Raw genomic sequence first — 144,179 nt, forward strand, 5'->3', positions numbered from 1 at the left:
TTAAGGTAGGTTTTATGTTCATTTTATAGTAAAGAGATGGATGCCCATAGTTACTTTCTCCAGGTCACACATCTCATAAGCAGGGCGGGGGGGGAAAGCTGTGGCTTTTCTAGAAATGACACACTTCCTGAGCAGAGCAGACAGTCACTCCCAACAAATCAAGGGGGATGCTAAACCAAAAGGAAAGTATCAATATTCCTACTTAATTATCAAGTCTCTTGGGGCGCCTGGGTGGCTCAGTTGGTTAAGCGACTGCCTTCGGCTCAGGTCATGATCCTGGAGTCCCGGGATCGAGTCCCGCATCGGGCTCCCTGCTCGGCGAGGAGCCTGCTTCTCTCTCTGACCCTCCCCCCTCTCATGTACTCTCTCTCATTCTCGCTCTCTCAAATAAATAAATAAAATCTTTAAAATAAAAAAAAAATAAATAAAAAAATAATCAAGTCTCTTTCGTTGACTCACTATCCTCCATGAACTCTTTCAGTCCTCCTTCATCTCTTCACCAAATTTCTATTACATGAATAACTGGCTTATTTTGATGATGAATTATACTCAGCCTTACCTTATATTTGTACCTATATTTATCAAGGCCTCCCTGTACATTTCCTAGTTATCAAACCTGGTGACATGGCAGGCAAATCATGGTGAGAGCCCTGGTTTTGGAGCCACACCCACCTGAATTGGCCTCCTGCGTATACTTATCTCTGTGGCTAGACAAGCCATTTGATTTTTTGAATCTCAGTTGTAAGCATGAAATAGGGAAAAATAAAACTTGTACTTTAGTAAGGATTAGAAACATTACATTCAATAAACCTTAGTTATCAGTATATCCACCCTAACCATGCAAGTAAAGCGTTTGGTCCATCAGTAAACGCAGGGAAAGTAGTAGGTCGAATTAGACCTTGGGAGTTGACTCGTTTTTCTGATACAAATACCCTAATATTTGGAGAATATAAAGAATAAGGAGTCATGAATCTACCTAAGGCTGGCACTTTTATCCCTAAGAACAGGTTTGCAGAAAGTTATTTACACGATACTCTAGTCAAACCACAGGAAATCATTATACTCTGCAATGTTCCCACTCCCTCTCCAACTCTTGCCCTATGACAGACTCCCTACCCAGGTTCTGCTCTTCCATTTAGGGGAGGAGCTGCGGATTTCATTTTATAGTGGATTGGCTTACGGGGTGTGGGGAGGAATGGGGAAATGAGAGAGGCTCCACCCACTGCACTAGAGGCGCGGAGGTGGGCTCTTCCTTTGCCCTACCCCACCGACCTGGAAAGTGGGGCCAGCGGCGGAGGGAGGGCCCTGTCCTCTGTCCCTTTAAGGAGGAGGGCCGAGCTCAGGCGAGAGAGCTGGCGTTGCCCCTACCCGGTCCGAGCCCTCACCCCAGAGCAGCTGCAGCCACAGCTCCGGCCGCCCTCGGTTAGCAGAGTCCGCTCCGGCCCCAGGAAGCGAGTCGCCACCATGGTGAAGATTGTGACGGTTAAGACCCAGGCGTACCCGGACCAGAAGCCGGGCACGAGCGGGCTGCGGAAGCGGGTGAAGGTGTTTCAGAGCAGCACCAACTACGCGGAGAATTTCATCCAGAGTATCATCTCCACCGTGGAGCCGGCGCAGCGGCAGGAGGCCACCTTGGTGGTGGGCGGGGACGGCAGGTTCTACATGAAGGAGGCCATCCAGCTCATCGTCCGCATCGCCGCCGCCAACGGGGTAAGGGACCCTCCGACTTCTCCGTGGCGTGCGCCCGGCGCGGGCCGTGCGCGACGTGCGGCCGGTGTTGCCCGCCCGCCCGCCGCCGCGCTCTGCCCGGCCACTTCCGCGCGCGGCCGCCCCAGTCTCCACCCCCGCCTCTCTGCGCTCGCTCTTCCCGGCCCGGAGGCCCTGCGGAGGTCTCTGTGTGCTGGAAGGTGGCCACGGGCCTCCGCCGAGCTGCTCGGTCGACTCCCCGGAGGCGGGCGAACGGGACTTGACCTTGGGAGGACCGACCCTCCGCCTCCTGCCCCGCCCTTCTTTCTCCTCCTCCTTTCCCCTCCCCTCCCCTCCCCTCCTCTCCTCCTGCTGAGGCCTTTGACATTTACATTCACCTTTCCTGTGACTTGAAGATACCATTTCAGCGCAGTGTGCAATCACCTTAACCCGGAAAGGTTGAACGGCCTCTGCCCTGCTCAGAACCCCTCGCATCCCGCCCGTTTGCCTGCTATTCTCGTCTGGGACTGGCGCTTCCCAGTGGCAGGGAGCCCGACGCCGTGGGGCAGGGGTGGTGGGAGCGCCCGCCCAGCTGGTGCGTGAGGCCCTCGGGGCTGAGAAGGAGGTTGCACAGTCTCTCTCCCCACACCCTCGTTTGTATTGGGACAGAGCTGCTGCCCTTGCACGGCCTGCTTGCTGGGGCGCAGGCTTTTGAAACGGCTTTGCACCGGCGGTGCTTCTAGATCTGTTCCATCCAGGAGTTAGAGATGAATTTTCATTAGAACAGAAACTGCATACCCAAGGGCACTCTTACGCAAGCCCTAGAGGCTGGCCAGGAAATTAATGCAACACCTTGGCTCGTCCCCCTCCCCACTTTCCCCACCAGCTAAGGACCGTTAACTGACTTTATGGACAGGTCCGCTCGGATAGGTGAAACTCTGAAATAGATTTTTAAGTAAACCTGATAAATGAAAAGGTGAATTTATAAAATAGGTAAGTTGGGGCTGGTTATTCATTCACTTTTGGAAAAAGTTTTCTAACGAGTTTTTCTTTCTGTATTTAAAATAAGCTTTGACTTCTACCCAGCTTTTCTGGAACTCATTCCCTTTAGTAATATTTTTATTCATTTTAGTAGTACTTTATCTTTAACATATAAGTGTCAGTTTGCCAAGCACTATGAAAAGCACTAAACATGTGGTATCTCATTTATGCTGTGGCCTGAAGAGGTCGATGCTATTATGGGCATCTTCAAGTTGCCAGTGAGAAAACTGAAGCCCAGGCAGGTTAAAGAGGAACTGCAGTGGCAGTACCCAGAATCTAACATTGACCTGCCAGTTCCAACTTCTGGGAATAAAGGGACCCTTGAATCTATAAAGATCTATTTTCTGGTAGTCTGTAAATTCTAACCTGGGTCCCATCTACATCTGCCTCCCTGGGTCAAACATTTATAAGCATCAAGGACAGAAGGTCCTCTGGATAGCAGATGCTCTTGAGTTTTCAGACAACCCAAATTCCCTTGAAAGAAGAGCAAACGATAGCTGTATCCCAGTAGAGCCCTTCAATTCCTTATCACCCGTGTGGAATATACATTTCATTCATTCATTCATTCATTCATTCATTCATTCAACAAAGATTGAACCTATACCATGTGCAGAGAAATGTGTGGAATAGAGAGACAATTCAGACACAAGACTCGCCCTTAAGGAGCTTGCTGACAGCATAGTGGGAATTTTAGAGGTCCAAATGGAAAGTTGTCCATTTGGGAGTAATGTGGGGTGGAAAGGAAAAAGTTAGGCTAGGACTAAAAAAATAGGTTCTTAAAACCTCATCCCCTTTTAGCTACTGCCCTATTGCTTTTCCCCTTTTTGGCCAGTGGCCACCACTGATTTTTTACCCATTCACTTACCACCTCACTGCAGTCTGGCTTCTGCTTCCTCCACCACTCCACCAGAATCGCTCTTGCCAAGGTTACTAATGACTTTCTAGTTGCTAAATCCATTGAATACTTTTTTAGGCCTTATTTGGCCTTTTGTTGCCTTTGGCACTACAGGTTTTGCATTTTTAAAGTCCTCCTTCCCTTGCCTTGCTCACTCTCCTGATTCTACTCACACTTTTTGAGAGTTCCTTCCTGGACTGCTTGCCCTATGCACACCCTAGCTGTTCCCTAGGTTTCTGTCCTCAGCTTTCTGCTCTCTGATTTTGTTCCCTCTGTCTCTCTCTCTCTCCTCACTAAGGATTTAAGCATGCTACTTGTCTCTTATGGTGTGAATCAATTGAGGTAGCGTCTTCCAAAAACTTTCCCCAGAAACCTTTCTCTGCCACTTTCATTCCCTTATGAAGTACTCCTTTCTCATAGATACCTCTAGAATAGTTTAATAAAATCCCAGTGAAATAATCTTTACCTGTGACACTACCCCCTAGAAAGTAAACTTCTTTAACACAGGGTCTGGTTTTATCTGTATTTGTAGTACCTAGGACAGTGTAACTTTCAGTGAGTCTTTGTTTAACTGCCCTGAATTGTGAAGGGTGAGGAATACACTTTAAGTTAAGCAAATACCGGGACACCTGGGTGGCTCAGTCCGTTAAGCATCTGCCTTCGGCTCTGGTCATGATCCCAGGGTCCTGGGATCGAGTCCCACATCAGGCTCCCTGCTCAGTGGGGAGAGCTTGTGCTCTCTCTCTCTGACATATAAATAAAATCTTCAAAAAAGAAATAAGCAAATTCCAGCACTTAAAGCCAGTGTATAGTGGGTGACCAATGCATTTATTCTCTTTAAACATTTATTATGTTGTGCTAAGTATTTGGGATACAAAATATTCCTGCCCTCAGCAAAAACAGTGTAGAAGGGGAGGTAGACAAGAGTAAAAAGAGGGGCATCTGGGTGGCTCAGTTGGTTAAGCGACTGCTTTCGGCTCAGGTCATGATCCTGGAGTCCTGGGATCGCGTCCCGCATTGGGCTCCCTGCTCAGCGGGGAGTCTGCTTTTCCCTCTGACCCTCCTCCCTCTCATGTGCTCTCTCTCTCTCTCTCATTCTCTCAAGTAAATAAATGAAATTAAAAAAAAAAAAAGAGTAAACAGAGAAATACAGTGCGTTAGGTGTTACTGTTCAGGGTCTGTGCCAGGTACTGAAGCGGGAAGATCATGGAGGGCTGTAGAGGTATCCCCTGCTTTTTGAAAGTTTGTCTTATGCCACTTCACTTTTATGAAAGACCTATGTTAAATGCCTGTTTTTGCAAATGGCAAACCAAAAGAAATCTGAAAAAGACTTTTGCTCTTATGAAAAAAGGCAAAAAGTGAAAGTAGAGGTCAGCATTTGGTGTGCAGGGAGCCATTAGAGAGGCGGCAAGGACCTACCCCCAGCAGCAAGAGTGGCCCCACCAAGCCACTCAGCATCTCAGCTTCAAGCTGCCCGGGCTTTGAACTGTGCCTCTAAGCTTCTGGGCTTTATCTTGACTTATTCTGTGCACCCATTAGCAAGATGTTTCCTAAGGCATCAGAAAACGGTACGAGGTTTCTTTTTGAGGTCTTAGAACACTAAAAGTGGTAGCTGAATTGAGGCTTGAAGGGCAAGTTGGAATTGCTAAGGTGGATTTGTCGAGGGGAAGAATTCTAGGCAGGAAAGAGTAAAAATATAGGAGTTGGAGACTGTTGGGCAAGTTAGTTGATTTCTGATCCTTCCCCACCCTCCCCCTTGTCTGTAAAGGTTGGAAATGATGAGACATACCATTTAATCTGAGGATTAAATGAAACAGTATGTTTTAAAATACCTGTAGTCTCTTCTCACCTGGCAGCTAATTGAATGACCCTTGTGGGGGAACCTCAGGATGGGCCTGGGGCAGGACTTTTGTGTTATCCGTGTTCTGCTGGTGTGGGGACACTAAGTTAATCAGGCCTAACCTGGTGCAGATATTAACACTTCATAGATATCGGCACTGTCCCCCACCTTCCTCTACCTTCAGTGGCCCCAGCCAATATAGAGGGATTCCATGTTACTCAGAAGCCAGTGGGTTCAAGTGCCAAAAACCTAGCTCAGATTAGCACAGTGAGAAAGGAATTTATGGGCCTCGGTTACTGAGAAGTCTAAGAGATACCAGTGCAGACAACTCAGTTCAAACCATTCCTAGTCTCTAAAAATTGCTCTTGGGCCCAATGATCTGCAAATGACCAGTCTTAGGAATTGGGAAGAATTTGAAGTCACAAGTAAATGAATGTTTGGATATTTTGAAGGATAGTTCATCATTATCATCAGCAAAATAAATGCTTTCATGGGGCGCCTGGGTGGCTCAGTTGGTTAAGCGACTGCCTTCGGCTCAGGTCATGATCCTGGGGTCCTGGGATCGAGCCCCGCACCGGGCTCCCTGCTCAGGGGGAAGCCTGCTTCTCCCTCTCCCACTCCCCCTACTTGTGTTCCCCCTCACGCTGTCTCTCTCTCTCTGTCAATTAAATAAATAAATAAAATCTTAAAAAATAAATAAATAAATAAATGCTTTCATGAGAGCTTGTTAGTAAGCAGGTTTTCTTTCATCAATTCACAGGGATTCTTGTGCCCTGGATTCCTTTGTTTAATCTACAGACCCCATCTCAGAATAATTTTATTTTAAAATAAATAAAATATAAAGAATTACAAAGGAAATAAAAATTGTATTGGAAATAAAATTATCAAAATATTAACCAAATTTGTGATACAGCAAGATATATATGCTTCTTTATTGACACATTAACAAAATTTAGTGGAAGGTCTCATACTATCTTACTTTAGAATAGTGATAAATATAAATGATATTTTGATATATCTGTAATCTTAATATTTTGAGATAATTATGATATGAAAATATCTGTGATTTTTTTTTTTTAAAGATTTTATTTATTTATTTGACAGAGAGAGAGGCAGCGAGAGAGGGAACACAAGCAAGGGGAGTGTGAGAGGGAGAAGCAGGCTTCCCGCCGAGCAGGGAGCCCGATGCCGGGGCTCGATCCCAGGACCCTGGGATCACAACCTGAGCCGAAGGCAGACGCTTAACGACTGAGCCACCCAGGCGCCCCTGTGATTTTTTTTTTAAAGATTAGAAAGAGAGCATGAGCGGGGGGGAGGGGAAGAGGGAGAGGGAAATAGAGAATCTCAAGCAGACTCCCTGCTGAGCCTGACACGAGGCTGGATCCCAGAACCCTGAGATCATGACCTGAGCCGAAATCAAGAGTCGGACGCTTAACGGACTGAGTCACCCAAGGTGCCCCTGAAAATATATGTGATTTCTATCGATGATAAAGTCCCAGGTGGTATTAGTAATGGTAATAATAATAATTCTGTGGTTTATTGCCTAAATTCATAATTCAAGGGAATGCTAAATTTCCTTTAGAGGTTAGTTAAGACAAAGATTTTGTTTATTTTGCCATTCAGACTCACAGACCCCATCGAATTCTACCCAGGGACCTATTAGGGGGTGGGGTCTAAGGATCCTGAGTTAAGAACCCGTGCATTAAACAAATGATCCCCTTTTAGTGTCAGGTACTGCTTGCACCAAAATGGGCATCAAATATATGACACAGAGATTAAGGGTCTCAGGTTCTCAAAGCAAACCAGTGGGGCTTTGAGAACTTAGTCTTAAGTGGAGGAACTCCACTATCTCCCATTTGGGATGGATCACTCTTTTCCTGAACTTTCATGAGGCCAACTACAAACACAGGTGAAGGGACATGTTTCTAGCTAGAGTTCTGAGAAGGGAATGAAAGAATACCGGGCAGGACGGGGAATGTTTTGGGACTCTGAGGTAACTGGTGTTAGGTAGAGGCACCTTGCTACCCTTACTTAAAACCTGATATCCTTAGGGCAAGGATGACTTGGCAGAGAATCATCTTTGGGTGACTTTTTAATATGGTGTAACTCCTATTAAAAAAAATAAGTCCTTTGGGGCGCCTGGGTGGCTCAGTTGGTTAAGTGACTGCCTTCGGCTCAGGTCATGATCCTGGAGTCCCGGGATCGAGTCCCGCATCGGGCTCCCTGCTCGGCAGGGAGTCTGCTTCTCCCTCTGACCCTCCCCCTCTCATGCTCTCTCATTCTCACTCTCAAATAAATAAATAAAATCTTTAAAAAAAAAAAAAAAGTCCTTTACTTATGATGGGCTTATGAATGATTGTTCTCCCCCTGTTTATACTTTGAGTTGGAATTGTTATTAAATACCAGGATAAATAGGATACTGTCCTTTTCCATCCTGGAGTGTGCCATCTTTGGTGGAGATAAGACACAAGAAATACATACCCGTGCAAAGAATAGGATTAGAAAAAGTGTTGAGTGCAGATGAAGGAGAGAACATTCTGGATTGGGGAAAGAAGTGATAGAACGTGAATTGTGTCTTGAAGAGTGGAGAGTATGTGAACAGAAAAGAGGCCACTTTATTGGAGGGGCTACATAGCAGGAAGAGGTTAGATGGAGGAATGGACAGGACTATTCTTTAGAGTGGAACACTTAGCCACTAAACAGCCTTTGTTATGTAAAATATTTTAGCCAAATTCGGGAGCCTCTCTCTCTTAGCTTCACTGACCTAAATCTGACTCTTTCCCCCTCTCACTCCGTGTAGCACTGCACATTCCCGCTGCTACTCAGAATGGCACATATAAGAAGGATAGCAATCATAATTCAGCACATGCAATATGCAGCCTTGGGCCCTGTGGCTTTCTCCTTGGTTCATATCTGAAATCTCTGTTAAGAGTTCCCGTCAAGGCCCAGTGTCTTGTCATAGCTAAGATTTGGAGGCTCTAGAAGATGACATTTTAACTGCCTCCCAATGTGAATTTGATGTACCCCGTGTAGCCTGTATTTTAAGTCAAAAATGTGTACAATTACATAGGTTCAAGGTGGTGTCACAGAAACTCAAAACAGCAGTGGATTAAACAAAATAGAAGTTTTTCTCTGTCTCATGAAATAGGCTGGGTGTTGCAGGCCAGGACTAGTATGGTAGATCCGTGGGACCCACCCTCCTTCAGTCTTGCGGCTCTGCTGTCTTGAAGGTGTTGCCTTTGCCCATCTGGCTGCAGGGGCCCCCATAACTACAACCGCATTGCTGCCAGTGGGCACAGGAAAAAGATTGAGCAAAGCGTTTTTTTCCCTTTAAACAGTCTGGAAATTGCACACTTCACTGCTACTCACAATCCACTGATTAGATTTTCCATACTTACTGCAAGAAGGGCAAAATATGTAGACTTTATATTGGGGGGCATGTGGCCGGCTAAAAATGGGTGGTTCTGTTACCTTAAGAAAAGGAGTTGCAGGTAGAAATCTCTGCATGGGCCATCTCTTTGGGCGTGCAGATAACCATGTCCCACTCTTCTTCCCATCCATAAAACACATCACTCTTCCCCTGCAGCAGCAGCTCAGATTCCTTCCAACAAATATATATACTTACATAGTTATATTAAGTAAAGCAGTCACCAGCCTGCTGCTGGTGGGGAGTGCAGACTCTTTGCCCTGACCATGGAGTAGGTCTACAGGGAGCCCTGGTTCTGCCCTCTGGGAGGGACTCTCTTATTCTCTGTCCTCAGTGCTCACTTAGTCCTGGACACTGTGGAATAGGTTTTGAGACTTTTTGGGATCTGCATAGCTTTTGCATCCTGCTTTCTGCTGATGGAAGTTGGGGGATGTATGAAGGCAGGGGTTGCTTTTGCAGACCAAGTTTTTGGTTTGTTTCACTGTATAATTACTTCTAAAGCTTATTAGGCTTCTTCTGGCCTATTCTGATCAGTTCTATGTACTGATAACCACAGGGAAAATTCTCACATAGATAGGGTTTTAAGCCTGAAAACTTTTTTCCCAAAGATTTTATTTATTTATTTTGAGAGAGAGCAAGCGAGAGAGAGAGCTTGGGGGGAGGGGCAGAGGCTGAGAGAGAGAAAGAATCCCAAGCAGACTCCATGCTGAGTGTGGAGCCCGATGTGGGGCTTGATCTCACAACACTGCGATCATGACCTGAGCCTAAATCAAGAGTCAGATGCTTAACCAACAGAGCCACCCAGGCGCCCCAAGCCTGAAAACTTTAGCTTTTATTTTCTGGCCTCTCTGCTCTGTCCCTCCTCTGACGTCTCCATCAATGATGTCTGCCTTGAGATAGGAAAAGCTAGGCTGAGTAAGAAAGCAGTATCCTTAATCAGATCTTTGCTGGTGGGTCAGTTTTCATTGTCTAGCGAAGAATCCTGGGAAAGAGTTGAGGCCACAGACCTTTGTTCTACACCTGCTGCTTCATGGAGAGCTGCCTTAGCTTGGGTACATAAAGAGTGGTCATCTCAGCTCTACAAGGTCACAAATTACTGGACTTGGGCAACATAGTTTGCAGGCCACAGTCAAAGATATTTCTCTTAGTGGAGCTTTACCTTCATTTTTGCCCGTGGACTGGCAAGTCGTTGCCTGAGCTCCTCTCTACTGTGGCGAGAAGCAGCCAACAGCCGCTCCTATTTTTAATTTCTCCCATTTGCCTAGGTTTGATTGACCAGTAGTCTGCCTTCCAGGGTAGCAGTGGTAACAATTTTGCCATGGCATAAAAGGTATGCTGATGCTGCATATTTTAGTTTCTGTTCTGGTGCAGAAGATCAGATTTTATCATTAGTTAACATACAGGTTTGGCTATGAAAACAAAATCCAAAAATAAGTTACTTAAACAAAATAACAAAATAAAAGCTCATAGTAATAGAACCCTTTCTGTAATAGAGTGGGTGTGGGCAGTCCTAGGCTGGTGTGGTGGCTCTGTTGTGTAAGGGATTCTGTATTTCTTTTCTTTTTTGCTCAGCCTTCCCTAGTGAGTTGCCCTTATCTGCATGATCCAAGGTGGCTGCCTACCACCATATGGTCATTCCAGGCAACAGGAAGGAAGTGGAATGAAGGCACACCTTTCTCAGATAATGTACATCATTAATTTTACTCACGTCTTCTGTGCCAAAACTTAGTCTAAGGCCTCCTCTAGCAGCAAGGAGGCTGGGATATATCCATTTTATTCTGGGTGCTATGTGTCAGGCTAAACATTGGGGGTGTCAGAAAGGGATAACTGATGTTGGGGGACACTCAGCAGTCCTCACTATCCTAAACATGCTTTCCAAATCTGGTGAAAACCACGAAGCCATTTTCAAGTGATAGAGTTACAGAGGAAGACAGAAACAACTTTATATAGGGAGCTAGATTTTTGGAAGAGAACCTGACTATTCATTTATTCCAACCACCATCTTAGAAAGGAACCAAGGCACAAGCATTCCTGTTGTGGAGGGCTTTTTAAATAAACTACTTTATTGAGATATGATTCACATATCACACAATTCACCCATTTAAAGTGTACAATTTCATACCTTTTAATGTGTTCACAGAATTGTGCAACCATCACCACAGTCTAATTTTAGAATGTTTCCATGACCCGAAGTGAAGCCCTGTGTATTAGCAGTCAGTCCCTCTTGTTTCCTTATGCTTTTGGCTCTAAGCAACCACTAGTCTACCTTAGGTCTCTATAAATTTGAGTGGATGGGTTTTACATGGCCCAGTTTCAGTTGCTAGGCAGAAGAAGTTACATTGAGCAAGGGAAGCCCCAGCAGGACGAGAAGCAAAGTCAAAGGGTTTGTGTCCAGAACAGTGGAGTTAGTGTCCCATGCTTCTGTGTGTGCTATCCTGAGCACTGGAGACACAGAGATGAAGATGTCCCTTTTCTCAAGGAGCCTTTGGTTGGATGGGGAAGGACTGACACAAGAAATGAAAATCACCACTAGGTTTTTCTCAGCGGACTTCCTCTCCAAAGCAGAGCAGGCTGTCAAAAAAAAAAAAAAAAGGAGAAATTTCTCCAGGAGAATCGCTTCTTCATTTTCATGAGTGTAAGCAATCAGATTTCTTTTTTTACAAACATATTTGAACTTATATATCCAAATTAGTATTGTACCCTGTCAAATCACCACTCTGGGAACCGTACACTTAATGCCAGTGATGCGTCTAGTGCTTGGAGCATTTTGAAACTCCTCTATGGGAATTATTTTTCAGCCAGTTGGTTTATGGGTCACCTAGGAAAACCAGTCACATTATTTTATAGTCATGCCTCATTTTTCACCTAAAACGATGTAACAAGATTTGATCACCCACTTTATTCATTAGACATGGCTCCAGCCAATTTTTGTCTCTTTCCAAAGTTCAAATCTATTCTCAGAGGATGAAATTTGTTACGACTGAAGACTTTCAAAGGAAGTGCCACAGACTGTTAAGACAGTTGCTGAGAAAGAGTTCCAGAAATGTTAGTGCAGTGTGAGCACTGTTTGAATAAATATGTTGCTTCCCAAGATGATTGTTTTGAAAGAGATAGCACTAATTTAAATGAAGATGCTCTGGCATAACTGTTTAAAATGAGTTACCATATTTTGTGCCGTTCAAGAACACTGCCCTGTCAAGGAAAGGTCTTAGAAGGCAGTTCATGCTGAGGGAGATTCTGGCATTCTGCTTTCCTTCTGCAAAGGCCCATGGTGGCCTGGGGATACGGTTCTCTTCCACTCTGGTAGACATCTAAACATGCTTTGGTTAGGCATTTAGAAATTGTGCACCATGAGAAGGTTTGTTAAAACACAAGAAGACAAAATGGCCCTGACCTAGAGTCCTGACAGCTCTAAGCCACAGAAACCAGAAACCTAGGTGTTAAAGTTGTGCCCACCTGACTCCAAGAGCTCGCTCATGGTCGCACAGAGGCCAGAAAATGGAGCTGGGATGGCATAACTGGGTGGGGCTGGGGAAAGATCTTTTGCTTTAGTCATAAAACTATTATGTTACGCTGCCTCATGGGGACTCTGAGAAATGCATTCTGTGGAGCAGAATGAAATGAAGTATGTTTAAAAATGAAGCAAACGGGAAATAAGTGTAGGAAACTCAAATGGAATTGGGAGTAAGGTTGGCACCTGTTGCAAAAGCCAGACTGCTTCTCTGAACTGGGCCACGCAGTTGGCACCAAGCCCTGTGTAGTCAAATCCATGAGAAAAACACGATCCCACAGTTCACCATAGCCAGTTCCCCCATGTGTAGATTTGGTATAAGAAGAGTAATAATGTCTGCCTTGAAATGTTCATGTGAGGATGAAGCAAAATTTGTGAAGTGCTCACATAGTGCTTGACGTTATCTTTAGTAAATGGAAGATTTGGGTGATTCTAATGATTATTATGGTTCTTCCAAATGCCGAGGCCATTGGAGGGCAGAGGAGAGGTCTTCTGTGTCTGCCACCATGCCCACCACATAGATGTCTTATTCTGTCTGTAGCCATACATTATTCCCTGAATTCAGTCTGTGAGGCAGAGGTTCACAGGCTCATTGATTTGAGGCTTTTACCTTGTTGGGAGTTCTGAGGCAGCAGTGGGTAGTCGAAGATGGCTGTTTTAGGGCGGATCTGTGGAACGGTTACCTGGCCCAGGCTAACGTCATGCTGCTGACGGGAAGCTGCAAGGAATGTATGCTGGCATTGCTGTAAGCCTCCTGGACTGCCTGGATTTATTCATTCACCAAGCATTGTTGAGCAGTCTGCATGTGCAGGCACTGTGTGAGTTGGCTGGGGGTGCCGGGGTGAGTAAGACAAAGTCTTTGTTCTCAGGATGCTCATGCTAGTCGAGGAGCATCCATAGGTAGTTCACAAAAATGTGGTGCAAATGCTAGTGTGTTTCCTAGGGTTGCTGACAGATGACTATAAACTAGGTGGCTTAAAAGAACAGAAATTTATTTTTTCACAATTCTGGAGGCCCAAAGTGTGAAATCAAGGTGTTGGCTGGTCTGTGCTTCCTCTGAAGGCTCCAGGGGAGAGTGCTTCCTTCCTCTTTCAGCATTTGGTGGCTCCAAGTGTCCTACGTGTGTGTGGCTGCATCACCCCAGTCTCTGCCCCTGCCTTCACATGTGTCTGTCTTCTCTTCTTCCGTCTGTTTTAAGGATACTTGTTATTGGATTTAGGACCCACCCAGATAATCCATGATGGTTTCAGCTCGAGATCCTTAATTAATCTGCAAGGCTGCATTCACAGGTTCTGGGTGGACATACCTTTGCAGGGAGATGGTGGCAGTGGCTACCATTCAACCCACTTCAGCTGTCTGAGAGAAGTTCAGGGAATCGTGGAACACACAGGAGAGCAGCCAGCCTGGCCTTGAGCGGGGGAGGGGAGAATGAGGATGTCGTCTCTGCTGAGGGAGACCTCAGCTGAGAGTGAACTAAGGGTGGAGGCAGGGAGCAGTCGCTGATTTAATGCATGTGGCTAATACTTTTGTTGTTCTATTTAAAAGTCTGGGAATAATTGTTGAGAAGATTCCAGAACTCCATAATCCACAGTGCTTCTGTAGACTTCTGACGTAATGCCAGATGGAAGACAGGCCACGTGGTGGCTCCCTGAATCTTACCAAATGACTTCAGTACCTAGTGATGGGTTGGAATTGAAGATTTTGGTGCAAATCTCAGTGGTACAACTTACTGTACAATATCATGGAGCCTGCTGAACTGACGTAAAGCTCAGTTTTCTCATTTGTAAAATGGGATTAATTCTAATACCAGTCCTATCAGCGGGTTTTATGAAGATTAAATAATGGGCACACAGAGGGTTTGGGAACTCTAAGATGCAACCCAAACGTGCGTTATGATGGTTGTTTTGAAATTCCACCCTCGCTTCAGGAAGGTCACCCCACTGGACTGATGTACGCCTCCTACCAAAACAAATCTCCACATGGGATTTTATCTAGCATCTCTCAAAGTCCAAACCCCAGATGTGCTAATGCATAATCAGAAAGTAAAGATATCTTGCCATTTTGAGGATCTTAGTGGGATATCAAAACGACTTGTTTTACATTAGAATATTGTGGCAGTTTAAATGCTTTTGATGTCAGAAGGACTTGAATTTGATTCCTGGATATGCTGTTTATTAGCAGTTTAATCTTGGGCAAAACTGCTTGAACTCTTTTTTTTTTAACTTATTTATAAAATTAAAATAATATATCATGGAGATGTGTTTAGGAAATAATAAGATATGTGTCAGAAGTCACCTAGCATAATGCCTTACACATAGTCATGATAAGCACGTTGCTAGTGGGAATTTTGATGGGAAATACAGACACTTTAAACTTCTCTTTGCTAAGGGTCTCCCAGCCTGCTCCCACCTTCTCAGTTTTACTTCTCAGCTTTGTCAGTGACCTATCAAGATGCTCCACACCCATTGGTCTGTAAATTTCAGAACAGGAATGTCTTTCTTACAAAGCCTAAGTGTTTCATGCTCAGGGCCTGTGTGTGTGTTGGCGGGGTGGGGGGTGGGGACCAGTTCTATATAACTTGAGGCTTTCAGTAATACATCATCAGCCTGATACTTAGTTATCTCATCTCAAAAGAACACAGCAACCAGCCCAAGTAACCCAAAGAATCCAAAATAACCCAAATAACCCCAAATAAGCAAAACTGTCCTGAGTAGCTGAAGTGCTAATCTTGGTGTTTGGTGTTTGCACACCAGGTCTCCCCCTTAGGGTTTTATTTTTTATTTTATTTTTAAAGGTTTTATTTATTTATTTGACAGAAAGCGAGAGAGAGAGCGCGCATAAGCAGGGGGAGCAACAGGCAGAGGGAGAGGGAGAAGCAGGCTCTCCGCTGAGCAGGGAGCCTGATGTGGGGCTTGATCCCAGGACCCTGAGATCATGACCTGAGCCGAAGGCAGATGCTTAACTGACTGAGCCACCCAGGCCACCCCCCCCCCCCCCGCAACCTTAGGGTTTTAGCATAGCGGTTCTAGTAAATGGTTGGATCTGCTTGCTCCAGCAACTTCTCCTGAATAATATTTGAGGGGGTGCTTTCCATCCCTCAGACATCTGCCGAGTACCCTGTCGTTGCTCACTATTGTGCTGTGTATTTGGGGTATGCACAAGCACATGGAGACAGTCTCAGCACCCTGTGGAGCTCATTGTCCAGTGGGCATTACAATAGAACGTGACAGGTGCCTCCTTTAGGGTGCCATTGGGAGCCCTGTGGAGGGGGGCTTGGGGAGGCGGTCAGGGGAAGCTTCCAGGGCAGAAGTGTTCGAGTCAGGTCTTGAAGGATGATGAAAAGAAAGCCGGGAAAAAGTGGAGACATTCTACATAGAGGGAGTGTGGGAAAAACAAGGAGGCCATTGTGGAAAGTAAGCCCACAGGCTGAGACTTTAAAATAGAAGTCTTGATAACTCCTGTTTTGCAGGAAGGGAGGAGGCAGCCACGTAGCCAGTGGTGAGTTATCACCACACGGGTCCTTAACCCCTGATACTTGCTTCTACACACAGGCCAGCCTAAGATGCAGCCTCAGAATTGTCTTGTGACTCCGGTAGGAATGGAGAATCACAGATGGAGACTTAGGTTAGCAAAGCTAAAAAGCTATTTATTTATTTTTCATGACAAAAGCTTTATTTATTTATTTTTTATTATGTTATGTTAATCACCATTCATTACATCATTAGTTTTTGATGTAGTGTTCCATGATTCATTGTTTGCGTATAACACCCAGTGCTCCATGCAGTACACGCCCTCTTTAATACCCATCACCAGGCTAACCCATCCCCCCACCCCCCTCCTAAAAAGCTATTTATAGGGAGGACTGGGCCAAGAGTTTGGTCAATAACGCATCAGAGCTCTGTTTGCTGACTGTCTTTAACCAGCAGAATATATGGCCTACAGTGGTCTGTATGTGACCTGCTGTTGTCATCAGGGCAAGTCTTTTCCCTTGGCTTGGTTGATCTAAATTCATATTGTAGAGTGTAGGATGCACAGTCCATTCAGTTAAAGCACACATTTAAAGACACAAAAATTTACAAAAAAAAAAATTAGACATGCAATGTACCTGTGCTCCTTCCTATAGCTCTCACCCTAATATTTGTAGATGGGCTGGGATGCAGGGTGGGCCTCTTTTCCTCCTGTTAGCTTTAGTCTCTCTCTCTCCCCGACTGTCTCTCACCTCTTTTCTCCCCAGCACTGAAGTTTGCTTCCGGGAATGAGCACCTCTCCATCTCTCTGCCTGCAATGATACAGGGCTCCTCTTGGAAGCAGCCCAAGCATTGGGCCTCAACCACACAGCCTAACGAGCTCTACTCCCTTCGCTATTGCAGTTTCTAGCTCTGTTCCTGATTGTTATTGCACAAGTCTGTGTGCTGTAGAAATTACCTAAAATGCCAGTACTCAGGCAGAGTGTTCTCTATTGTGGATGCCTTATGGTTTGGGAAGTCGTCTGATGCTGGGAGTAATTTTATAGTTGAGGTTGGTCTCAGGACAGGAGACCCACTGGGCAACTATCTGGAAAAGCTCACCTCTGTCCTTAGAAACTCTAGTCATAGAATGCTCTTACTTCAAAAGTGCAACCATCATATATTTAGCAACTGTCCACTCTTCTTCATTCCAGGTACTGAAGTTACAAAATGTGTTTTCTCCTCTTCACTGAGCGAGGGAGGAGGCTTGTTTGTATACCAAGCCATGGCGCATACTGTGTTATGTGGTGATAAGAACCAAGCACTCTGGGGCAAAGGAAAGGTACCAGAGGGAGAGGTCTATCAAAGGGCCTCTCCCTCAGACCAGCCACCCTGCTGCAGAGGGATCAGCTGTCCCTGGAGCTGGGCTTGCCTTTTTAAAAAAAATTGTATTTATTTATATTAAAAATTTTAATATTAGTTTCATAGGGCTGCTATAACAAAATACAACAAACTGTGTGACTTAAAACAACAGAAATTTATTTTCTCACAGTTCTAGAGGCTTACAAGTCCAAAATCAAGGCATCAGCAAGGCCATGCTCCCTCTGAAGGCTCCAGGGAATCCTCCCCTGCCTCTTCTAGCTCTGGTGGTGGCCATAGTCACCGTGAGCAGAGCTCCTGTCTCTGCCTCTGGCCTCACTTGCTTTTCTTACCCCTCTGTCTCTGTCCCCGAATCTCCCACTCTATTTATATAAAGACACCAGTCATTGGATTTAGGACCTACTCTAATGTAGTATGATCTCATCTTAATTTTATCACATCTGTAGAGACTCTTTTTTCAAATAAGGTCATATTCACAGGCATCTGGGGTCAGGAATTCAACATAATTTTTTTTTTTTGGGGTGGAGTTTTCAACCCACAACCTGTGCTCTGTCCACCAAATGCAGGTGGGATGTGCAGGCCACCAAAGCTCATATACTTTAAGATCTCATTTAATCTTTTCAACAACTCTGAAGACACTGGTATTTAGACCCCTGTTTCACAGTTAAGGAAATAGAAGGTGAGTGATTTGCCTAAGATCACTAAGATACTAAAAATTATCTAGAGTTGGGATCAAATCCAGATTTCCACTGTGCTTCATTCCTCAAGGTAGACCTTTTTTTTTTTTTAAGATTTTACTTATTTATTTTATAAAGCGAGAGGGGGAGAGAGAGAGAGCATGCACAAGTTGGGGGGCGGGGAGAGGCAGAGGGAGAGGGGAGAGGAAGGGAGAGAATCTCAAGGAAATTCTCCACTGAGTGCAGAGCTGGATCCCATGACCCTGAGAGCATAAGCTGAAATCAAGAGTTGGATGCCTAACCGACCGAGCCACCCAGGTGCCCCAAGGTAGACTTTTTTTTTTTTTTTTTTAAGATTTTATTTATTTATTTGAGAGAGAAGCACAAGTGGGGGGTGGGTAGAGGGAGAGGGAGAAGCAGGCTCCCTGCTGAGCAGGGAGCCTGTTGTGGGCCTCCTTCCCAGGACTCCGGGATCATGACCCAAGGCGAAGGCAGACGCTCAACCGACTGAGCCACCCAGGCTCCCCATAGATTGCTGTTTTAAAAGCAGTTGTTGATTATTTGCTGCTTACAGCATGATGGTTGAGTGTGGGCTCTGGAGCCAGATTGCCTGTGTTCAAACCCATCTCCACAGTTTCCCAGCTGTTTGGCCTTGGAGAGATGATAAATCTGTATCATCTGTATCCCGAGGTGTCCTTGTCCCTAACATGGGGCTGAGAATGATAGCATTGATCTTACAGTGCTGTTGTGAAGATCTAAGGAGTTAATGCTTACAAAGCCCTTGGAACACTGCCCAACACACTGACCTCCTGTGGTTATTTCCTGCGTACAACAACCTTTCAAGCAGGTGTCATTGTCTCTATTTTACGGATAAGAGAATTGAGGCCAGAAAGGCCATACACAGCCAGAGGTGGCAAAGGCAGGATTCAGACCCAGGCCCCATCTGACTCCAAAGCCCTCTGGTTAGAGCAGGGGCGGTAGAATCCCTTTCCCCAGCCTTTTGCCTGGCCCATTGTACATCTCACCACCCAGCCCCACCTATAGCATTGATTATTTCCTGCCTGGTCTAACCTGCTCTGGAGATCAGAGGCCGGGTTAGAAGGATGTGATCAGTCATTATCAACATGTCTTTCTGATTTTGGTAGTTTGGATAGTATTTATTGATTGCTACTCAATGATTCGGCATTGTGATAAGCACTTCACATGCCTTTTCTCATATACTTTCAGAATTTTGAAAGGAAGCTTTACTATCCCCATTTCATAGAAACTTAGGCTCACAAAGATTCCACAGAAAAAGACATCCCCCTTTTGTGGCCACCTTCACTCACTTCCTTTACAGCCGGACATCCTAGTTTGGCCAGGCCATGCAGTTGGAAAAATCCTAATGAGACAGAGAACGACCTCACCATACCTTTCCTTTTCTTAAAAGCCCAGAAATCCCTTCATGGTTTAATTATGTGATAGAGGGCCAATTATGTGATAGAGTTCTGTCTGCCACAGAACTCCAGGGGGCATGATTCCCATTCTGTCTGAGGTGAATGCGGCCCCCTCAAGTTGTGTGAAGCCACTAGGGCCACACAACTTGCGAGGTCGTGAGAAACCGTGCGTGTTTTTCCATTTTCCGCCACAAGAGGGAAACATACAACCACAAGTGAGCAAGCAATTCTTTAGACCCACTTTTAAATACTTTTTACTTTTTTTTTTTCTTTTTTAACCAAGGGGTTTTCATACGTAGTTTCTGGTAATAGTCCGAATATGGGAAAATACTCTGTTAGCACCAAATGAATATTCTTTTTTTTTTCTGAGTTTAATAGTAGATTTTTTTTTTTAATTTTATTATGTTAGTCACCATACAGTACATCATTAGTTTTTGATGTGGTGATCCACGATCCATTGTTTTCATATAACACCCAGTGCTCCATGAATACATGCCCTCCTTAGTACCCATCACTGGGCTAACCCATCCCCCCTCCCCCCTCCCCTCTAAAGCCCTGTTTGTTTCTCAGAGTCCATAGTCTCTCATGGTTCATCTCTCCCTCCGATTTCCCTCCCTTCATTTTCCTTAAGGGAGTTAAATGAAAATTGTCTTGAAGATGTTCCAAAAAGGAAATAAAAGGTACATATAAAAATTCTATATGAAACATGTAAATTGCCATTTTTACAGGTCAAAATGGTTGAATATTGGTAATTTCTAATAAAACAGGAGCCCTCGTCACAAGTGCAGTATGTAGGAAAAGGCCTTCTAAGCCCTGTGCCTCTTCAAAGATTGTTTTTAGATTTAGCCACATGAACTAAGAATGGCATTTTGGAGGTGGGGAATGCCTTCCTTACCTTCTCTCTCACCTCTGGGAGCTCATAACTCCCTCTTGAGTTCCCAGATTAGCACTTCTTACTCCATTTTTTTTTTTTTTAAACAATTCGTTGACTTATCTATCTCTCTCTTTAGACCAAAAGTTTCTTGACAGCTTGAGTCTGTCCTCTTCCCGTGGTACACAGCATTTGGTGAAATGAATGCAGCAAGTCAGTTTATGTAGTAACTGCTGGATACATGGGTGGATAAACAGATGGACAACAGGCTGGCAGATGCTAAAGGATGTACACGCTCTGATGCCACTGTTTTGTTTTTAATTTCAAAATATGCTCCAGGAATCTTTTTGAGCCTGAGATTCTGCACAGCTCTGAGCCATCGAGCCCTTGGAAATCTTCAGAACTTGTACCTTCTTTATAGTTTAATGTAATTTCTCTTTTTCTTTAAAGGACATTTCCTAATTCTGTTAAAACATATATACCCATAGATTGGTATGATACACAGCAACATAGTTTCAGATTGATTCGGGGGCCATAATAAAAGCTAAGGCTTATGTAGGGCTCACAAGACACTAGAACCAGCTATGCTAAGTTCTTTACATTTATTAACTCATCGTTATACAACAAACCATGCAATACATATTATTTTCTTTCTTTCTTTAACTTTCTTTAAAGGATGCATTGTTTAAATTGAGGTATAATTGACATGTAACATCATATTACTTTAGGTGTACAGCATAATGATTTGATATTTGTGTATATGCAAAATGATCACAATAAGTCTAAATAGGTATTATTTTCAGTCCCCATTTTAAAGATGAGAAAGTGGGGGCACCAAGAAGTTAGGTATTTTGCCCCGGGTCACCCAACTAGTAAATGGTACTCTGCCTGTCTCCTTGCTATTAATTGAGGTTGCTCAAAAGGAGAAAGAGAGAGACTTTCCTCTCTTCCTCTTCTTGCCTGGATGGGTCAGCAGGTAGAGCTTGGCTCAGAGCCAGCAAATGGGAGCCGTGCACCACCGAGCCCAGCTCAGCACTGTGAAGAGCTGCAAGTGGTTGCAAGTGATAGGAAGCTAGTCTGACTACAGTGAGTTGCCAAGAGGACTGCTCCATAAGGTTGCAGAGGTGTCTCCTGAAAGCCAAGGGTGGAGTGGACAGCTGGGCCTCACACGAGCCTGAGATGGGAGGAACCTCGGCAGCCACTCTCTATCTACCCCCTCTGTTTATCTCAGCTTTGTTTTCCTCTCTCTGCCGACTCAATTGTCAGAGTAAGTTGGGGGAGTTCATGTTGTGTGTGTGTGTGTGTGTGTGTGCGTGCATGTGATCTTAGTTCTAAACTCATTTACTCAAACTCCTATGAATACAAATTTAGAAATCAAATAAACTGATTTAGTTCTAAAATTCTTTGTCTAACAAGCAAATCTTGAAAGTATTCAAGTTGTTCTCATATAATCTCATTATGATAACAGCAGACACTTTTGTAGGGCATCCTATACCAGCTCTGGTTTTAGAACTTGCTGTGTATTACCTCATGCAACCATGCCTGCAGACAACGTGTGAGCTAGGGGGTCTGTTATTCTCCCTATTTTTTACAGATGAGGCCACGGATGCGCCAAGTGGTTAAATGACTTTTCCGAGGTTACACAGCTAGTGACTGGCAGAGCTGGGTTTCCAGCCTGTCAGTAGGGCCTTACAGTCCACTCCCTGAAACACTACAGCAAATTGTCTGCCTCTGATGATTTAAAATCCAAACTGTAAATATGGTACAAAATTTTCTTGAATGTCCCAATGTTTATAATTTTGATAAAATTCTCTTACCTCCTTAAACTTAAAATCATAAGTCCAAATAGGTTACTCGAACTACACATTAGAAATTGGGAATATAAGACTAATCTGTTAGATAAATTAATATCCCAGATTCTCCTAACATACTTAAAATATCAAATATACTTAGATTTTCTCCCAAACTTACTGCAAAATTATTAGTGCTACAAGTCTGATTTATTTTGTTATCTGTACACTATATGAGTTTGATTTACTTCATATCCATACTTCATTCTCAATCTTTCTATGTTTAAAATACCCTCTTCAGGGGGTGCCTGGGTGGTGTATTCGGTTGAGTTTCTAACTCTTGGTTTCAGCTCAGGTCATGATCTTATGGTCATGATTTCATGGTTGTGAGATTGAGCCCTGCATCGGGCTCCACACTCCACTCAGAGTCTGCTTAAGACTCTCTTTCCCTCTCCTCCCGACCCCCTCAAATAAATAAATATATCTTTTTAAAAAATGCCCTCTTCAAAAACCAGTCTCTCACCCCAAATAGTTAGGAGTGACCTTTCCATTTGAATTGGGGTGACACTGTCAGCTGACTGCAGTGCATGCTGCCTGGAGAGCTGCATAGGAAACCACCCCAGTCCAGAACACAATGCCAAGAGGGAGTCTCAAGCAGCTTGCGTTCACAGACCACATTCCCTACTTCTCATGTCTACTGAATCTGCAATCCCTACCCTCTTGAGAAGATTCATCTAACCTATTTTATGCTTGATTCTATTCTGAATAGTTTTCCAGTTCTTTCCGTACATTGGCCCACAAATCTCAGAGATGTCTAAGTGCTCCAGAGTTGTATCCTGCATAGCATACAGGTATTCTCACATAGTGTGTGGCCGTCGGTCACAATTTGTGGATATTCTCATGACACGACTGTCCCTGCCCCACAGCTCCTGAAATTACCTATCTTCCCAGTTCAAAGACTAACTGAATTGAATCTGTACTTTTTTGAGTCCTAATTCTAGATTCCTGGGAGGGAAAATGTGAGTAATGTAGCTTTGGTCAGGCATCCACCTCTGGCGATCATGGCCTGGCATCAGGGTCCTGTAGTAGAACAGGGTCCTGTAGGAGCTAGGTCCTCCTCCTGGCTCTAGGAGTCTACTCTTGTGGGGTGGGTGGGGGACAGTTCTCAGAGAAGAGAGGGAATGAGTGGAAGACAGTGTGTGGAGAAGCAGTCAGAGGAAAGAGGTTGTTTGGGTGGTGCCTTCATGCCAGAGGAAGAAATCCCAGCAGGGCTCAGAGTAGCCTCGGGACTTAAAGTTGAAGCTTGTGCAGGAGGCTGGCAGAGGAGGCGCTCTGCACAAGACCCCACTGACCAGGATCCTCAGAGCCACCCCAGCCGAGGAAGGATTCCTTTTTTGCAGCCTTGTTAATCTTTTTCCAGTCTCTCCTTCTTGAAGCTATTTGATGCACCACTGGCAGCCAGTTAACTTTCCAAAAGCATATCAGTTTTAGATTCCTTTTCCTTAAAAATTTCCATAGCTTCTGGTGCCTACAGAATAAACTTTAGTGTGGTTCATGAGGCTTTGTAGTTTTGCCCCCGCTGTTTCTCCGGTCTCACCCCATTACTGTAACCTCTCAAGACTGATAGATCTGCGCATGCACCTCTGGGACAGGGCCGAGGCCACCACACAGTGGTGGCTCCTGTGACGTGAACTTCTTTTTTAGATTTTATTTATTTATTTGACAGAGAGATAGAGAGAGCACAAGTAGGCAGAGTGGCAGGCAGAGGGAGAAGGAGAAGCAGACTCCCTACTGAGCAGGGAGCCCGATGTGGGGCTTGATCCCAGGACCCTGAGATCATGACCTGAGCCGAAGGCAGACGCTTAACCGACTGAGCCACCCAGGCGCTCTCTTGACGTGAACTTCTTAAGAACAAAGGTCCATGCCCTTTTTCTCTCCTCCTCTGCCTCCTGAATATGAAAAAAAAATTCATATCTTTACATTGTTTTCTAGTTCACAAAGGCTTTCCTAGACACTTGGTGAGGTTGTCATCACAAAAACCTTATCCCATTGTAGGGATGAGGAGACTGAGGATTGAGAGGGTGAAGGGGCTACCATTTACTGGTAATCTGTTAGCTGCCAGACACAGCACTACATGTTTTCACATATTACCTGATTCAGTTCCCAGGACAACCTGGAGAGCTGTTCCCATTTTACAGGCTCAGTGCAGGTAAGTAACTTGCTCACGATTACATTTCTCATGCAGTTGAAAGTCAGATTTGAGCCCTGGTTTTATCTGGCTCCTAAACATGGGGTCTTTGCATTATCCTGCGATGCCTAGCCCAGTGCTGGCATTCATGACATGCTTACCTACTGTTGGTGGGAGAAATGAATGAGTGTCTTCCCATCACTTGGGTCACATACCCCAACCACTCAGGCAGGCCCCTGCAGCTGTCACATAGTGCAGGGTGTCAGGCTGGGGGTCTAATGATCCCTGCTACTTTTAGCCCGATTACTCGCTTTCTTTCCAGTGCTTACACCTGGAGACAGGGTTAGCAATCCCATCCCCCATGTCCACTACTGTGGCAAAAGCCAAAGAACATGGTAGTTAGCTACTCAGTAAGTATTTACTGATGGACAGAAAGTGAGAATGAGTAAAGGGTGGGTAAGTCTACAGTTTCTGTTGTGTTCTACTAGGAAGCTATCTGCAGATCAGAACGGGCGCTGGAGTCTTTGTGAGGCTGGGAGCGAAGGGGTTCATAACTCTGCCATCGTGAAATTGATTGGACCCAAGACCAGTATGAAAGTTCCTAGTCTGAAGGGAGTAATCCTTAAATCCCCCATGTGGTTTAAATGTAATTTGTGTCACTGTGAAGGAGTACCGGCAATGCAGGCAGATTCATTAGGCCAAATTGGGTTCGCTATGCTCGACAGTAACGTTTCCGAAGATGAAGTTCAACCTTTGCTGGAGAGCTAAAACAAATGAGTTTCTTAATAGCTGCCCCACTTAGTCCACGCGTCATAGGAAGCTTCATGTTCTTAATGCCCCTTCTTTTTTACCACACTTCACAGTTCATCTAACATTGCTGCTTCTGGTAATATTTTTATATGGGGTTGAGTTCTACAGTGTCCATAAAATTATGACTCAGGCTCATTTTTAGAATAGAAGCTTTTCTAGGGCAAGGGTTATATCTTTTTGCTTTAGTTTTGCATATTGACCAACACCGTGCTGGACATATGTAGTCACTGACAATGTTACTACTCTCTGTTCTGGGGTATAGAACTCTTTCCTCTGGAGGCTTAGATTCAGTGTGCACTTAAATTGCTGGGTATTCATTGACGTGTGCAAGAGCTGTGAGAGAGGGAATTTTCCCCAATCCATGCCTCGCTGGAGGGCTGGCTCACACACAGGGAGGGAAAAAGGTCCATGTGCCCACCTAGATATTTCCATGCAAGAGGGATGCGCTGGGTTCACCCACTGGGTTAACTTAGTGACCTGATTCTACAGGTTAGACATGTATGATCTCTTGGTGCTCAGTCACGACTATCCGTTTCCTTCTGCGTTAAATAATTTTGAAAATGTGAAGATGATCTACAGGGAAGGTATATTTAAACATCTTGAAATTAAGAGGCAAATAATAATCACCCCCGAGATGGCATATCAGGTAATTGGAAGAGTACCAGCATTACCAAGTTTGCAATATTTCTTTTAAGCTACTTTGGAAAGTTATTTTTTTAAATAGGATAATCTTTTTTTTTTTTTAAGATTATTTATTTATTTGAGAGAGAGAGAGCACGAGCACAAGCAGGTGGAGGGGCAGAGGGGATGGGAGAAACAGACTCACTGTTGAGCAGGGAGCCCTATGTGGGACTCGATCCCAGGACGCTGGGATCATGACCTAAGCTGAAGGCAGACGCTTAACCGACAGAGCCACCCAGGCACCCAGAAACTTTTTTAATTTTTAAGAATCAGAATAGTTACATTTGGAATACTTTCTGTATCAGTTAGTTTTTAGATAGTTAGAAACTGGTGCTAGGTCCAAAAGCAGGTTTAATTCTGGAAAAGTGCAGCTTTTACAGCACTTACGGTGTAAAAAAATATTTTTAGAAACAAGTTATGGTTCACATGAAAGCACACTGGTAAGCTGAGGTGTTCTAGCATGTGATGTGGCCACAGTCTTCAAGAAAAAAAAAAGTCTTTCCTATCCTTTGAAGCAAAAGCTGTTGGATCTCATGCTGTGAACAAACCCACTTTTATGCTTGTATTTTTTTATATTGAACATCTATTTTGAATTTGCATAATTATGCCTTGATTCTTCGTAACTTCTCATTTTATGAAATTGATCTGCATTAACCATAAACTAAATAAAATCAATGCGTGGGAAAAAAACCAACAAAATGTTAACTGTCTTGGTTCGAGCTTCGGGAACTGAGCTTCACAGAGAGAGTGGCAGACCACCAGCAGAGAACAGGATGGAATGTGTGGGCAGAGAAGCTTCAGCTGGGGCTATTGGCGCACCCTTATGACCAAGTGCCCTAAGTCTACCCTGGGATTGCAAGAACTTGTTAAGAAAACTACCAATTATGTGGTCGGTTGCTCTGTTATTCCCAATGAAAAGATTATGGGGTTGATATTTCATAAATCTTGATCTATTATTAAATATGTCAAGACACATATGCTGGCCTAATTTGCAAGCCTATCTAGAACCAGAGAAAACTTGGCACCAGACTTAAAAAAAAAAAATGAATAAAAAAATGCCTTTATTGTCATTGCAAAACAGTGGGTATGTAAACTGTCAGTACAGCAAGCTGACTTCATAAATTAATTTCTAAAGAATTTCATTTTTAAAAAGTAAATAAAAGCCCCACATAAGCTATAAAACGTGTTCTTTGGCCAACTGCTTTTTGGCTTACCAGACATGGTCTTGCGAATTGTTTTAATGTTACGTCTCGAGGTCTTCCCTGCACTTGGACCAGCACCATTTGTCGTTGGAAGCAGCCCAGGCTTTGCCACCAGAGGCTGCCTTCGGCTCTTGGGCCCGCTCACTCAGCTGGTCCTGCACAGAGCGTCCCCCTGAGCAGAGAGGGCAGTCTGCTGCTCCCAGTCCCGTTTGCTTTCGGACCTTGCTTGACAAGTTAGTAGGACAATACTCAGATTTTGTTTACCAAGGGATTATTCATGTTTCGCTTGAAAACCTGGACTCCAGTGCATCTCGGACTCTCCAAACATGTGGTGTAATTAGTCCTGGTTTACTTTTTAAGCATCCTTGACAAGTTCATCAAAACCTCAACAGTGGAGTTTCTTAATCGTCAGCTTCTGCTGAACTAGATAAGGAAGACACATGCATGCGTTTAAATAGATCATTAATAAAATCTCAGGGACAAGGGGTGCCTGGGTGGCTCAGTCGTTAAGCACCTGCCTTCAGCTCAGGTCATGATCCCAGGGTCCTGGGATAGGGTCCTGGGATGGAGCCCCGCGTCCGGCTCCCTGCTCTGCGGGGAGTCTGCTTCTCCCTCTCCCTCTGCCTGCCGCTCCCCCTGCTTGTGCTCTCTATTTCTCTGTCAAATAAATAAATAAAATCATTAAAAAAAAAACCTGAGAAGATGAAAACACAAAATTTAATCATATGTTCATATTATTTTCCCAGATAATAACTTGATCAGACCTTGTGCACTTAGAGAAACATACTTTTTTCCCTCCCCGTTTCGCTTACGTTTTCAAGGATTTGGTGCACCTCCGTTCCCACATTTCCCTAAGTTCAAGGGAATGACCAAGCTGTTGATCATTCAGGCATGTTTGTAGGTATCTACTCTTCTAGAGCTGAATGCTGTTTTGCTAAATCCTTGGTGGGCAATGAATAAATCTGTTCTGTTTGGCGACTTTCTTCCTTCCAACTGGAATGGCACATGGGAGGTAAAAAATGACTTGGGTATCAAAATGATGGTGATGTAAGGAAACCAGAGGTAACTGAGATCCCTCACTTCCATTTTAAGATTGACCTTTAGCTTGCTAGATGGCATGGGACAACTGTAGCAGCAGACGGCCTTCTCAGCAGCGAGTGCCCAGAGAGGCTCTGCGTTAAGGGGTGTCGGGAGCAGTGGGAGCTACACCAGGGTGTCCTGTTCACGATGAGCCTGCTTTTGGGGACTGCACTTGCTCCATCTTTGCCTGGGCTCTGCGAGGGGAGTCTGACAGCCAGCTGGTGTTTGTGACTGAAGGCTGCCAGAATCCTTTGGAGCGATCTAACGGGGGAGATGAGGCAAAAATAATTGAAGGGTATTTGGCGTGGTTATGTGGGCAGAAGTGTCCTCACCAAAACAGCTTGGAAGATGTGCTTTGTGTGTGGGTGTGGGCGGGCGTGTGGCCCTTCACTTTTCACCAGGGGTGACGACAGCAAGGACTTAACCCAGCTTCCTCGTTGAGAGTGTCTGACCTCTGTTTTAGTTACTCAGATGACACTGTTGCAGCTTCAGTTCGGACAGACTATTTTGAGGACCCTTGCCTGCTCTCCGGAACCCCTTGCTGAGCCAAGTGGTGAAAATGAAAGATGAGTGATTTTGATGAATGGATTTCTGGGAAATATAGAAAAATGGAAGAAGGTCCTCTTCCTCTGTTGACCTTTGCTACTGCTCCTTACTATGACCAAAAGCCGGGAACTAGTGGATTACGGAAGAAAACCTATTGTTTTGAGGCGAAGCCATGTTATCTGGAGAATTTCATCCAGAGTCTGTTCTTTTCCATAGACCTTAAAGATCGCCAGGGAGCCTCACTGGTGGTTGGTGGAGATGGGCGGTATTTTAATAAATCGGCGATAGAAACAGTAGTGCAGATGGCGGCCGCCAATGGGGTTGGTATACGATAATTATTGTTATGTTTCTGGCTCTCCACATATGTTTCTTTCTTCACTTTGCAGAAATATACAAAAGTACAAAGATTTGTATGTTGTGTACACCTGCTACTAACATCCAGTTAGTGTTTCATTGTGACTTCAGAGAACGTATATTGTGATATGACTCCTGAAATTACATTAGTCACATTGGGATATAGGAATGTGAGTTCGGCTCCTTAAGTGTTGTACTCTGTGCCTTTTGCTTGAAAAAATACCTGTTGCTTTTTAGACATTTGAAGCACACCCCCAGCCTTAAGCGGTCTTATCTACATTCTAACCTAGTTCCAAGGGGTACCCTCTCCTATGTAAGAAGGCTCTAATGAGTAGTGGAGAGAGGAGGATTTTGTTTTCTTTCAATGGCTTCCTTGTTGAAGTTCAGTCACTTGTCAAACAGGAAAACAAAAGCCAGGGCATGCTGTTGTTTGTGGATCCTGGTAGTCATGCAGAAATGCCAGGAGGGGATTGGAAAATGTTAGGTATAAGCCTACCAAGAGGACCTGTTACAGGGGAACCTGCTTATAATGACCTTGGACACAAAGAAGCCCTGTGTGCGGTGAATTTGTGCAGCAGGGTAGAGTTAATAACTCCTGTAAGACTATAATATAAGGAGGCTCTGCTAAGAGCTCTGCATTGTGAAAAACTGCATTGGCTGAATTAACCAAATCAGAAGGAATCTTGCACCAGAAGGCATTGATCTTGATAATCTAACAATTTGCACAGTCCCACTGATTTGCAGGAAGGTGGGCATCAGGACGTTGCTGTTTTTGCTCTGCAGATTCCTCTTTGGGACCAAAAATATATTTTTAGTGTTTTAAATTATACTTAGCAGTAATTTGGAGCACACAGTCCCTCAGAACTCATAAATTTTAAAAATCTGTTGTATTTCCTTTCTGGGAGTGATTCTGGTTCTGAGAACATAAAAATTTAGCATGGCAACCAAATGTGTTGGGCATTCATCGTCAGTCTATTTTAATAATACACCAAGCAGGTGTGATTGCAAAACCCAAATTAAAGACAAAAACAAAAACACACCGCCACATTAAATTAAAAAATGTTTGTAGATCCTAATGTTTATAATGCGAAGTTTCCTTCCTGCCCAGTTTCAGAATCTGAATGCCTCTCATGTAAAAATTGCTGATAAAGCACTCAAATATGAAATTATTATGAAGCATACACATTTTTAAGATAAAATGTGACATGCTATAAATTTCACCTTTGAGGAGAGCTGCAAAGGGAACAGTATTAAGATGCTTTTAATCTTTAGAGAAAGAACGAAAGGAACATTATTTCTCCGCATATATCTAGATTGTTGAGTGGATCTGGTACACTGTCCCCTTAGCTGTAATATATTTGGCTTCATTTCATTTTTGTGTGGAGCTGAAGGATGTGGAAGAGGTGGTAGGAATGTGTAATTCAGGCAGACCCCATAGACTTGTTCAGATTTACGATCTGAAGGTTTGCTAAATAATACATTTAAGTGATAATAATTGACTAAATATGGTAACTGCCTATTTGTTAGAGCTGTGGCAGGCCAAGCAATATTTTGAAATCTTCTCAAGGGCGTTCTTTATTTAAAATAGTGTTGCACTACATCAAAAACTAATGATGTATTGTATGGTGACTAACATAACATAATAAAATTAAATTAACTTTAAAAAAATAGTGTTGCATTTAAAGCAGTCATGCAACCAAACTGAATTACGTCAAACATTTAGTGGACCAATAAAGCACTTTAATCTGATAGAACCTATCACCTCCTAGATGGTTTGATTCCTTCTTTTTCTAACATATCCTCAATTCTGACGCCTGTAACATCCCTTTGATTGTGGACAGAGCTCTAGGGAGGAAATGTAAAGGAAAGATAATTTATTGCCACAGATTCTGGTAGAAGTCATTGTTCCTTCCTCACCTCTGTCAATACCCACTCCACCCTTAAGCCGATTCTTGGAAGCCTCTTCAGCCTAGTGAGCTAAATGAAGATCATTTCATTTTTTTTCTCTTTATTACACATTTATCTGGTGCATTTATGGACTGTAGAATATAATTAGCCTTTGTTAGAAGTTTCCCTTTGTTTTTATTTGCATAGAGCTGTCTGCATTTACAGGAAATTTTTTTTACATGATGCTTCTGTGAGCTAAGAAGTACAGGAAATTTTAACATACAAAAATAAGACATTAGTGGGGCCCCATTTGTAATACTGATATCTCATTTGGTCTCCAGAGCTTTAAACTTAGAGATATGTTTAGAAATAAGAATATGTGTATATGGCCAGCAGGGCAAAGAACGTGGAACTTGTTTTTTTGTGAAACATAAGAAAACACCAGGTCCTGTTTTTTAAAAGGAAAACTGAGTTTGCTCCCTGTCGTGTTTGACGATAAAATGGCGGGTAAACAGTAAGGTATCCCTCCTTGTAGTGTGAACTGTGTTATGCAAGAAGGAGTAGCAGGAGGGGGAGGGAAGGACAGGAAAGGCTGTTTGATGGGGGTACTTTGAGTACCAGCTAGAGGGAGTTATCTGTAAGTTGGTAGACACTTGGGAGCCAGGGAAGGATTTTTCTTTTAAGAAAAAAAAAAAAATATATATATATATATATATATATTTTTGGTAAAGTATATGTAATGTAGAACTTAGTGTGTCAGCCATTTTTAAGTACACACTTGGCAGTGGTATTAATTACACTCACAATATTCTGCAACCATCACCATTATCCATTTCCAGAACTTTTTTCTCATCCCATCTGAAACTCCGTACCCACTAAACAATAACTTCCCATTTCTCCCCCACCCTCCACCGCCTGGCAACCTCTGTTCTACTTTCTGCCTATGAATTTGCCTCTTCTGTGTACCTCATTTAAATGGAATCATACAAATACTTGTCCTTATGTGTCTGCCTTATTTTACCTAGTGTAATGTTTTCAGGGTTCATCCATATTGTAGCATGTATCACAATTCCGTTCCTTTTTAAGGCGGAATAATACTCCACTGTGTGTATATACCATATTTTGTTTATGCATTCATCTCTTGATGGACCTCTGGCTATTGTGAATAATTCTGCCATGAACATGGGTGTACAAGTTACCTGTTTGAGTCCCTGCTTTCTTTTGTGTCTATAGCTAGAATTGGAATTTCTGGGTCTTATAGTACAGGAAAGGTTTTTGCGCAGAGGAGAAACACAGAACTATGGTTTAAAAAGATGAACTAGCGCTCGGTGCCCGGCGACGGAGGCCCAGGGAGGCGGGCCGGGTCCCAGCAGCGTGGCCCCGCGAGCCTCAGCGGGTCTGGGGGCGGCGGTGCTCCCCGTCTGAGGGGCTCCAGCCCGACAGCAGCGGTGGCGCCCACGGCCCCTGCGCAAACGGAGGACGAGCCCGGAGTAAGGCAAAAGAATGAAAGAAGTAGATAATCTCAAAAGTATAAAAGAAGAATGGGTTTGTGAAACAGGATCTGACAACCAAACTCTTAGTGATGATCGTCAAAGAAATTGTGAATATTTTGTTGACAGCCTTTTTGAGGAAGCTGAGAAGGTTGGTGCCAAATGCATGTCTCCCACTGAACAGAAGAAACAGGTCGATGTAAGTATAAAATTATGGAAAAGTGGATTCACAGTCAATGATGATTTCAGAAGTTACTCTGATGGTGCAAGTCAGCAGTTTCTGAACTCCATCAAAAAAGGGGAATTACCTTTGGAATTACAGGGAATTTTTGATAAAGAGGAGGTGGATGTTAAAGTTGAAGACAAAAAAAACGAAGTATGTATGTCAACGAAGCCTGTGTTCCAGCCCTTCTCAGGACAGGATCACAGACTGGGAAGTGCCACACCAAAAATTGTTTCTAAGGCAAAGAGTATTGAAGTTGGGAATAAAAATAATTTGTCAGTTGTTCAACTAAACAATCTGGAACCCATCACTGATGTACAGATCTGGTTAGCCACTGGAAAAAGGATTGTCCAGAAATTTAACATTTCTCATAGAGAGAGACACAGCAAGAGAGGGAACACAAGCAGGGGGAGTGGAGGAGGGAGAAGCAGGCTTCCCGCTGAGCAGGGAGCTCAATGTGGGGCTCGATCCCAGGACCCTGGGACCATGACCTGAGCCGAAGGCAGACGCTTAAGGACTGAGCCACCCAGGCGCCCCAAGAAGCATATATTTGAATGGTGCCTTAGAATGTTCTTCTGTGACCCAAATTCCTTTTAAATGGGAGGAAGTCAAACTAAACAGGTGGGAAATGGAAGAGGGGATTTGTTATTCCAATCTAAGGTTGTTTCTTTTTAGGGAAATAAAATATTTTAATCTCAAAAAAAAAAAGATGAACTAGGTGGGCCTGAGTTGGAGGGATAGATTCAGCCAGGGTAGAATAAGGGAGGTACAGGTGGGAAAGAGAAAGGGGAGATTGAGTCAGGAGCTGTTGCAGTGCTCCAGACATTGTCAAGGGAAGGAGGATAATAGAGTAATACCTCCTCAATATCAGGTTGAGGATTAATATTCCCGAGGGTGATTCACAGGAGAGAGTCTTCTCTGGAAGGAGAGACTTTGATCAGCTGTTACTCTTCTTGGGCTGAAGAGAAAGAAGGTACCATGGACTTCCTTGCTTCTTTCTCTTGACTTTCTTGTTCTTACTCCTGATATAATCCCCTTATTCTTGGGCCATTACTGACTGCAGATCTCACCCTAAAGAATGGTAGAATAAGGGATGACTCGGGTGGTGCAGGTTAATATTCATTCACCAGTCTCCCTCTCCATACCAAATACATATAAGATCTGAGTACAAGTCAGTATAATTGATGTGCAAGTATGTGCAAGTATAATTTCCAGATAACTTCATCACACTCTGGCTGATTAAATTGCCATCCTTAATTAAGCCCCTCCTATTGAAATTATGGAACTGCTCAACTATAGACTTTCAGTCTTCTCAGAACCCAGAAACTGCTAGAAGGGAGAGATGTTACTGTTCTCACTGTATTGAGTTAGCTATTAATGGCCAGCTGTGATTCCTAATTTGCCACATGACCTTGCCCTGTCATCTATCCCAGTGCCTCCCATACCACCTTTCCATAAACACTTATTATTGCTTTTGGATGAATGCAAGAATGGACGAATGGGCAGCATCATAACTTCGGACCTCAGCTTCTTCATCTATACAACAGTCCTAGGGAGCAACTATGAGAATGAATCGAACATGCCATGGGTTTTAGAAAGCACTCTGCAGCTCAGTGATAATCATTAATAATGATTTCACACTGTCAGCAGGTCCCTCTGGTCTACAGAGGAGCCTAGTTATTAGCACCTACCCTGGTCATCACCACTTCCTGAGGGAGGCAAGGCATAGCAAATGTATTAGTCTAACAAACACTGTTCTGAGATGGACGAATGAGAGCCAAGAGGTGACTGAAATGAACTGGCTGCTTCCTGGGAGATGGTTGGCAGCCGAGGGGCTGATGATAAGGCAGGCAAGCTTTCAGTGACTTGTAGGATGGCAGAGGTAACAGTCCCAGAAAAGCTTCCCCAGGGAATCCAGGTATCATCAGACACATTTTCCACCGTAAGTCATTTCTTCAAGCATGTTTATCTTGGGTGGGGCAAAAAGAAATAACAAATGGAAATGTTTAAAACATTCCTGTCCCTTTCTTCTCTCAGAAGGGAGAATGGAATGAGGGCACAAACTCCTCATTTTATAAATCTTTTGATGCAGTAGTCAGGTTTTCTCCAAGTATGTTCAAGGAACTGATGGGACTTCTTCCTTCTTTTCCAACTTGGGTCATGTTGAAACAAATATAAATTACGTGTTAGTGAGGGAAGATTTAGGAGCTGTGCTGATAACATCTGTGAGAGGTACAGGAAGGTGAGTTAAGAACACAGCAAAGTACCACCTGTGGGTGGTTCTGATTGGTTTAATCAGTAATAACCCCCAGCATCTTCTGCCTTAGGCCCAGCAGGTAACCCAGGTACTCCCACACATGGGTAGGTATGTCCTGCTTGGAGGAGACCACCATATCAAAATCCAGGCTTGACTGGAAAGATAGGTTTATGAGATGGATTTTGTAAAACTCTTCATATAAAGTTTGCCCTTTTTACTTTTTTAAAAAAATTTTGATTTACAAAAAGCCTTCTCTTTGGGTAGAATTCCTTTAACAAGCTAAACTTGTATCTCACCGCCCCCCCAATGTGGTTTGAAAGTATGAATTGGATAAAAATGTGGGTTTTCTAACAATTTTTCAGTGAAAATTATGAACCTGGTCTGGAAAGACTGTTTCAAATACTGTTTTCTTGCCAGAGACTTAGAGCTCCCCCAGACCACACACTATTTTAAAACTACAAAGTCCCAAAAAACTCTCTGAAGGAATGGCTTTGTGAAGGAATGGCTTTGTTCTTCAATGCTGATTCTACTTCAATAATTATATTATTCAACAGTAACATTCTAATTCATAATAAAATAATAATAACCCAAGCTGTAGATGTTCATTAAAGAACACCTTTTCTGGTTCAATACTATTTCTTTGTCCATCTGCCTGTTGTTTTGGTGTTTCTCTGCAATAGCTCTGGATTTATCGATGTTCAAGTGTGCGTTCTGGATTTCTTCTCTTAGATTGGTCGCTTGGTCATTGGGCAGAATGGAATCCTCTCTACCCCTGCTGTATCCTGCATCATTAGAAAGATCAAAGCCATTGGTGGGATCATTTTGACAGCCAGCCACAACCCAGGAGGACCCAATGGAGATTTTGGAATCAAATTTAATATTTCCAACGGAGGTGAGTTTGCTGTCATTTTGAGGATAGTCAATTTCTGTTCATTAGGATAAACTAATCACCAAGGCCTTGGGGGGTCAGGGTTCTGGTTCTGATCCTTAGCAAGGGAATTATTTGTTTCCTTTTGGTGACAGTGGAATGCTTCTCATTCTGCTGAACCTGCATATGAGAAGCCATGCATGAAGGATCCTTAACATATTTTCTTCTAGAAAATTTTGATACTTTGCTTCCTAAATGATGGAGTGGCACATGTGCTCATGAAGAGGAATGGATGAGTTCTGTGTTCTTTGTATTTTCATGTCAGTCCCACGAAATGACCCACGGTTCGCTGTTTGATTTCCAGGTCCTGCTCCCGAAGCGATAACTGATAAAATCTTCCAAATCAGCAAGACAATTGAAGAATACGCAATTTGCCCTGACCTGAAAGTAGACCTTGGAGTTCTGGGAAAGCAGCAGTTTGACCTGGAAAACAAGTTCAAACCATTCACTGGCACGTTGACTCTCCTCCCCCACTGCCCACTCTAGTTCCAACTTGAACAGTTTGCCTTTCAAGGTTTTAATACAATGGGTCTTCAGTTTTGGAAAGATTGTGGTCAATAAGCTTTGCATGCCTTAATTAGCAGGTCTGGAGTTGGGTCTGGGAGTCCAGAGACCTGGGCTCTCGGGGCCCTGCCAGGAGTCAGCCCTGTGACTTTGGGTAAATCATTTCCAACTTTCTAGGCCTTGGCTTCCATACTTATAAAATGAATAGCCTTGACTAGAAGACCTGTAAGATCACATTCATAGCTAAATTTTATTGAGCTTTTATTGTACGCCCAACTCTTAACATGCATTATCCCACTTTATTCTTACAGAGCCCTGTGAGGGCAGCACTATCTGTATTCAGTTTTTCCAGATGAGGAAACAAAGGTTGAGAGAGCTTACATGACAAGCTCAAGATCGCATAGTCAGTGAGTGGGAAACCAGATTCAGACCCAGGTGTGAATGATTTCAAAGCCTGGGCTTTGATTCTTTATTTTTCCTGCCCTAATATTCAGTACAATCAAAGTCAGCCATTTGGGGGGCTAAACTGAAACTCCCTGCATAGGCAGCTGTGGTAGACATTTTGTGGTCGAATGCCAAGGTATTATCAGTAATTGATGGAGGAAATATTTATAACTTCATTCATATTAACACAACAATGATGAGATGGTTAGTAAGGCAATTTGTGTTTTGACCGTTCTAATGGGTACTCTTTCCTCTGGATTGCAATTTGATGGAATGCATTTTTTGTTTGAACCTACCCATCGAGAGCTGGCAGTTGCATCCTAACAAAGATAAACTGGCGCCTTGGTACATCTTGAAGACAAATTTTAGGGTTTAGGAAACACCAGTAGAGAGTTTCTTAAACTCTTAACGTTTTGAAAATGTTCTGACCCCTGCACGTCCAACAAGAACAATACTAAGTTCTTATATTTGTTTTATTCCTTTAGTGGTGCATGCGAAAAGTGGTTTATAAAAAATTTTTCCCCCTGCTTTTTACCATTAAGTCCCATGGCAATGGGCCTAGAAAAAGGAAAGAAAAGTGGCATTACATTTTCTGTTACTTGTGACACCAAAATATGTTTCTTATGGTGATAGGCAAGGAGTGTGGCAGCTAGCAGAATTTACAGTCAGGCAAATCTGTGTCAAAAATCCCATGTGTGCCCCATCCCAGCTGTGTGGGAAAGTTACTTCACCTTTCAGAATTTAAGCTTTCTTGTCAATAAAATAGGACTAATAACATTTACCTCTCAGGAATATTGTTAGAATTGAATAAGAGATCATGTAACAGCCCAGGCATATTGGAGCTGCTCGATAATTATCCCTTTAAAGTAGCTCTTGTGGGTTTACAGCAATATAATCATTTTAGAAGATAATATTTCTTAAAAAAAATTTTTTTGAGGGGGGTGGGAGGGGCAGAAGGAGAGAGAGAGAGAGAATCCTAAGCAGGCTCCACGCTCAGCACAGAGCCTGACATGGGGCTCGATCTCACGATCCTTGAGATCATGACCTGAGCCAAAATCAAGAGTCGGATGCTTAACTGACTGAGCCACCCAGGCGCCCCAAGGATAATATTTCTTAATGTGTTTAGTTCACCCATCTTTTAATGTTGCTTGTTCTCACAGTGGAAATTGTGGATTCAGTGGAAGCTTATGCTACAATGCTGAGGAACATCTTTGATTTCAATGCACTGAAAGAACTGCTTTCTGGTCCAAACCGACTAAAGATCCGTATAGATGCCATGCATGGAGGTATGGAGCCATTTTTCTTCCCTTCCTTTCTCTCAGAGATATGAAACTGCTCTCTATCTTGTGTATCATGATGCTTTAATAAGCCTTTTCTCAAGACTCTCTGCTTCACCGTTTTTAAATAGTGATTTTGCAACCGTATCAGAGCACTATTCACATAGATAAAAATCTAATTGAGTACAACAAAAATGGTAGAGACATGACTCATGGTAAGGTAGCGAGAAGGTCAGAGTTTTCACACTAAGCATCAGGTTTTGAGTAACATGCACCTGTTTTTGTGGATGCTTCCTCCCCCTCAGGAGATACCTTACATTCTTCCTAAACGCCCCTATCTATTCCAAGGGGGTGGGTGTCATTTGCTGGATGAGGTAAGCATGCTCCTGAGTCCCATACCCCACTCGGCTGCCCCCACATGTGCCTTTTCTTAGAAGAGCAGAGCTTACAAGAGCAAGCTGAGGATTAAATTCAGGAACAACAGTTGGGTATCTCTCCCTCTTCTTCCTCTGTGGGTGTGTGGCCAGGTCAGCAGAGACAGCAGCCGTCCTTGTGGACTAGAACCATGGGGCTTTCTCACATGGAGGAATATGGGAATTCCCAAGCACTGAGGTTGTTTATTTGTTTTGTAATAAATTTAGAATTTTAGAATCTTTGAGCAGGAGGGATTCTCCCTGGTTTTGGAATCCAGCTGCCTGCCTGGTTGGGATTGAACCCTTTCGATGGTGCCATTAGGGCCTCCTGTTACACTGCAGAACCACAGTTAGAAAACCTTCTTCTGGTGGGCTGAAATCTTCTATCCCTGAACCTCACCTTTGAGTCCTAAGTTGCCTCTGGAGTCTCACACAATGAGTCTACTTCCTTACTTAGATAATAGCTATTTTGTCACTTCAAACCATTCAACAGGCACGTATTGAGTACTTAGTACGTGTGTGCATGGGGGGTAGGCAGGGACTTAGTCAGGGACTTGTGATGCTTGGGGAGATGGGATGGGTGGAAAACTCCCAGCAAAATGAGGGTTAGATAGAATTTCAAGTTTTCTCTTTGGGGTGTGGAAGAAGGCATAGCTTGACTAGCAGTATCAAAAAAGGTTTCCTGGAAGAAGTTGGCAACCAACTCAGCTTTTATGAAAGAAAGATCTAGGACGGTCATTTCCAGCTGAGGCAATGGCTGGAGCAAAGCCATGAAGGCTTAAGAGATGTTATGTTAGGGAAATGAGGAGAATGGCTTAAGAATGGGCTTTAAATGTTAACTAACTAGATTTTAAGTAAAAACTAGAAATACAAAATAAAAAGAATGTGTTTGTGATGAGGTGTGGGGTAGGGGAAGCTGGTCATGAAGTAGACTTCGTTCTCCAGGCCTTTCGGGGGTTCCTCTAATGCCTCAGTTTCTGTTTCCGTCACAGCCATGGGTGCCTTGACCTTATTGTGTGGTGTGTCCATAGCCTCCTTAACATGTGACCCCTAACTGGAGAAGCATCTTCTACCCTGTTCCGACCTCTGTGGCCTACATTGGTGTCTGTACCTTCCTTGATGAAAACACATTCTCAGCATTTTAGAGATGAATGTTCTTGGAAGTTGTACAAAATGTCACCATAAAAGTATGTGACTGGTTTTTCCTCTTGTTGGTAGTTCTTTTTGTTTGTTTGTATTTTTAGCCGGATATGGGCTCTGAATCCCAGTTCCCACCCCCACTCCTACTGGATATGTAAATTTGGACAAATGGCTTCATCTCAGACCAGTTTTCTTATCTATAAAGTAGAGGTGGTAATCATAATGCAAATATTTATAACATATGTGCCAGGTACTGTCCTCAGGGCTTCCTCTCTATTGTTGAATCCTCACACCAGCCCTATTAGGTAGCTACTATTATTATCCTCATTTTGCAGATAGGGTAGCTGGAGGCACAGAGAGATTAAATAATTTTCCAGAGTTGTACAGCCCATGATTAACCGAGCTGGGATTTGAACCCACTCTGATTCCAGAGTCCAAGCTCTTTAAGCACGAAGCTCTTACCACATTGTGAGCTCTTTTTGGTTTTGAAGGAGTGAGAAAATGGTTGCAAAGCACCTGGCAAGGTGTGTAGTAGGGCCTTCATAAAAGCTAACTCCCCTCCCTTCCCCCATTCTCCTTCATCAACTAGCCCCACCTTTTCCAACCGAACCCCTCATTATTCCTTTTGGCAAAACCTTCCGTCCCAGTCAGACTTACCTCTCCACTGGCCCCTCAATATAGGCTTCCTGTTCTCACTGTCATTCATGCCATTCTCCTTAGAATGCCTCTTCCTCCTGCCCCGTTCCTGACAAGCTTTCATAAGTCATAGTTTCCGATTCTCATTTCACATTTTATGTAGTCGTGGGACCGTACGTGAAGAAGATCCTCTGCGAAGAACTGGGTGCCCCTGCAAACTCAGCAGTTAACTGTGTTCCTCTGGAGGACTTCGGAGGCCACCACCCTGACCCCAACCTCACCTACGCCGCTGACCTGGTGGAGACCATGAAAACAGGAGAGCACGACTTCGGGGCTGCCTTTGATGGAGACGGGGTGGGTACAAGTGAGTTTAAGTGAACTCTGATGCAGGCCAGGCCTGGTCCTACACAGCGGGAAGAAGCAGGCTGCTTCCGTCAGGCCCTGTGGGCTTCGTGAGTGAGTGACCGTCGAGGAGTCCTCACTGCACATGGGGTCAGGGCTAAATTATTAGAAGACCCTCTTGAACAGAAATGAGTCCATGAAATGTCACCCATGTGTTTAGTTTTAGACATTCGTGTTTTCTCAGAGTGGCAGGGTGATCAGGGCTCAGTTATGATATAATGACTAGTGCTTTGTGAGCTGGTCAGGTTCTAGAAATCCATCCTAGGTTTATTCAACTCCTGGAAAAGGTTTTGGCCTTAAAATATACCTGTTTGTTCATTCACATTAGCTGAAAGATAAAACTATAATGAGAGAATTAACCTTTTATTCCTTCTCTATAATTAGTATCTTTAATAAGCAGTCTGTTTTATTTATATTGGTGACTGTACAATAGACAAGGAAGAGATGTATTTTAGTTAGGTTTGTATCCTTGGTACTACACATGTTTTACTTAGCCAAAAATATATTTTTATTGCTCTTGTTATTTAAATTCAGCCAGAATCCATTATTTCCTAAAAAAATGAATTTACCCATATCAAAATTTTGGAAAATTAAAAGGGTCCCTAAAGACATTATTTTGCAATGCTCCTTTCCGAAGCAGTGCATGATGGGAGTTTTTCCTCCATACTCTGAGTTACTTGAGTGCTTCCTTATACCAGGCACCAAGGAAGCGGTGAAGGTGGCAGCGTTGTTTTGCTGGGTCCTGCATCAAATGGAGGGGCCGTGATTTAGGAGCCCTTTCTTGAAGAAATCTGCTTTGTTCCTCGAAAGATGCCTGGTAGACCCACCAAACTGTGTGAACAGCCAACGTTTCCTTTCTTATTTCGATCTCTTCTCTCCTTTGGGAGAGAGGTGATTGATTCCAGAGTTTGGAAAAGGTCTGGGAGGTTAGAGTCAGCTGGACTCTGGAGGAAGAACAGAGTTTTTGGTTCAGAAGGAGTTTGTGCTTGCACTTTATTTGAGAACAGTTTTAGTTTGTTGGCACGGCGGTGCCGTCGGTGTAGTGGTGTCCTGTGCGGATCCATTAGAAACAAAGTCGGGGGGGGCGGCGCCTGGGTGGCTCAGTCGGTTAAGCGACTGCCTTCGGCTCAGGTCATGATCCTGGAGTCCCGGGATCGAGTCCCGCATCGGGCTCCCTGCTCGGCGGGGAGTCTGCTTCTCCCTCCGACCTTCCCCCCTCTCATGTGCTCTCTCTCTCTCTCACTCTCTCAAATAAGTGAATAAATAAAATCTTTAAAAAAAAAAAAAAAAGAAACAAAGTCCGGGGTTTAGAACCCAGTATGGATACAGGTGTCAGTTTTATAATTTAAAATTTAATTTAAAATTTATAATTTAAAATTTTATCCCCCCATGTAAGATAGTTTTTTTGTTTTTTTTTTTCAGCAGTTTGATTAAAAGCTCTTCCTTTGAATCCCCCCTTCTCTCAAAGGATCGAAACATGATTCTGGGCAAGCATGGGTTCTTTGTGAACCCTTCAGACTCCGTGGCTGTCATTGCTGCCAACATCTTCAGCATTCCGTATTTCCAGCAAACCGGGGTCCGAGGCTTTGCCCGCAGCATGCCCACGAGTGGGGCCCTGGACCGGTAGGTCTCCATTCCCTTGGCCCTCACCAGGCTCTTCACCCCTTGCAGCTAGGACATCTGAGGCATAATATGTGCTTTTTATTTTATTAAGCATTTTTTATTGAAGTACAATTAATATACAGTGTTTTATTAGTTTCAGGCACACAACATTGATTCGGCAATTCTGTGTATTACTCAGTGCTCACCACAATAAGTGGAGTCCCCATCCGTCACCATACAGTGTTATTGCAATGTTACCGAATGTGGTCCCTACGCTGTGCTTTTCATCTCTGAGACGTGTACCTCTTAATCCCCATCACCTGTTTCACCATCCCCTCATCCACCTCCCCTCTGGCAACCACCAGCTTGTTCTCTGTATGTAAGAGTAAGTTTGTTGGTTTTTTTGTTTTTTCTGTTCCACATATAAGTGTTTATTTTACGAAGGAATGAGTGGGTTTTTTCTGGATTAGATGTTCCCTCTCTGTGCTTCCTTACAACCCTGTGCTTCTTCCATTCCAGCACTTACCACCTGGTTCCGATAGCTTGTTTGCTTACCTGTCTGCCCTGCTAGACTACAAACTTCTACAGAGAAAAGACTGTCTTATTCACTAAAGTATATACCATGGTATGCCTGGCACATAGTAGGACACACATACACACATACACCCCTTTAAAAAAGGAATGACTGAATGTTACTGAAGAAATGAATGGATGGCAGCCCCACAGTACTGAAGACATCACTCTGGAGAACCATCCCTGTCCTTTAGCAGGTGTGCACAGAGTTTGAGTGAAAGAGCAGTTTGAAGGAAGATCAGTATGTCAAAGAACTTCCAAGTCCATCCCTCGCTGGGTGCCCATCCATACACAAACACAGTAAATGTTCATTTATCCAAAATCCAAATAAACAGAAAGCTCAAATAGTTAAGGAAAATTATATTCAGTTTTTATGAGAAAGGACCCAGTGACAATAAACACTTGGTATCTCAGATTTGCTTATTTGTTTATTTATTTATTATATATCCCCTCATTTACAAAGGCTTTAAGGTGGCTTGTGTGACCACATCTGAAACAATTAAAAAATAAAAGTAATACATAGTAAATGAGGACTAGGGAGAATGTTAATTAGAACATATTAGGTGCCCAGTAAATGTTTGCTGAATGAATGGATAAGGAATGAGTGAATAAGTAAAAGGTCAAGGTCAGAGAAGAAAGCAGAATGGATATATCTAGGTTCTCTAGTAATAACTGATGTTTATTGAACATTGCCTTGTGCTAGACATGAAGTACTCTATGTTTTAAATCATTTAATTCTCAAACCAACCTCATGAGGTCAGTGCTATCTATAACCCCACTTTACAGGTGGGAAAACGAAAGGACAAAGAAGTAATGTAGTTTCCCCAAGGTCACCCAGCTAGTAAATGGCTGAGTCAGAATTTGAACCCAGAACCATTGCTCCTAATTGGGCCCAACTGGGCCCTGTAGTAGTTTCCTACCGTGGGGGAGAGAAGGGGGAGGGGTATGTGTTAACTCAATTAGTGCTAACTTCCCTTCAGCTAAGAAGAAGTTAATATTCATAGAATATTATGAAGATAATATTCACAGAATGGTTTATAGTCTTAATTGATCCTCACAGCAATCCTGTCCTAAAGAAGAGGAACCCAAAGGTCAGAGAGGTTAGCCATCTTATTGAGGACCTCACAACTAAATCAGAGCTAGAATTAGAACCTGATGCTTCTGCCACCAAGCCCTGCAGCTGAAACCCTGTGAGCTGGTTTCGGCCAGGCTGTTGTAATTAGACCTAGCAGGTCCTGAAATAACTTCCGTGTCATCCAAGAGCAGTTTAATTCTAGTTTTTGGAAAAATTGATAATCCACATATAGAATCACAATAGAAATAACTCATTACCCAGGTAAAAGTTTATTGTACTCTCAGCTTTCAAGCTTATAGATTTCATTTTCTTCAGATGTTAGAATCTAAATGTGACATTGCCTTGCAGTAAGGCGAGCATTCTGGAAGGCAGAACTTATTAAAACAGTGAGTGAAATGTAGATTAGTCTTCCTTTTCAGAGGGAAAGTGATCTTAAAAAAAAAAGTCATTTAAAGGTTCTAGTCTACAGATATATAGGAAGGAGCAAAAGACGTGTTGGAGGGGACAGGGGACCAAGGAGCCGTGTGGGGAAGTTGGTACAAATGGGAGACCCCCTGGACACTGTCCTTTCTGGGCCTTCTGGTGAAATGAAAGGAGCATTGACCGAGCAGCTGAATAGCAGGCCATTGGTTATCCTGGCTCTGGGACCTGAGGTTGGTCACATAACATCCTAGACCCTGTTTCCTTTTCTGTAAAATGGTGGCCTCCTAGACCCAATATTCTATGATTCTGTGATGTGAAGTACATCAAAACATCATTCTTTTGTTCTTGATGGAATGCTGATAGATGCAGTCTGTATCCAAAACACATTGGGTTTAAATAGCCTCAAAAATAGCCTTGCACATTTTGCTACTGTTGTTCCTTCTAAGATATTAAACTCAGTGACCTGAATTAATTCTTCCTTCTTCCTCTTTTACCCCGTCTTCTGACTCCACGTATAATAGCCCATTGTGCACAAGTTTTCTCCTACGATTTTCCACCCATCTTAGAATTATGTGTACCTCTGAGCAGTGCTAAATGGGACCCTTGATTACAATAACGGTTGCTAGTTTCCCTCCCTCACGTGGCTAAGCTAACAGTCCTGCTGTGATGTAACTTTGATTTCATGCCTTTGAAGGGTGGCTCATGCTACAAAGATCGCTTTGTACGAGACCCCAACTGGCTGGAAGTTTTTCGGGAATTTGATGGATGCAAGCAGACTGTCCCTTTGTGGGGAGGAGAGCTTCGGGACTGGTAAGTGCGTGGGCCCCGTGCTACCGTTTCCTTTCCTGTAAACACGACTTGCGGAACGCTCTGACTGCTAAGGCAGGACTGAAATAGCACCAGTGGCCGATGTGTCCTAAATCAAGATGCAGTTTATTTATAACAACCCTGATGAAGTGTACACATTTGAAAAGCCGTGAGCGTGCTTAGCCGAGGAGGGCTAATTTTACTTCCAGAGGATCACATCCACAGAGACAGGAAGTTTGGGAGCCCCCTCGGGCGGCACGGTCACTGAGTCTGTAGAGATTAAACAGAGTGATAAACATGTGTTTCTTCCCTCCGTGGCTAAGGAAACTTTTATAAATGTTTTCCTTTCTGGGAAGAAATATGGTGGAGCGAGTCAGTTTTTCATTTTTATTTAAAAGGAGGTTGCAGCACAGCATTAAATCTTTCTCTTTAACAGGCCCAAGTTTGCTGTAGCAACAAGTTATGATTCATTAAGGTTAAATGAAAGGAGGCCATTAGGGTGGAGGGAAGTTGCTAGGTGATCAAGAAATTAAAAATATGTCCTTGGGGCACCTGGGTAGCTCAGTCGTTGGGCATCTGCCTTCGGCTCAGGTTATGATCCTAGGGTCTAGAGATTGAGCCCTGCATCGGCCTCCCTGCTCAATGGGGAGTCTGCTTTTGCCTCTCCCACTCCCCCTGCTTGTGCCCTCTCTCTCCCTCTCAAATAAATAAATAAATAAATAAATAAATAAATAAATAAATAAATAAATAAAATCTTAAAAAAAATATGTCCTTGTCCGTGAGGATGTCTGCATAAATTGTTAGTATGATGAGGGAGGGAAACGTGGTAGGCTGGGGGACCTTTCAGGACCCTTAGACCCTACTTTCTGTGCTCTCCCCCCTCCTCTCTGCCTGTCCAAATGCTGACCTGAAGTCCTACTTCCATGACCTTCCCTACTGGCTCACCCTACCGACGTCAGTGTCTCACCTCTCTAAAGCTCCATTCAGGCATGTGGCCCTTTTCCATGTGTTGGTCTCCAGCCAGGTTGCAAGGTACTTCACTGGCTGAATTTCTTCTCCTCTTAGTCTTTTTATCCAGTATTTTGAAGTAAAAGAACTGATCTTGGTCCTTCAGTACGAAAGCAAAGCAAAGATCGAAATCTAGCCTTCTATAAGCCTTGTAACTGAGTCGCAATTCATACCTGGTTAAAGAGAATAGAATGCTGATTTTATTTCATTTCCTACAAGTCCAGGGGTAGGGTGGGTAGAATGAGCTGGTAAATTTGAGACACCTGTATACAAAGTTCTCAGAAATGTAATGTCCTTGAGGGAGTGGTAATGTTCCTTGGGAATGAATTGACTTGATAGAATTGGAGGATATAAGAAAGATGGATGTGTCTTGGGATTGAAGAGTGTCCACAAAGAAAACTTGGTGGTTTCCCAACGTTCTGTGTCTTCGGTCAGAGAATACAAGGCTTAGCCCTATCCTACTTCATAAAATATGGATGATGCCATGTTACTCCATGGGATACCAGATGAATGCCCATGAACCCATGAGGTGGTCTTATTCCATGAAATACTGCCCCCCCACCAATGTTATCAAGTGCAGGCTTGCTTTCAGTCGTTCTTTTCTATGGATGCAGCTGTCTTTGAAAGCAGGGACCATGTCTTAACCTTTGGTTTCCTAACCCCCTGTACCTGTATCAGTGCTGAGCATAGTGAAAAGGAGAAAAGTTTAGAACAAGGTTTCCTGGGATGTTTGGGTGTATGGAAGGATACTAATTCCAGGAGAGGGTTCTGAGTTCAGCAGAGATTGGAAAACTTGGAACACAGCTCTCTGCTTTGGATATTCATAATGATACTAGCATTCGAAGATTCCAAAACATTCTACTGTAAGGAATCCTGTTTGTACAGTTTTACCTAAACATAGTTAGCTGCATCTCTCTTTCTGTCTTTGTGTGTGCCTGTGTGTGTGGTATATCTAGTGACATCTTGCCCCACAGATCTGTGTGGGAAGCACTGGGCAAGGTGGGTGCCAAGCCTGGAGCCATGTAGGAGTCCCTGATGTGGACTGGCTGAGAACACACGTGGGGACAGCATAGCACAAGGGGTGCCTCTCACGTGACAGGGCTTCACCTCTTGGAAGGCAGCTTGCAGGTCCTCTCCTCTCCAGCTACCCATCCTTACTTCCCCCGCTCATTCCTCACTCCACATTGTTTGTATACCCAGCACCAGCTTCTCGATGCTTCCAAGTTCACCATTGCCTCTTAGATCATGTGCAGAACTGAGCCCAAATCCATGTGTGACCTAACTGAGAAGTAAAGACCAGAGTGGGATGATTATTTCTAGAGAACTGGGCCCTGTGCTTTTTTGGAAATAACTTTCACTTATGCTAGCTTTCAGGACATTTCTTAATACTGTTTATCCCATATAATGTTGATAATTAAGCCCCTTTAAGTTTTTACTCAGGAGAATTTGCCAAGAAAAATTTGTTGTTCATGTTACATTTGAGGGATTGATTTATTTGAACCTGGACATTAGAGTTTAAATTATTTCTTGTTAAAGTTTTTTCCTCTTTATTTATTTATGAACCCATTCAAATACTAAGTGCCAACCATGATTTTATCTTCTCTTTGTGTAAGACTGTTGAATCACAGACCTGTACCTCTGAAACAAATAATACATTATATGTTAAAAAAGAAAAAGAAGAAGATAGTAGGAAGGGAAAAATGAAGGGGGGGAGAATTTGGAGGGTAAGACAAACCATGAGAGACTATGGACTCTGAGAAACAAACTGAGGGTTCTAGAGGGGTGGGGGGTAGGGGGATGGGTTAGCCTGGTGATGGGTATTAAAGAGGGAACATACTGAATGGAGCGCTGGGTGCTATACGCAAACAATGAATCATGGAACACCACATCAAAAACTAATGATGTAATGTATGGTGATTAATATAACATAATAAAAAAAACAAACAAAAAAAAACAAAGAGAGAATGCATCAAGAGAATAATCCGCAAACTTCTTTCTCTTTGAAAAAAAGAAAATTGTTCTGTAATGTTTCTGAAACAACCATTTTGAAAACCAAGCTGCATAGCTCTAAGTCTCTACTGCTGTGAGTGAGTCGCAGCTGAAGTTATTTAACTGAACTTGTGCTCTCCTTGCTTATAGAGGAGTTTATCTCCACCTGCTAGTCCCTTGCTGGTGAGTGCTTCCCGCAGTTTCTTTATAGAGTTTCTCAGGGCGGATGTTAGTGACTACACAAGCTTTGCAGTATTTCAGTTCTGTAGCTTCATTGAGTACAGGGTCATTTATTTCTGTATTTTTCCGGGTGAGAGCAGAGGCAGTTTCTCAGGAAAGCCTTCCTAACCTTCCATGGTGGGTCCACTCCCCTTCTTATTGGCTCTCATGGCACACACACTTCTCCTTTGTTGCATATATTACAGCCGTAATTTTAAAATTACTTCCGATTACTTGATTAACATCAAGGCTGTAAGTTCCGTGAAGACAGGAATCATGTCTGTCTTATTCTCCATCAGATCCCCAGAGCCTTCTATAAAGGCTAGCGTGGAGTAGGGGCTCAGCAAACACTTGTTGAATAAGTGAGTGCATGAATACACTATTCACTTGACACCCTCCAGTTAGACAAACAGAATCCTGGTGTTGGCAATGAAAAGACTTTAAAAGTCATTCGGTGTGATTGCCTGCGTGTTGTTGGAATCATAGTTGGCAGGCAGTGCTGTTGGACTTCAACACCTGCCTCAGTGGAGAATCCTTACTTGACCTCTTTGAGTGGTCTGCGACTCTTCTGGGGACTCAACACCATTCCCACTCCGTAGTCCAGAGTTGGGGACACAAGGTCTTTGTGAGAATAGATGAGCTTTTATAAAGGAAAAGAAGTTTACTTGCAAAGAGGTGCGAAGGAGTCGGACTTCAGAAGAACCGGCTCACCCAGTAAACCACCAGCATTTCAGAGCACAAGCCGTGATGTTATTAATGTTACCAAGCATACATTAGTCTGTCCATGATGGAGGAACAGCAATGGCCTCTCAGGATTATCATAGCCACGGAGGCTAGGACACTTCCTCACGCATCAGTGTTACAGATGCCAGAGTAAAGGGACTCAGAAATGGGCACCAGAACTGGACAGGCTGAACCTATTATTTTTGGTTGATCTCATGATGCAAAATTATTCCCCCCACCAACTGTGGATGATGATATACATGTTTACACACAATGGCAGAGGGCGAGGTGCTGTTCTGTCCCATCTTGAATTTGTTGGGAAATTGGGAAGGCAATAGAAAGTGAAGTCCCGAATAGAATAGAATGTCACTGCTTTTGAAACTCTTCCTCAGGAAAATGGGGGGGCTTGGGAAAGAGGGATAGGAAACCATTTAAGATGAACCTGGTATCATATAGAAATATGCCAGTAAATTATGATCTGGCCGGGCCTAGAGGTTAGTAACAGTTTTTCTTGTTTCATCTTTAAAAGGTTTTAGCGATGATGCATCCTACGGGAGTGATGACTTGAAGAAGTTGAGCACTGATGCTTTGCAAATTTCTTTTAATTTTAATTTCTTCGGAAAAGTTTTTCATGTTTGTACTTCTTTTCATTGACTCATTCCTCAAATGTTTATTGAAATTTAACTGCATCCCAGATACTGAGTGAGGCTCTGGGGGGGCATGATGCGTATGGTCTCGTGCAGGGCTCTGTAGAATCCGCATTTGGGGCAAGAAGTCAGACCCTGGCCAGGTAATTACAAGTGTGCAAAGTGATCAGTGATGAAGTACAGGGGGGCCCTAGGAGCTTTATTGGCAGGGCACAACCTGGTTCTGTGGTGTAGGGCATTAGACTTTCTGTCTGGTTCTCTGCACATTCTGATTTGCACAGCTCTTGAGTACATTTTCCTGTAGGTAAAGTCCCCATGGGAAAGTTAGAATAGCCCGTCTCTGGAGATTTCCCAGACAGAATACCTTATTGGTATGCTGAATACCCCACCAAAATTAGGCTGACAACCTCATTATAACTAACTCAGTTAAACTATTACCTGCATGTCTGTCTCCCTCACCTCTGTGTCTGTGCTCATCTGTGAGGACAAGTAACATGTCTTCTTATTCATCTTGGTGTTTTCTCATGTACTTGGAACATGGTAGGCACTGATTCGTAGTTGTTGAGCACACAATGGAGTATGGATTAAGACATGGCTCCTGCCCGTCAGGCGCTTACTATATTCCTCCAAAGGAAACAGTTCCAGGGGCAGTCACAAGGCAGTACACGGTTCATTGCTAAAGGGAAAGTCTGCGGGTGGCTGGGGGAGAGGCCCTGAAGGCTGGAGTGATCTGGAAAAGGCTTCCTGAGGAGCTTACCTGTCCTTTCAGAGTAAGTTCATTTGTGCAGTAAAAGCCAAAGAGGACGAGACTGTGGACAGAGCAGGTCTGCTACACCTCCCAGCCAGTCAGCTGGGGTCTGACCATTCCTGGGGCCAACCCTTATTGACGGCGTGCCAGGCACCAGCCAGGGATATACCTCAGAGTCGAGGTGAGTTAAGAACAGACAGGGTATGATAGAGTAGGGGTGAGCATGGAGGGCAACAAGAAAGCCGTCCTGAGTTGGGGTTGAAAGTAATTGCAGGAGATGTTAGCCAGGCTAATAGATATATATGGAGTGGATATTTTAGGCAGAGAGAATAGTGTGTTCAGAAGACCAAAAGGGAGGGGTGCCTGGGTGGTGCAGTTGGTTGAGTGTCTGACTCTTGGTTTCACACTCAGCAGAGTCTGCTTGTGTTTCTCTCTCTCCCTCACCTTCTGCCTCTCCCCACTTTCTCTCTAAAATGGGTAAAATGAATCTTTAAAAAAAAAAAAGAAGAAGACGACCAAAAGGGAGCTAAAGATAGGCAGAGGAACAGAAAGAGAGACATGACAGACAAATGCAAGTGTTTTCAAACAACTCCATGTAACTCTTTTTCAATTGCCACTTCCCCATCCTCAGACCTGTCACGTGGCAGAGGCAGGCGCCCAGCACTCCCGAGATGCCCATACTGGTAAATGGAACCTAATCCCCAAACTGTTAGCTTTTGGCTCCCTCAGCAAGGGTTGACATTTTTCTGGGCTGAGGCCTGGAGTATGCCCTGACTGAGCTGAGTTTATACTTATCACAAGGTGCTGATTAGGCCGAAGTCAAGTGACAGGTGCTTGAAGATGCTGAAGGGGCAGAATTCCCAGGCATTCAGTTAGTCCCTGCGCTGGACCAGGTAGGAAGAGCCCCAGTGCAGAGCCCACCACTGCCTTTGTATCAGCCTGGACTAGGGGTGCCTGCTGGCACTGTTTCCCTTTCCTCACAATTATTGGAGCGTGGATTCTTTCCCTTTTTTTAACTTAAAAGAAATGATACCAGTAATTCACATTCATGATAGGAAAATTAGATAGGGAAGAAGAGGAAAACACTATAATGTCACTGCCCAGAGAAAAGAGTGTACTGGGTTATATTCCATTTTCTTCACCAATGTGTACAGTTAAGAGACGTTATTTTTGAAAGCTTAATAAGGTAGTGGAAAGCACTCATTTCCCCCCAAAAGTTTCTTATTTTTCTCTTTATCCATAATGGTATTTTGCATTTATATAGTACTTAACAGTTCATAAATATTTCTATCCTCTATCAAAGTCTTAAAATTGTGTGAGAAAGGTAACATTATCCCCATTTTATAGTCAAGGAAACTGAGACTTGGAAAATCAAGTTAATAAATAACAGAGTTTCAAATTCTGGTTTCGTGACTCTTTTTTTTTAAAGATTTTATTTATTTATTTGACAGAGAGAGAGAGGGCGTGCAAGCATGAGAGGGGGGAGAGGCAGAGGGAGAGGAAGAGTAGGCTCTCTGCTGAGCAGGGAGCCCAATGTAGGGCTCGATCTCAGGACTCTGGGATCATGACCTGAGCCGAAGGCAGACGCTTAACTGACTGAGCCACCCAGGCGCCCCAAGTTTCATGACTCTTAAATATAAAGCATCTTCCATTGAAACAACTGCCATGACTGCAAAAGGAGCAACTTTAGAAACACACACACATACACCATTGCCTTTTTTTTTTTTACTTGTAGCTTGTCATCATTCATCAGAACCCTAAAGAAAACAAAATGTACCCAGACTTTTGGGGCACCTGGGTGGCTCAGTCGGTTGAGCATCTGACTCTTGATTTCAGCTCAGGTCATGATCTTAGGGTCCTGGGATTGAGCCCCACGTTGGGCTCCGCACTCAGCGGGGAGTCTGCTTGAGATTCTATCCCTCTGCCCCTCCCCCAATTGTTCTAGCTCTCTCTCTCTTTAAAATAAAAGAAGTAAATCTTAGAAAGAAAAAGAGATGTACCCAGAGTTTCTGAGTATTAGAGTTACCTGGAGTTTTGATTACATGAAAGTGCTTACTGAGAGTAGTCAGAATTTCCAGAGACTAGGGATCTTGCAAATGGAATAGAATATTTGTGTATGTTATCCAAGGCAGATATTTTGTTGATGATATTAGGTGTGTGATTTAGTTATCTCCAAGTAACTTGGTCAGAGTTGGGTAAGATTTTTAGATTTTATTTTCATTTCCTCATAAAAGAAAAAGAATTCTTTACTTAGAACAGGAAAAACACAAAGGGACACTGCCCCTTATGCTTTCAGTCTGCCTCAAGAAATAAATAAATACAAAATAAGAAGAAAAAGAAAAGGGAAGGAAGGAAGAAAAATACCCATGGGAGCCAGACAAATAATTTCAAGCTGTATATTTTTGTCACGAATTCTCAGTATATAGGGAAAGCTGCCAGAATCTTGCTGCTCAGGGTGAACTATTGCCAAAACATCATTTGCAAACACTGTAAGGGCCAGAGAGCTAATTTCTGGTCCTTGAGATAGCAATACAGGCAAATAAAAGTCCATAGATAATGAAATTAGGTAAACCAAAAATTTGTTACATAAAGTGCTAAGAGTGTTGCTGAACATCTCCAGGTTTTGTCAGCTTCCAGGTTCTGAGAACTATGGTTTCTAAAAGTAGTATTTTATTGAAGAGAAGATCTTTTGAAAGAAAAAAATTGTGTGTTTTTGTGAACCAAAAAATGTTGTAGTAGGTTAATTAACTGACAAACTCATTCACTGCACTCCTGTACAGTTGTTTACCTATTCCATGTGCTAGCCTAGTCGTCAGACTTAGTTATAAGGATAAGTAAGAGAGGTCTCTAAGAAATAGGTCAGAAGTGGGGTGAAAGACTCATAAATAGATGATCAAGGAATATGGCACCACAGCAGAGGCTTAGAGCAGGTCGCTGTGGGAGAAAAAGAGGGCACAGCTTGGACCTGCCTAGGGAAGCTGCGAACTAGTCCCAGACAGGACAGGACATTTGCGTTGGTCTGAAAGGATGAAAAGAGGAGGGAAACAAACTTAACTCATGCCTACTACATAGCCAGCATTGTGAGATACTCTGATGTTCTCAGAAGAATAAGACCCAGTGGGAAGTCAAGAAGGGCACACAGGCACATAAAGAATTCCAGGCATGATGATGTCAAAGCATTATGGGCGAGGGATTGTACTGAGTCCTATTCGGAAGTCAGAAAGTAGCACTCCGCATGGTCCATGTGTGGTGTTTGTTTTGTTTTGTTTCATTTTTAGAATAAGGAAGATAAGGGCTGAAAAGGAGAGTTGTGTCCCATATCAGGTTCTTGGAAAAGGGTCTCCGTGCACGTAAGCACATCCAGAGGAGCCAGTTTGTTAGTTTGGGTAAGGATTTTAGCAGGTACCTTAGAAGGGGACAGATGTGCCGTAGTTGATTTAACCAAACCCCTCTTAGTTAAAGAAAGATGTCCTAGATTGGAGTTGCTGGATCCACAAGTAGGTCCATTTTTAAGGCTTTGATACTTTTTGCCAAATTGCTCTCCAGAAGATTGTACCTCTCCCCGCAGTGGCATGCTAGAACCCCATTTCCCTTATACCTCTCCTGATACTAGGTGTTCTCATTTTAAAATCTGTGGCCATTTGCCAAGCAAGTAGCAGTTTCTTATTGTGGTTTTCATTTTAATTTGTTTTTTAAAAAATAATGCTAGCTTCTTCTGTAATTGGGTACCTGTATTTATTCTTCGGTGATTGTCTGTTTATATCCTTGCCTGTTTTTCTATTGGAGTTTTGCTTTCTTCTCATTAATATGTAAATTTTTTCTATATTGAGTTGCATTAAACATCTACTTTATATTGCAAATGTGGTTTTTTTTAAAGTTTGCCAATGGCCTTTTACTTTTACCTATCGCTATTTTGCTGATAGAAATGATAATTTTTTTAGTAGACAAATACATAGTTTTTTTTCTTTTGTGAATTCTGAATTTACCTGTATTTGCCATCCCCAAGACTTAAAAAATATATTTATATATATTTTCTATTACACTTATATTGTATATTTATATCTGTATATATCTTTTATTTATATATATCTTCGAGGATTTAAAGGTTTTCAGTTTTTATATTTGAATGTATAATCTATCTGGAAATCTTTTTGGTATGGTGTTTTATAGGGGAATAAACTGAATTTTTCAACTGTCTAGCTAGATATCTAAATACTACTTAAAAAGTAATTCACTTTTCCAACAGCCTTGAAGTGACACCCTTATCATATCTTCAAGTCACATATGTGTTTGGGTCTCTTTCTAGGTGCTCTCTTTTGTTCCACTAAGCTGCCAGGCTTTTAATTATTGAGTATTTATAATGGTCATGTTTGTTTTTTTTCCTGCTCACATTTATGCTTTATAATTGATTTATCAAGTTCCACCAAATTATTCCATTGACATTTTTATTGGCATTTGCCATAAATATCTAAATCACTTTGGGAAATATCAACTTCTTTCCAATATTATGTTGCTTTGTTCCATATGTGGTTCCTTCCATGTATTCAAGTTCCTCAGTCAAGTTTCATGACTTGTTGGATTGGGTCTACATGTTTACTGTTGAGTTTAATCCCAAATGTTTTGGAGAAATCATGTTTCTCATAGCTGCTTGTTGCCCGTTGGCCAGGTTCTGACCACATCCGTGAGAAGGATGGACTCTGGGCTGCCCTTGCTTGGCTCTCTATTCTAGCCACCCGCAAACAGAGTGTGGAGGACATTCTCAAAGATCACTGGCAGAAGTATGGCCGGAATTTCTTCACCAGGTAAGTCACAGCCTGGGTGGGGTATGGAGGTAGGGTGGGGAAGTGGGCAGAGAGTTCTCGGGTGTACAGATTTTTTCCTGTCTCTCAAGTGCTAATAAAACCCTAGTTCATCTAGCCTCTACAAATTGAGGGATTTTAAAATAATTCAGTTAGGGTCACCTTTTATGTTAGCCATAAAGAACGATGCTTAAAAAATTTAGTTAACATATTCGAAAGAATAAATGTTTTGTAAACCTTTTAAATGTACCTGCAGGTGGACATGATAATTGAGTTGGATTTGGATTCAGAAGAATGGATTAGAATTTTATTTCTGCCCCTTAGTGGATTGGGAAGTCATTTAACCTCTCTCTAACAGAAAACTACTCTTTTTTTCTCATTTGTAGAAATGGAAATAACAGACTGCCATTGAGTGGATTAAATGAAATATGAGTCTGAAAGTGTTCTATAAACTCTGGGGCACTCAAAGTATGGAAACTTTTTTTTTTCCTGAAATTATGGAAACAATTATGCTTAGTCTAAATCAACTTTTCTGACTCATTAAAATATGTCCCCAAAGGCTGCATACTTGTCAATACTTCATTCATTGATTCAATAAATATTGACTGTGTGCCTACTTTCTGCCAGCCGCTGGGGATTCAGCAGTGAACAAAATGCTTAGAATACATAGTAATTCTTCTTTGCCACGCATACTTCTATTTTTAAAAGGCATTAATATTTTTTTTTCCGAGAAGTGCTTTCCACTAATTTCAATTTGCCTTTCCCCCAGTAAGTGTAAAAATCTAACAAAATTTTTCCTAGACCTCACTATTCTAATTACTGAAAGGAAATATGAGAAAAAGGAGAGTAGATGAAATGCTTATCGATAAATGCTTAGATGTAATTTCTTTGGGCCTCAGTTGCCTTTTTTATAAAATAGGTTGAGTTAAATTAGAGAATTTAAAAACTGTGTCACAGATTGAATAGTCCATGATCTCTGGATAGTCACACAAGAATTAAACCTTAAGCAGCTCAGCCTCCTTACTCAGAATCCTTTTATCAACTTTAGAGAAGTTCATTGCTGTCTTCCTGCTTCAAGTCATTCTTTTGAGGAAGGTATAAGTAATAACTGTCACGTGGTACCACAGCAGGAGCCCTGGGAATGGAGGCAAGAATCTCTACCTTCTAAGAACCAGAAAAACCTGGTAATTTAGAACAGCAGTCGTGAACTCTCTAGAGCCTAGAATGTCATGCAGGCAGGACCACGTCTGTTTCTGTGCTTCATGGTATCACTAAACACCTCACTCCTAGTGACACCATAAATATGCTTTGAATGAATAAATGAACGACGAGGTAACGACTGAATAGTAGCCAGAATGGAATAAGGTTGGGACGGTTTGTTCAGAGAAGGGGTCACTCTGGAATCAGTTAAAAGCCTCCATCTAAAAACCACTTGAACATATTTGTATTAATTTCAGATAACTGCTAACCAACTGTTGCAAATAAAGTCCCTAGAACCTGCATTTCTAGTTAGTTAAGACTCCATCCTACCCTCCATTTACTTAACAAAAGTGCTAGGCACTTTGCACACAGTGTTTCATGTCAGCCTCAAAACAGTTAGTGATAAGGCAACTGAGATTCTGCAAGATGAAGCCACTTGCTCATAGTTGCACAGTTAGTAAGCAATAGAGGCTAGATTTGTAGCTCGTTCCGATGCCGAAGTCCAGATTCTTTCCATTATGCCTCTCTGTGCCTAGGATTTATAGAACACTTCCCTCAAATGCCCAAAGGTCACAGATGTAAAGCACAAACACCTGGTTGTAATTTCTTGCTGTTTATCATGTTAACTAGGGGAAAGAGCTGACTTCAAGATTAAGGGGACTGTTGTCCTTGATTCATAGAATCCTGGAGCTAGAACAGGTTGGCCTTAATTCCCCAGTATTTCTCATGTCTCAGAGGTGTCATCTTGCACATATCATATTTGTTTCACTATCACAAATAAATATAGACTCTGCTGTCTTGAGCCTCTAAAAAATAACTCTCTCGAGAGGGTGTGTGCCACTAGGTCAAGAAAAGCCACCTGTCAGCGTCTTTAACCTCCTAAGAAAGAAGTCAAGAACAATTCTGGGAGTAATAATAAAAGTCATAGAATTTCCTTTGTGATTTTTTTTTTTTTTTGCTTTGACGCTTTTGTGTCTACACCAGGCCTCCTCCGTCAGGGTGAACCCAAAACACTTTGGACCAGAATCCACCCTCAATGAAAGGACAGAGGTGCTTCAGATGTAAGGAGTTAGGGTTTGGCCCCTTCTATCTGGTCAGTGAAAACTTGGCCTCACTTTAGGAAGCTCCTATGGAGACTGGAACTCTCCTTCACCAAAATCTCAGCAGCCTCAGGCAGGTTCCAGACTGGGAACTGTCCCAGCATTTATCCCAAAGAAGCTCCAGGAGTTTGAAAGAGAAGTGCCTGACTCATGTGCCTCTTGATGCAGCATCCTCTAGAGATAACATTGCATTTAATTCTACCTCCTCAGGAGGCAGTGATTAAATGTTAGACAGAATCTCTCAAAAGCCTTTGAAGCTTCTAGAGCTTATTCTGTAGAAAAGCCAAGATGGGAGTTTTCTGCTTATTCAGAAGCTCCTAACCCTTCCCTGAAATCTTGCAAAGCCTTCCTTTCATCCCTGACCTGCTCCCTCCCCAGAGACGAACAAGCACAGCCTTTTGCCAGCTTTTTCTGCAGTTAGGGGGTTTTGTGGGGAGGGCCAAACAAATGATGAAGAAGGAGGTAATCTACCTCGGGGTGATCCGAAGTCAGTGTGTGGGCCCCACCTTTGTGACTTCTTGCAGGTATGATTATGAGGAGGTGGAGGCTGAGGGTGCCAACAAAATGATGAAGGACTTGCAGGCCCTGATATCTGATCGCTCCTTCGTGGGGAAACAGTTCTCAGTGGGTGACAAAGTTTACACTGTGGAGAAAATTGATAACTTTGAATACAGTGATCCGGTGGATGGAAGCGTTTCAAGGAATCAGGTAGGAACAGATTTATGTGTATTGTGAGAGAGGCCTCAGAGCTTCATCTCTGAAATCTCAAGAGAAGAAAGTAAAAGGCCGCTTGATCATCTCTCCTTTGCTACCATTTTGTTTCTACAGTTGCTGGCTTTCTGCTGGGTCACACATAACTTGCAAATATACTCGTAGGGAAAATGGGATTTGCCTTGGTTCTGTGTACTCCCCTATGCCCTCATTCTGGGATTCTTAGCCTCCGCTCCAGAGGGTTTTTACATCCTCCAGAATCGTGTGCAAGACATTGTGTTGAATGCATGTGCAGAAAGGAGCCCTAGAATCTAAAGCTGAAAGGGTGAACTACAGCCATAGATATCAAACCCCTTTTTTCTCTCGGGAGATGATAGCAGAATGTCAGCCATGAGAGTGGCATTATCATAGACCTTTCTCTGGTATATTCTGATTTCTTAAAAAAAAAAAAAAGAAAAAGAGGAAGAAGAAGAAAAGCTGATGAGGCATTCCAGACTTAGAAATCGTAGCTGTTACATCCACAGCATGTGACATGCAGCCAGTCCTAACACAGCAAGACACCACAGTTGAGGACCTGGACCACGTCTGGATGGGGACACAGCCGGTAGGGTTTCCCTCGTTGGGTGCCAGGGACCCACGGCTGCAGGCTGGGTCGGCCCTTGTGCAGGCTTCTCACAAACACCCAGGGCCCCGGGATCCTCTGGTTCTGCTGTTGTCACAGGCTGGACTCACCACTAATAATTTAGAGGCAGAGATAATAAAGAAGGGGATGTAAAATTCTTCTACAGCTTTCCAGTTTGCTTTCTCCTGACAGACCCAGATTTTTGGCCCAGTCCTTCTCAAGGCAGCTGACAGCTTTGAAGGAGATGGACCGCAGGATTGATTTAATGTCTCTCTGGAGATGCAGGCAGTGGACGGGTGGCTGGAGCGTGGCCACAGCGACCCTCAATGCCAGGAGTCTCCCATCCTCAAGATAGTAGCCCAGTGGGCTTTCTTCCCCATGCCTGTTCACCCTCTGTGGGAACTCTGGGTGCAGTACGGATGATTGTAAGCGACGTCTGAGATAATTAGAAAAAGGCCAGGGGTAGAGTAGGTAGAGTAGGAGGTGGGTATGGAAGAGGGCAGGGCGGGGTCCACAGGATGGCAGAGCAGAAGTTTTGTAGAGAAGCCTTCAGAGAAAACAGGCAATTAGGGAAAGTGACCCCCAACTCTGTGCTGCACCCAGCATCTGTGGGGCGGGGGGAGCTGAGCTGTGTGTGGGAAGGGTGTGGGCATGAGCACGGTGCTGCTCTTTGCACTCCGCGAGGAAGAACTCAACAGCTTCACGTTCTATAATCAGAGTCTGAGCGTTTAGATGGAAGGCCAGGTAGGAGGGAGAATCTTCCAGAGTAGATATAGCATCTGCCATCAAGTGGAAAGAATTCAGAAGCTTCAAGTTGAAGCTGTAGAGAGATAGACCAACCTTGTATGTTTCTAGAAGCAAGAAATGGTAAATGGGAGTTAACGGTATCCTCCCTGTGATGACGGAATCGGGAAGGTACTGCGTGCATTTCATCTGCTGTCTTCACTGCTGAATGGCACAATTAAACACTGGACAGGATTTGGTGACAAATAGCAGCTGAGGAGCAGTGTATCTCCTTCTGGTTGGTCTTTGACTTTATGTGAAGTTCTTCTTCGTATAGAAGAATGACAGGCTCACAAAGCCTAGAGAGTTCTCAGATAACTGTCTTGCTGACCCTTCCTACCTCAGGTGGCAGAATATCTACCCAAGAATCTTCAACCTCAAATCCCCTGAAGCAAGAAGATTATTGAGGACAAGAGATGCTGCCAGGGAGGGAAAGAAGAAGGCAGCAGGGGGTTGGGGGCATGGGTTTGGCACGGCGCCCACAGGGACCCTGCTTTGAGTCCTCAGGCACTGAGGAGAGAGTGATCACTGGATCCTGCTTGCTAGGTTGGGAATAGCCGGCTTCGTCTGGGGCGTGTGGCCTCATGTTTTCTGTTTGAGGCTCTCTATTGGTGTTTTGCAAAGAGTTCTTCCTCTCATCTGTCTGGAATCTCTTCTGCTCTGGTTTCAGCCCATTCTGTCCATGTTTTCCTCCTGATCTGGGGATCAAATTTCTGCATCTAGTGACTTATTTGTTGACCTATTTATTAGGCTTCAAACTGGAATGGTTAGTCCATAAATTACAGGGGAGTGGGGAGAGGAGGGGAGGGCAGGCCTGTGTCATCCAGCACCACTGCGCCCCGGATCACATCTCCCACCTGACCCTGGGCATGCTTCTTACCCACCCCCCCCGCCCATGAGCTCAGCCCCCTTTGGCAGGACACAGTGACAGGCCAACCACAGCCGACTCATGGGGCCTAACTGCTGCTGTTTATCAAGGATCTAATCCTCCAATTGATCAAGTATGGATGAAATTTGATCTCCAGACAAACCCCTTGTAATTTGCCAGCCTTCGGTTTCCCTTCCAGCAAGTGGGGAACACATCTCTGCTTACCTTCTCCAGGGCTTGCGGCTCCTTTTTGCGGATGGTTCTCGCATCATCTTTCGACTGAGCGGCACGGGGAGTGCAGGGGCCACCATTCGACTGTACATCGACAGCTATGAGAAGGACACTGTCAAGATCTACCAGGACCCCCAGGTAATGCCCAAGCCCTGTGTCCTGATGAGTTAGTTCTTTCCGTTCTTTCCGTTGGAGGGAATGATAGTGGTTGTACAGAGTCTGTTAATACAACCCGTTTCTCCAGTGGTCAAACGTGTGTTCACTTTTCTCCATGTCTCCTTCGGTACCTCACAACAACAGTGATAGCTAACCATTATCTCAGTATTTTCTCTGTGCCAAGCTCTGTTCTAAACCCATTACCCAAATGGATATACTCACTGAAGTCTCAAATGAGGTAGACTCTATTATTATCCCTCCTACAGTAAAGAAACAAGGAAAGGTTAAGTGGCAGCTAACAGGGTCACGTGCCTGCTGAGCAGCAGAGTCAGGATAACTAATCTTTCAATCAGCCCCTCTTCTGGCGTTCTGGTCTGTCACTGGTCATTTGCCACTTTGCTTGGTCTGATCGCCTGTTCTGGAAGAGCACACGCTGGTTCTAGATTTGGTGCCGGGGCAGAGAGTTTCATGACCCAGCAACAAAGGTCTATATGGGAGAGTCTGCAGACTTGCAGCCTGGTGGTTTGGGCTCCCAGCCCTACCCAAAGGGTCTCTGGAAGTTTGTGAGTGAGGAGGGACCCTGGAGCCAGGGGTGGGGCAGAGAACTTGGAGGACAGCCACCCCAGGGGAGGAGCCAAGGGGAGGCAGTGACACACAGGGGACTTTCACCCTGTTTGTTCCTCACACAATGGTCTTGACAAATGCTCCCTGAGAGATCTACAGCCAAAAGAGTGTAGGAGCTGTTGTGGTCCCTTAACCCCTTCTTCAGGATTCATAACACACACTGCACCTTAAGGGCTCTGAGAAAACTCACAGTGGGGACGCCCTGCTTAAGTGGCATTTCACTGTGCTTATTATCCCACAAAGCCTTTTTTCTTCTAACACCTAATTAAAATCCAAGGAAACTCACTTGAAAAGCCTTGGCATAGCAGTTTTGAGCATAAATTTTGGATGTAGAAAGATCTTGTTTTCAGTTCAGTTCCTGCCACCTGAGTAGCTGTGTGTCTGTGGGCAAGTCGTTTCCGTGCCCTGAGCCTTGGTTTCTGGTAGAATACTACCTACCGCTTCGAGTTACTATAGGGATTTAAGGAGACAAGGGATGCAAAATTCTAAACTTTGCGCCTGGCACATAGGATTACCTTTGGAGAAAGTGTGGCTCTTATAGTTCCTTTTATTACAAAAAGAAGGAGTTCTGTGGGAGCAGGCTTCCCTCTTACATTTTTTACCGTGGCTAGACTCCAGTTTCAGTCATTGCCAGATCTCTGTCATGCTGTAGGTATCCTTAAAACTTAAACCAAAGGCGGCGGTGTCTGAGTTGTAGACCCACAGTATAATAGAGCAAGAGGAAAAGAAGAAGGGAATTGGGTTCTTTTGTCTTAGTATCAGGCACGTGGTAGACAATGAATGAACAAAAGGTAAGTTTCTTTGAACCATAGTCCTCAGGAGGTGGGAGGGAAGTAGGGAGGGAGCGGGGAGGGCTCTGGAGGGGATGTGTCACCGTTCCAGCTAGGAGATGCCTTCCCTTACTCTGGAGCTACTGGGCCTTGGCCTCAGCACTTTCTGGGACTGTTGGAGCCCCAGGGGGAATGGCAGGTGGTGTGGTTAGCGTGTAGAGTTGCTTCTCCAGCTTTCAGCCAGGAATAATGAGTTGGTGGAGATTAAAAGGAGGGAAAGCAATGGTGGGCAGTAGGAAATGAACTACTCTTGGCTCTGCCCTTGAGGCATTTGGTTAAATCACTTCATCTTTTTGGATATCAGTTTTCTCATGTGTAATGTGGGCAGTTTAGCTAGATAAGTGGTTTTTTAAAAGAATTTTCATTAAAAAATATTAAACAATATTTATATTTATAAATATATTTCTAAAATACTTATATTATCCTGCAACAGCAGAATTCTTTTATTTTTCCCCCTAAGTGAGAGGTAGTTGGGAGGGTAGTGTTGTTGCATTTTGAGAAGATCTCTTTGGGGACAGGGTAGGCAACAAATTAGAGGATGCAGAAGTGAAAGTAGAAGCACCATTATTCCAGGTGAGAAAGAGAACGTTGACTTAGCGACATCTATAGCCCCAGGTTGGAGAGAAATGGCGCATGTTGAGGGATACTTAGAAGGTAAAAGCCACTTAGGCTGGCTAATAGATTGGACAAGGGGAATGTGGGAGAAGAAGGGGTCAAGAGTTACTCTTAGTTGTTCATTAGCTTTAGATGGTAGACTGCGGTGTTGAGTCACTGAGATAGGGAATGCTGGAAGCAGATTTTAGGGGAAAGAACACATCTTTGAGCTTTAGACTTGCAGAGTCTGAGGAGCCTTTGGGATGTGGGAGGAGGCAGTCAGACATGTGGGTCTTGGAGGCCATCTGAGGGCGGGAGCTATGACTCTGTGTCTAGAGAAAGTAATGGAAAAGGTTCTCTTTGTGTCTCCTTCAGGTCATGTTGGCCCCCCTTATTTCCATTGCTCTGAAGGTGTCCCAACTCCAGGAGAGGACAGGACGCACTGCGCCCACCGTTATCACCTAAGAAGACAGGCTAGATGCGGTACGTCCCTCTTCCCCAGGACCCTCCAAGTCATCTGATTGAAGAGCATGGACACAAACAAAATGTATCCACCCAGGCTTTGTAGGATTTGGTTTTTCCACTAACCAGTTGTTGATGAATGGCACATTAGTGCGACATTGCCTGTTGAGATGCCCTGTGGGAAAGAGAAAGTGGACCCAGGGGCTTTTGCTAATGTCACTCCCTTTTCGTGCCCTTAGGCCCTGCTGCTGTGCAGGCATTTGTCTCCCTAGCACCAGCTTCTGCCCACTGCAAAGTGAGATGGAGGCTGAGCAGCAGCTAGTGAGGCCATTTCTCATGCTTAGGATGTGCCGATGAAATGACAGAGCAAACTCCCTTCTCTTTGGTGAATTCTTCCCCCATTAACTGTTTACATGTGATCCAGCAAAATGCAATTTCTGGTGCCTTCTCTCCAATCAGTTCGTTCCTCAGAGTGAGACGTACTCATCTACAGATTTCTGCCTTGTTTTGCAACATAGTCCCACACAGATATTTCGGGATATTAAAGCAAAATAAGCCACTATTTCTTGATGTCTTTTTTTTTTTCTTAACTGCAAAATGCTCTTCCACTTTCAGAAAAAAAATAGACTTTTTTTAAAAGGAGGTATTGTATTTTGTTTGGATGTCCCAGCTAGAAGACAAAATGTTGTCTGTACTAGGTTTAAAATCCTTGTACTCAAGAACTGTAATTTCAAATCTTAAGGAGGGTCAACTGAGCCCTGGATCCATCCGAGGTAGATAAGTAAGCTCAACATGGTTAATTTGGATGAGGGAAAGCAAGATGATTTTCAGGAGATCTTCTCCCCCCGCCCCAGGAGATATTAAATAGCAAAGCACGGCCAAGTGCCTTGTGGTGTTGACATACCATAATGCCTATTGAGGGGACAGAGACAGAACTCTCAGAATCTGAGAGCAAGATTACTGGCTTTAGCTGGATATCTTGAGCCCATTGACATCTTACTCATCTTAGAACAATTATTATTTTTTTGAAAGATTTTATTTTTTTGAGAGAGTGAGTGAGAGAGCACAAGCAGGGGCAGAGGGAGAAGCAGACTCCCCCGCTGAGCAGGGAGCCCGATGCAGGGCTCGATCCCAGGACCCTGGGATCATGACCTGAGTCTAAGGCAGACGCTAACGGACTGAGCCACCCAGGCACCCCATCTTAGAACATTTATATTCACTCCATGAGTGTAATGTGGTAGTTAAAAGCATAGCTTTGGAAACCAACAGACCTGAGTTTGAATCTTGCTTGAGGCTTTGAGTCACTTTCTCAGTATCTTTAAAATCAGGATGAAGAGGTGCGCAGCTGGCTCGGTCGGTGGAGTTGTGACTCTTGATCTCAGGGTCTTGAGTTCAAGCCCCTCATTGAACATGGAGCCTACTAAAAAAAAATTGTAAAAAAAAAATCAGGATGAAAATAGTTCCTACTTTATGGGGTCATTGAGAACATTCAGTGAGTGGACTTGTGCAAAGCAGTGGGCACTTTATCTAGCTCATGGTAGGTTGTCAAGTAAGTGGGAACTAGGATTATGCTTATAATACTGTTTCTAGATTTTAAAGTATTAGGAAAACAAAAACTGTAACACTAATACTTATAATGCATTTTATGGTTTGCAGGGCATTTCCACAAAGTCACCTTGCCATACAGACTATTCAAGAGAGGCAGCTCAGCTTTGCACCCCTCCCCACCCAGAGTGGACTCCCTGTTCCAGGTGACAGGGTCCCTGGGGTAAGATTTCCAATGTTGCCATTTGACAAGGGGTTCTAGCCCAGCAAACAGAATGGAGCTTTCACAAAGATGAGAGGAAGATGAGTACTTATTGAACATTAAATGCCAGACATTGTTCTGAGTGCTTTCCATATACTCTTTGCATGCTCCCAATCACTCTAGGAGGTAGATACTCCCAATATTCCCATTTTACAGATGAGGTCTGGTTACTCGCCCAGTGTCACACCACTGGATAGTGGTGGCATACCCCCAGGCAGCAAAGCTCAGCTGTGCATGGTTTACCAGTACTTCGGCCCCTTCTGTTGACCAGCTACTTCTAACAGGTAAAAGAAAGGTTTTTGCATTTGCACAAAAGCCCCTGTGTTTTATTTATTAATGGCTCATACTTTGTGCCTTGGGTGCCAGAGACTGTTAATTTTGGCATGGTTGTCTCCACCTTCCTCTGGCCCTGGGATTTTTTTTTTTTTTTTTTTTTTTTAGAGAGAGGGAGGGAGTGAGCTGGGGGAGGGTGGAGGGGGAGAGAGAATCTTAGGTAGGCTCCACGCTCAGCGCAGAGCCTGCTGAGGGGCTCGATCTCAGGACCCTGAGATCTTAACCTGACCTGAAATCAAGAGTCAGACCCTTAACCTAAGCCTGAGCCACCCAGGTGCCCCTGGCCCTGGGGTCTTGATACTTGGGTGTATCAGTCAGCCAGGAAGTGTGTATTGACCCACATGAAGTGTGAAATGCCCTGGGAAGGGAAGAATGTGTTATAACACACAGTTAACGCCCTCCACCTGCCCGTAAGACTGGCGAAGGGAGTGCGGTCCAGCACAGATGGGAGACTGTACAGGATAACTGCCTTCCGAGTTGTGCAGGCAGCACCGGATGCTAGAACCCAGATTTTCTAAGCACCGATTCAATTTCAGGTATTGGGCTACAGGCTTCCGAGTAACCCTCCAAGCAAGACATTATTATTCCCCTTCTAGAGCTGAGACAACTGAAGCAGAACAGAAGCCTGAGTAATTTGCCCCAGGTTCCCGGCTACCATGTGGTAGAAGTGGAATTTTGAGTGGGGATCTCACCAACTTTCCATGACCCTTTTCCTGCCTCTCCATCTGTTGAATCAGCTGCAGACACTCCCAGGGCTGTGGCCCCTGGAATGGCTTTATAAATTTCCTCCTCATGCCTGATCATAATTCAGCTGCTTTCCCTGACCCCACGTGGCTACAGGTTTGGGAGTTAAAAGCTCAGGGGAGGAAGAGGGAGATGGCTGGGGCCACGGAGCCAGGCGGGTGGGCATGGGTGAGGGCCACCTTTCCTCTGTCTGTGGCTTTCAGAGAGACACCCAAGGCATGTGCCCACCAGGAACGCAGGGGGATGGGGCCCTGAGAGGCTGGCCAGCGGCCGGCAGCCAACCTTCCCTGCCTGCCAGGATTGATGTGGTTTGTGAGTCAGGCCTGTTTTCGTTGGGGTGTGGTGGGGATTACAGTGAGAAAATTGGGTTGGAACTGTTGGGGCTAAACTCTGAAATTTCACATTTCCCCTCCCTCTTGACATTCAGCTTTCATTTTGGAGAAGCAGATTCCAGTTCAGGGAAGATTCCCATTTCCAGAAAATGGCCAGGCTTACAAGGGAGGGGCCCTGCCTTGGGGAATGAAAACAAAGGCCAAGCTCACTGCACTTTGGGGGAGGCCAGGCTTTGGGGCCTTGGACCCTCTGCTTCCTCTGCCTCCGAGTTCATCCACGCTGCATTCAGCTGCATTTCTTGTTCACCCGCTAGACAGAAATTGGCCTTCCTGTATAAGACTCCTTTAGAAAACATAGTACAACATGTGGGAGTCACACCCCTCATGCTTTCACATTCTGAACCCCCAGTCAGGGGGTTGTGATAGGAGTAATCACAACCATTACGAACGGGGTCACTGCACCTCGCCTGAATTACTGTAGACATCCCCTCATGGCCTCGGGCATCCGATGCTCGCCCCGCGGATCCGTTCTCCGTGGCATCGGCCAGGTGCTCTTCCCAGTGCTAACGTCCATATGCCTGTGTGTGTCGTGTGTAAGACCATGTTTGCTGCCTGCTGCCTACCCCACCAACTCCTCATCCTCCGCTCTCTGCCTTACATTCAGACATACAGAGCCACCTGGAAACCCTGCGCTCTGTAGTCTCCATGTCTTTGTAGCTGCTCTTCTGTCCGTCTGCATCACTTTTCCCCTCTAACCCATCCTCCACCATATCCCCCACCTCCTGCCTGTTCCTTAAACACTCTTTTCTCCAAGAAGCTTTTGCTGACCCTCCAATGTCTGGTTTGGGAATCTGGGTATTCCTATAGAACCCTCCTTATGGCACTTAACATGCTGAATGTTAATAGCCTGTTTACTTTCCCTTTCTCCCACTGCCCTGGGAGCTCCTAGAAGGCAGGGACTGGTTTTTCATCAGTGTTTACCCAGGATCTGCCCCATGCCCAGCACATAGCAAAAGTTCCAAAGACAATTTTTGGAAAGAGTAAAGGAAATCCAGTTGCGTGGCAGAATGCTTTCTTAATGCTATGACTCCTTGCCCACCCCCCCGCCCCCCAGGCTATGGGGTATGGTTATCTTCATTTTGCAGGTGACAAGTGAGTTGACCAGCTTTCACAGCTAGTGAATGCCTAACCAAGAACTCTTTCATAAAGCTTCAGAAGTTGAAAGTGAGAAAGCACCCAGGACAGAGGATCAGGTTGGATACTGGCAGCAGATGGGAGATACATGTATCATGGTCACTTTGAATAAAACTTAATTTAAATGTTAAAAAGTATTTTATCTCCCACTGCTACGAAAGTTAATTGGGGGTATAGTTGGGGAAGGGTTCCACCAAATTAGTCTGAATATAGAAAGAAGTTATTTTTTCTTCAAGGAGTAGAATCAAGAAAGCCAGGCCCAAGCCCTGAGGACCGCCTCTGAGCAGATTCATGGAAAGAAAGCCATGATGGGGCAAGGCAGGTCCACTAGCCCTGGGCCTCACACTGTAGGGGCGCACAGCATGTACTTCTGGAAGAGGGAGAGGCTCTTGTTGGTTCCTCTCACGAGAGCAAGAGGCCTTCTTACCATGTGGCATGTCATTATACAAAAAAGTGAGGTCACCGCCAGCAAGAGTTATGTCTCATGTCTGTCTGTTTGTCCTGTGGGAGCTTTTGAGGGCTTTGGTTTGGTTTCCACCAAATGTGAAGACTCTACCTAGATCTATTAAGTTGGATTTGTGGGTGTGGGCTAATAACTATTTTCCAAAAAGCCTGTCTTCTGTGATTCAGAGTGCTGCTGCCCGGCTGACAGAAAGGCCAGTGAAGAGTAGCAATCTGTGTGCTTTTCACGGCGGTGTCACTTGGTAAAAGTTCTGTCTCCATTGCTCTCTGACTTCATTTTTTTTTTAAAGATTTTTATTTTATTTTATTTTATTTTATTGAGAGAGAGAGAGAGAGCATGAGAGAGAGGAGGGTCAGAGAGAGAAGCAGACCCCCTGCTGAGCAGGGAGCCCGATGCGGGACTCGATCCTGGGACTCCAGGATCGTGACCTGAGCCGAAGGCAGTCGCTTAACCAACTGAGCCACCCAGGCGCCCCTCTGACTTCATTTTTGTACTGTGATTAGGAGGGCTGTTATTATCCTAGATAAAGAACTAGAAACTTTGAGGGCTTACATGGCCTGTGCAGAGTCTCACAATCAAGATGGAGAAAGCAGACCCGCCACCTCCATCCCTTGGTGTTTGGGATTCTTTTTCCGGTTTACCACTGTTGTATAACAAAGCACCCCCAAATCTAGTGGTGGTAAACTTTTGCACAATCTCATTGTGCTCATGGAACTCAGGGCACAGTGGAGAAAGCTTGTCTGCCCTGCAGTGTCTGGGCCCTCACCTGAGAAGACAGGAACAGCTGGGGAATGAGTCAAATGCCCAGGGGCTGGCGTCATCCCCAGGCTTCCGGCCCCAAAGGCCGGGTTCAGTGGGGACCACTGACTGCTGCTCGTGTCCATGAGCTTTTTTTAGCCTTGCGTTTCTCATGGTACGGTGCTAGCTTCTAGGAGGGGGCTTCCCAAGAGCAAGTGCACCGAGAAAGCCAAGCAGAAGCTCTATTTTCCTTTCCTACCTACCTCTATCCAACTGGTTGTGCCCAACTCACTCAGGCCAGCCTGGATTCAAGGGCAGGGGAATTATATTCTACCTAATCTTGGGGGAGTGGCAAAGTCACATTGCGGAAGAGCATCCTTTCCATCCTTGGAAAATGCAATCTATCACAATTTTCAAATTTTCTTCCAGTAAATATACCATTCTAAGTCATGCGAGTATGAAAAGGAATTTAATTTAGAAATTATTTTCACTGGGAGCATCCGTCTGTCACTTACCTGAATATAGACATGTGCTATCATTTCACATTCCCATACCCATGACCCATGACAGACATAGCGAATCAATCACAGCACCATGTCTATGAAGCCAGATGGGGCTCCAGAAATCTCGATATACTAGACAAGAAATATTAATCAATTGCAGTGGGGATGTGAGTGAAAACTTATTTGCTACTTGGAAATATTCTTACTTTCTTACCTTTACAATGTCTAACTAACACCTCACATAGTGTGTGAAAGCCTATTTGAAAATAGACCAGTCAGTCTGTAAATTGATGAAAAATATGTGCACAATATGGAGAAAATTAGTGGTTACTGTTAAATAAGTCACCATTGATTTCAGAAAATAGCATGAAACATATTCCTAAAATGATTTTACTGATATTTTTAAAGTCAGAAGTGAGCTGGAGTTTGATCTCACTATTTGAAGGTCATGGTCCCAGCTTTTTTCTACACTTTGGTTCTTTCCATCTGCTGCTTTGCTGTCTTGGCTGTAACAGTCACTTATATCTGACTTCATGACTGCTAAAGCTTATATAGCACTTTTCAGAGCCCTTCAACTCACCGTCTCATTTAATCTTCACAACTGTCCTGTGCAATAGATTTGCAGTAAACATGACATTTAGCAATCAGATTTTCTGCCCCAAATCATACAAATTACTACTTCTGGGGCATCTGGGTGGCTCAGTTGGTTAAGCGTCTGCTTTCGGCTCAGGTCATGATCCCGGGGTCCTGGGATGAGGGGCTCCCTGCTCAGTGAAGAGCCTGCCTCTCCCTCTCCCTCTGCCCCCTCTCCCCCTGCTCCTGCTCACTGTCTCGCTTTCGCTTTCTATCTCAAATAAATAAATAAAATCTTAAAAAAAATTACTACTACTACTAACTTATATTGATCACCTTATTAAGTGACAAGGTATATATAAAGTGGTTAAAGGTAGGTACCAGATACCTTTAATCAATTTATATACACCTTGTCATTTAATCCTTATCACAACCCTAAAGAGGGGAATTATTATCTCCATCTCCTTCAAAATGTCTTTTCTTTTCTTTTTTTTTTTTTTTTTGTGAGATGGGTGGGAAGAGGACTTCTGACAACAGTGACCAGGGATTCCCACTCCAGTGCCTAGTATGACTCTGACCCAGAGTGGCCCACATTTGGGGGATAATGATTCTGGGGGCTAATGACCACCATCACTCCTGCCCTGCAGTCAAAGACTATCCTGACTTCCAGAGCAAGGGGACAATGTTCAGCCCAGCTGACCCCTCTCCAGCCTCCCTTTCCAGCTTTGTGATTGGAGAATCACAATCCACTTCTTCACCCCCTATCTTCATAGTTCCCCAAATATCTCATACTTTTCCATATTGGCCTGACCTTGCACACACTGTGACATCTGTTGGAAAATGTTTCCTTGTTGTACCAATGTGTTGTCTGCAGTGCCCCATTCCTCTTCTAAGAAAAACTAGCTTCTGCTAGGAGGGAAGATATGACCATGCTTTGTATGGTGAGCCACCATCACATTTCCTGGCCACAGCTGATTAGACCAGGAGTGAGCACCTGACTCAAGGGCAGCCAATCCACTGGCTAGTCAAACAACCTATCACCTATGACCTATGGCTTGGTTCAAAAGGATGAGCTAGAATAATCAGGCTTTCTATTGGAAATGTAAGGTAAGACAAGAACAAATGTGCTTGATTTGCCTTGCCAGGAGTAAGACTTTCTCCTCTGGATACCTCCTTACAGTAGTGTCTTGGGAAGAAAAATGATGTCTTGCATTATATTCCCAGGGACTGGTTTAATGCCTGGTGCATAGTAGGGACTTGGTAAATGTGTAATGAATCCATAAACTCAGGCAAGAAAAATTCACATTTCTTTATCATTTCAATGCAATTTAAATCTGGCTCTGACCCTTATTCCAGTAGGTTGCCAGGATTTTTTTTTTAATTGGATACTTTATGTGTGATTTTTATTCCCATTTTCTACATGAAAAAGCAGAGGTGCAGAGTTTAGGTAACTTGCTCGAGGTCACAGTTATAATAAGTGACAGATCTCAGATGAAAGACAGTTAAGTCAAATCCTTGCTGTTAATCACTACCTCTCAGATTTCATCTCCATTGTGATGCACCGATGAATGAATAAAATGCTCTTCTGACCTACGACCCCTTTCCACCATCAGTTGGTTCCTCTCTTTCTCATGTTTCTTCAGCACTTATTTCATTCATATTTAATCTATCCACATCTTTTGCAGAGAACTTCCTGTAGTGTAATAATTAGAGCTAACGATGGGTACTTGCCTTATGCCAGGTACTATTCAGGGAATGCAGAGAAAAATTGACTAAATGTGGTTGAAATTTATATCTTTTGAAATACTAATTCAAGGTGCTGTTGGTTCAAGAAGGGATTCTTTTTTTAACGCCTAGATGCTTTCCTCTTTTTGAAAATTTTAACTTCGGAGTATAATTTTCCAGATCATCAAGTCAAGCCTTTGTGTGCCTTCCTTTGGAAGTTGGAGCTTAGGTTACAGAGTTACGGTATGGGTTCCAAATACTGTGGTATTTCCTGTCGATCATGTCAAGTGTGATGGGACATATCTAAGCAGTGTGTTTATGAAAGTCTTTTTTTAATGGATCTTACTCTTGTCATTCTCTGCTTGGCGATTTGGAATTATTTTGTAATACAGCACATTAATATCACACTAGGAAAGAGGCTTCTGGTCCAAAATGGTGATGTCGGAAGACCCTGAACTCACCTCCTCCACAGACACACCAAAATCTACACATATTGATAAAGCAATTCCTTCTGAAGAACTGAGGGCTGACTGAGCAGTTTTTGCACAACAAAAGATAGACCACACAGAAAATGGCAAGAGAGATGGAAGCATGGTAATGAAGGGAACACCTACTCCCCCCCCCCCCCAATGCCCTGAACTGCAGTGGGGAGGGATAATACTGAGCAATTGTGAGCAGATTTGTCTGCCCTGGGGAATAGGAAAAAGCCACGGTTTAAAAGGGCAACTAGAGGGACGCCTGGATGGCTCAGTAGGTTAAGCGTCTGCCATCAGATCCTGGGATCGAGCCCTGTGTGGGATTCCCTGCTCAGCGGGGAGCCTGCTTCTCCCTCTCCCTCTGTCCCTACCTCCCACCTCGTGTTCTCTCTCTTTCTCTCAGATAAATGAGATCTTTAAAAGGGCAACTAGAATATCAAGGTACCATCCTTAGAATCTGCCAAAAGCCAAGGGAGCTGCTAGAATTCCCTCTGGGTCAGAGGGGCTGGCAAGTGCCATGGTTTACATTCCCCCCTTACCTTGATAGATGGGAGCAGGGACTGGGCACCATAGGCAGCCTGCCTCCTCAGGACACCCTTGTAGTGCTCACTATAGCTCTAGCCATCTTGCCAAAGTGACACAGGTGCAAAGAACCCTGAACACTCCAGACCAACACCATTTCAGTTCCAGACAGCTTTCTAGGGCATTCTTGGAGCAGAGTGCTCTAGGACCTCCTGGCTCATGCCTGTTCCAGCTGCCCTTCCAGGGTGCCCCCTGTGTGGAGCACCCTGGCAACGCCCAGCCCATACCCGCCTCGGTTCTAGCCATCCTGCTAGGGTGCCCCCTGCACAGAGCCCCCAGGGTACCTCGCTTGCACCCACTTCAGCTTCAGCTCTCCTGCCAACACACTCTTTCCACTGAGAACCCTGAGACCGTTCAGGCCCACCGCCACTTCAGCCCCAACTACTCCACCAGGGCAGCCCCAGCATGGAGTGCCCCAAGACTCCCAGCCCACTTCAGCCACAGCTCCAGCCACCAGGCATGCACAGTCTACACTGGGGACCATACACAAGACCATTCCTTCAAGTTTATGAGAAGTAGCTGTTCTGCCTAAATCATAGAAACAAACACAAAAAGTTAAGCAAAATGAGGAGACAGAAGAATATGCTCCAAACAAAAGTACCAGACAAAACCTAGATGAAACTGAGATAAGCAATATTCCTGACAAAGACTTTTAAAGCAATGATCATAAAGATGCTCACTGGATGGGAGAGGGGAATGGAAAAACTCAGTGAGAGTTTCAACAAAGAGAAAACATTAAAAAACATCCATCACAGTTGAATATAACTGAAATGAGAAGTCCACTAAAGGGAATCAACAGTAGATTAGTGGATGCAGAAGCACAGATCAGTGATCTGGAAGACAGGGTGATGGAAAGCACACAAGCTGAACAGCAAAAAGAAAAAGAGATTTTTTAAAAAATGAGCATAGGTTAGGGATCTCTTGGACAACATCGAGCAAACAAACATTCACATTATAGGGATCCCAGAAAGAAAAGAGAAAGAGAAAGGGGCAGAAAATTTAAAGAAATAATAGCTGAAAACTTCCCTGAGTTGGAGCCAGATGAACCCAAGGAGGTCCATACCATGACACCCAATAATTAAAGTATCAAAGGTTAAAGATAAAGAATTTTAAAAGCGGCAAGAGAGAAGCAAACAGTTAGGTACAAGGGAAACCCCGTAAGATTATCACTGATGTTTTAGCAGAAACTTTGCAGGCCAGACAGGACTGGCATGATATATTCAAGGGTTAAAAGAATACTCCACCTGGCAAGACTATCATTCTGATTTGAAGGAGGGTAAAAGAGCCTCCCAGACAAACAAAAGTTAAAGGAGTTCATCACCACTAAACTGGCCTTACGAGAAATGTTAAAGGGACTTCTTTAAGTGGGAAATAAAAGGCCATAATTAGAAGTAAGAAAATATGAATTAAAGGATGTAAAATATGTCAATATACACATAAAATGTGGAGGAGGGGAGTAAAGTTCTTTTAGAATGTGTTCAAACAACCATCAACTTAATATAGACTGCTGTATGCTTTGGATGTTATATGAACCTCATGATAACCATAGACCCCAAACTTATAATAGATACACAATAAAGAGAATGAAAGCCAAGCATAACACTACAGAAAGTCATCAATCACAAGGAAAGAGAGCAAGAGAAGAAGAAAGGAGCACAGAAGAATTACAAAAACAACCAGAAAACAACTAATAAAATGGCAATAAGTACATACCAATAATTGCTTCAAATGTAAATGGCCTCAATGCTCCTTAGAGACACAGAGTGGCAAAATGGATAAAAAAAACCAACACCCATCTACATGCCACCTACAGGAGACTCGTTTCACATATAAAGACACATACAGACTGGAAGTGAAAGGATGGAGAAGGATAGCCCATTCCAGTGGACGATAAAATTGCACTGATAAAGGCAGCGTGGTGAGTGAGCTCTTTTCCTCGGCGCTCCATTAGATGATTATAATCCCCTTTGCACTGATGAGGAAACCGAGGCCAGAGAGGTTGTAAAACTTATCCAAGGTCCAGTAGCTAAAAGTGGTAGACTCTAGAGTGCTGTTTTTAAAAACTGAGTGATAACTCACATCCCATGAAATGCACGCTTTTACAGCGTATAACTCATCGGTTTCTAATGTATTCACCAGGTTGTGCAGAGTGTGCAACCATTACCACTGTCCAATTCCAGAACACCTTCTTTACCCCCCAAAAAAACCTGGTACCTCTTAGCAGTCTCTCCTCATTCCCCATTCCTTCCAGCCCCTAGCAACCACAAATCTCCTTCCTGTTTCTGTGGATTTGCCTGATCTGAGAATTTCATATCAATGGAATTGTATGATATGTAGCCTTTTGTGTCCTTAGAGTTCTTAACACAAAGCAAATGCCCCTAGACCAGGAGCTCCTCCAGTGTGAAGGCTGTTTTGTTCGTGTTTGTCTTCACGGTGCTCTGAATCCACTGTGCTTTTGAATGAATGATTGAACACACAAATGAATTATGAAACAAATATACGTAGACACTAAATAAACTCAGAGTCTGATGTTTGCCAAGTGCCCGCTATGGGCCTGGCACAGGGCTAAGTGCTTTGCAAAGGTGACCTCACCCATGTAACACCCTCATGAGACAAGTACTGTAATATGCCCATTTTACAGATGGAAAACATAAAAAGGTTAAATAACTTGCTGCAAGTTCTACATACTGGAGGGTGGAGCCAGACTTTGAACTCCTGTGTCTGGTATTTGAGTCTGTATTTCTAAATTGTATGCAACGGCAAGTCCTTTAGAGATAGTCTGACCTCCTCTGTCTGCACCAAGAAAATGGAGGTCTAGAATGCATTTGCAGCTACCTAGGGAGTCTGTACCATGTGTAGCCACTGTACTATGTTGGAAGCCATGGGCTACTCAAGGACAAAGGTAAACCCAACAAAGGCCATTCCCTGCAGCAGGCACTGGGTCAGGGGTTCGTGTGCAATGAGGGCTGCAGGAATGGCAGGCTCAAGGCATCTATGCAGGGCACACGGCCCAGGGCCTGAGCCAGCCTTTCTGTCCTCTGCTGTCAGCAAAGCACATCTCCAAGTGTGAGCTCATGGAACTCTCTGTCACCACTCTCAACACCCTCAACGTGCCTGGGGAGGGTGCCTCGACTCGGTGCTTTTCCTGGCCTGGGAGGGCCCAGGTAGAGAATCCTGCCCTGGCAATGGCTGTGAAGGCCCTGCCTTTGTCTGTCAGGAAAACGGGCAGGCGGGCCTTTGCTCCCCACTGCAGGGCAGGGTGGAGCTGCCAACCACCTCCCTTCGTGTTTCTGGCCTGCTCCATGGCTCTGCTCTTCTCACAAAGACGGCTGTGTTGGATCTGTTTTTCTAAGTCAGATAGTTATTTGATTTCCACCTCAGAACTCAGTGCCAGCATTCCATGCAGCCAGCCTCACTGCCACAGGCTGTGGTGTAAGAAGGAATTTGGGTTCCCAGAGCACGGGCAGAGATTACACTCCTCAATTCAGGGGGGTGGAGTCAGGAGAGGCTTCCCACACCCACTAGCTAATGCGTGCCAGACTTGGGCTTGGCCGGGAAGAGGGCTCTGGTGTCGGGAGAAGCCCAGGCTCCACCAGGCCATGCCACCTCCACAAGATGCCACAGACTGATGAAGATCAGGCCAGAGCTTGCCACGATCCTCTTCTCTTTTTCCCCTGTTCCCTCTGTGATGGTCCAGCGCATAGGGTCAGGGCAAATAACCCCCCATGCGTGTGGGGTAGCACCAGGATGTAGCATCCCAACACTAGGCTGGGTCTAAGAGGTGGAGACAAATTGGCCCCTGGGAGCAGCCAGGGGCCTCATAACAAATGGAACCAATGTTCCATCACTATGTTGAGAGGGAGGTAGAAGTTCCCAGCCAGAGAAGTGATGTAAATATCAGGGCTATAGCTGGCTCAGAATCTTGAGGACAGAGACTAGGAAGGTCAGAAACAGGCAGGTTGGGATGGGGTCAGGAATGCCCTCGTGGCCAGTAGTCAGTTGAAGGTCCGTGTGGTCATCATGGGGGAAAGAGATGGCTGACAACCTCATCGTGGGACTGTGAGCATATGTTCAGTGGGACTTTCCTCTGGGTGCGTCCTGGATTGAGGGTCTCGAGAGAACTTCTGTGTTTATTTCTCCCAGGTACCCCAAGAGTGTGGCTAGTCTGGAGCCCTTTTTAAAGTTGGTGACTCTAGGACCATGCAAGTGGAATGAATTTCAACCCCAAGCCCGTGAGAAAACTCATGTTTATAAAGTCTCAAAGGGGATGGCTTTTTAAAAAAGATTTTATTTATTTATTTGACACAGAGGGAGAGAGCACAAGCAGGGGGAGTGGCAGGCAGAAAGAGGGAGAAGCAGACTCTGGCTAGACATGGGACTCGATCTCAGGACCCTGAGATCATGACCTGAGCCGAAGGCAGATGCATAACCGACTGAGCCACCCAGGCAACCTGGATGGCTTTTTTCTTTAAAGATTTTATTTATTTATCTGAGAGAGAGAGAACGCACAAGCATGAGCAGGGGGAGGAGCAGAGGGAGAAGGAGAGGGACAAGCTTGCTCCCACGGAGTGAGAAGCCCAATGCGGGGCAGATCCCAGGACCCCAAGATCATGACCTGAACCGAAGGCAGACGCTTCACCGACTGAGCCACCCAGGTGCCCCTCAAAAGGGATGGCTTTTATTCATCCACAGACTAGGCCAACACACAAATGCTTTCTTGTTATCTCTCTGTGGTAATGGGTGCATTTTTGTCCTGGTCCATTATTTCACCATTCACTGAGGTGCCCAGCTTTATGTGTGGTATGTATGGGGGGAAGAAGTTTCTCAGATCTAATAGCCATCCATGTAGGCCCAAGGCCTTCTCTCCCTTCCTCACATGGCTGTTAAAATGTAAGTGTCTTGGTTACCTGAGATCGGTAGAACTCTCCTGGGGAGCCGTAGCTTCAGCTATTCACCTAACCCTCTGTTTTCCAGTTCCCTCTTTGTCTTTACCCCATGAGGATTTCTCATACTTTCTTGCAAGTTCTAGTGTGCATTTAAAAGGATCTTTGCTATGTTTTTTTGAGCATTTCTAGATAACTTCTAGGTGGTTGGGAAGTGTTTCAGTTCGCTTAGAATCTTAGAAGTTCTTTCTGCTTCCACTCTTATCCCTTCCATTTCAATCTAGCCAGTGTGGTCTTAAAAAAACAACAACAACATTATCTTGTTTTTCACTTGCATACAGCCCTTCAGTGGTTTCTCATAGCTTTCTGCCAATTATGATATTGTTTTGTCAATGTTTTTGTATATCCCACAATCTTCCCCATTTCTCTTCTATAGTGGAGAACCACTTTTCCAGGGGGGAAACTCCTCCCATATTCCGTATGGCCCTGAGGCTGTCAGGCATGGTGCCTCCACTTCTCCTTTCTTCGCCCTCCACCTCTGTTCTAGCTACAGTTTTAGGAACACAGCCCGGGTTAGGCCAATCATTGTAAGGTATCCCAATGGACATAGTGACTGGCCTAATGGGTAGACATGTGACCCAAGCTGGGCAAATCAGAGTCTTGTCCTAATTTTATTTTCCAAATGGAGATAGAGAAGTAATCTTCTCTTCCTTTTAGACCATAGGGTTCTGAAGAGGTAGGCCTGGTAAATATCAGTTACTTTTTTCCTACCTGATTGACAGAATCTGTCAGTGCAAGAGAAAATTAGGCTACTTAATAAAAAATGCAGAAACAAAGAGATAATTAATTAGTTGAAAAGGAAGTCTTAATGATACTATTGGAGCTCCTGGATCCAGCCCTACCTGAAGCTTTAACTCCAGACTTCCCAATTTAGTGAACTCATAAATTGCCTTTTCACTTAGTTTGTGTTAGGTCTTTGTCACACATAACAAAGAGACTTGACCAATATAAGGCCAAATCTTTTACAAGGCACTCTAAGACCCTGTGTGATCTGGTCATTGCCTATTTCTCCTCACATACTCTTTTTTCTCTCCCTTGATGGCCCATCAATACAGAACTTTCAGTTTTTCAAATGTTCCTGTCTCCTTCCTGTCTCGGCCTTCACACATGTCATTCTCCGAGATCACTTTGCTTGACATGTTCCTACACATCCTTCAGGTGTCTCCATATAGATCATGCCCTTAGGGAAGTCTTTCCTGACTGACTGAAGAGGCTAGAGTCCTTGTCTCCCCTTCAGCATAAAGTACCCCTGCATCACCCTGTGCTTTTTCTTCTAAACACTCATCGCAGTAATAATGAACACATTCCTTGTTTACAATGAGACAATTCCTTGTTTACAGTCCATCTTCTTTACTGGAATATAGGCTTCATGAAGTTACGGACCATTTGTCTTCATCATCATTGTGTATTCAGTGCCTAGCACAGTGTTTGGCACAAAATTGGCTCAGTAAATATTTGCCGAGTGAAAAAAATGAACAGTTCAGTGTTTGACTCGAAAGCCCATGCTTTCAGTCTCTGTGGGCTTTGGTAACTAATGAAGGAACACTGGTGGTCCTGATTCATAATGTGACGATAGAAGGCTCCTTGGGGGGAGCATGATTTAGTCAGGTATTTTTTTTAAAGATTTTATTTATTTATTTGACAGAGAGAGACACAGCGAGAGAGGGAACACAAGCAGGGGGAGTGGGAGAGGGAGAAGCAGGCTTCCTGCTGAGCAGGGAGGCCGATGCGGGGCTCGATCCCAGAACCCTGGGATCATGACCTGAGCCGAAGACAGACGCTTAACGACTGAGCCACCCAGGCACCCCTAGTCAGGTATTTTTTTTTTAAAGATTTATTTATTTATTATTAGAGAGAGAGAGAGAGAGAGAAAATGAGTGGGGGGGGGAGGGGCAGAGGGAGAGAATCTCCAGCAGACTTCCTGCTGAGCCTGGAGCTCAATCTCACGTGAGATCATGATCTTATGATCTCACGACCCTGAGATCATGACCTGAGCAGAAATCAAGAGTCAGATGCTTGACCGACTGAGCCACCCAGGCATCCCTTAGGTATATTGAGCTGGATTTCTACCTGGCCAGGCTAGTGTGGGCCTTGCTCCCAGGAGATGGCAGTGTTGTACAGTCTCTGACTCATCGAGCCTCCCAGACTCACCTCTCTGAGGCCGGGGAGCTACCTTGCTGGACATTGACCCCTCATGTCCGGGAAGCCGAAGTCCATGGCCCTTTGAAATAGCCGTCTGTTCAAAGCAGCTCTGAAGCCGAGCTTTGTTTCAGGGACTGGTTGTTCCCCGCCCCCTACCCCCGCCCCTGGACAGTCCTCTGTTCAAATTCTGGCTAGATCCCTTACTGAGTAGCCCAGAATAAACGCCTTTACCTTCTCTCAATAAAGAATAGTAATGTCTACTTCTCAGGCTTGTGCTGAGTGATAGAGCCAGCCGTGTGCAGACCTCCTGGTGCCCCGCCTGGTGCATAGTAGGTGCTCAGGAAACCACAGTTCGCTTCCCTCTCCATCTCCCCCTCCCACTGCCATCACTGTGGGGCCATGTGCACTGGGTGGGAAAGTGAGAATGCCTCCTCAGCAGGTTTTTACTGGCAAATGCCTAAAAACAACAACCTTCTTCACTTCCCCCAAGCACTTTCCTCCGTGACTATAAAGCCAGATTAAAAAGTGCTCCTAGTCATTGGAACACACCCCAGTCCGATAATCCACATCACCAGTCCCATCCCGGGGAGGCTGGCTGCTGGTACAGCTCCCAGTGCGGGGAACCAGGTGTCCTGGGAATCCCGAGATCTACCCCGGCCCAGAGGCCTTGGCTCCCTGTCAGTTCAGTTCTTTCTTTTGTGGTGGAGCATCTGGGCTGTAGTGCTGGAAGTGTTTTGGCCCCGGTGCTGGGGCCCTTATCTCTGTGCTGTGTGAGCCCCATTCCTGCCGTGTCAGAGCCCATTAGAGACCACTCTGCTGAGGCTTTTGAAGGAGTAATCGGTTCATAGAGGGAAGGGGCCGTGCCAAGCCAGGCCAGATGGAGTAAGTAATGAAGGCCCCAGATTAATCAAACTTGTCTCTTTTTTCCAATATGAAGGCTCAACCCAAGAGCTTGGCAGTCTCAAGACAAATTATACTTGTCAGCTTCAAAGCACAAGTTCCCTTCCAAGTCAGAATGTTTGTGCTTTCTCTTTCTCGCCGTCTCCTTCCCCTTCTCTTGCAAAAAAAAAAAAAACAAAAAAAAAAAAACCTGGAGTAAAAGATGGGGTGCATGTGAAATATGGTGACATTTTTGCTTCATTGTAATAATAAGAGCTTCCACTGGGCATCTACTATGTACCAGGCAAGTGAGGCCTCAACACACATTCAACTCGTTTATTTCTCATCATAACCTCCCAAAATAGGAATATACCAGAACCCCCATTTTACAGATCAGGAAACCAAGGTTCGGAGAGGATGACTGGCTCAAGGTCACGCGGTTAGTCAATGTGGAGCAAGGATGGAAACCCAGGTTTGTGTTACTCCAGCCACTGCACTTGACACATTCTCCAGTGTTCGGAGCCGTTCATCTCGCTGACTTAAGTCTTCGCCTGAAAGAAGAGTCCTGCTCCTTCCTGATGTTGAAGATTCCCCCTGGAGTCTTGGGCCGAAAGCAAGAGGTAAGGAATGTGTTCCCAGAGAAGCATATCCAGAGGTACACTTTATAGCATCCTGGCTGTTGAGATATATGGGGACAAAAGTCCCGTGGTCAAATAAATTTGGGAACCACTGCGTATAATTGATCCCCCCCTAGCAGCACAAGTCATGTGGGCCGGCCAGACATCCTGAAGGTAGGAGACCTGATGAGCTTTGCTTTACCCACTGGTTCCCTGAATTATTTGATCTAGTTCTGTGTTTCAGGGCACTCCTAGAAGCATCCCTGGGACTGAGTCCCGAGAAACCAATCTGCCCCAGAGTCCTGCTCCTTACAGTGCTCAGACCAGTACAGAAGCAGCCCTGGGAGCTCATGAGAAATGCAGACTCTCGGGCCGTGCCCCAGACCCACTGGCACCCCGGGCAATCTGAAAGCACTAGCATCTCAGAAGCCCTGCTGCACGTTAGAGGATAGCCAAGCTAAGGTCAGCGGACCCGGAAGCTCCCTGTGTAGCTTGGCCTCGTGCAGCCACCTCATTTTTTCAATGATGTCCACACAAGTGTTGTTCATTTGGAAAACTAAATTAAAGAGAAAGATCAGTTTCTCCCTTGTCCAAACAGCTCTAGCCCCACAATTGAACATAAACATGACATGAAGGAAGAATGCCATATTTAACTAGGGCCCACCTCAAAGTTTTTGGTAATTCCTCATTAAGGAGAGTTAGTTCTTCGGGCAATCATTTTCTCCTTCGTTACACACACGCTGCCCCGGAACTGAGTTCCTATCATTTTGGTTAAAAATTTCCAGACGTTTGAGCTGAGCCAGATCTGGCAACCCTGCCATCTGCCACACTCACAGTCCACAGCCCCCACGGGGGAGACAGTCCCATGTGCTCCCGTGACCCTCCATCTCTGTCGGGCCAGCAGCACTTGACCTAAGGGCAGTCAGCCTGTACCCTGTCTGGCCAAATGTGAGCCGTAAGAAGCAGTGAAAAAAGCCATGGCTGCCTAAGCTAGAAGGTTCTAACATGGACAGGAGCGGGAGAGGACGCAGACGGGCTAAGTGTAAGCCAGTGTCATGAGGGAACAGGATTTGTGAGCAGGCAGGGGCTATGCGATGGAGATGAGACGCAGAGAATGACAGGGAGCTGGCAGACGGTGGTATGCCACTGGCCCAGCACTGGGCGATGAGTCATGCCGTGTGTTATTTCTGGGGCCGCAGTAACAAAGGGCCACGAGCCTGTGCTTTTTTTTAAAGATTTTATTTATTTATTTGACAGAGAGAGAGAAAGAGAGCACAAGAAGGGGGAGAAGCAGAGAGAGAGAGAGGGAGAAGCAGGCTCCCCGCGGAGCAGGGAGTCCGATGTGGGGCTCGATCCCAGGACCCTGGGATCATGACCTGAGCCGAAGGCAGATGCTTAATGACGGAGCCAACAGAAATGTATTCTCTCGCGGTCCGGGAGGGCAAAAGCCTGAAATCAAGGTGTCACTGGGGCTGCGCTCCCTCTAGCGGCTCCAGGGAAGAAATCCTCCTGGCCTCTCCCGCCTTCCGGGGGCTGCTAGCTTTCTGTGGCTTGTGACCACATCACTCCAACTCTGTCTCTGTGGCCACACTGCTGTCTCCTCTGTGCCAAATATCTTACTTTTTCTGTCTTATAAAGACACTTGAATCGCATTTAGGGCTCTCTTGTATAATCCAGAATAATCTCTCCATCTCAGGATCTTTACTTGAGGTGGATCTGCACAGCGGAGACATTGCCATGCCCTGCTTTGCCACAGCAGCCCCAGGGGACTAACGGACACGGAGCGTGTGGGAGGGCCCAGGGCTCTGTCTCAGACCCTTGCTCTTCTCTAACGCGGTGGCATCATCCAGTTCCTTGGCTTCAAACTGTCCATAAACCAATAAATTCCAAATTAATATCTCCTGCCCAAACCTCTCCCCGGAACTTCAAGCTTCCATATCCCACTGTCCATTTGTCATTTACTTGAGTGTTTTTTAGGCATTTCAAATTAATGTGGTTCAAACTGAAATCTGAAATGTTTCCTTGTACTATTGTGACAGTATTATTTCTCCCCTGGTATGATGCTTAGTTTTATGTGTCAGCTTAAGTAGGCCACTGGGTGCCCAGATATTTGATCAGACACTATGTCTGGGTGTTTCTATAAGCGTGTTTCTGGAGGACACAAACGTTTTAATCAGTGGACTGAATAAAGCCGATGACCCTGTCCAGTGTGGGTGGCCCTCATCCAGTCTGCTGAAGGCCTGAATAGAATAAAAGTCTGGGTAAGAAAGAATGCTTTTTCTTTGGACTTGTTGCACCCCTGAAAGCAAGACGCTGTCACCCACAGGTGTACCAGACTTATCGGTGAGAAGGTAGCTTCAGCTCTTATTCTTGCTGTTCCTGCCCAAACTGTCATGGTCGCATCCAGAAACACAGCCTCACTGTGTCGCACCAGTGTTTCCGTCAGGATAAGAACTATATTGGCTTTATCAGGTTGGACTAAGTGATCTTCCTGGAACAGATCATCTAAGACATTGACCTGATGCAAGAAACAGTGCTAGCTCTCCATACATTAAGCAACAAAAAAACAAAACAAAAAGATTTGAAATAGTTCGTTGGTTATAGAAATCCCCTTTTTATTTATTTATTTATTTATTTGAAATCCCCTTTTTAAAGTTTAGTGTTATTTTCTCAGTGGATTCATCTTCAAAAAAGTGGCTTATTTTCCCTCAGTATATACAAATATTTATCCTGGAAAAAAAAAAAAAGAGAGAATTCTTTCTTTCTGCTTGACTATCTTCCAACAGGGACATCTGTCTTTTCTTGCCTTTGGACTTGGGCTCAGACTAGAACTCCACCATCAGCTTCCCTGGGTCCCCAGCTTGCCAACAGCAGATACTGGATCTCTCAGCCTCCATAATCGTGTGAGCCAATTCCTTATAGTAAATTGCTTTATCTCTCTCTATATATATTTATACATCTGTATCTATATCTATTTCTGTCTATCTGCCTATCTATCTGGCATTTATCTCCCCCCCCCCATCTGTCTGTATCTCCTATTGGTTCTCTTTCTCTGGAGAACCCAAACTGGTACACTTGGTTTTTCCCATCTCAATAAATAATCCCCGGCCATCCATATGCCCAAGCCAAAAATCATTATCCTTCAGTCTTTCTATCCAATTCATCTAAGAGTACTATCAACTTGGTCTCAGAAACATATCCTCGGGCGCCTGGGTGGCTCAGTTGGTTAAGCAACTGCCTTCGGCTCAGGTCATGATCCTGGAGTCCCGGGATCGAGTCCCACATCGGGCTCCCTGCTCAGCGGGGGATCTGCTTCCCCCTCTGCCCTCTTCCCTCTCGTGCTCTCTGTCTCTCATTCTCTCTCTCTCAAATAAATAAATAAAATCTTAAAAAAAAAAAAAAGAAAAGAAACACATCCTGAACTCTCCATTTTTCTCTTCTCCACAAGTACCAGCACAGCCCGAGCCCCCCACCCCCCAAGTCCCCCCCAGCCCCTGCCCCCACCTACTGCCCCCCCGCCGCCGCCTACCGCCCCCTAACCAGATTACAGCAATAGCTTACCTTTAGTGGTACTACTGCTTCTTCTGCCTCAGCCTGGTTCTCCACACAGCAGCCAAAGTGAACTCTTAAAAACAAAGTCACCACACATCACTTCCCTGTTTACAACCCTCTAAAGGCTTCACGACATACTTAGAATAAACCCCAACCTTCTAGCCCTAGCCGAGAAAGCCCACATGGTCTCCCCTGTCTGCCCTTCAACCCTCTACCCTGGCCTCTCTCAAGTCCTCGCACAGCTAACTTTCTTTTGGACCGACTCTTTGCACTAGCTGTTTCCTCTTTCCAGAATCCCCTCCATCCCCAGCACAGCGCAGGGGGGTCCCCCGCGCCCCCCCTCCCCCCAGTATTCCCTTGAGGCAAATGCTGCCACCTCGGAGAAGCTTTCCTCGGCCAATCGTTCTGAAGTAGCTAGTCACTATCCCATTAGCATATTGCAATTGTCAGCATGGATAGCATTTGTTACTAGCAAAGAACTTTACTGTCTTTTTGTTTATTCATTTCTTTCTTTATTGCCTTCCCCTCATCAGGGTATAAACTTCATGAGAAAGAAACAAGATCTGTCTTGTTCACTACTCTATAACCAGTTCCTAAAACAATACTGGGGCCATGCTGGGCATGGGACAAACATTTATTAAATGACTGACTCATGGCTTTGAGAGGCATGGTTATGTTCATGCCTCTTTGGAGCATGTGGATAGATCGGCCTGGTTAAACACAAATATTGGGTTAGACAGACGTGGGCTCCTGGCACATAGTTGATGTGTGTAGAAATACTTCCAGTGCCCCATGTCACATCTCCTTAGCTTGCTTCTGATTTCAGCTGTAGCTATGGCAGGCAGTTCTGTGGTCAGCAAAGCTGATTACTGAGCTTTTCTTAGGGCTTTTGCAAAGAACAGAAAAAGGAAGGGAAGGGAAGAAAAGGAAGGGACAAGAAAGGGGAAGAGACGAGAGGAAAAGGAACAAGGCACAGGCAGAGCCCAGAAGAGTTAGGAAGGTCATGCTTCTGGGGCAAACTTCAATACAAGGGATGGAAATTGATGGATAAAAGGCCTTTGATCTTCTGGGGTGCCTGACTGACTCAGTCTGTAGAGCATGCAACTCTTGATCTTGGGGTTGTAAATTCAAGCCCCATGTTGAGGCTTAAGAGATTACTTAAAAAAAAAAAAAAAAAAGGCCTGCATCCTCCAGTGGGACTGTCCTGAGGTGGTATTCTTCATAATTCCTCAGGGAGTTCCCAGCAGAACCAGACCACGGCTGCCCACAGCAGAAACTAGCTTACACCCTCTATTAGTGGTTCCTCCTTCTTTGTCTTTCTCCTCACTTCCCCCACTGCCTCCTGCTCTCTTTCTTACCTCCCAAATATACTTCCTGCATCAAAATCCTTGTCTTGGGCTCTCTTTCAGGGGCTCCCAAACTAAGGTAGTGCTTCATAGTTCTTGAGCACATGAATGGTTCAATTGTGGTAGACAATTTCAAAGCAACTTAAGAAGCATTCCCCACCACAGTCTTGAAAAATATTATTAAAGGCTATTCTCAACTGCCCAGATACCTTGTAGATTATGTATTTTTATGCTTCTCCCTTTTGTAAAAAAATAGGTACTCATTGTGGAAAATATCCATTTATAAAAGGATAACAGATTGGCATTCTTAATTTTCCAAGGTACAGTCTCTCTCATGGAACTCATTTAACTGTTAGATTCTAATTATTCCAGTCTGTGTGACCTTGACCAAAACACTTTAAGTTTGTTGCCCTGTGTGTAAAATGAATGGGCTAGATAGCTACTTTCTGAGGTGTATTTCAGTTCTGAGGTTCTGGAGGTCTATATGCAAACTAGGTAATATTTGCTGAGGGCAAACACGGTCCTGCTTAGAGGGCAAACACCTCCTACAGCCAGAGGCAGAGGCACCACAAGGCTAATGGAGCTTAAGCTTCAGACTCCCTCACTTACACTGTCTCCCCACAAGGCCCTGAGAAGGACCCTCACCATGTGCTCACAGGGTCATGTGCTTTTGTAAAATGTGCAATAGTAATATAGTTCCTTCTTGTTTTTCTTGAAGAAGTTCCCCCCCTTCCCCAGGTGTAACAAGCTTCAAGCTGTACAAACGTGTATCTGTCCATGGCCATGTCCTGTGCTTTGGATAATTCGGTTGTGGCTCCACACTGTGACCTCCCCCTAGCTGCCACGGCTGCTGGGCCATGTGGAGAGATGTGATTCTTTCCCACTCATAAGCCACGGATTTGCCATGAAAGTAAACAATGGTGCCTTCAGGTTTCAAAATGGCTGTAGCTTTGAAGTCTCTGAGTGTGAGTGTGCTGAGCTGTGTTTTGGATTTTAGAAACTGAGTGGGTTGAAATTTTGTTTTCTGGCCTGTCATGTGTTTGTTAGCATACTTTAATCTAGACTACTTCTGTCTCCCTGAAAATGGTTTTAATGAATGATAGGTTTTGCTTATTAGGTAGGCTCCTGGCCATGAAAAGTTCCCATATTAATAAGCTTTGTGGTATTTATTTATTTTTAAAGTTTACTTCTCATTTATTAAATGCCAGGCACTGTGTTAAGAGCTATATATGCATTGGTTCATTTATCCCTCTGGAGAATGCTATAAGGTATTATCCTTGTTATACAGATGAAGAAACCAAGGCCCAGAAAGGTTAAGAAAATTGCCCCAAGTCACACAGCTAGGAAATGATGAAATGCAAATTCAAACCAAAGTCTTTAATCTTAGCTACTGTACCATCTTAACTCTAAAGGCAGGTGAAACCCTCTGGGAAATATGTCCACAGACTCTTTGAAGTGACACATTTGAGGGACAACATTGGTTTTCAAGTTGAGATATCGATATGCTTAGTAACAATCACTCTAATTTCCGTATTCATGGTTTGTAAGTGGCTACCATGCCCTATATGCAGTGGCATCTATCCCTCCATTCCTTCACCTACCTGTCTGCCCATCCCTCCCACTGTCCTTTCCTTTATCCATCCACCTGCCCACCTACCTGTTCATCCACTCATCCACCTACCCACCTACCTATCCGCTGATCCCTCCCTCCATCCATCCATCCATCCACGTACTCACTTATCTGTCCATCCATCCATCCTACAGTCCACCATGTATCAGCGCCTCTTCTAGGTGCTGGCGTCCTGTGACACATTGCCTTTCATATTGTTTCCCACATTCAGAAGGACTTCTCTTAGGGATGCCTGGGTGGCTTAGTCATTAAGCGTCTGCCTTCAGCTCAAGTCATGATCTCAGGGCCCTGGGATTGAGCCCCGCATCGGACTCCCTGCTCCACGAGAAGCCTGCGTCTCCCTCTCCCACTCCCCCTGCTTGTGTTCCCTCTCTCACTGTCTCTCTGTCAAGTAAATAAATAAAATCTTAAAAAAAAAAAAAAAAGAAGGACTTCTCTCTTCCTCTCTGCCCATCCAGATCGTACTCAGCTCTCACATCCAGTTCAAGTCCCTCATCATCCTTGAAGTCTTCTCTCACTACATTAATCCAAACGAGCTTAGTGTAACTCTGGATTGGATGTAATACTAAAGAACAGAAGACTCAGAATTCAACAGACACGGGCTCAAATCCCAGTTCTGCCCCCTCCATAACTATGTGAGCAAATTGCTCCTTCTGAGTCTCTGGCTTCCTCATTTGTAAATTAGAAATAATAATAATGAGAATAGTAGTAATGATAATATCTACCTCATAAGGTGGTTGGAAGATTAAATAAAGAGCCGAATGTAAGTTAGTTAGCAGGCAGTAGATGCTTAATACAAGTTATTTCCTCTCCTCTCCCCACTGCCCCTTCCTCTCTAAAAAATTGGCCGAAAGATCTGTACTGCACCTGACTCAAATTCAGGCTGTTAATTGTTTAATGTGTATAAATCATTTCCTTGGTAAGAAGCCTATTAATTCCTCAAATGCATAGGACACATCTTATGCATCTTTGGCATCATTCCCCCGTGCGGGGTTTCAATATGGTGCTAAGGGCATAGTGAACACGCCATAGTTGTCAGGTCAAATTCAAGTCAGTGTTTGACCCACTTCTCTCAGTTGTCAAGAAAAAAAAGTCAGGAAGCTGCCCAGAAGGTTCTCGAGGCCCCCACCTCAGGCCAGCGCTCCCACATGCATGCTTGCTCTGAATCCCCATGTTCATGTCCTGGGGTTCTTGCCGTCATTGTGGGTCTTGCCAGATTGTTCTGAGAGCAGTATAGCTCCCACCCCGGGTTTGGAGAAGGGGTAGGGGTGGCGTGGAGAGAAAGGCAGATGTTGAAGCCATGTCCTACATCTCCCCGACGTGCAGGACTCACCTTGGCATCTGGCCCTGGAGCCCCAAAGCTCCTGCCAACCAGGGTCTCTTCATGCCAGAACAAAGGACACCAAAGGGAAGGCAGAGCTCCATGCAGGCAAATGGAGCTGATTCAAGGAGCAGGCCAGGCAGCGGCCAACCAGGATGCTGATCTACACAAGGGACTAAATTAGCAAAATATAAGTTGCATCTGCTTCTACTAAGGGAGATGACATCTATCATTGGGAATGAAAAATGCTCCTCGCTATCCCCTGCCAATCGCCGTTGAGTTTTTGTGAAACTCACCATTAGTCATAATCTGATGAAGTTCTGAAAACCTTTGAATGCTTAGTGCTATTTCCTAGGAACTAATGACTTATTTTATCATCTAAATTTAAAAATCCCTTAAAGTGCCTCCTTAAGAAGTCGACTTCAGGAAGTCAGCGAAGAAAACTGAAGAGAGAATCAGAAATTCTGAAAGGGGGAAATTTTTGACAAATTTTCCTGAATATTGATTCTGCTTCAGACCTTGTCATTAAGTTGTTTCTGTAAATAGTATTTATTCATAGGAAATCCATATTTGTTCATAATATTTATCCATAGAAAATTGCAAGCCCCACTTAACGACTGGTGAATAAGTAATCAGAGAATAATGATTTGAAAGCACAGCAAGTGATTGCCGTGTGAGTGTGCCCCCAAGGGCAAGGATGTGAGCTGTGTGCAGTTTGTCTTGATTGGCGTTTTCCCAGAGGCCAACTCCAACACCAGAAAAATGTAGACAGTTTATTTAGGAGGCGATCCCAGCACCAGGAGGCGGGTGGGGAGGCCAGACAGGAAAGGGATGGCAGTTTTATCACATACTAGCTGTTGGCCTTGGACACTAGTTAAACTCTCAACCTTAGTTCTCATTTATACCTGGAGCTAATTCCCACCTCATGGTTCTGTGAGAACGAAATGAGAGAATGTATGTAGGTGACTTTCCACTATTGCATGTAACAGAGCTGAATATGTGGCTGGTATCTTTCCCAGGACCTTGCTGTTGGGCTCTCCTCAGTGTACTAAGCAAGTGGCTGAATGGCTGGTACACAGCAGGTGCTTGAGAAATAATAATTAATATAATTAATTAATATAATATATTATACTTATGTATTATATATTAATATAATTTACAATTATATAATAATATAATTATATACTATGTTATATTATAATAATTTAATAATTATTAAAGTAATCATTTGCTTTCTCTGTATGTCAATTAACTCATCACCTTATCTCCTTCTTCTTACATTTTTTAAAAAGTAGGTTCCACACACAGCGGGGAGCCCAATGTGGGACTTAAACTCATGATCCTGAGATCAAGACCTGAGCTAAGATCAAGAGTAGGACACTTAACTGACTGAGCCACCCAGCCACCCCTCACCTTATCTCCTTCTGTCCAAGAATTGTTGGAGTTTACTTCCGATGTCCTGAATTGAAAAAATTCTGCTAGAACTTAGGCTGGGGACATATTTACTGATCTTGTGTCCAGTATTGTGGTAAGCACTTTCTATGTATAAGTTTATTTAATCCTAAGAACAGGGTATTAGATTGAACCATAAGGAATTGTCATTTCTTTAGGTCAAAATGGTTAAATATCAACAATTTCATATGCTTCTACCCTATACATGGGTTAAGTCTTGTTATTGTTATTCTCATTATATAGATGAGAAATCTGAGATTTGAGAGGGTAACTTAATCATGATCTCAGATCCGTGCTTCTCAAATTGTATTGTGCATATGAATCACCGGGGACCTTGTTACAGTGTGGATTCTGACTCAGTAGGTCTGGGGAGGGGCAGAGTTTGCATTTCTACCAGTTCCCAGGTGGTGCCTGTTGGTCTGTGGACCACACACTTTGAGTAGCAAGGAGTAGATAATAACTGACTTGAGTTTACCTGATCCTTAAAGGACCCCTAGAGCTGAGATGGGGATTAGATTAGGAGACTACCAAACAAGCATCTTCTACTACATCAAGGACTTTCCTTGCTTTCAACTTTATTGAGTGCTTACTATGCATTGAGCATGTGCTAGACATCCATTTGTGGATCAGAAGACTTTCCTCCTCCCTCCCTCCCTTCCTTTCTTTCTCTCTTTGACTTTCTGGGAGACCAAGCTTGGAATAGAGGCTAGAAGCAAGACAGCTCCAGGGGTCAAGAAGCCAGAACCCCAACCCCCACTGTTTTATCAAGAACCGTGGCTCTTTCATTGCCTCCTGATGCAGATATGACCACTCCAGCCAAAGATACCCCTCTGTTCCCACCATAGCTGCTACTAAAAGAATTTTAATGACCATTCACTTTTCCACCATCCCTTCAGAAGTCCAAGTCAAGGGCAAGAGTGATCAGTTGGCTGATCTTGAGCTATATCTAGGACAATGGCTGCCAGGTGACCAGGAGAAGGCAGGGCTCGGCACCTCACAGGCTGCTCTAGTGGGCAGTCCCCTAATAGAGGGCTGATGCTGGACAACCTGACCTACAAATGTCCACCACAGCTAGGCAGGGCTGGTCTCCTTTAGTCTCCCTTCTGGAACAGAGAAAATGCCTCGGCTCTTTGCAATTACTGAAAACCTCAAGGAAAAAAAGTGGCAAGTACAGCCTGTGAACCTGAGAGTCTAATGACCACAATTTAAACAACGCCAAGCTTTTAATTCTGCTCAGCTGCAGGAGAAAGGGAGAATGGAAAAACAAGGATTTCACCCTAATTTTAGAATCTGTTGATGAAAATTCTGAAGCACTTGTTGATGACTAAATGATTCTGTAAACCAAATGTGGCTCTCTGCGGCTCACCAGGAGCTGAGAGGCTTAGACAATGCCCTTCCTTCCTTCTTCCCTCCCTACCACCCTCCCCCTTCCTTCCCCCTTTCGTGCTTTCATTCGTTTATGCACATTAGTATGTAATAAACTTTTATTGAGTACTTTCTATGTGTCAGGTGCTGTGCTAGGTGCAAAGGAAACAAAGATGAACAACATGGAATTCCTCAGAAGGAGCTCCGAGCAATGAGAATTGAGGATATGATCATGATAAACTGAAAGTAGGAGTTATTGTAAAGCTAGTGCTGGAGAGCTCTGAGAATGGGGGGAAAGCTTTTTGTTTAGGTGAGAGAAATCCTTTTGCCTCTGGACAGCAGATTTGCTATTACAAGCAAAATGTTTTTAGCTGCAAAGGCATCCGGCCGTTTTCAAGGCAAGAAGCTCCCAGCTCTAACCTTACAGAGCAAGCCACCCTCCATCTGTCACCAGTAGGGGGCGACAACATGATGGATTAAAGCTGGTCCTGGAGAAGGAACCCCACAGGAAACATCTAACCTCCTCATGTAGGAGCTGGAAAAATAAAGTCTGGCAATAATATATATATGCTACATATATATTTTTTCTCTCATAGAAAGCTATTTCAAAACTTTACAGTCTGTTCTTAGGGCGAAGGTCTTTACGTTAGTGAGGGCGGAAATTCACATAAAGACATCAGGTCCCGTGTAAAATCAGTGGGATTTAGGCTATAATAACAAGAGTCCAGGGGAACCAAAAGCCTAACAAAAATATATTCCTCAGTGTTAAGATATAACTGTCCTTATGTACCAATCGAACAGCAACATTTAGAGAGCAACTACTTGGTGGTGTTCTAGGGACCCAGGTGGCATTCAAAGAAGGCAACCCCCCTTTAAAGGAAGTACAAATATCAAGCTTTTTAAAAATTGAGCACGTAACAATAAGCTGAACATTTTTGTTCTGGGATCTACTTTATAGGGTATGAAAAGTAAATGGGATCTGCCATGACTGCTTCTGCAATGTAGCTTTGGGTTGCTGCCTTCCACAAACTTCTCCTTACTCAAGACGGTGCAAGATTGATCTCCATCACTGAGTGGTCTCATTCATCAACCAATTAACCAATAGTGCATGAGACCCCAGGCTCTGGCGGCGGTTTGTTGGGGCCCTGAGATCTTCAAGGCATTTTCTCTATCCAGAAGGCACTTGCAATCCAGCTAGAGTAAAACGTGGGGGCAGACAGGCTATTTAATAACAAATGGGTCCTTGGGTGGACAGTCAGGACCGCAGGAGACTGGCTCCTGCAGGGGAGGAAGTGTGAGCTTGCAGGTCAGCGGGGGGGCTGGCCTGTCTGTGCTGGGGGCTGACCCGATGCAAGTCCTCACTCACCTCACTGGGAAGCCGGTGGCGCTATCGAGACAGAATACTGGGTCTGATCCTGGAACCAGCTCCTCATCTCTGTGGGAACGTGGACAAGTTCGTCTCTCGGAGCCTCAGTTTCTTTATCAGTTAAGTGGAATTATAATAACAGTGCTGACTTCATGGGGTTATTGTGTGGATAATTCAGGCAATCCGTGAAAGATGTTTTAGTCCAGCTTCTGGTACATGATTAGCTTTTATTATTTTGATGGTACCTCGGTTTCCTTTTCTGTAAACTGCTGATGACAATGTTCCATATCTCACAAGACCATTGTAAGGATTAAGTGTAGTAAAGGATGTAAATTGCTAAGCATGGTTCTTGGCACATAATACGTATTTAAGAACTACTGCTAGTGGAAGAGAAAGATCACTTCAAGCCGAGAGAGTCAAGGAAGGCTTCCTGGAGGAAAAGAGCCTTGAACGATAGTCTAGAATAGAGAAGGAGGCATTCTAGGCAGGACACAGACATCTAAGTAAGGCATGGAGGTGGGAATATAAAAGGTGTGCTCATTAGAGGGTAGGTCCCTGAATGGAGCACCTGATCAAATCAGAAACCTAGAAAGACCACTAGACTCAGCGACGGCCACACTGCGGCAACCAAAATTGTGGCTGGCTCATGAGACAAATCTCTTTGATAAAGCCACTTCCCTCTCTGGGCCTCAGCTTCTGGGCTGGAAAGATTGGACAGGAACAATTCCTCATCAGGGACTCCTCCAGTGCTAACATTCTCCATCTGAGTCCAAGTTTGTTCCACTGTGGATTAAAATAAATATGTGAGCATACATGTTTACACAATCCCAGAGGACGTTGAAATTCACGTGGAATGTCCATGCTTACACCAGGAGGCCAAGTTTCCTTAGAGTCTCTCATTCATTCTTTCCTCCCTCCATCCATCTAGTCATCCATCAAATGCTTACTGAGCACCTGCTGTGTGCAAAACACTCTTCTAGATGCTAGGCTTTCTTAGCATCTGACCATGTCACAGCCCTGCTTAGATACTTTCAATGACTTCCCATTGCCAAGTGCAAATTTCAGGTCACACGCACCAGGTAGTCGCCCACCTGCATGCTTTTCTTTATGCAGTTTCCCCTCTCTGGATTGCTCCTCCTCATGATCCAGATGCTTTTGAGATGTCTGTCCCCTCCTCTCTGAAGTTGTCAGCAAGGCTGCCTCAGTTGCCATCCCTACCCAATGCCGGCATCGTGCTCTCTCCTCTGTGCTCACACAGCACTTTGTATCACCTCTGTTACTGTACTTGTCGCCTTTTACTTCAACTCATTGTTTGTGTGGCTTTCTCTCCTGCTAGATTTTTAATTCCAGGAGGCAGGAACAGGGTTTCATTCCTTTATAACCTCAGCACCTAGCTTCCTGCTTGGCACAGGGGACATAATCAAGTCTTTGATGAATTTGCTTATTGAGACTTTAGAAGTGGTTGAGAAGGGGGATGTGAATAGTAGTGACAATAATAGTAACTCTCTTATATAATGTATTTCTCGCATGCCAACTCTGAGCCAAGAGCTTTAGATCCATGATCTGTTTGGTTTTAGTCCCCACAATGTCCTGTGAGGTCGGGGGACAGGGTTAGTGAGGGGCACAGCGTCTCTGGAGTCAGAGAGACTGGGGTATGAGTTTCACCTCCATGAGAGCCTGGCGCACCCCTGCACTTTGTGCCCAGCGTGTGGGGGCTTGGCTAAGGAGGCAAGAGGGGCTAAAGGCCCTCTCTGTTTGCCAAACCAAGCTCTCTGGATTGGGCTGCATCTGCCCAGAAGAAAAGGGCTCCTTTTCCAAATGTGAAGAAAACACACCCTATGGGTAAGCACTGGCCTCACCTGGCTCCACCTCTTGCCAGTGGCGGCCTTACACACATTCCTTAACTCAGTTTTTGCCTTGATTCCTTATCTGTAGAATGGGGGTATAGCACCCCAGCCTCAGAAGGTCCTTGTTCGGGTGAAGTGGGATAACACATGTGATATGCTGGCAACTGCCTGACATTTGTATTCAGTAAATGTTAGTTATTGTTGTTATTATTAGTGGTAATAGCCCTATTTTCCAAACAAGAGAATTTCAAGAGAAAAGACTTGGCAGAGAGAAGAACATAAGGGCATTCCTCCATTTAGGGGCATCAGAAGGAACCAGGGAAGAGAAAGGTTGAAAATGTTGAGCAAGAGTGAGTTAGAAGAGAGGCTGGTCAGGTGTCAAATGCTTCTGAGAGATTAAGCGGGGAGAGCTGAGAAAAATCCCCCGGACTTGACAGTGAGAGGTCATTGGTGACCTTTGTGTGAAAGTATCAGGACAGCGGCAGGAGAGGAAGGCAGATTGCTGTGGGTTAATGAATCAGTAACTGATAAGGTAGAAATAGTAACTCTGGCCTATTCACCAGAAATCGGGTCGTGAAGGGTCAGAGACATAGGTCGGTTGTCTTAGTGAGATACAGGATGGATAAACAGCCCTCTCTTACATACTTTATTTAGGGAGAGAAGCATTCCCTTCAAAGTGCCACATCAACAGAGCTCTCAAAGAGCATGGGCCACCCCCTCCCCCTGAACCCTAAATCTGTTTGGAGCATCTGGCAATTTGTCCAGACTGCTGGGATGACAAGGAGGATGACTACCCAGCTTCTAGGTGGGACTCTCTTTTCTTTACGGAGAGAGGAGTGTTAAATGCATTTTTGGGGGCAGAGGACAGTCAACAAGATGAAGGTGCAAAACATGACAGGGTGGGATGGATCAGCCACATGGATGGATCCATCCTCTGGGGTGGTGCAAATGGGGCAAGCAAGGGTAAAGTCACATAGACAAGTCAAAGATGTAGCAGAAGGAAGTTGAGGAACTCTCAGAATGGCCTATATTTCTGGAACAAAAAGAGGCAAAGTCCCCTGAGAAAGTGACAAGTATAAGGTGAAGGGCAGTGCATCTGTCAGGATAGATTAAATGCTAGAACAGGCAGTCCCTGAGTTTTAGTGGCTTAGGAGAGGCCTTTGTTTTTGACTCAGGCTCTACACATTTTATGGCTTTTCCCATTTTGTGGCTCCTGTAGGATCTCAGAGTCCTGTTCTGGGCCTTCTGCATCTGCTGGCAAACACAAGAAGAGAGAAAGACTGTGGAGGATTGTGTAGGAGACTTTGTAGGCCACTCTGGGAAGTGTTGTACACACCACTTTGCCCACATTCCATTGGCCAAACCTCAATCACATGGCCACTCCTAACTGCAAAGGAGGCTGGGAAATAGTAAATGGTGTGCACAATATGGTCTTGCCTATACTTTCAGTGCCTAGCACATTGCCTAGAATAGAGTGGATGCTCAGTAAGCACCACTGAATAAATGCAGAGATGAACATTATCTCATCTGCGCATCATCACTGTTCCACCTGCACCTTGCTTCAGGTTCAAAGACAATATAGACCCAATTTCCTAAATATGAGCTAAAGGTTGGGCTTATATTTAGAGTTATTCCTCCTGTGATGCTGATATGCTGCAGGGATCCATTCATAATTAGTACCAGGATGTTTGCTCCCTGCGTTAGGCCTGAGGTATGTGGTTAACGAATCTGGTAGAGGGATGCTGACTTGTTGTCAGAGAGATAAAGATCCGGGTCTTCATTCCAAAGCCCAGTGTTATAGCAAGTTGAGTTAATCAGCCAGAAAAATACATCAACTAACCCCTGAGCTATAATTTCCAACCCAAATATGAGCTAACCAGCCCAAGGTTTTGCTAACCAGATTTTAGCTGAGCTATCTGGCACCTTGCAACACTAGCCAGTCCCAAGATGAATAGACAGGTCACTGAGATAACCATCCTCCTGTTAAGCTAACTAGTTCAAAATCAAACTATTTGTCCTGAAGTTACCACTGAATCAACTATATCCTACAGAAAATGTTTAAAACCCAGGACTGGGATTAATCTTCCCCATGACCTTTATAATGACCCCTTTTATGGATAACATGAGCTCTAGAAAGGGAAGGAAACCTGGTGATATGAGTCATAACTTCCCTAAAGGGCAAATAAAGGGCTCCTTATCAGGCTGGCAAAGCTTGCCTGTAAGGAGAGCATGACATGGAACCATGTTGGGCAGGGAATGCCAGGGATATTTTTATAAATGACTCCAGAGATATCAACAATGTGGGGCTGGTGCAGAGATTCCCATATTTGCAGATGATATTCCATTAACAAGGGTGCCCTCAAATGAGAGTGAGTGCTAACAAGCCCAAGAAGGAAGAAGGAAGCACAGGCAGATGTTTATAAAACAAGTCAGTGTTTCAGACTTGGGGAGACACAGAAGTTGGGCTGACATTTCTGAGTCAGCCAGCCTGGCTGGCTGGGTAGCTGAGTGCTGGGCCCATGTGAAGGGGGATAGGTGCCCGGGGCCAGAAGCCCTGCCCGGATTGAAGGGACACCAAGAATGAGGGCTCTGATGGCAAGGAGATGGGCATCCCCTTCAAAGGGCCAGATCAACAGAGCCCTTAGGGAACACGTATCCTTCTCCCCTACCTGAACCCCAGATCTGTCTAGAGAATATGGCCATCTCTCCAGATCCCTGGAATGGCAAGAAGGATGACTTGCCTCAACTACCCACCTCCAGACAGGACTTCGTTGAACTCCTCATGATAAAGTAACTCATTTCAAAGCAACAGTTGTGGTGTCCTGCTTAGAAAGAGGCCAAGCTCTCGAGTTGGTGGGTTCTAATTCCCTCCCGATTACCTTGTACTAACTCTGTGGCCTTGGGCAATTCATTCAGAATCTCTGGGTCTCACTTTTCTCTTCCCTAAAATAGTAATGGAATTCTATTTTGCAGTGTAGTGAGGATTTAATGAGATTGTGCATGGAAACAGCCTAACCCACTGCCTAGCAGCAGTAGGTGCTTAATGTAAATGTTCCTTTCTCTTTCCTTCAAGCCCCACTTTGTGGTCCTTGGGCCAGGCCCAGTCTTTCCCTCATCACAGCGGAGCCCTGGGCTGGCCCGTTGCCTCACGCCTACGGTGCCCACCCTGCCTGGCCTGCCCCGGCCATGCGTGCCTGCTGATGGCTCCCCGGCTAGGATCAAGACTCAGGCCCAGGCTACTTCTCTGATTCTTGGGAAGTACAGGCAGGCAAGATATTGGCAGGTAGGCGATCAAGACTGGGAACGTCTGCCAGATTTCGCATAAAGAACCAGAGCCCATCTCATGAATAAAGGCAGGAGTGGCTCGGTTCTTCATGCCTATATCTAACAATGTCCAAATTAATGTCCAGTTCTGCAGATGAACTACAGATTCTAAAACACAGTGTCATTACCTAAAGATGGGCTAAAATTTATACTGTGTAATTTACACGAGCTGAGCTGGTGTGAATGGGAATACGTTCATAGGTTACTAGGAAGTGTTTTGCATTCTTGAGTCAGGTTGGGATGGCGTTGATTGTGGTCTAGAGAATCCTTTGCACATGCAAGATTCTGGGCTACTGTTTATTACAAGGTTGGGGGAGGGATATCTGGATAACCTTTCCCAGCACCCCCAGGGATGCTTATGTACATTAAATTTTGGGAACCCCATCCTTCCCCCTTGACCCCATCTGCTATTCCTCTTCACTCTCACTCTGCTCCAGCAACCTTTGTCTTCCTACGTGAATACTCCAAGCATTGCCACCAGAGACTTGTTTCTGCTCTTCCTCCTGCCTGGGATTCTCTTCCCTCACCTCCTTCAGGACTCATCTTATCAGAGCCTCTTACTGACCACCCTTTATAAAACGGCAACCCACCGCATCATCCTCTATTTCCTTATCATGATGACTTTTCCTCTTAGAGCTTAGCGTCAGACCTATTACTTGTGTTTATCATCTGTCTGCCCCACGCTGAGTGCAAGCTCCATGAAGAGAGAATTTCATTTTGTTTGCTGCTGTCTTCTCAGTTCCTAGAACTGCCAGACCCCTAGTAGGCTGTTGATAAATACTTGGTGGATGGATATTGAACTTCACCTTCAATTTGGTCTTTTTTTTCCCTAAGATTTCTTTATTTTAGAGAGAGAGTGAGTGGAGAGAGGGGCAGAGGGAGAGAATCTCAAGTAGACTCCCCTTGGAGCATGGAGCCTGACGTAGGGCTCGATCTCACAACCCTGAGATCATGACCTGAGCCAAAACTGAGAGTCGGACACTTAACCAACTAAGCCACCCAGGCGCCCCTGGTCTTTTGTCAATATAGTGAATTAGGTAGAACATCATAAGTCACATTATACAGATGAAGAAACTAAAGTTCAGAGAGCTTAAGTGACTTGCTCTGTGTCATCAGCTACTTAGAGACAGGGTCAGAACCAGAACCCGGATATCCTGAGTCTCAGTCTGATGCATGTGCTGAGAGCCACTCGTGTCTCCTTAATTCTTCAGCATGTTGCATTGCCTTCAAGACCACCCTTAAGTGGAGCACTGACGCCATTTAAACATGATTGGTTTTGCTCATGGACTTGTCAGAAACTGGAATTTAAAGGTAATAGGCAGGGCCTAGGGTTTTTTAGTAAAAACCACTTTTCAGTTCTCTCAGCCTCTACTCTGAACTCTGTTTATTCCAGGTCTAATGCAGAAAATATACACACTAAAAAACAAATTAAAAATAAACGATAAGTGAGTTAGAAACTGCCCAGGGCTGTCAGGAATTTATGCTCCATGCTATGTGGGTTTTGAGTAAATATTTGCTTTGCAAGTCAAGGAGCAATACGTATTTACTGAGGCAGTCTCCGGCTGAAGGGCACATGTGCTACTTTTGGGAGTTGGCACAATTTCTCCAGGGAAGTGTGCACACAGGCCTAAGCACCATGGCATTCTGCAAAGAGGAGGCAACTTGGCATTGGGAGGCCTGGTCTCTCATTTGAGCTCTGCCCCCTCTCTTGTTGGGTAAAGTGGGGCAACTTATTGCCCTCTCTTGAACCTTTTGTTTTTAGTAGCATCTATGACTTCAAGAGAGAATATCAATAATTTTTTTATCAGTGAGTGACTCAGAAGAGAGAGAGAGAAACTTAGCTCTCTTTTTGTGTTCCACGGAGTCAACTCTTTTCTCTCTTTTCTCCCCAGTTCAAGCATCTCTTTTTCAAAGAGCTTATAACCAACGCCAAAACCTTCTGAGGGCTTTTGCTCAGTTCTTTAACAGCTGGTACCCGTGCCCAGGACCATCTGGGCTTGTGCAGCAAGTGGTTGGCTATGCGGGGTGATGTGAGGGGGCTAAGTGCTGAAACACATTGATTCTGCAACTATTTATTGGCCTTTTACCACAGGGACACAGTAGGGAACAAAACTCAGATGTCACCCTCGTGAAGCTTAAGGTCTGGTGGTGGAGAAATAGTTCAGGCACATTTCAGGCTCCCATGACACAGCTATACAAGGAGCTGTATCTATAGGAGGGCTAACTAACTTGGACCTGTTAATCTTAAAAACTAAAACTGACGGGGCACCTGGGTGGCTCAGTTGGTTAAGCGACTGCCTTCGGCTCAGGTCATGATCCTGGAGTCCCTGGATCGAGTCCCTGGATCGAGTCCCGCATTGGGCTCCCTGCCGAGCAGGGAGCCTGCTTCTCCCTCTGACCCTCCCCCCTCTCATGTGCTCTCTCTCCCTCTCTCATTCTGTCTCAAATAAATAAAATCTTTAAAAAAAATAAAAAATAAAAAATAAAAAATAAATAAAATAAAATAAAACTGCCAATTATCTATGAGCAAAAAAGAGTTTATTCCGGAGTAAAAGATTACAATTCGGGACACACAAGCTACAACAAAACCCTAGGCAAATCTGCAGAACAAAGGCGAGGATGCCCCTGTTATAGAGGAAGAGGGGAACAAAGGCTGCTATAAACAAAAAATCCATTGGAGTAAACTGGGAGTTTGAAGTATAGTGGTTTCTCATTGGCTGAGCAGTGACAGGCTCTCATTGGCTGGGCTGTTGCAGGGGGAGGAGGAAAAACTTTCTTCCTCCTGCTGGGATAGGAAGTGGTAACCACAGAGCAGTTGGTATCCTCTCTTCCTATTGGGTGTGCAATTAAGGACGAGTGGTAGGGCGCGAGGGCTCCCCCTGCTGGCCTCCTGACTCCACTTTGACGAGTTTCCTTTCCGTAGACCTGTTTTGAGAGGGGAGCTTCTGGCAAACCTTCCCAAAGGAAATGACATCTAAACCAAGATGTGAAATTGGGAGAGGAGGGGTTATTCAGGCAAAGGTGAGGAGGGTGCAAGTGTTCGAGGCTGAGGGTATGTGTGTAACTGAAGTTACACTGCGGGTGTCTGTCACTGAAGGAGCCAAGGGGGGGTATGTGTCTAGGGGGGCTGAGTGGCTGAATAGAGAGTGTGAGCCATGGAGGGACAGGCGATGAGGTCTGAGAGGGAGAGGAGTGGGGTAGGTCTTGCCCAGAGCCTTACGAACCACTTGAAAGAGTTTGGATTTGGGGCCCAGGGTAGTGAGGAGTTTCTGGGGCTGGGGTGTGATTCACATTTGCATTTTAGGAAGACAGCTCTTGCTGCAGTGTATGGAGCTCCCTCCAGAAGGAGGCAAGGCTGGAGGACCGGATATGGCCTAAGAGGAAGAATAGTGCAGAAGAACCTTTTGACTCCAAGAGCAGGTCCAGTCTTTGGAGCTTCCAGAACAAATTTTAGCTCCTTTCCTTTCTCAGACCCCTGTTGTTCCTTTTTTCCATGGGCCACAGCATTCTCAAATTTGATTTCAATAAATTCTGGGGCTTTTGTCACATTGAAGCAATGGGATCCAACCCTTTTGAGCATGACAACCCTTGGTTAATGTAAGACTGCCCCCGTCCCCCATGTCACAGTCTTGTGGGTTTCCTATCTGTTAATTGAGAAAATACCTGAGGAACAAAGCCCTCAGTAGGTATGCATGCACACTTGAAAATTATGCCTGTGTATATGTGGGAGCCAGTATTTAGCTAGTCCCTTGACATGGCTGTTGCAACATATGGATCCCCAGAGCCATCTGAAAGAAGTCTGCATTGCCCCCACCCCCGACACGAGGATTGGGCACCACCGCTCTGGAACATGTGCGTTAAGAAGCCACATAGACATCTGTCCCCAGAGTGCAGTGCATGGCTGCCTTCTCTGTAAACTGTGGGGTGCATAAACTCAGCTGGTTCTAATTGCACAGGGCATGCCATATTGTTGCCTGATGCAATGTCAATTTTTATTTATTTGTGTTTGTGAAAAGCAGGGCTGATTAGACCACTTAAAACTACACAGGCTAGTTAGAGCCAGGCTGGTCTTAGTGATTTCAGCTGCCCTCTCCAAAGTCATCAGCATTCCCAGCCCTCGGCCTCCCTCTGAGAATGTAAACTTGGGGCCTTGTGCTATTACGATTTCTATTTCATCCTGACTCTTATAAACTACCATATAAAAAGCAGCCGCTGAAGGTTTTTTTTTTTTTTTTTTTTTTTTTTCCCCAATTTCATTTTGAGGCTTGGAAAATCACAAAATAAAAATAGCCCTGAGAGTGGAAAGTTTGGGGGAGTTTGTTTAGCTTTCCTTGAAATGCACTTTGTGAAGGAATAAGTAAGTCATAAGATCCCTCTTGGTGGAGTACTTTACAGTTTAAATAATTTTTTCACATCCCTTTCTTCCTGTTTGATTCTCACGGAGACCCTGTGAGGTGTGGATTATTACTATCCTCCATTTTGCAAATGAGACAGGAGCTCCAGGAGATGAAAAGTCCGGCCTGGGCCAGGATTATGTAACCGTGTAATGGCAGCATCAGTCCAGGTAGACCCTTGCCCCAAATCTAGGCCTCACCCTGCACTCCTCAGTCTCTCCAGAAGTCCCCTCACCCAGGCCCAGCTTGCATCTTCCTCCCTCCTCAGAGCCATTCTCATGAAGGGGAGGTATCCAGACTATGTCTGGACAAGCAAGGCTCCGGACTGGACCTGGGGTCTCTCTTCCCATCAAGGGGCCTACTACTCGGTATAACATTTACTTAGAGACCATCTGAGTCCCCTCACAGGTGGCCAACTCCTGGAAGGCAGGGCCTTTTTGCCTTTATCATCTCTGTGTCCTTTGGGCCCAGAGCAGGGTCTGGTACACGGTAGGCACCCTGTAAATGTTTTCCCAATTGAAACACTGTTGAATAAGAAATCTTTGTTTAAATATTTTTAAAGATTTATTTATTTATTTTAGAGAGAAGGAGCAGGGGGAGGGGCAGAGGGAGAGGGAGAGAGAGAATCTTAATTAGACTCTGTGCTGAGCACGAAGCCCAACACGGGGCTTGATCCCATGACCCTGAGATCATGACCTGAGCCAAAATAGTCAGACGCTTAACAGACTGAGCCACCCAGGCGCCCTAGAAGTTTTTTTTTTTTTTTTTTTAAATCATCTTTCTATTTCATTTGATTTGTGTCCTGATTTATGAATTGGTCATTGGAAGACTGAGTAAAATCTTGAGGCTGTTACTTGGCTCGTTACTTCCCAAACTGTGTTTTAAGGAATGTTATGAGACACATGAACATATATTCCAGAAAAATTAAAAGTTCTGTGGTCAAATAAGTTTGAGAAATAGTGATTCAGTAAATTCAACAGGTTTTTTAAATTTTAGATTTCCTGAAAACATAGATTCTCTTCTAGGTCTGGTTCCCTTCAAGATCTCCCCATCTGTGTGAGTTTCAGGCATACCTCTCCATTCTCATGATTGTTTAATGAGTAACTCTTAAACATGCACATCTGCACTCATACAGAGCTGTTTTTCCAAATGGTCCAGAGTTTTCAAGGCTGCTTCTCTCATGGTGCCATAGTTCTCAACAAAGGCATCCACCCACTGCCAGGCCATAGCCCTCCTGATGGCTGGAAAACTCCCTTTCCTCTAGTTCCTTCCCTTTAGCCTAACACCTCTTTCATTTAAAGAAATCTTTCCCTGACCATACCACATCCTCAAGCTGTGGCTCCATTGCTCTCCTTCTCCTTGACTTGAAACTTATGTGAACAGTTGCTCTCATCCAAGGTCACACCCCCTTCCTGACAGGTCCTGAGAGACTCTGAAGGTCCATCTAAGCTCCAGAGCTCCACCTGGGATTAGCTGAGAACTTTGCTCTGAGTGCTTCAAAACCCTAACTTCTCCTTCCATTCAATTCTGCTTTTTCATGCCCTTCAGTGTGTTTATTCTGAGAATATTCCCCCAGTAAGTTTGTTATATGCTAATGTCCATCCCAGAGTCTGCTTTTCAGGAAATCTGACCTGCAGCAGTCAGTTCCTGGAGTGTCCAAGAAAGCAGATGTTAATATGAAATTTTTGAGCTGACTGCTGGCAATAAGAATGCCATCACTGGTGAAAGATAAAACACATATGTTCCTGGCATGAGGTAGGAGTGCAATTGTTAAAATTTTCACCATGGTGAACTGGGAATGTATACAAATGTATTTCCATACAATGGTGGGACAAGTGTTTGGGTAATAAAGAGAAAAAAAGCTATAAAGAGAATGGAACTGGTTGGGTATGGTTGGGAGCAGTTGATATTTTTGAAGAAAGGTATGGTGAGTCAAGATTTTGTAGATGTGTAGACAAAACTAAGAAAACATTTAGTTTCCAAAATAATGATAATGTCTAACATCTGTTTGGGGCAAGACACTAGAATTATAATATGGACAAAAATAGTATGTAAGATTGGAGGATTGAGTAATTAGATTTAAGGTCTGGCCCTCCCTACTTCAAAGCTCATGGTATTTTTTGAGATAAAGGCAATGACATCATTTATCTTGTTGAAAAAGATAGAATGGGGCATTTAATGTCCAAACAAGTGGAAGGAGAAGTGGAATGGATGCAATCAAGTCAAAGAAGGTCAGAAGCCTGGGTGTGAAACTGTAAAAGTGGTACAAAAAGAAAAGACAAATAGAAATAAGAGAGTAGAAATAAATCCAAATCAATCAGTAATCCAAATAAATGTAAATGGATTAAACTCTCCTGTTAAAACATAAAGACTTCAGACTATATAAAAACAAAATTCAGCTACATACTTTCTATAAGAGACTCAGTTATTATGAACACAGAAAAGTTTTAAGTTGGAGACTAGAAAAAATATACCGGGAAAATATTAACCAAAAGAAAGCTGGTTTAGTCATATCGATGCAAATCAAAATAGACTTTGAGGGAAAAAGCTTTAAGAAAGATAGCATCATGCTATGAGCTTCAATTTATCAGGAGGATAACAGTTGAAAACATATTCACCGAATAGCATAGCTTCAAAATACATAAACTCTTTGTTAGAGTTACAAAGGGTTTTATCAACAAATCCTTCACTATTTTAATACAGCTTTCTTTGGGGCACTTGGGTGGCTCAATCTGTTAAGCGTCTGCCTGCAGCTCAGGTCATGGTCCCAGGGTCCTGGGATTGAGTCCCACATCGGGCTCCCTGCTCATTGGGAAGCCTGCTTCTCCCTCTCCCTCTGCCTGCCACTTCCCCTGCTTGTGCTCTCTCTCTCTCTCAAATAAATGAATAAAAAATCTTTAAAAAAATACAGCTTTCTTGGTTATCGATAGATAACCAAGGATATTAGATTTGAATAGCACAATCAAAAAGCTTTGGGTGGGCGCCTGGGTGGCTCAGTCGGTTAAGCAACTGCCTTCGGCTCAGATCATGATCCTGGAGTCCCAGGATCGAGTCACGCATCAGGCTCCTTGCTCAGCAGGGAGTCTGCTTCTCCCTCTGACCCTCCCCCGTCCATACTCTCTCTCTCTCTCTCATTCTCTCTCTCAAATAAATAAATAAATAAATAAATCTTAAAAAAAAAAAAAAGCTTTGGGAAATTGCCTTGTTTACCATTGTCATACCCCATTACCCTGCCCCCATCCAGTTTCCTCCTTTACTCCAAGTATGCTCCCATCACTCTTGCTTCTAACACTTTCATTTGCTCATCCCAGGGAAGCTCTTGCATGTGTTCTGTGCCTCAGTTTTGCTTTTTGCCTCTGTTGAGGCTCTACTCATATCCTCAATGTGGCTTCCTCAGCTTCTTAATCAAGATTTTTCTCTTCCAGTATCTTAGTGGAGAGAAGCCCCTAGTAGGCAAGGCCAGACTTTAACCCCTCACAGTCCTCACTTTTCAAAGTGAGTGGGAACACAGGTTCTGACACCACATAAATGTTAGTGGTGAAACGTATTGGGTGAGTGCTCATAAATGTATGTAGAATAAAAACAGTAAACATGAACTTATTTGAAGAGTTGTCTCCCAGCATCCTTCTCTTCCGGACAAAATGCTTAGTCATGTCATATCCTATCCAAGAGAGCCTGATCAACCTTCACTCTCCCAGCCCTGCATCCTTACGCACTCCAGGTCTTTATCTTTTTTCTCTATTTAGTCCCCATTTCCTACCACCTAGTGCCCATTGCAGGATTTGAGAGTCTGGGAATGGTTTCTCCAGTAGGTCTTGTGACAGGAACAGCAGTGACAGATGGAAACCATCCATAATATCTACCACATATGCTGGGCTCTCCCAGCTGACAGCCTTCTCAGAAAATGAAAATTCATCTGGCAATAAACAACAAGGACTACAAAGCTGTTCCTACTCTTCGATCCAGTAATTCTACTTCCGGGAATTTACTCCAAGGAAATAAGGAGGAAAAAAGTCATCTGTCTAAAGATGTTCATAGTGGTCCAATTCATAAGGAAGGAAAACTGGAAACAATCCAAATTGCCAACACTGGAGAAATGGCAGGACAAATTATGACATTATCACAATGGAATACTCTATAGCTATTAAAACTTGTGAGGTAACATTCAGTGAGGGGCAGCAGACCAGAAAACATTTATGGAGTGTCTATCACATATAAGACACTTCAAATCCTGAAAGGTGATAAGATGGTCTGGGTGTAAGGATGAGGGAACTGAGGTTCAAGGGGTCTAGCGGCCCCCTCAAGAAGAACTGGAATTCAAGCCTGGATCTCTTGGATTCCAAAGTCCACATCTTCTTGCAAATGCAGCTCCTGGCTGGTCTGATTTTCCAGCAAAGATCTAAAGAAAACATAGAGTCAGCCAAAGAGAGTCAAGTTTATTTTTAATTATCTTATTAATGAAAATTTGTTTAAATTTAAGTTAGAAAAAAGAGAAATAAAATGAGATCTGTCTGGTCTCCGAAGCTTGACCAGGCAGTCCCCTATTAGGATCTGTGTCATGGAGAAGCCCACACTAATTATCTCTCCATTGTGCATCCAGATCACTTGAGGGGCTTGTTCAGTTCACACATGTGCTGTCTTCACCCCCCCCCTCCCACCGGGCAGTAAAGCTCTATGTCTATGCCATAGTGAGTTACTACTGCTGGTGGGAACATGAATATTTATTTTTTCTTTGTTTGGAGCCAAAAGCCAAGACTGAAAATCACTGATTATGGATTTTCCTCAAAAGGTCCCTATGCAATCCCAAGAGCTTGTATTTCAGATGGGAAGAATAAGCATTTCTTACACTAAACATGTCACCCATGCAGGTGACTTTGGATGACATGAAGGATACCTGGTGTTTGTGTGGCTTTTGGAGTAAGGGTTATTTAGGTTCTTTACAGTCTTGGCCCAACTGTAGTTGTGGGTAAGAACTATTTTAAACATAAACACACACACACACACACACACACACAGGGCTTGTCCTTAGAAACTCTTAGAATGGCATGTTTATCATGCCCTTTATCCTAATAAAGTTCAATTTTGTAACCAAGGAAATGTCCTCGTTCTTGGGCTAACAGTTTCTCCGCAAAACATAAGGATTAGAAATATTTTGTTCCTAAAGATCTTGTGCTCCTTGGCTGCTATATTTGTGCCCCCTAAAATCGTATGTTCAACCCTAATCCCCATTGTGGTGGTATTTGGAAGTGGGGGCTTTGGGAAGTTGGGCCTTTGGCAAAGCCCTCATGAATTGGGAATAGTATCCTTAAAAGAGAGGTGCCAGAGAGGTCTGTCCCCCCTTTAACCACATCAGCTCACAGCAAGAAGACAGCCGTCTATGAACCAGGATGTGCACCTTGATCTTGGACTCTCTAGTCTCTGGAACCCTGAGAAATACACTTTTGTTGTTATGAGCCACCAGTAAACATTTTCTGTTACAGCAACCCGAACAGATGAAGTCATTGGCTTATGCTTGTGTTTTAACTCCTTGTCCTCCCCCTCGTGCACCCAGAGGTACAATGGCAGCAGTCCTTCTGACTTTTCCTGAGGCCTCCTGCACCTGCCCTCCAGCTGGCTGACTTCACCACCTCCTCCTTAATTGCTTGTGATTGGAGAAGCATGATCACATGCTTGAAGTGACCAGTGAATAAAGGGCAAGGAGCTGTTTTGAAGTGGCAGCCTCCTGGTCCTAAAGTATCTATAAAACCAACGTAGGCAGGGAAATGATAGAGGTCTCCAAGCTCAAGAGCAACAGACCCAGAAGACAGCTTGTCATCAGAGGACCAGCTTCTGAATTGTCTTCCTAGGGTGCCCTTCAGAGTCAGAGCTGTTCCCTTAATGACTTTGAAGAAGTAGCAAGAGGAGGTTCCTGGGAGTAGTCAGGGAACATAGGTTCCTGAAACTCTTGCAATCAGCTCATCTACCTGCTCTGCTGTCCTCCTGCTGCCATGACCATTACTTTAGTTAAAAGTAATACTTTTCTTTTTATTAAGTGGCAGGCAGTTGGGATTTTTTTAACTTTGCTATTGCAAACACATAGGAGGGAAACTAACCATAGGGCTCCAGAGCAGGCAGAACAGATACTAAAGTCAGGATCTTGGCTACAGGGCGGGAATTCAAAGAAGCCTGTGTTGTACAGACCTGGAAGAGCCACTAGCAGATACAATGACTTATTGGTAGTGTGACTTTGGGCCAGTACTTAACCTCTCTGACCTTGAAGTTCCTTATCTGGAGAATGGAACTCCTTCTTCCCATGTTGCAGAGTTGTTATGAAGATTAGAGAGCATGTGTCTCACATGCCTGGCTACCAGTAGCCACGAAAGGAATGAGATTTACTTTCATTGTAATTGTGCATTGATTTCTTGGATTCTCTTTCTCTCCTTTTTGCTTCCCAAAGTGAACTGGCTGTGAATCCATGGGAAAGCAGGCAGGACAGGTGTCACCAGCTGTGATGGTTAACTTTATGTGTCAACTTGACTGGCCACGGGGTGCCCAGATATTTGGTCAAACATTATTCTGGATTTGTCTGTGAGGCTGCTTCTGGATGAGATTAACATTTGAATCTGTAGACTAAGTAAAGCAGATTGCACCCTCTAATGTGGGTGGGCCTTATTCAATCAATTGAAGGTCTGAATAGAACAAAAAAGGCTGAGTAAGAGGGAACTCCTTCTGCTTGACTGCTTCAGAATGGGACGTCGGTCTTTTCCTGCCCTTGGACTTGAACTGAAACATCGGCTTTTCTTGGGTCTTGAGCCTGCAGGCTTTCAGACTGGAAGTTACACTGTTGGCTCTCTTGATTCTCAAGCCTGTGGACTTGGACTAGAACTACAACATTGGCTCTCCTGGGTTTCTAACTTCTCGATTACAGATCTTAGGACTTCGCAGCTTCCATAATTGCTTAAGCCAATTCCTTATAGTCAATCAATCTATCAATCAGTAGTCCTGTTTCTCTCTGAAGAATCCTGACTAATACAGCAGCTTAGGGCTCTGATTTTAGAGGACAGGCCTTGGGGGAAGACCTGCAGAACCAGGGAAAGCCTTCCACATTGAGAAAGGAGAGCCAGCTGCAGGAACCAAAGCCGGCATGATAAGGAAGGAAGGAAAACTTTGCCCCCTTTCTTTGTTTGCCCACTTTAACTGCCACAGATAGTCTGACCTGGTCTGGCTCCTGTGAGTATTCTAGGAACGGTGCTTGTTTGGCTGAGCCCAGAGTGACCTTAATATGGAAACAGGCAGAATGAATTGTCCCACCCTCCGTGTGCCCTGAGCATTTTGTACATGGTAGAACTATAACCATGCAATATCCCTTCATATTTTAGTAACATGCCTATCTTTCTTTTTTTAAGAAAAGATTTATTTTATTCACTTTAGAGAGAGAGCCTGTGCAAGCAAGGGGAGGGGTGAAAGGGGAGGCAGAGGAAGAGAATCTTTAGCAGACTCAACTCTGAGCATGGGCTCAGACTCTGAGATCATGACGTGAGCTGAAATCAAGTGTCCAGTGCTTACCCAACTGAGCCACCCAGGTGCCCCAACATGCCTGTCTTTCTTGCTGGTCTGTGATCTATGTGAGAAGAGGGATAAAGTCAGATTCATCCCTATTTCCTCAGCGCCTAGCCCAGGACCTGGCACCATGCATGGCTCAGAGTGGACACATTTATACTTGGAAATTGTAGATTAGTATTTGGGTGTTGGAAACACCTCATTCTTTCCCTCTTTCCCACGCATGTGCCTCATCTATTTCTCAGATGTAAAGGAATTTGAACTAAATAGGCTTTTTTTTTTTTTTAATCAGGTTGGGCTAGGCTGTTGTACTAACAGCCCACTCTAAAATCTCAGTGACTTCACGCAAGTTTATTTCTGACTCATGAAAAGTCCCCTGTGGTTATGGGCGACTCTCCAGGGCAGCTGTTCTCCATACAGTGTCTCAGCAATCCCACACTCCTTTGATTTGGTGTCCCCATCATCTCAACTTCAGGCAGGGCAAGAGCTTGTGGAGAAAACACATCCTCTCCACTGTGCCTTAGCCCAGGAGTGCTAGCTGTCACTCCCCCTCAGAGCCCCTTGGCCACATCCACACATGTGGCCACACCTAGTGTCAAGATTGTTGGGATGACTAGTTTGCTATATGCCCAGGCAGGAAGAGAGAGCTGGATGTTGGTGTGTACTAACCATGCCTACCACAAGAAGGCTCAAGGTGAAAGGTAGGACAGCCCAAATCAAAAGTGAGAAAACTGCCCAAATTTGTTGTTCTTGTTATGATACATTTATTCATTCACCCAACAAATATTTATTGAACACCTACTAGAGGTCAAGCATTGTTCTTGGTACTAGGGCACAACAGTGAATAAAGCAAGTCTCTGACATCATGAGCTTACTTTCTAATGGGGAGAGACAAGCAGTAAATAGTATATAAACTCTCAGAGGGTTATAAGGGCTATGAAGGAAAGTAAAGGTGAATAAAAGGCTGTAGAGGGATAGAGGAAGTTGCTATTTTGGATCTGGTGGTAGAGGGAATCCTTGCTGGTAAGAGATCTGGTGAAGTGAGGGAGACATGCCAGTGCATGGAGGGGAGAGGAGACAGTATTGCAGGCAGAGAGAAGACACAGTGCCATGGGCAATTTATTAATTTGGTTCATTCATTCATTAAACATTTACTGAGCTCTTACCACTATGCCCTCTCTTATACAGCTGGTGATAGAAATATGAATGAAACCCAGACAGTGGCCTCCATCAGTCCACAGTCCAGTAGGGGAGACAGATAAGGAGTCAGAAGAGATACAAAAGAGAATTGCAATTTCCATTTGGGTGGAGAAGAGTCAAGGAAGATGTTAGGCAGGAGGTGATGTGATGGTCTAAAGTGGAAATTAGGAAAATCAGCTATTGAAATAATAACGTTGCATGTGTTATCTACTGTTGTGTAACAGAATCCCCCCAAATTGTGGCCAAAACCCACAATACTGTATTATTTCTCATGATTCTGTGGATTTTCTGGGTATTGCTGGAAAATTCTTCCAGAGCATGTGGTACTCCCCAGGTCACTCATATGGATGCATTTAGCTAGGAGCCTCGTGTGGCCTGCATCCAAGATGGCTTCATTTCTGTGGCCGGAGCATCTGGGACTGACTGGGCTTCTCTCTCTCTCCATAGGATCTCTCATCTAGTCCAACTTGAATTTCTTTACATGGTGGCTGGATCCCAAGAGGGTACACAGAGGCTTCGAGACCCCAAAGGGCTGGATGTCAACAGTGTCATTTTCACTGCATTCTATTGGCCAAAACTGGTCAAAAAGCCAGCCCAGATTCAAGGGGACAGACACTCAACCTCCATGCGCCCAGGGACTGGAGGAATTGGTAGAGGTGATGTTATCAGACAATCTACAGCAGACATTGACAGTATAGAAAAGGGGATATGTTCATGTGCTCTCCCCACCCCAACCCCATCCTTTCTCCATAACATGAGTCAGTGGCAAAAATCCCTAATTGTCCCAGCACGCTTACCTGCTGAGTCTAGGAGTTTTTCAAGTCAGCTCCCTAGGTAGACCGGCCAAAGTCAGGGTGAGAGATGAGGCCCACTTGCCATCCCAGCCATAAAGGAATATAGCAGCTGCCAAAATTGTATCTGTGATGTAATTATGCTAACTCTATAGCTAGTGTGTCTGTGGATGAACTAGGGACCGGACAAGTGGCAGGATGTGGATGATACTTTTGTGTCCTATTTTTGTGATATGTAGGCAGTTTTAAATGCCTAAGAGATATAAAAATTTTAAAAATGATTCTATGGGACGAGGATAGAAAAACGAAAAGAAAACTCGTGAGGGGAGGTTTGGGTAAAGAGCAAGAATGGCTGGCTAGAGAGAGGGGAATTCAGGGGGGCTCAGAAAAGAAGGCAGGTGATCTAGGCATGTCAAGGGGTCCTGGAAAAAACAATTTTGGCCTAAGCTCTGGAGACTGTACTTGGTTTCCAGCCAGAATGAGCTTGGCACTCCCCAGTGTTGGGGCTTGGGGAAATCGTCTAGCTGGGCTTAGAGGTATAACAGATTGGAATGCAAATGCAGCTTTATGTGTCCGACTCAGTGAGCTGAATTCTACAGCAAACTCGGTACCTGCGTTTGACCTGCTTCCAAGAGGTTTGAATCCCCAAATGTACCGTAATGTGTTAAAGTCAGTTTTGTGGTCTAAACTGCTGAGAGTGTTATATTTCAGGCACCTCATCATAAAAGAAGGTTACAGAACAACAGTTAATGCTGCGCTCATAAGGCAAGAGGCAAGAGAGGAGAAATGCATGCTCTTGCCTTTGGTAGTGATGGCAGTTGAATTAACTAGGCATCAAAGCGAGGGGCCAAGGGGTTTCCCGAGAGATCATGTATTTATGGTATCTCCTGATCCTTTAAATTATAGATATTTTAGCCCCGTCCTTTCAGCAAAGCCAAATCCTGATGTGGAGGCACTGTGTGTAATTTAGGGCAGGAATGTCTTTCCCTTTGCCCCAGGCAGCGGCGATATGGTGGGAAGCATGTTGCATCTGGAGTCGGGAGGTTACCGCCTAAGGGGCATCTGCGGTGCATGGTGGGTTTTGGCATCCTCTAGATTTGGACTTGAAGCCAGACCCTGCTATTTCCTGGCTGGATGGCTGGCGTGCCTCAGTTGGATGAGTTCATAAGGTGGTAGTAGGAAACCTGCTTTTCAGAGTTGTTGTGAAGGTATCTTCAAAATGCCCATAGTAAAGGAGCGATATCTACGGAGCACTTGCCGTCTACCATGGGCTCTCCTCCTCTCCTCCGTGTTTATCAGCCCGCAGGCCTTCAAATGAATGAATCACTTGAATTCTGCTGCCGCTTTAGTTAGAGGGACCTAATCGAGCTGCTGAGTGGTCCCAGATGTAGGGGGCCAGGACCCCATCCTGAACAAATACAAAGAGATCCTTTTGTGTTGAGACTTCAAGTTTACTCTCTATGAGGCCAGGTCACCGAAGGTTCTGGAATTCAGGGAAAAATTTTTCCCCAGATAAAACAGAAAATTGTATTTCCTGACATCTCAAGCACCATCTGGGTTTCCTTCCACATCAAGTATCATATTTTGGCTACTGTACCCTGTTAAAACATTTATCATAAGCTCTCCCCCAGGTTATGTCAAGGCCCTCCCCATACAACTTCCTAAGCAGAAAAATCCTTTGGGGATACAAGGGCTGGTCATGGATTAGGACAAGGATTGTAACACTTCCATTCATGCCATAGGAAACCTTCCCTGGTGGGGCCATCACAAGTGTATTTTATTGAGGGATTTCTTCTTTTGTTTTACTGTAAGTGTAATGTCACTTAAGTCCCAAATATTTCTGTATTGCTATCTGCTGTCATGTTCGTCAGGTCTGTCTGGTGGAGAGAGGCTTGAGGCTTAGTTAAGATTCTTTCCTGGACGTTCTAGAAATACTCCTTTTGTTTCTGGTTCCAAGATATTTGCCACTAAGTTTCAGTCTTGCATCCATTTACTATGTTCTGACGGCAAGGAGGACCTAGGAAGTTATCTGTTCATTGAGCACATGTTGGATGTGTACTGAGAACCAGGCACTGTGCAAGACCCAGATGCAGAGAGCAGTGAGAGCTCCTGTCCCTGAGCAACTCCCTGCCTAGTGAAGGTTGACCCTCTGATCAAAGGTCTTTCCTGTCCTTAGAAAGTCCAGTTAACCTATATGTACCTGTGATTCAAAACAGGTACATATAGGTTGATTTATTGACTACCCGTAAGATGGAATGAATTCTATTCCATTATAACTCAGAGCCTGGCACTTCGGCCTCATCTACCATATTTAGTTAAGGTCATGCTAGAAGCTGTAACAAGTAACACCACCCCTCCCCAACACACACACACACACACACACACGTATAATGAGCCAACAGAATGGAAGTTCATTTCTTGGTCACATCAAGCCCAAATGTGTGTTTCTGTTTACCAAGCTGCTCTTCTCCCAGCAGGGTTGCAGGAAACCCAGTGTCCACAGGATCATCTGCTTTCTGCAGTCAATGGGAGAAATGGGAGTAGAGAAGGCATACTCACTTCTTCAACACTCCAACCCAAAAGTGATATAAGTGGCTTCTGTCCACCTTCTATGGGTGAAAGCAAGTCACATGGCCATATCAAGACCCAAGGGGAAAGGGAGACCCCAGCTTGGCAGTAATTTCTCTGTGACCCCTCTCCACTATGGAAGGGACACACGTCACATTGTTGGGCAACCAGCTGTCCTAGCCACTTCTGCTTTTCACTGGTAGGTAAAAAAAAACCCTTTACTTTCTCACTGATTTGCCTCTCTCGCTCCTTTTTGTGTGTTGGCTTTGCTGTTGGATCTCCAGGATCTTATAATTCCCTTTCTAGTATGATGGGATTAGAAGAACTCTGAGCTGAGGTCACCGGGCTGGCTTAGTTGGTACAGCATACAACTCTTGATCTCAGGATCATGAGTTCAAGCTCCATATTGGGCATAGAGCTTACTTTAAAAAAATAAACAAAGTAAAAGAATTCTGAGCTGGAAGTCAGATCTGGATTCTAGAATTATTAATACTATCTCATAGAATAATCTTGAGCAAGACATTTTCTCTGCATGTGCCTCAGTTTCCTTGTCTGTAAAATAAAGATAATTATACCTCCCTTACGGGGGTGTTATGAAGATTAAATGTGATTCACATCCAAAGCACCTAGCAGAGTGCCTGACAAATAAGAGAAACTCAATGTGTATTTACTTATTATTGATGAAATTCATCATTGATGAATGATGAAAGAAATTTTTATCAGCTGTTTTCCTACTAACTTCCACTGGTTCCTGTGATGGTTCTCTCTCTCTCTTTTTTTTTAAAGATTTTATTTATTTATTTCACAGAGAGAGACAGCGAGAGAGGGAACACAAGCAGGGGGAGTGCGAGAGGGAGAAGCAGGCTTCCCGCTGAGCAGGGAGCCCGACACGGGGCCCGATCCCAGGACCCTGGGATCATGACCTGAGCCGAAGGCAGATGCTTAACAACTGAGCCACCCAGGCGCCCCTCCTGTGATGGTTCTTGACATTAGGTATGTGGTGGGGGTGGGGGGGGGAAACTGCTTCAGTAAAGTCACTGAAGGCAGGAACTGTGTGTGAGCTTCCTTATGTACGTCTCCCTCCTAGTGTGCCTGTATGGAGGCGATACCTAGTAAGCCCATGTCGGGTGAATGAGTTTTGTTGAACTATGGATAAGTGATTATACCATTGCCTCCAACGGGCCGAACACTGAGGTGACCACAGTGATGACCATAGACCAGAGTTGGGGTTTTTAACCTCCAAGAATCAGACTATTTTTGTTCTTCTGGTTCCAGGGTATGAGGCACCATTTCCAAGGAGTGGAAGTCAGTGTTAGTACTTTGCTGACCGAAAGTGTGAGAGGACCCTTCTGCTCACCAGGTAGATGGCTTTTGGCCTCCAGACTGACTTTGGCTCGCAAATTTTCCACTTGGGTATTCAAAGCAATGTCTTTCTAGCAAATCATAAGGAACTGTGGTTGGGCTTGAGTTAGACATTTAAAGACTTGGTTTCAAGTCCTGAATGTGCCAGTCAGCAGGGCTGAGTGACAGAGTAGAAAGAGCATGGGCTTTGTAGTCCAACAGCTCTGGCTTCAAACCTGGGCTTGCCAGGAAGGCTTTAGATACCTTAGTCAACCATCCCAAGCCTCAGTTTCCTCATCTGCAAAATGGGAACCATAGTCCTCCCACTCTCTCTTCCTGTCTCCTTCCCTCACAGGGTTGTTGGGGAGTCGGTTAGGGTAAAGGTTGAGAGGTTAAGCTCTGGAGGCAGACTTTGTGGACTCCTATGACTATGAGCTAGTTATTTATAACTTTCTGTGCCTCTGTTTCCCCATCTGTAAAATGGGGACAATGATACGTCCTACTGTATATGCTTATTATGAGGAATAACTGGGTTAATTAATGTGAAATGCTTAGAAGAGTGCCTGGCATAAAATAAGCAATCAACTACAGCAAGTAATAATAGCTGTTGATGATCATCATCAAGAGAATAAAATGAATGTAGAGTTGTATGCTAATTCCAGAGCCTCAAATCTTAGGTTTCATTGCTAAAGTAATAGGCCTTTCCCCATGCCCACCCAGCTCTATTTTCTGGCCTCTCTGGAATCCTGGGAAATTTCTCAGCATGGAGGGAGCACTCGCTTGACTTGTATGCTTCTGGCTTCTGTGGCTGAGAGCTGGTGGTCTTCCGGGTCCAAACTTGTGCTCCCCGGTGTTTTGGCCTATCGTGTTTAGAGTCCACATTCCCGTCAGTGCAAGTCCTCATTGTGCTAACCAAAACACTTCCCACCACGTGTTTACACTGTCCCTGGGAGTGGGAGAGAACTGGCCCCAGACCAGCACCACAGGCTACAGAGGAGAAACTGGGGTGCCAGCACCTCTCTTGCTGTGAGCCACGTTCTGATACTCTACCCTGGGAAACAGGGTGGGCATGGAGTTAGTGGCGAGGAAGACCACACACACGGAAGCTGAGTGTGGGGCTTGAGGTCTGACCAGCCTGTGTCTGAGTCTCAGCTATCCCTTTTCGTAGCTGTGTTACATTGGTTCATAGACTTCTGTTTGAGCCTCAGCATGTTCATCTATAAATGGGCCTGATAATACCAATTCCATAGAGTTGCAGTGAGCATTGGGTGTGATGGGTCAGTGTCTGCACCACCGCAAGGGTTCAAAAAATAAGAGCTAAAGCCAGTTGGCAAGGGGTCAGCAAACCTGGGTCCTGATAAAATGGCTGCTACCGTTGTTCTGCAAGGCCATGGGCAAGTCGGTTAATTCCTCTGGGTGGTAATTTTCTTCATTTGTAAAGTGGGTGTGGTGGCTTGCTACCATGTCAACTCAGCTAAGCTGGAATCCTGGTTCCCAGAACTCCCTTCCTGGTGGATCCCATTTAGACTTGGCCCCAGGGCATGTGTGTGCTAGCTTTGGAAGGTGGAAGCGAAGCGGGAACCATTTTCAAGCTGTAGCGGGCACCGTGGCGGCACTCACACGTTGCTGCTGACCTGCTAGCTCAGCCAGTTGGTGGAGCTGGGCCCACGGTGCCTGCAGCTCCTACGGTCCTCCTGTCGCTTTGTCAAGTCCTGGCCGCAGGGTGTGCAGTTACATGCAAAGGGCGCAGCTTCTCCTGGAGGTCATCCGTGACACTGAGGTTGGAGGCGGTGGAAGACAGATGCGGGTTCCAGCTGATCTCCATGGGGTCTAGATCGTCCACGTGGGTTCTGGTCTGTCCTTGCTCGAGTCATCTCACGTCCAGCTTTCCTTCCCAACCTCCAGTCCACTGACCTGTAACAACTTGAGGCACGACAGCCGACGCACACTTCTCTGGCATTCACGCACTGCAGAAAGTCTTATTTCTACAACAGATCCCTTATTCTCTATCAGCCACGGTGACTCCATTTCTCTGCTCCAATTCTCACTGATCCGGTGGGGGACAATGGCAGCCACTTCACGAGGTGGCTTTAAGGATCCAATGAAGTCATGGATGAGAAGTTGCTTTGAAAAGTATAATGTGTATTATGCATACGTGGGCCTTTTCTTAAAGAATCACATATGGAAAAATTGTAATAAAACTGAAAAGTATAATTCTTTCAATTATTTTTTAAAAGCTAAACTCCTCATCTCCCCAGGACCTGCTCCACTGTCCTCTTTCCAATTTCTCAGGCCAAAAATGGGTCTCATCCTTGACATCATTCTCTCCTACACATCCTTTCTTCTGTTCAGACTCCTGTCACTTCTCACCACCTCTACCGCTAACTCCCTGCTCCCAGCCACCATGCCTCTTGTAGAGATTCTGTTCTCCTCACTGGCCTCCCTGCTTCCACAAGGATGGGTCCAGTCAGACCTGAGCTGGGGCCCATCATGCTCTGCTCACAGCCCTCCAGTGGCTTTCCCCCTCCATGGTGCCACAGGCCCTTGTCGTTTACTGCTTCTCTGAGCTCATTCCCTCCCACCATCTCCCTGGCTCTCTGTGCTCTGGCCACACTGGCTTCTTGGCTACTCTTCAGATATGCCAAGTGTGTGCCATTACTTACAACAGGACTACATTTTTCAGAGAGGAGGAATCAGACATAGGGACGATGGCTGTCTTGTGTTCCTATTGGCTTAGACACATCTGGGGATGTCACTTGCCACCCATACACAAGTATTTACCAGTAAACTATATGACACAGACCAAAGCTGGATGTCATTCTGGAAAGTGCTTTTTACCAGAAATTAAATGCCACTTGAACTTACTGTTAGTATTATGGTTATCAATGACAACTTAGAATTTAGTTATTATAATCCACAATAACATCTCCTGTCTTGTGGCTATTTAGGATTTTCAAAGCCCTTTTGTGTCCATTATTTTATTTAAGCTCCACAACAACAGTAGCAGCTAGGCGTTTTTCCAATTTTACAGGTAGGAAAACCGAGGCTCTCAGGAATCAGTTGACTCACTTAGAATCAAAGAGCTAGTGGTTGACAAGACTAAATCTAAAAAGCAGGTTTCCTGATGCCACGTTCAGCATTCTTGTAAGGAGCTATTTGTAAGGCCAAACTGAATTGTAAGTAGGGTTGGATAGAATGAAAAATTTTGCTTTCTTCATTGCCACCAACCACAATTGAAAATGTTCACCGGATGCCTGGCTGGCTCAGTCGGCAGTGTGCACGACTCTTAATCTCAGGGCTGTGAGTTCGAGCCCACATTGGGTATAGAGATTACTTGAAAAAAAATCCTAAAAAAAATGTTCCCACCATGCCTAAGCCCAAAAGCTTACACTTTTTTAAAAATGCAAATATCCCTAGGATTTGTGGTTGAGCCAATTAGCTTGCTTTCCTCCTGAGAGTTTCTCCACAGAGAAAATAATTTTTGTTTTGTGGAAATGAGGACGAGTGAGAATGGAGAAGTGTGGGGAAGCATATGGTTCAGATGAGTTGAATAAGTACATTATCCTTGTTTTATGAATGGGCAATATGACTCAACGTGCTCCAACTAGCAAGTTGACAAGGAGCAAATCCATCATGTCATGTTTCCCATGTAAATGAGGTGTGTTCTGGAGTGAGACTGCCTGGGTCCAATCCCCCCTTCGCCACTTACTAGCTGTGTGACCTTGGGCAAGTCACGGAACCTCTCTGAGCTTAAATTTCCTCATGTTTAAAATGGGGATAATAGGGGCACCTGGGTGGCTCATTTGGGTAAAGGTCTGTCTTTGGCTCAGGTCATGATCCCGGGGTCCTGGGATTGAGCCCTGCATCAGGCTCCCTGCACAGTGGGGAGTCTGCTTCTCCCTCTACCCTTCCTCCCCGCTTGTGATCTCTCTCTCTCTCTCAATCTCAAATAAATAAAATCTTAAAAAAAAAATAAAATGGGGATAATAACTAATCTATTCCAAGAATTAAATGAGGTGATCTACGTAAAGGACAACATAAAGGACCTGGCTAGTTATCATCAACAAGAGATTTTGACTGTTGTTATTATCATATGAATATTTTTTTCTGTCCTTATGTGTGCTGCTTTCACTCCAGGTACAAAGACCATGATGGGAGTCGGGGTGAGTGACGCATGGAGAAGGAGGTGAATGCCCCCATTTCCTCAGGGCCCCTCACATTGAGTAAGCCCCCCTGCATTAGGAGGAGGCCTCCAAGAAGTCTGCTGGACCCACTGTCTCCCCATTTTCTATCAGCTCAGTTTCCCTCCTGAGCTTTGGGTAGGGGGCCTGATGAACACAGGAGGAGAGCAGCTTAGGGCCCTGAAGTGGGAGAGGGGTTGTGGGGAGAAGAGTGCGAGGAGAGTGCTGGGTTCCTGTCAGGTGGGATGGAGACACACGCACCCTATGCTGGCTGTTGGATCCCAGGAAGATTGGTGGTTTCTGCATTTACATTCCAGTGTGGGTGGCACAGGGGGCCAGGGACTGCAGGCTGACTGTCACAGAGGGCAAGACGGGCAAGCAGGGGGCTGCTATCTTGTTTGTTCCAAGGGCTTGAGGAGCAGAACAGATTGTCTGGAGGTTTTGTGCTCTTTCCCTGGGACGAAGTGTCCAAGGCTTCCAGATTGTCCAAGCTCCAGGTCAGTGGAGGCGAGAAGGTGCGGGTGGTATGGAGTAGAAAGACCTGCTCCTTTCAGGGAGACATCTCTCCTCCTTTTGAGGACGCACGACATTGGGGCTGATGGACCTGCCTAGATATGAGTGACCAGCCAGGCTCTCCAACCAGTTGAGGTGACTCCCTCTCCTGGGCACAAATGAATAAGAAACAACCAGACTTTAGGCCCCCAGTCGCTTCCCACCCTCAGGATCTCCCAAGGTGCTCCTGGGACATCACCTTGGGCTTTGAGGATAGAGTTTAATTTTGAGGGTTTTTATGTTGTCTTTTTCTTTTGTAATGGTAGAAATATAAGCTGTTTATACTATTCAGTGAGAATGAGGGAAAAGATTGTGTTTGGCACAATGTCTACAACAACGGAGACCTCAGGATCTGACACGTAGCAGTTGTTCAATAAATATTTGTTGGATGGATGAACAAAGTTCATACAGAGGGAAAAAGATTTGCAGGGAAAAAAAACACAGCAAAACCCTAAAATGTTGTTATGGGCTGGTGATAGGATTAGTGGTGATTTTTATATTTTCCTTATCCTCTAGAGCTTTGTATTGTGGTAATAAGATTATTATAATAACAGGTAATTATGACCAAAAGGAAATTAGAGCCAAAATTAAGGGGGTCATTTTCTTATGAAGCAGAAGCCTGCTTATAGAATCAGCAGCTCAGCTGTGGGAACCAAGCCCTGTGGGGGAGGGTTACATTTTTATCTCTTTCACCTCTGTTCCTTCTCTTCAAAAAGACCTAAATCTCTCCCTACCCCGAGTGAGTGCATGCCAATCCCCTTCTGCCCCGAACTAATCAGTGCCCAATCTAACATCCTGCCAAGATTCTCAAGAAGGAAGATTTTGTAATAGTTAAGACAGGAGGCTTTAGAATAGACAAATTATGCCTTAAAATATACTGTTAATTTTGAATGACATGACATACATAGTTTCCCCCAAAAAGCATTTTCTCCTGATTTTAACATTGGGTTGAGAACTTTAGATAAAGTTTGTAGTCAACAAGCCCTCTTACTATCTTCTGGCATGGTCCTAAAGATTGACTGTTGTCCCACCAGGGATAGATTAGATTTAGGGAAATCCTCTCCCAGGCCTCCCTGTTCTTTTATGAGGAGTTGGTCCTAAAATATTTGCCCATTATCTTCTAACCCCATCACCCTCCAGGCTCAAATGAAGCATGCCGAGGAAGCAGTGGCCGCTTGAGGATCAGGCCGGAAGAGCCTGGCTCCTGTACTATCAGAAGACAAGATTCAGAGACTAGATGGGATGGCCGTCACCCTCTTCATCTCCTGAGACCTGCTTGCAGACTCCCCAGGGAGTTAACGGTTACTATGGTGACCCAGGCATACCAGGACCAAAGGTGTTAATTTAAGAAGAACCTCACCCTTCCTTTAAACCACTCAGAAACCCGCTTAGACACAGGGTCAGGTTGAGTAGTTGAACTTTGGGGTTTGACAATTCCTAATGTAGGAGATTCCAGGGATGTGTCCTCCACACCAGGGAATTCCCAGTCCATCCTTATAAGGGCAACTGCTAGGGGGTCTGGGTTTTATTCCAGGCTCTGCTGAGAAATTACTGGGTGAGGGGCACCTGGGTGGCTCAGTCGTTAAGCATCTGCCTTCGGCTCAGGTCATGGTCCCAGGGTCCTGGGATCGAGTCCCGCATCAGGCTCCCTGCTGGGCAGGAAGCCTGCTTCTCCCTCTCCCCACTCCCCCCTGCTTGTGATCCCTCTCTCACTGTGTCTCTCTCTGTCAAGTAAATAAATAAAATCTTTAAAAAAAAAAAAAAAGAAATTACTGGGTGACTCTCCTCAAGTTCCGTTGCTTCTTTGGGCCTCAGTTTCCTCATTTTGTTCCTGCAAAATGGGAACAATGATCCTCACTTCATAAGGGTTGTTGTAGAGATGAACCGAGATAAGGCAGGTGAGGGGACGTGACCTAGGGGGATGCTCGATCATTGATCATTTTAACCCCCTCTTTCACCACAAAGATGCAGGACATGCCCAGTGCACTCAAGGTTGTCAACTGCTGCACCGACTTATTAACTAAGGCCCTCCACACGTAGCACCTGAGTCAGGGCTTTTAATGAGTGCCAGGTGACCTCCAGTTCGGCTCTAACAGTCCAGGAGCTCTGAGTCATGTTTCATGCAGGATTTCTTGCAGGAGCATTTTGGGAAGGACGCGCACTGCTCGCTGCTCGGGGTGAGTGGGGCCACACCCTGGCGCTTGGGAGTTGGTGGCAGTGGTTGCATTTTGTTGTTGGTTTGTTTGTTTTAAAACATCCACATCCTGTCCCACAGCTGGATCAGAAAATCAAGCTTTAGTTGTGGGATTTTTGCTTACTTTATTCACTGGCTGGGCTGGTCAGGAGTTTACCAGAGGTCAATGCCTTTATGTTGCTTGGATTCTGCGAAGGGACTCCAGCAGTTTCTGGCTGCTAAATCTGCTGGTGTGAAAAAAGGAACTTAAAAAAAAAAAAAGGTTGACCCACATGGTCTGGCTGTTTTTAGGATAAATTCATTTTTGTTTCACTTAAAAAACAATAACACACTCGTAAATGTTTATGTGTTTTTGTTTTGCACAGGCAGCTTTGACAATGGGAATTTTTGGTAGAAAAAAATTAGAGAAAGAAATGCGGCAGCTCTCACAGCTGCAAATCATTGATTCAGCTCCATGTGGGGAGGGAGGGAGAAGAAAAAGAAAAGAGAAAACAAAAAAGAAAGACAAAGAGAAAAAGAAAAAAAGAAGATTAGCTTCATTGCCAGAGGATGGGTCCCTTCATTTCCCACGAAGTCTTCCTCACATCCTTTCCCTCAGGATACTTCAGAGGTCCCGAGTGTATTTGATTTGTAAAGGCTGAGAGCAGACAAAATAGAGCAGCTCAAAAATGTCTCTCAAAATTTAATAACTAACATTGTATGCTATCTATGATAAACCCAATACATGTTCATTAAAGAAAAATGAGAACATATCGAAAAGGAGAAAGGAAGGGACGCCTGGGTTTCTCAGTTAAGTGTCTGACTTTGGCTCAGGTCATGATCTCGGGGGGGTCCTGGAATCGAGCCCCACGTCAGGCTCCCTGCTCAGCGAGGAGTCTGCTTCTCCCTCTCCCAATCTCTCTGCTGCTCTGCTCTCTCTCAGATAAATAAGTAAAATCTTAAAAAAAAAAAAAAAGGGAAAGAATTCCTGGTCATCCAAACACAACTATTGTTGACATTTTCGTGTACTTTCTAGCAATCTTTTTGCTTTATATATGTTTCCTCATTTGTTTCTCATAGATGTAATGATGGGGGGTGGGCGCTTCTGCACTCTGCATCTCTCACATAACAGATGATAGCATTTATGGAAGCCTTGCTGTGTGCCAGGTACTGTCCACCACTACTCAGTATCCCTCAACCCGTCTGACATCCTCACCTGTCCATCATCAGCCCCAGCCACATAAATGTGGTTAAGTTCCTGTTTCTTTGGCATCACCTCGTGTGAGAACAGCTGAATGGTTTTACCCAGTTTGAAGGGCATTTGAGGATGATCTTACTTCAAATGAGCTATAGAACATGGAATTTTCACCATGGGAAGCCTCAGGTGTGTGTGTGGGGGGGGGTGAGGGGTGTGGCTCAGATTTTTATTTCTACCCAGAGGGAGTACTGTGACTCTTCTTTCTGAAAATTTTACTAAGCTGAGTTCAGACATTTACAGTTTTAAAAGTTTGCTATAATTTTATGGATGGGTTCAGTATATTTCAAAATAATCATTATTTTTTCCCCATGGGGTACATGTAAGAAATTATACCTGACCTAATGCCCTCAGAAGGCATTGATTCAATGTCAGGAAGAATTTTTTAAAAAGAGAACTTTAGAAGAGTCTAACATGTCAAAATGGGATCTTGTTTGAAATCCAAAGAGGAGATATGCAATGAGACTTCATGGCAGTTGGCCAAGAGGCAGTTTTCCGAGGGCACCTGGGCAGGTGTCCAGCCTAGGAATGTTGAAACACCCAACTTGATAGGCATTCAGCCTTCAGAGCAATGAAACTGAGGTACAAATAGAGGCATCTGTGATGCCAAATGGGAGAGACAGGCATTGGATTAATTTGCAATGGACATACAGAACAAATAGTGATGTCCAATAGGCTTAGCCCAAAATTCCTGTGGACGGACGCTCCAAGATAAAATGAATCTGCTTCTCACATGACAACTCTATGTAATAATGATTCAGAATAAGACATGAAGATGTATTCATATATATCCCAACTCACAAGACAACAGATGTGTGTATAAAAACATTTTCTACCAAGCTGAAAATTACTAGAGGTCTGTTTGAATCATTACAACTCTAAACATTAATTTTCAAATAGCTTCTATTACATTTAATGATTCATATAAAGCAGCTTGAAATGATAATAAGGACTGCACTTAAAACACTTTACTAAAACTTAGTAAGAAATGCTAGTGGTTCATGACATGGATACCATTATTATCCCTATTTTATAGAGCTGGGCCAGGACTAGGGTGAGGCAAGTGAGTTTCCTAGAGTACAAAATTTAAGGAGGTACCCACTTTCAGGCTCCTTAAATTTTGTCAAGCCTACAAGTGAGTGCTTCCTTAAATGTTGAGCCCTGAGTGCCTCACTTACCTCAAGTTAGTCCTGATGCTTTTATAGGTGAAGGAACTGAGGCTCTAAGAGGCTAATTGTCTGAAGTCCTCACCTATAAGTGGCAGAGTGAAAACCTGAGCCTGTTCTTGGTTAGCCCCAAGTGATTTCAGTTCTTCGTTTACCAAATATTGGCTGAAAGTCTGAGATGGGCACCACGGAAACACAATTTCTACCCTTCAAGAATTAATAAACATGGAGGGAAACAGACGTATGTGTAATTATATGAACTGTGCATTATCTTAACAGTAGGTATCAATTGGTGTACCTAAGGGAATGAACATTCTTTGTTTGCAAAAACATCTTGGTAAATTCCTGAGCTGAAGGAGAAAGTCTGTGTTGGCCAAAAAATAAAGAGCAAAGTGGTTGAGTTGCTCATGGGAAAATGAGAGATAGAAGAAGGAGAAGGAGAGGGAGAGGAGAGAGAGGAGGAGGAGAAGAGGAAGAAGGGGAGGAGGAGGGAAGGAGGGAGGGGAGATAGAGGAGTAGGAAAAGCTGGGGGGAAGAGGAGGGAAGGGAAGGGAAAAGAAGGGGAGTAGAGCAGAGATGAGAGGATCCAATGAGCTGGTGTGAGGTTGGGGATTATGTAGGAAGAAATGGCACTAAGAAACTTAAAACAATATTTTAAGAATAGAAATGCCACTGCCTGCATTTCCCCCTGCCCCTCCCCCGCCAAGTAGTCAGGTAGTCTTCTGTACCACAAATGCTTACTCTAAAGAAGGGTTCGTATTGGAAACTTAGAAAGGGCACGGGACCACTGCCAGCCCATGTTGAACATTTGTACAAATTGGTAAAAGGAGCCCCTTCTGGGTGGGTGCAGAAGGTGAGCAGGGCACAAGCTACCCAAACCTCTTTGCCCCCTTAGCTTGGTGGTGCCCTTGAGCAGGGCACAATCTATATAGCCTTATATGGTGGCTCTCGTCATATTGGGGTCAACGTTGTGCAGACCAGAGGCAGCATGCCTAAAAGCAGGAGGTGCAGCTGGGGGATGGGGAAAATACAGATCCCTGGGAATTCACAGAAGCCATAGGAAAGGTTTCAGATTTCCACAGGGCACAAAACTGGAATTCAATGAACCTTATCCAGCTCTACAGGACCAAGATCTGGATTGCCGGTGTAGACACACAACTAACCATAACGTGGTATGTGTGTTGATGGAAGTAGGTACAAAGTGCTGCGGTGTCCAACAACTAATCCTGCTTGGGAAAGCTGGGAGGCTTCCTAGCAGAGGTGACATTTAAGATGCTATTCAAAGGCTGAGCTTGCTGAAAAGATGGTGTGTTAGGGCCCTGGGGAGAAATTCAGTTTGGTTGCAGCAAGGCTTGTGTATGGGGAAGTGGCATGGCATGGGAATGGAGGAAAGCCCCAGCTGAACTATTAAGGGTCATAAGTGCAAGGTTTTGCACTTTCTGCTCCTGTAGGATCATAGGAACCACTGGAAAATGGCTAAGTAATTAGCAAGTTTTTCTCTGGCATGGAGGAAGAGGATGGAGCAGGGTGGGAATGTTTGCCATGTTCCGGGTGGTTCAGGATGAGACCAGAACTAAGGTAATAGCAGTAGGGATGAAGAAAAATGTACTCCTTTAAGCAAAGGGTTGCCAGGACTTGGTGGGAGTCCTATTGGTCACAGCTGGATGGAATTTTCTAGTTTGAACGACTAGGCACATTATTGCTTTCCAGTCCCCAAACCAGAGTGTTCACTGCTGTGTGTTGAGGGTCTCACCCCCCTCCATGCCTTGTGCTGAGGACAACAGAGAAGTTGTTTCTTTGTATCCTGGACCCAGGGTCAAAGAAAAGGGAGCATCCAAGGGCAGGGAAGCTATGCACAACTTGGCTTTTTCTTATACATTCAGGGCAGAGTAGCATCAGGTCAATCGGGAAAGGGCTTTCCAGAAGGTGGCTGATGGAGCAGAGAGTAGGCAGAGAGTGAGAAGGAGCCCTTCTATGTACCTCCACCAAATTCCCGAGAGCAGAGCAAGTGAGCTGAGCCAGCACTTGGCACGAACATGGAAGAATGCCACTAGCACTGAATCAGTTGAAGAATGTCCAGATAGCAGAACAGTGACTGAATCCCCCTCTCCCCGTTCTAGTGCCCTATCTTTGTGGGTCAGCCTGAGCCAAGGCTTTGTTCCAAGGGGCTCTCAGGAGCAGGAAAGGCCATCTGAGGTCTGAAGTTACAGGATCCTCTAAGGTGAGTGCTGTAGTTTTGACAGGTAATATTTCTCCCATTGTACAGATGATGATATTCAGGCCCAGGGAGACTAAGTAACTTGTTCAAGGTCCTCCAGGCAGCAAGGCCTAAAGCCAATAATGACAGGTCCATCTCTGGGGGTGGGTACTATGGGCAGGCATTGTTCTCAGCATCGTGTTTTTTTCTTTCCACTTTGATTGAGATATGATTGATATATAACATTGCAGTAATCCAAGGTATACAAAATAATTATTTGATATCTCAATATATTATGAAATGATTGCCACAATAAGTTCAGTTAACATCCATCACCTCACATAGTTAGTAACACTTTCTTTTTCCTTGTGATGAGACCTTTTAAGATATACTCTCTTAGCAACTTTCAAATATACAATACGGTATTATTAATTATAGTCACCATGCTGTATGTTACATCCCCGGGACTTATTTATCTTATAACAGGAAGTTTATACCTTTTTTTAAGTAAGCTCCACACCTAGTGTGGAGCCCAGTGTAGGGCTCGAACTCACAAGCTTGAGATCAAGACCTGAGCTGAGATCAAGAGTCGGATGCTTAACCAACTGAGTCAGCCAGGTGCCCCAGAAGTTTATATCTTTTGACCACCTTCACCCGTTTCATCAATCCACCACTCCTGCTTCTGGAACCACCAATCTGTTCTCTGTATCAGTGAGTTTGGTTTCTTAGATTCCACAAACAAGTGAGATCATACTGTATTTATCTTTCTCTGTCTGACTTATTTCACTTAGCATAATGCCCTCAAGGTCCATCCATGTTGTCACAAATGACAGGATTTCTTTATTATTTGTGGTTGAATAATGTTCACATTTTCTTTAGCCATTCATCTGTCAATGGACACTTAGGTTGTTTCCATGGCTTGGCTCTTGTAAATAAGGTTGCACTGACCATGAGGATGCAGATATTTTTGAAATGGTGATTTTGTGCCCTGGTTTTCAGCATCTATTTGAATCATGTCATCCCTGTGACATTGGCACTTGCTTTATCCCCATTTTACAGATGGGGAAACCAGGATACAGAGAGCTTAAGTAACCTGCTCAGGGTTACAAATCATATGTATGGAGCTGAAATTCAAATCCAGGCAGTCTGACGTCAGAGCGGGCAACCATGTTGCTCCTTTGAGTTCAGCACCAGCAAAGTCTGGTCTTTTCAATATATTAACAGTCAGTTCTTGGCATACAGATGCCAAATGGGATGCCAATAATTTCATATACAAGGGATTTCAAAGGCATACCTCTGGGGAGCTCATTTCAGCCACATTGTAGGAAATAAATTGCTGGAGTTTAGCGTCTTAAATTCAGATCACAAGCACAGTATTAGCAGTGGGGTGGAAGTATTAGTAGTATTCATCTTATTAAATGAACTTCTGTTTCCTGGAATTTGACGGCCTTCCCATACACATACAGATAGTCTTGGATGGTTCATGGGGAAACTGTAAGTATACTTCCTAATGCAACTTTTTTTAGTTATAAAAACTATAGAGATGAAGTCCGTGGTAAGCAGTCTGCATTTTAGTACCCCTAAAAACAAGGCATTCTTTTATTTGCCCAACTATAGGGTCATTATATCACTCCCTTCCCAATCTAGTACCAATGAGACACACAAAGACTGGACAAAGAAATGGCATTTAATGGACAAAGGGTTTTTGGCAGGGAAGTGGGCATGACCCAGAATACTGGAAAATGACACTGCCTTTCTTCTACTTTTGGGATTGAGATTGAATCCAGTGGTAGACTGACTACAAAAAAAAAAAAAAATGCCTGCAGTTCTTCAAGTACTTTGCAATGTGACTTTGTCAGCCATTAAGAGATGGAGTCTTTTTCCCTACCCATTTTGAATCTGGTTGTCTTCTGAATTGGTTTGGCTGGTAGAATGGGACAGAAGAGATTGTATGTCAGTTTGAAACCTAAGGTCCTGCATACTTTTGCTCTTCTCTTGCTCTTCTGCCTTCAGCATGAGAACAGTACTGACCTAGGCTTCTGGGAGATGGGACACTATGTGGGCCAGAGCTGAGTCATCATCCCAGCTGAGGCCATCCTAGATCAGCCACGTCCAGCAGACTTGCCATCTGGCGGCAGGCACATGAGCAAGCCCAGTGGACATTATGCGAGCCCATTTCAGATCAGCATAGTTGTTCAGCCAGCCCTGAAATGCATGAGAAACAATAGTGGTTGTGATTTTTTAAGCCACTAATTGTTGGGGTGGTTTGTTATGCAGCATTCTTAGTGGGAACAGATAAATGATAAAAGTACCAAGGGCAAATCTCACAGTGATACAGGAAGTCTGTTCCCCTCCAACATGCCCTCTTTCCTGTGTGCCTGCTTACTTCTTTTGCATTTGCGTCCAATAGCGGCTGCAGCCCCACCCTCACCCAGACCCCCAGAAGACAGGCCATGAGTTACCTACTTGGAAAAGGTGGCCAATTCTTGCATTACAAATGTATAGAGGAAACCACACTCGTGCTCTAGCCCAGAAAAACAAGTCACCGACATGGAAGAAATCCAGACCTTTCTCCCTTATTTCTGTGCTTATATTTTAATCCATTTCCGCTCAATTCCCGACCCTGGCTCCACTTCCGGTTTAGAGAGGGCTATAGCAGAGAGTTTAGAATCAAGAAACCTGGAGTTGCACAGATCTGGATTTAAACTCTGGCTCTGCTGCTTACTAGCTGTGTGTCCTTGGAAATGTCCCTTAACTCATTGAGCCTCAGTTTCTTTGTACTAAAAGTGGGGATGATACTCTCTATCTCTACGGTATTGTGAGGATTAAGTGAAATATGTATTTAGGACATATTAAGTGCTCAATAAATAGTAGTTTTGACTAACTGGTTGATTACCCAACCCATTCTCTCCAGTTCCTGACTCTGGGGCCCCCTTTCAGAACTCTGGTTCAGATTCAGACTGCTCGCTCTCCTGCCCCCCCGCCCTCCCCAACAGTACTCCCACAGAACCTGGTCGCTTAGGACCTGAGCCCAATCTCCAGTCCCTGTGAGCCCCCGGGCTGGTGTACTAGTGTGTCCTGGTACAGATTCACTCTGGAATGGCACAGAATGGACTCAAAGCCCTGTTGCAAGTGGGTCAGTGGGCAAGCCCGCCTCCCCCAAACCCCCAAGCTCTGCTGACCGCTTGCTATTATTTTCACATGATGCAATGTTCCCTCTCCCCTTTGGAGCAGTATTAAGTTTCCTTCCATTCCCATACACTTCAGAGACTGCTGCCCCTCTCACATTTCAGACGCTGACCCGCTCCTTTGCACTTTTCCCCTCTGCTTGTCTGGAGACCTGCATAATGAAATTCAGACAGCGGTGACTGCTGGGCTCTGCCTAACTTCCCCTCAGTATGGGTGACGAGGGCTGGGCTGCTGGGCCTTGCAGGGAGCGTGCTCCTCCAATGGCCTAGACGTAGACCGGGGCCAGAGCGAGCCTGGTGACTTCATTTCTTTTTGTCAGATCAGAGGTTCCTCGCTCTGAGGAGAAAGGCAAACACTTTTGATCTGACTGCGGGGGGAGGGGCGGGGCGGTGGATACATGCGATATATAAAATGAAACAAGCTTTCCAAAAACAACAAGGCTGAATCATAACTTACATTTGGGGCGCACTGTAGCTTGGAAAGCGCTTTTCACACGCGATGTCTCCTTCATTCTCACAGCGGCCCTGGGAGGCAGGCGGGACAAGGATTAAGAGCCCTGTTTAACCATGAGGTCACACAAGTTGGGTGACAGAGTCCCAGCCCACATGCAGGTCTCTGGACTCCACACCCAGCACTCCATCCTCTGTTTTATGCTGTCTTCTCTCTTGCATTTCACCCCATGACTTCAGCCCAACATTTGTAAAACTTTCCCATAGAAACATCCCTGATGCCAGAGGGGAATGAGCATCCTGGAAATGCAAAATTACTACCAGATTCCGTGCTTTATCTAAAAAAAAAATTCATTCAAACTATGAATTCTAATTCAATAATTATGTCATATTCATATTAAATATAGTTTTATAGTCTTAATATACAAGTAAGGTTTTATTGTAGCTTCTTTCAGACAAAATATTCCAGGAACATGGCTTTGCTTAACCCCTGGTAACTTCAGGGGTTTGTGGCCCCACGTTTTCGATGCTTTCAACCAGTGGGCAAGATGAGTATGCAACACACACTCCTATAACCACAGCAACCACCTGAAGAAATGCTTTATTTTAGCCCTGACCCCTGTAAGGATGTTATTTTTTAATTGGCCTTTTTAGCTGGGCCTTCCTTTAAACCATCTGCCGCAAGCATTCCATCCTGTGCTGACAATGGAAAGACACATGTTTGTAAGGTATGTTTAGCATCTGTGAGGCTGAAGGAATGAGCTTTCTGGCATTGCCAGATGCACCGAGTACATGTGCAGAACAGAATACACGTGCTCTCGGCAGGAACCAAAACCGGGGAGCAAGCCCAGCTAAACGGCTAGCTGTGTGGCGTCCCGTTGAAGGGGCTGAACATGAGATTTAGGTCCTTGGAGTTGTCAGAAGCTCCATATAGTACCTTACATCACCCTTGGAGCAATTCTCTCTAGGCAGAGGCTTGAGGAGGGATCCCACTGTCACCCAGGGAACACTGTCCTCTCTGCTCCCTGCAAGTGACCGAGGATCTCTAAATCGTAACTCGGACTCCAAAGGGCTCTGCTGGCTCCAGCTAGACTTGCCAACCTTGCTTGTGGGCTGTTTGCTTCAGAGAGGCCTCCTGGTGCCAGCGATCTACGCAGGTGGTAGGGACAATTGCAGCACGCTCATCAGAACAGATGAGACGTAGCCCCGAGTCAGACGTGGGGAGACTATCGTGAGAGCTGATTCCTTTGGTGTGGGTTAAGCAAATGGGAATATATTCCAAAGTGCTCTTGCAATTAATTGGTTGCAACCATGGACTTGAGATTTGCTGAAGGAAAGAAAGCGGGATGATCTCAATAGCTAGCATGGACACAAGCTTCCTCTGTGCCAAGCACTAATCTAAGCAACTTAAATGCATTAGCTCATTGTCTTCTCACCGTGGTCCTACAAGGTAAGTGCTATTATGATCATCCCCTTTTCACTAGTAAGGACACTAAAGCAGAGAGAAGGTAAGAAACTGGCCCAAAGTAAATGGTTAGTATGTAGCAGAGCTGGGATTTCAACCCAGGGACTCCACACTTGTAATCATACTACACTGCCTCTCGCTGCCGGCACAATGCACCCAAGGATGATAGTCACAGAACCTTCTTTAGCCCTATTTATGCCAAGCACTGTGCTCAGTGCTTGACACGTTCTATCTCCCACAATCCTTAAAACATTCCTGGAGAGAAAGTCCTGTCATTACTTCCATTTTCTAAATGAGGAATCTGAGGCTTGGAGATGTTAACTGGCCAGACATGACATAGCTAGTAAATGATGCGAAAGCCCATTTACTACTGTTAATCATTTTATTTTACTGCTTCCATGTAAACTGCATACACTGTAAATAGCACAAAACAAATGAAACAGTTTTGCAAGGATTCTCCTTTGTATTCTGGTCACTAAATAGGTACAAATTCATTTCTAAGGAAATGGTATGGGATTTGAGATCTGGGAGGCAAGCAATATGATGAAAAGCAGAGGACCCCAAGCTCATGGCCAGAAGATCTAGGTTCACATCCTATCTTTGGTTCTCACATTCCAGCCTCAGTTTCCTCATTTGTAAGGTGGCGGTGATGGCGAAACCTAGCTGTGGGGATTACATGGTAAGACATATGTGGTGCTATTATTATTTAATATGTGTAAGGTAGTTTTTTTTGGTTTGTTTGTTTTTGTTTTTGTTTCTGTATTACAGATCACTCTTGGTGTTGTACATTCTAAGGATTCTGACAAGTATATAATGACATGTATCTACCGTTCTAGTATCCTAAAGAGTAGTTTTAGTGCTCTAAAAATCCTCTGTGCTCCATCTATTTATCCCTTCCTCACCCCTCCCACCCCCTAGCAATCACTGATATTTTTTACTGTCTCCATAGTTTTACCTTTTCCAGAGTGTCATGTAGAAGGAATCATACAGTATGTAGCCTTTTCAGATTGGCTTCTTTCACTTAAGAATATACAATTAAGTTTCTTCTATGTTATTTCACTGCTTGATAGTTCATTTCTTTTCAGTGCTGAATAATGTTCCATTGTCTGGATCCCTCTTTCTTATAGTTTATGTATTTGTTTATTTTTTTCCCAAATCAATAGAGCTTTTATTGCATTTTTAAAATATCACAAGTAAGTTTGAAAAATCATCTGGCATCTTGCTGTTTCTGTAACTGGACAAATTAGATCTTATTCATCAGCCTGCTGAACTGATCCTTTTTCAGAAACATAGCTATCTAAGCATCCAAAATTTTCTGCTACCCTTGTTTCCAACTGTAGGGGTCATGCTGAATCAAAGCAGCTGAGTTTGATGCAAGTTCAATGTCATTTCCTTCAAGAACTAACTCATCTTTCTGGGCTTGAGATACTGAACAAGCAACACCTCGCCTCATCTGAACTCTGCGGATGTATTTTTCACCCAGGAAATTTTGGATTTCAACAAGAGAACCATTCTCCTGAATAACAACATGGATGGGGAAGTGAACCACACAGACCTCATCTGGAAACAGAAGCCCAGTGTAACACCCTTGATCATGTTCTGTACGTGACTACAGGTAGTACGAACAGTAGTCAACCATTTGCCACCTCAGAGCCTCTTCTTTTCCTTTCCAAGGAGACTGAGTTCTACGTTGATGTGATTGAAGTCCCTTCACAGGGTTCCTCTGGGGCCCTTCACAATGACAGTAGGTCCCTTCAGAGTGATGTCCACATCTGTTGGAATGTTGACAATCTGATAGCTGAAATGGTCTTTATTCTTGCAGTAGATGCAGCAAAGAGCTATAGTTCACTTATTAAGGCGGTTTTTTTAAGTTCAACTCTTCATTTTATAGATGAGAAAACTGAATCCTAAGGAAGTTAGAAAAACTTGCTCAAGTCCTGTAGCTAGTTGGTGACAGAGTCATGACTCAAAAGTAACTCTTCAACCTCAAGTCCAGCACTTTTGGCTACTTTACTGGGCTGAGTGACATTTTTCTAGAGTTTGTGTTTTAGGATCTCCTCTTGTTACTTGCATCCATTTGCTGAACTACTACTTCTCTTGTATTTGTGGAATTAGAGGTCAAAAAGAGTTTGCATAAGGCAAATGCACACTCTCTACAACCGTCTGGTGGTTTAAGAGCTTCCGCTTCCTTCCTCATGTAGAAGTTTTAAAGATTTTTATTTATTTATTTGACAGAGAGAGACACAGCGAGAGAGGGAACACAAGCAGGGGGAGTGGGAGAGGGAGAAGCAGGCTTTCCGCTGAGCAGAGAGCCGGACGTGGGGCTCAAATCATCACCTGAGCCAAAGGCAGACGCTTAATGACTGAGCCACCCAGGCGCCCCCTCATGTAGAAGTTTTAAAAGAGCAGCTGAAAAGTAGCAAAATTGGCAAGAGGGATTTTTTAATATCCTCTGTCTTCTCATCTTTGGAGGACATACCACCAAATGATCATGTGAACTGGAAGACAAAGAAAGCATAGCAGGGATTTTTCAGGTAGTCTCATCTGTTGTCAGGGCAGGTGAGGTGTAGTGAGAAGAGGAATAACTAAAAAGAAGTCCAGTAGGGATCAAAGGAAAGTCCTACACTTCGGTTCAAAAAAAACCCAACTGTACCAGATGCAGGGTATGGTAGAATATTCCACACAAAAAGGGCCTTGGGGTTTGAGTTGTATAAGCTCAATAAGAAACAATATTGCTATGGGGTTGTCTAAAAAGCTACTGCACTCCGGGTGCCTGGGTGGCTCAGTCATTAAGCGTCTGCCTTCAGCTCAGGTCATGATCTCGGGGTCCTGGGATCGAGCCCCGCATCGGGCTCCCTGCTCCGCGGGCAAGCCCGCTTCTCCCTCTCCCACTCCCCCTGCTTGTGTTCCCTCTCTTGCTGTCTCTCTCTCTGTCAAATAAATAAATAAAATCTTTTAAAAAAATTAAAAAATAAAAAGCTACTGCACTCTTAGAGTGCATTAATAGGGCTGCTTACTAGTCCTGAGTCTGTCACAAACTGAGAGACTCAAGTTTTTTAAACGTTGAAGAGTGAGGAATGTTTTAATCCCTCTGTATTCTGTATTTAAGTACAGATATACAAGAAGGCCCATTTGTGGATGTCGTATCTGAACTGTGTAGGCCTGAGTCTGCCTTCAACTCGGGTCGTGAACTCAGGGTCCTGGGATCGAGTCCCACATCAGGCTCCCTGTTCAGTGGGGAGCCTGCTTCTCCCTCTCCATCGGACCCTCCTCCCTGCTTGTGCTCTCTCTCAAATAAATGGATAAAATCTTAAAAAAATAAACCATGTACTGACAAGCTGGAGTATGACCAGAGGCTGCTGACTAGGGCAGTGGGCACTGGAAAGGAACCCACCTTTGTGGGGGGCTTCTAAGTACTGGGCATTGGGCTAGGGCTTTATCTACATGGTCTCAGTACATCTTCACACCAACTCTGAAATATAGTTCTTATTAATCTCATCTGCATATTTCTAGAGGAAGAAGCTTACCCAAGATCACTCCCCTTGAGAGTGATGGGGCTGGTTCCTAACACCATGTTCTTCCCACTACCAGGGAATTGAAGGCTCTTAAAAACCGTAACGTAAGTGGACAGCTGAAGAAACCAGGCACACACAGCTATCCAAATACATTTGAAATATTGTCAAGTGGAACAGGGAGCTAGATTTATTCTTCTTTGGTCCCAGAGAAAATTAGAGCCAAAAGATAAGTGTTACAGGGAAGCACATAGGAAGTTAATGTCAGGAAGAACTTTCTATCAGAGGATGCTTCAGTAATTGATCTTCCTTAATTCATCCCTCACTGGAGGAGCATTCAAGGAGAAGCAGACTGGCCAGTTGTCAGGGGCATTTTTCGTTCACTCAACCAATATTTAATAAGTAGCTATGATGTGTTATCACTGTTTTAGAACTTGAAGATTCGGCAATGAAAAAACAGAACAAAAATACGTGTATTCTTGCCTTAATAGGGTTTACATTGCAATGGAATATAATGGTAGAGGTCATTGCAACATTTTCTGGTATATCCAACTAGTGGACCCCCCAAGATACCAGTCATAGACAGTCATCTGTGTCATTATCTCCTCATTGCAACATTTTCTGGTATATTCAACTAGTGGACCCCCCAAGATACCAGTCATAGACGGACACGGTGCCAGTGTCCCCTCAACTAGTACCACTGCTGGGCATGCTGGCTCAACCTCTAATTCCCAAATCCTGTGAATCTTTGCTAAGGGCACTCTGTGGTCACTGGAGCCCATCCCACCTTTATTCTAGAAGTGATGAAGGAATTGACATTCCCCCAGCAGCTGTTCCCCAGTGACTGATGGGATAAAAACTGTGATCTTCTTGTCTCTCAGTTGGGATAACTCTGAGACACAGGATCCATGGTGCCTCCCTGAGTCCCTCAGCAGGATGGCGCTCCAGTTGTCCACAGTGTACCCTTGCTTGATTGGTTCTTTCTTGTCCCTAGCTCGTTTCCCATTGCCTGACTCATTGCCCCTGGAGCTACTTCCCAAATAAACCATGTGCACTTGAATTCTTGCCTCAAAGCCTGCTTCTGGGGCATCCCAAAGTAAGGCAGTCCTTATGATTCTTGAACACTGGCTGAATGTCAAGGGATTTGAGTTTTCATCATGGCTCTTGGCTCTGTGCAAGTCACTAACCTTCCTAGCTCCTCGTATTATCACTTGTAAAATAAGAGCATCAGACCAGATGAAATATATGTGTATATATATTTGAAATATATGTCTATATTCCTACCCACAAACATGCCTAGTATTTAATTTTGTAGCCTCCTTTACATGGTTTGAAAGAACCTTCACATCCATATCCCATTGATCCTCAAAATACCTCTGCGAATTAGACTGAATAGAGACAATTTTGCCTATTTAAGAGATTAGACAATTGCATGGGTTTCCTTTTATCTCTTCTAAACCTTTAACTGATGTCCTGGAGTTTGAGCAATTCCCATCCTGTTTTCCTAGTCTCTATCTCCAATCTGATGCAAAGAACAAATTTCCTGTTTCTTGATTATTGAATCAAGAGGTTATGGCCAGCAAATGGCTAGACTCATGGCTAAAATAAGAAGGGATCCAGAGCCTTTGGAATATAAAATTCCATCTTAAATAGCCTATACGGGTTAGGTGCTATGTGGGATGAGACTGTGGGAGTAGACATAGACCCGGGCTACATGCAAGTGGATTTGTGGATCACAAACCCACACTCTGATAAGAGGCAGCATGGGATACATTTTTGTATTTTCTACAGTTTATAAAAGCACTTTTACAGCTTTAATCTCATTTGATTCTCATTAACCCTGTGAAATACAATTTTTATTATTATCATTTTGATGGGAACACAGAGGCTAGGAGAGGTTGAGTAGATGAGATAAATGTGAAGTAAGTCTCCCTTGAAATGTTAAGGCGTGTGCCAGTGGAGGTTTATCATGCCCAGGCCTGTTCCCTGGAAAGCTGTGGTTATGATTTCTCTTGTAGTTGTGTAGATTCAAACAGAGGGGGCTTTCCAGAATACACTGGAAGAGCTCAATCATAAAGAGGGGAAGAGTAAAGACAGTGATGCTACAGATTCTTCGAGGTTATGAGTAGAGAGATGATCCCATGTCACTACTCAGAGAGGGAAACCAGATGATGGCACTCCAATGAGCCTTAGAGATCATCCTGGTCCAAATTCCTCTGTGATCCAGAGCAGGGAGGTACTTTCTTTAAGGTTACACAACTTGTAGGGTGAGCCATCATCCTGGTTTGCCCTGAAAGTCCTGCCTTCCAGGAAACCTGAGTCTGGAGCAAAGTAGGATGGCTGGCCACTCTATGACTGATAAATGTATCTGACATTTCCCAGGCTGTCTGGTTCCAGAAGACTGCTTGTTTAACTACACTGACACAATATGATTGTGAGGGAGTTACTTTGCCCCTCCAATTTCATATTCTCATCTGTAAAATGGAAACAAAAATATCAAATGTAGAGTTGTGTGGGGCGCCTGAGTGTGGCTCAGTTGTTTAAGCATCTGCCTTCAGCTCAGGTCATGATCTTGGGGTCCTGGGCTGGAGCCCCAAGTCAGGCTCCCTGCTCAGTGGGGAGTCTGCTTCTCCCTCTCCCTCCACCCTTCCCCCCACTCATGTGCACACTCTCTTTCTCTCAAATAAATAAAAAAATACAATCTTAAAAAAAAGAATTGTGTGGATTAAATCAGAAAATGCATGGAAAATGCTCGCTAAATGGTAGATACCATACTATTGTTATTACTTACCAACACTAGAGCTAGGTTATCCTGACCTTCGACCTTCCTCTCTGTTACTCCTTTTTGCCTCCAGCAGGATTCACAAATCACCATTATGGTTTTTTCTGCACATGAAATAAAGTCTTCATATTATAACTGGAAATTTTGGTAAACTTGTATGCCCAGGAAGCTTCCCTCTTTTTAGTGACCAAAAAGCTTTTGTTTTCTGTACTAAAAGTCACATGTTCCAAGAGGAGTTTTGGCATATAGTTCCACTATACCCAAATGATCTCTTTTTTAGATTGTGAGAATAGCTACTATCAAATACACAATAAAATGGAAGGATTTAGATGTATGTGGCACCAAGGCTCTCACTAATGTCATGGCAGGGGAGAATGAGTATATTTCTTAAATCTCATCCAATTATGTAAAATAAGACTGTTTTGGATATAGCTACAATTTCTTCACATTTGTCTGTTGCTGTCCCTCCCCGTGCAACCATGCTACATTACATTATATAGAGAAAATAACAAAATCCAGCATTTCATGCTAGTTTTAGAAGGCTGTCCTGTTCCCCTGTTGTCGTGTTCTGAGTGGGCGTTTGAACTCTGAAACCCTGCAGACTGAGCGCCTGAAACAGGCTCTTTCTGTGTCTCAGTGGGAAACTCTTTGCTTCTCTTCTTCAGTTTCTTCAGCTGTAAAACAGGAATCCAAATAATTCCCTTTAGCTCAGGGATTCTCTGAGCTCGCCTGCAAAATGACACAGAGATGAAAAACCCAATAGTGACAATGCATGCCTAACACTGTTATGAGTCTAGAGCTCAGAGTTCAATGAGATTAAAAAAAAAAAGAAAGAAAGAAAAATAAAAAGATCCAGCATCCAAGAGGAAAAACCCAAAGTGCTCTATGATCAAACTAAGGTATTTTGTGCATAGCTTTTGGGGATCAATTTCCTTGCAACTTCCTGAGGTGAACTTGCAAATGTTTCCCTACTCTTTTCCCTAAAGGAAGCCTTCTCCATTACAGTTTTATAGGATTCCCACCAACTTTTTTTTTTTTTTTTTTAACTGTCGTAAAGAAAAAATTGAGTAGAGCTTCCTTGCTGATTGTGGAGAACAAATCTTGTATCTCTTTGGAAGCTTGTTGATCAAAAGATCGGTGTCATCTGTGGGTAGTACATTTCTCTGAGGGGAAAACAGAGTAATCAAGAATGCTTCTCTTCTCAGAGGAAAACAGATGCACCGTGTGTGTATTGGGGCTGTGTTTAAAAAACAAAGTCAAGAGCCTGAGAGAATTATAACGGTGTTCTCCCTGCAAATGTGTGGGGATAAATGGTGACTCAAAAAGTGACCTCACATTCCAGAGCTTTTGGTGTCTATGGCAAGAAGCAGATAAAATGTGTCAATAAAACCTGGCATTTATTAGAGAGATAAAGAGGCCTGGAGTAAATGGTATACTCTGAGTAAGACAGGAAAACAGGAACATTTCTGTGCTTTGTTACCAACTTTTGTCTTGGGTCAGGTGGTAACTGGGTTTATTATTTAGAATTTTTAACATAGTCCCTCAGAATGATTGTTAGTTTTTGGAGTGCTCTCTTCTTGGCTTGCTAGTGTTTACAAATCACACCAGGCAATAGATCTTTAACTCTCTTATTACAAAATAATAATAGAAAGTGGATTGTGTGTAGTGCATTTTCTCTAGGGAATGAAATCACAAAAATAACCACAAGCATTTCACTGTTTGAAAAAGCAAAATAAAACAAACCATACACGTACAGAGAGTCAACTGATTCTCCTCCCATGGGTGGCTCCTCCATAGCTGTATTTAACTGTCTAGGGCAATTATCCTCGCAGTGACCTCTGTTTCCTAGTGGCAAAATCCAGGATAGTCAGCATACTTAAAAGTTGGTTATTCTTGGGGTGCCTGGGTGGCTCAGTCAGTTAAGCATCTGCTTCCGGCTCAGGTCATGATCTCGGGGTCCTGGGATCGAGCCCCTTGTGGGGCTCCCTACTAAATAGGGAGTCTGCTTCTCCCTCTCCTTCTGCCCCTCCCCCTCCCCTGCTCATGCTTCCCCCCCAACCCCCACCCCCAGCTCGTGCTCTCTCTCTCTCTCTCGCTCATGCTCTCTCTTTCAAATAAATAAATAAAATATTTTTTAAAAAGTTGAATTCTTCTTTGTATTTTATAGTTATGGTGAGAGATGAATGAGAAGATACATCTTTTTCTAGACCTTGGGTTTCAAAAACGTTTTTAGATTGGCTAGCGCTATATAGTTCATTACAGGCTTCCTGATCCACTGTTTAGGATGAAAGAGGAAAAATATTTTATATTGACAGAAGATCAAGAGCAGATGTACACCAGGGTCTCAAGCATACGTTTTAACTTACTTTTGTGTGCTGTGAGGAACTATATCAGAGCCAAAAAGTGATTTGTATTCACTAATTGTAGGCAGATTGGTAGTTTTTGTATATAAAAAATAACATTTTAATGTGTTATCTGCTGGTTTTCCTCTCTCTCATCCTGAAAATGTTTTGTGTGTTTACTTCATGGGCTCACTTAAGGTTTAATGGGGAACTATCTCAGTGTCCTGGGCAGCACTAGTTTTCATACCCATCAGCTTCCTTAGAAAGTTTAATGTGGTTATGAACTACTTCAAGTTGTAGCTATGGGAGCACAGGTCTGTGGAAACAGGGCAGTTGTCTGGTAAATTTGATCAAGGTAGAATGTCAAGTGGGATCATTCAAGAGTCAGGACTCCCAGAATATATCCACTTTGGTGCCCAAGAAAATCCAGATTGAATATCTCCATTGCTCAGATATGCTGGAAGTTTTGCCAGATTTCTGCTTCAATTGGTGTGTGTGGAAACTGCTTACACATGCAGCCTTAGAGGGAGTCAATCTGTTGCGTGGCTGTCCGAATGTCATCACAGCTCATTGCCATTTCTAGGTGACAAATCATAAACATGGCTGGCCCTCTGGAAATGATGGTTAACTGTGTGAGGCAGAATGGTGGAAAACGTGGGTTCCACAAAAAATGTTCACAGGTGCCAGGTTTATATTATAAGTGAGGCAGGTCTAGTGCCAGGGTGTGAGAGATGATAGGGACTGCAAAGACCTGAGGGGACCCATCCATCTGAAGATGCATCTGCTCCTCACCTCCAGCTCTCTACCGCCCTTCCTCAGTAGATGCTCAGTGTTGCCAAATATGGTCATTTTTTCCAAAACAAGCAGGAAATTCAGATTTTTATGTGAAATCTCTCAAACTTTAAATCTTGACTTAAGTTTCTTAAAACACTTTGTACTCAGAATCTAAATACTTCAGAAGGCTAAATATGGCCACCAGGCTAACATTTTGGGACGTCTGATTTAAGTGACTCTCTGAGAAGAGAAGACCTTCCCTACTCTACATTTAGAGATGGGTTTTTCTAGTAACTTTGGTTAGTGTCATTTTTTTTTTTTAAGATTTTATTTATTTATTTGACAGAGAGACAGCGAGAGAGGGAACACAAGCAGGGAGAGGGGAGAGGGAGAAGCAGGCTTCCCGTGGAGCAGGGATTCCGATGTGGGGCTCGATCCCAGGGCCCTGGGATCATGACCTGAGCCGAAGGCAGATGCTTAACAACTGAGCCACCCAGGCACCCCCATTTTTTTTTTAAACAAAAGAACACTGGACTGGGATTTAGGAGATTGGGTAAATTCAACTCTATCTTTCCTGATTGCATGATCAAGGGAAAACACTTAACTTTTCTTATCCTCAGCTTTATAATATATCAATTCATAATATTTATTGCCCCCATCTATCTCACAGATAAAATCCACTCAATTAATATTTATTAAAAATTTAACTTGACCAGGGCTCCTGTGTGGCTCAGTCAGTTGGGCATCTGCCTTTGGCTTGGGTCATGGTCTCAGCATCCTGGGTTTGAGCCCCGCATGGGGCTCTCTGCTCTGTGGGGAGTCTGCTTCTCCCTTTCCCTCTGCCCCTCCCCCCTTGTACGCACGCTCTCTCTCTCTTTCAAATAAAGAAATAAAATCTTAGAAAAAATAAGATAGATATTCTTAACATGGATGTACAGATGAAGAAACTGAGATTCTGCAAATTTTAAGGAAACTGCTCAAGATCATAGAGCTAATTAGTTATGGAGTAGAGATTCAGACCAGAGCTTTTGATTTTAAGCTCTGCTTTCCACTGTGAAAACAATTCTTAAAATAGATAAGGAGCTATAATTTATTTAAATCATCAGCTTCGTCAACAACATCATTTTGGTTTGTTCTTGTCTAGCCCCTAGATACAGAGTTTACAAGTAGAATCTTACCTGGGCAAATCATTTTATCTCTCTAGATCTCAGTTTTTTGACTCTTTAAGTGGTGATTGGTATTTCAACAGCTATGTTTTGCTCAGAGATATTTTTAGTTGGGCCTAAATAATTTTTTTCTGTTTTTTAAAAAAACAAGTTATTGAGGTAGTATAGCTGACATAAAATAAAGAGCACATATTATAAGTGTACAGTTTGATAAATTTTGACACATGAAAACCATTACCACAATCAAGATAATGAGCATATCCATCACCCCCAGAAGTTTCCTTATGCCCCTTTGTAATCCATTCCTGACTTTCCACTCTTTGTTCCAGGTAACAACTGATCTGCTTTCTTTTTTTTTTTTTTTTTTTTAAAGATTTTATTTATTTATTTGACAGAGAGAGGCACAGCGAGAGAGGGAACACAAGCAGGGGGAGTGGGAGAGGGAGAAGCAGGCTTCCCGCCGAGCAGGGAGCCCGATGCGGGGCTCGATCCCAGGACCCTGAGATCATGACCTGAGCCGAAGGCAGACGCTTAACGACTGAGCCACCCAGGCGCCCCAATCTGCTTTCTTTTACTATACATTTGTTTGTATCCCCTAGAATTTTATATAAATGGAACCATATAGGTTATACT

At 44.3% G+C, this 144,179-nt stretch overlaps 2 protein-coding genes and 1 pseudogene across 3 annotated transcripts; 2 read left to right on the top strand and 1 right to left on the bottom strand.

Moving 5' to 3' along the window:
- The first annotated feature begins 1,217 nt into the window (after positions 1-1,217).
- Positions 1,218-63,820, top strand: PGM1 (phosphoglucomutase 1). 2 transcript variants are annotated; one of them, XM_021679997.1, is made up of 11 exons: positions 1,218-1,710; positions 35,448-35,610; positions 35,951-36,097; positions 37,755-37,880; positions 40,224-40,414; positions 41,931-42,085; positions 44,830-44,945; positions 54,943-55,078; positions 57,900-58,083; positions 60,594-60,728; positions 63,170-63,820. In XM_021679997.1, the coding sequence occupies exons 1-11, from the start codon at positions 1,465-1,467 to the stop codon at positions 63,257-63,259; spliced, it is 1,689 nt and encodes a 562-aa protein (XP_021535672.1). In that variant the 5' UTR covers positions 1,218-1,464; the 3' UTR covers positions 63,260-63,820. The 2 variants fall into 2 exon arrangements, with proteins under 2 accessions (XP_021535672.1, XP_044769978.1); XM_044914043.1 differs by lacking the exon at positions 1,218-1,710 and adding an exon at positions 28,528-28,827.
- On the top strand, positions 32,240-34,088 carry LOC123324546 (UBX domain-containing protein 2A-like). Its single transcript, XM_044913795.1, has 2 exons — positions 32,240-32,846; positions 33,895-34,088. Exons 1-2 carry the CDS (start codon positions 32,252-32,254, stop codon positions 34,086-34,088), a joined length of 789 nt encoding a protein of 262 aa, XP_044769730.1. The 5' UTR covers positions 32,240-32,251.
- Positions 63,821-134,220: 70,400 nt separating the features above from the next.
- On the bottom strand, positions 134,221-135,167 carry LOC110571823 (annotated as a pseudogene).
- Between the last annotated feature and the right edge of the window lie 9,012 nt (positions 135,168-144,179).

This window comes from Neomonachus schauinslandi, chromosome 4, assembly GCF_002201575.2.
Source record: "Neomonachus schauinslandi chromosome 4, ASM220157v2, whole genome shotgun sequence".
NCBI classification, from domain to species: Eukaryota; Metazoa; Chordata; class Mammalia; order Carnivora; family Phocidae; genus Neomonachus; species Neomonachus schauinslandi.

Bases quoted from the DNA above. Each gene is read 5' to 3' on its own strand.
- PGM1 (XM_044914043.1), top strand. From the start codon at position 28,528: ATGAGTGATTTTGATGAATGGATTTCTGGGAAATATAGAAAAATGGAA. The intron at 37,881-40,223 runs GTATGGAGCCAT...CATTTTATGTAG, and splicing joins TATAGATGCCATGCATGGAG to TCGTGGGACCGTACGTGAAG. The intron at 44,946-54,942 runs GTAAGTGCGTGG...CCCGTTGGCCAG, and splicing joins GGAGGAGAGCTTCGGGACTG to GTTCTGACCACATCCGTGAG.
- LOC123324546 (XM_044913795.1), top strand. From the start codon at position 32,252: ATGAAAGAAGTAGATAATCTCAAAAGTATAAAAGAAGAATGGGTTTGT. The intron at 32,847-33,894 runs GCAAGAGAGGGA...CATCTATCCCAG, and splicing joins TTCTCATAGAGAGAGACACA to TGCCTCCCATACCACCTTTC.